This window comes from Heterodontus francisci, chromosome 17 (assembly GCF_036365525.1).
Source record: "Heterodontus francisci isolate sHetFra1 chromosome 17, sHetFra1.hap1, whole genome shotgun sequence".
NCBI classification, from domain to species: Eukaryota; Metazoa; Chordata; class Chondrichthyes; order Heterodontiformes; family Heterodontidae; genus Heterodontus; species Heterodontus francisci.
In genome coordinates, this window is record NC_090387.1 from 53,253,151 (window position 1) to 53,397,329 (window position 144,179).

Genomic DNA, 144,179 nt, shown 5'->3' on the forward strand with positions numbered 1-144,179 from the left:
TGCTCTCCTTAATACTGCCACCCCTCCCCCTTTTTCCCCTTTCCTATCTTTCCTGAACACCTTGTATCCAGGAAAATTTAACACCCAGTCCTGTCCTTCTTTGAGCCAGGTCTCTGTTATAGCCACAACATCATATTTCCCCATGGCAATCTGCGCCTGTACCTCACCAGTCTTATTAACGCACTCCGTGCACATATATGCACATTAACCCTGACTCAGACTTTATTACTTTCTCCCTTACTCTGACCCCACCTAATAACTTACTATTCCCTACTCTCGTTCTATCTATCTCCCTCAGTATTCTGTGCGCTAGCAGTGCGATAGCCCTGGCTGCACACAGGAATCATAGAAATCACCAGGCATCACCAATTTAGCATGTTGCCTGAAGTACAATGAATGGGCATGGGTTGAAAATCTATAATCTTACACATGAAACTGCAATAGTGTAACTGTCAGTACCTGCAAGCTACCCTGGAATTAAAATTCCCAAACTAATAATCCAGTGAACATAAATTTAATCCTCTCAATGGCAGTCTGATGGTTTGAATTCAGTTTCAAAATCTGCAAATACATAGCTCGTATCAGTGATCGTGACCCTGTTAGATTGTGAAAACCAAACTGGTTCACTAATATTCTTTAGGCCTACATGTGTCTTCTGCCCCACACCAATGTGGTTGACTCTTAAATGCCATCTAAAGTGGCCTAGCAAACCACTAAATTGTATAGGACAACTAGAGATGGGCAATAAATGCTAGAGTTGCCAGCGATACCTAGATCCCAAGAATGCATTAAAAAATTGTTCTGAAGTATTTTACTCAAAATGTCATGCCAATGGAGCCACTCATTTATATTAAAAAATGCCAAGGTAGTGCTTTTAGATCATAACTAAAAATTGAACGATTTTTTTTTGATATTTTAACTTAGTTAAAATGATTTCTTTCTAAAGAAAAATCAAAAAAAGCTCAACTTGAAATTAAATGTGGTTCAAACTCAGCAGAAACAATTGAACAGAGAGCTAGAATTTGACACTGGGAATCAAATCTATCAGTGCTAATTGGATGTACCATTAAAATGAGATAAAACCTGAAGAGTGAAATTTTGACTTCACATTGTGCATTATGTATCAGTCTCTTTCCTGTAACATCAATCAACATCTTCGCCTATCTACTTAAATCAAGTCTTTGCAAAGCAGAGCAGTGTTTACTTGCAATATAGCTCCAACACATCCCTGAAAATCATACATAAAATTAATTATGAATAAGGACAGTTAATTGTAAATAGATACTTTTTGTTCTAATAGAAAGTGAACATAAATAAAAAAATTTTAAAACAGAAGTTAACCATAATACACAACTCATATTGAAGCCTGACATCATATAACTAAATATCGGGCTTATGAATATTTTGCTATCCAAGTGAATTAGTTTAAATCTTCATACAGCATCTAATTGGATCTTTATAAACAGATAGAGGGTCCTCTGCTAACTTGTTAAGTATGCCAAGGTACAAGTGACATTGTTAGTTGAATGTACAGGAACTTTGGTCACTCTGGGCTAACAGGAGAATTACAGGCAGATGTCTTATGTGTACTTATGTTTGCTGGAGACTGCACTGGAGGGTCACTGATTGATAGCTGCCAATCTGAATTCAGTTTAAAGCTGTCTGACAGTAATAATTTCAATGTAAGTGACTGACAGAATTATTTATTTAATTGATATTGCATTTATATTTGGCCAGTAAATTTGCATTGTGGAAAATTTGCCACAGAATGGCAGTGACCTATCTTGGCTTGGCTATGGTACTCTCTAATAAATGATTGATGTGTTTCTGGACAGTAATTCTCTCCTGGATATTCAATCTTGAGAACATTAGTATCACTAATTTATCCTTGAAAGAAAGAGGGCTTCCGTTACAAGCTTTGTCCTTCACCTTTTTGGCACTGAATAGGGAATCTGTTTTCATTTGTTTTACTAGATAAATTATTTTCATCCATTTTCCTAATTTGCCCTTTTACATAGTTCATCCTGTGATATCTTACACTATCACACGCAAGTTTTGATCATACGATTTCCTAAGTTCAGAATTAAGAAGTCTGCTGTTCAATTTGATGCTAACAATTACGTTTGAAGTAATATTTCCAGAAAAAGAAATGTCCATGATTTATAGCTCATATTGGACAAGTACAAAGCTTTGTTAAACTTTTTTTTATTATTCAGCAAACAAGCATCTGGTAGATTCAAAACCTACGTGTCTAAATGTGGTTTAGTGTATCTAATGTGATATTTCTATGTCTGTGATATTGTCTGAAGTAACAAAAGACCTAAGGCACATGAAGCATAAAGGTTTGAAAATGCCTTTTGGATTACAGAGATGCCCATTCACCACCCGAGATACTAGAACAAATGAAGAAATTTGGCTTCTACAGCAGAGTCACACCTAACTATCATATTATTGGTAATGAGATCTTCATTTGTAAATGTAAGTTAGTTGTCAATTTGGTAAGACATGTTGAAGCAAGTAAGAATTGATATCAAATATTTTACTCATGATATAATCAATGGCAACAATGAAAATTGTAGGGACTAGAAGCCCACCTGCTGATATTAAAAGTCCAATGGCCACAGCCATTGGCACAGACTCAAGATTATGTTCCAGCATGGAGGCCGACAATCAACTCAAACAGCTTTGATGCGTGCTAGGATGGACAGAAACTTTCTGAAGGTCAGTTTAGTTCAGTTAATCAAAGCCATATTAAGGTCCATAAAGCAGGATTACATCGAACTTACAAGGCTCCATGCGAGGATCTACACAACTCGGCTGTATCTGAAGTCACAGTGGTAACCAGATATTAGGCCATCGCTCAGTTGGTAGCACTTTTGCCACTGAGTCACATGGTTTTGGGTTCAAATCTGGGCTTGAGCACAAAAATCAAAGCTGACATTCCAGTGCTGAGAAAGTGCTGCACTGTCAGAGGTGCTGTCTTTTGGATGAGATGTTAAACCGAGGCACTGTCTGCCCTGTCAAGCAGATGGAAAAGATTCCATGACACTATTTCAAAGAACAGCAGGTGAGTTATCCCTGGCATTCGGGCCAATATTTATCCACCAACGTCACAGAGCAGATTCTATGGTCATATCACAGGTCTATTTGTGGGAGCTTGCTGTGTGCACATTGACTGCCATGTTTCCTATTTTACAACAGTGACTGTACTTCATTGGCCATAACGTACTTGAAGATGTCATGTGGTCATGAAAAGTGCTGTTTAAATGCAAGTCTCTCTTTCTTTAAATTGATGTTAAGCTTGACAAGGAGCAATAATTCAAGGATTGTACTGAGTTTAGTAAGGAGTGTGGTACCCATACAATCTTTGCATGTCCCAATTTTGTTTTTAAAAAGGCAACAATTGCTGCATTCTTGATACAAAAGTAGTGGCTAACAGGTCTTCCACATAACCAAAATTATATACAGCAGTCATTGAAGGCGGAGGTTTCCTCTGTTTAAGATACATGATCAAACTATGGAGAGCTGAAGTTTCTTTTTTAAACCATTTTGCTGCTGCCTGAATTTCTTCTATTGATGATACAAAGGGCTGAATTTTATAGCTGAGGACTTTGGGAACTATCTGTCTTTTGTTTGCTTATAAAATTAAGTATACAGATCTTTTTCCTTCTGCGTGGAAACCATGAATGTGCCAGTATAAACAGAATTTATGGATTCTATGATGAATGTAAAAGGAGGTACAATATTAAATTGTGGAAGACTTTTACAGACTGTTTCATCTGTGTGTGTGGCCATTGCCATCGGGGGGGCCCCTCGGTGGGCCATGGAATGCCCAAAAAGAAGGCCCCCCCGCCCCCACAGAACCCACTGGATAGCCACCAGGTCGCACTGGATGGTATGGTGGCAGAAAGATGTCGAGCACACCCCCAATGCTTTCCTGCACCATTTTGTCAGCCTTCCTGCTTCCCGGTCCATTGTCAAGGGGCTGGTAAGATTCCAGCCTCAAGAGTCCGTCAATGAGACATCGTGACTGACCGCACCAGTTTTTTTGTTGTCCCCTTTTATTTGCAGCAACTGGTAAAGTCAAAATCTGTAAACCAGTTTGTTTCTAATTCTAGGCTGTGTTTTTCCTGAGAAAACCAGAATTCATCTGCCTATCTGGTAGCATAGCACAACTGGGGGTCCAACCACCATCAGGCCATCCGGTGAATTGAAACAGTCTGAAATCCCATTTAATTCATATCAGAAGTACTTGATTAAAATGGAATCATATATATCCTAGTGACTGATGTTTTGGATTAACAATATCAATTCATATCAATACATTTAAGTGTGAGAAAGGGCAGCATTTTATTCATGGATTGAGATTTTAATTAACAGTGGCACATTGAGCAAGATTTACTTTTCATTTTCCAAATGCATCAGTGGGGGAAAGTTTGTTTGCCGAGTGCTGCTAGACAGTCTACGTTAATTCCCAGGGACAGGCTATACGAGCGAGTTTCTACCCCACGTTTGTCACAAAATTACCAAGTTTATGAGTAAACCGAAGCACAGGATGAAAACCATCAGAGTATTCACGGATATCAGATACAGATAATTTAATTGAGTTTAAAATTCACAATCCTACTTTTTCCACCATCTTATATTTTAAGAACTTATTGCTGATCGGTTTAGATGAAGAGTGGTGGGAGGAGGCTTGTGTGGATCATAAATATTGGACCATTTGGGCTGTTTCCTGTTTCTGTGCTGTACATTCAGTGTAACTATGGAATATGTAAATCACTTAAACCCAGGATACATCATCTGAGTTCAAAAAAAGGTTTTAAGATGAGAAGAAAATAAAAATAGGGTTGCTTAAAAATCTGTGCTGATTGTAACTGGTAGAGATATTCAAGGAATGGTTTAAGCTTGTTTTTTTCAGTTTTATTCATTCATGGAATGTGAGCATCAATGACAAGGTCAGCCTTTATTACACATCCCTAATTGCCCTCAATAAGGTGGTGGTGAGCCACTTTCTTGAACCACTGCAGTCTGTGTGGTGAAAATAGGTTCACAGTGCTGTTAGATAGGAGTTCCAGGATTTTGACCCAGTGACGATGAAGAAACGGTGATATATTTCCAAGTCAGGATGGTGTGAGACTTGGGCATGATGGTATTCCTACAGACCTGCTGCGCTAGTCCTTCTAGATAATAGAGGTTGTGGGTATGGGAGGTGTTGTTGAAGAATTCTTGGCAAGTTGCTGCAGTAGATCATAAAGTCATGGAATAGAATCATAGAATACTTACAGCACAGAATGAGGTCATTTTGCCCATCAGATCTGTGCCGGCCCTCTGCAAGAGCAACTCAGCTAGTCCCACTCTCCCGCCTTTATCCCCATAGCCCTGTAAATTTTCTCTCAAGTGTTTATCCAATTCTCTTTTGAAAGCCACAATTGAACCTGCCTCCACCACACTCACGGGCAGTGCATTCCAGATCCAAATTACTCACTGCTTAAAGTTGTTCCTCGTGTCGCCTTTGGTTCTTTTACCATTCACTTTAAATCGGTGTCCTCTGGTTCTCGACCTTTCCACCAATGGGATCAGTTTCTCCCTATTTATTCTGTCCAGGCTCTCATAATTTTGAACACCTCTATCAAATCTCCTCTCAACCTCCTCTTCTTTAAGGAAAACAGCCCCAGCTTCTCCAATCTATCCATGTAACTGAAGTCCTTCATCCCTGGAACCATTCTCACAAATATTTTCTGCACCCTCTCTAACACCTTCACATCCTTCCTAAAGTGTAGTGCTCAGAATCGGACACAATACTCCAGCTGAGGCTGAACTGGTGTTTTATAAAGGCTCACCATAACTTCCTTGCTTTTGTACTCTATACCTCTATTTATAAAGCCCAGGATCCCGTATGCCTTATTAACCATTTTCTCAACATGCCCTGCCACCTTCAATGATTTATGCACATATACCCCCAGGTCCCTCTGCTCCTGTACCCCCTTTACAATTGTATCCATTATTTTATATTGCTTATCTTCATTCTTCCTACCAAAATGTATTGCTTCATACTTCTCTGCAGTAAATTTCATCTGCCTTGTGTTTGCCCATTCCACCAGCCTGTTTATATCCTCTTGTAGTCCATCACTATCCTCCTCACAGTTCACAATATTTCCAAATTTTGTGTCTTCTGCAAATTTTGAAATTGTGCCCTGTACACCCAAGTCATGTTGTTAATATATATTTAGAAAAGCAGTGGTCGAAATACGGATCCCTGGGGAACCCCACTATATATCTTCCAGTCTGAAAAACAACCGTTCACCACCTATATTCTATTTCCTGTCACTCACCAACCTCAGATCCATGCTGCCACTGTCCTTATTATTCTATGGGCTTTAACTTTGCAGACAAGCCCATTATGTAGCACTTTTTCCAAAAGGCGTCTTGTAAGTCCATATACATATTAGCCACATTACTCTCAGCAACCCTCTCTGTTACCTCATCAAAAACTCAATCAATTTAGTTAAACACAATTTGCCCTTAACAAATCAATGATGGCTTTCCTTAATGAATCCACATTTGTCCAAGTAATTGTAATTTTGTCCTGGATTATCGTTTCTAAAAGCTTTCCCATCACCGAGGTTAAACTGATTGGCCTATAGTTGCTGGGCTTACCCTTACACACTTTTTCTGAACAATTCAATAACATTTGCAATTCCCCATCTTCTGGCACCATCCCTATATATTAGGAAAACTGGAAGATTATGACCAATGCCTCCACAATTTCCACCCTTCCTAAGATGCATCTGATCTGGTCTTGGTGACTTGATAACTTTAAATACAGCCAGCCTTACTGATACCTCCTCTTTATCAATTTTTAGCCCATAAGTGTCTAAATTACCTCCTCTTCCACTATAACTTTGGCAGCATCTTCTCCCTTAGTAAAGGCAGATGCGATGTACTCACTTAATACCTCAGCCATGCCCTCTGCCTCCATGTGTAACTCCCATTTCTGGTCCCCAATTGGCCCATCTCCTCCTTTTACCACCCTTTTACTATTTATATGCCTATAGAAGACTTTTGGATTCACCTTTATGTTAGCTGCCAGTCTCTTCTCATACCCTCTCTTTGTTTCCCATATCGTTTTCACTTCCCATCTGAACTTTCTATATTGAGCCTGGTTCTTGCTTGTATTATCAATCTGACATCTGTCATATGCACCCTTTTTCTGCTTCATCTTACTCTCCATCTCAAAACACAATTTCTAACTTGGTATCAGAAACCCAATTTCTAAATTTGAGGATGACACCAATTTTAGGGGTGGCATAGTCAATACTGAGGAGAACTGCAACAAATTACAGGAGGACATTAATAAACTTGCAGAATGGGCAATAATTAGCAATTGAAGTTCAACACAGGTAAATGTGAGGTAGTACATTTAGATTAGAGATACAGCACTGAAACAGGCCCTTCGGCCCACCGAGTCTGTGCTGAACATCAACCACCCATTTATACTAATCCTACACTAATCCCATATTCCTACCAAACATCCCCACCTGTCCCTATATTTCCCTACCACCTACCTATACTAGTGACAATTTATAATGGCCAATTTACCTATCAACCTGCAAGTCTTTTGGCTTGTGGGAGGAAACCGGAGCACCCGGAGAAAACCCACGCAGACACAGGGAGAACTTGCAAACTCCACACAGGCAGTACCCGGAATCGAACCCGGGTCCCTGGAGTTGTGAGGCTGCAGTGCTAACCACTGCGCCACTGTGCCGCCCAGGAAGAATAGGGAGGTCACTTATTACTTGAAAGGTGCAAGTCTAGATGGGGTAGAGGAACAAAGGGATCTCATCATACAAATACACCAATCACGAAAAGTTGTGCCACAGGTTAGCAAGGGCATAAAAAAGGAAACCAAGCATTAGGCTTTATTTCTAGATGGATAGAATTAAAAAGTAGGGAAGTTATGCTAAACCTATATGGAATCTTGGTTAGACCGCACTTTGATTATTGCATGCAGTTCTGGTCACCATATTATAAAAAGGATATAGAGGCACTGGAGGGGGTGCAGAGAAGATTTACAAGGACAGTACCAGAAATATGTTCATGCCTCCATGACCCATGACAATTCATCCCTTCCCATGTCATCTTCCCATGCAATCGCAGGAGGTGTAATACCTGCCCTTTTACCCCCTCTCTCCTCACCATCCAAGGCCCCAAACATTCCTTGCTCAAAGCCTATTACATTTCTAACCTTTGCCAGTTCTGATGAACGGTCACTGACCTGAAACATTAATATATCCAGTTGGACCTCGGGCCATCAACATTTTTTTCTCTGCAGATGCTGCCAGACCTGCTGAGTATTTCCAGCACTTTCTGTTTTTGTACCAGAAATGTGTGGGTACACATACTCGGAAAGGATGAACAGGCTGGGTCTCTTTTCTCTTGGAAAAAGCCGAGGGGTGACCTAATACAGATCTTTAAAATTATGAAAGGTTTTGATAGAATGAATGCAGAGAAAATGTTTCTACTTGTGGGGAAGAGCTTGAATATAAGGTAGAATATAAGGTAGTCACCAAGAAATCCAAATGGGTAAAGAAGATTCTTCTGAATTCCCTAAGAGTGGCGAGAATGTGGAACTTGCTACGACAGGAAGTGGCTGAAGTGAATAGTATAAATACATTTAAGGAGAAGATAGAGAAGCATAAGAGGGAGAAGGAAATAGAGGTTTATGATAGATTTAGATGAGGAAAGACGGGAGGAGGCTTAAGTGGAGCATCAACGTTGGCATAGACTGGTTGGGCCAAATGGCCTGTTTCTGCACTGTATATCCTGCATAAATTTTTGTCATTCAAGGAGCTCTTGCTTTGTTTGTCCTACCTTTCCCACTCATGGGAACGTACCTCGACTATACCCGTACTTTCTCCTCCTTAAATGCATCCATTGTTCCATTACAGTTTTACCAGCCAATCTATGATTCCAGTTTACCTGGGCCAGGTCCATTTTCATTGAATTGAAATTCACCCTCACCCAATTTAGTATTTTTACTCTGATGGTACAGGCTGCAGGCATGTTGCACATTATATGGAGTCAGTGAATGTTTAAGGTGGTTGGTGGGGTGCTAATCAAGCACTGTTGAATTTTATGATCTGGTCCCAGGCCCAACTGGATATATTTTGGCTCAAATTAATGTATCTGATCCCCTTGGATATTGCTTTTTGCAATGATTTCCAAGGCAATTGCGGTCACCATTTGGAAATTGCTGTCATGCTTTACAGGTTCTGGTCTGAACTGTTTCAGTTTTATTCATTTTAATTGTTGAGCTCATGGACTTCTTTGTCACTAAGATTGAGACCATCTGGTCAGCTGCCTCTTCCGCAATCCTCCCTTCCACTAGCCCACTGGGCCAAACTTCCTCCTGACATAGCCCTGCACTCACATCTTTCTCTAGTTTTGCTCCGATCTCCCCTCGTACCCACTCCGAGCTCATCTTGTCCATGCGACCCACCTCCTGCTCCCTTGACCTTATTCCCTTTAAACTCCGAACCATATTAACAGAGATTGTTAATGGTTCTCTCTTTTCAAGTGTTGTCCCTCTCCCCTTTAAATCTGCTGTCATCACCCCTATCCTTAAAACAAAATCCTTTGACTCCACTGACCTTGCAAACTACCAGCCCATCTCCAATTTCCCTTTCCTCTTCAAAGTCTTTGAATGTGTTGTCACTTCCCAAATCCGTGCCCATTTTTCCTGGAACTCCATGTTTGAATCCCTCCATTCAGGCTCTTGCCATAGAACCAAAACAGCTATTATCAAAGTCACAAATGGCATCATGTCTGCAGCCTTTGACATGATTAACAACACCATCCTCCTCCAAAGCCTCTCCACTGTCATTCACATGGATGGGACAGTTCTCACCTAGTTCTATTCTTATCTATCCAATCATATCCAGAGTATTACTTGCAATGGCTTCTTTTCCTGCTCCCGCAGCATTACCTCTGGTGTCCCCTAAGGATCTCCTTCTATTTCTCATTTACATGCTGTTCCTAGGTGATATCATCCGAAAGCACAGCGTAAATTTTCATTGCACACTCATGACACCCAACTCTACATCACTACCACCTCTCTCAAATCCTCCACGCTAACTAAATTATCAGATTGCTTAACTGACATGCAGTACTGGATGAGCAGAAATTTCCTTCAATTAATTATTGGGAAGACTGAAGACATTATTTTCAATCCCTGCTCTAAACTGTATCCCTCTCCCTGGCAAATGTCTGAAACTAAACCAGTCTGTTTGCAAACTTGGTGTCATACTTGAAATCAAAATGAGCTTCCAACTATATATTCATGTCATCACTAAGACTGCCTATTTCTACTTCTCCCAACATCACCCCTAACTCAATTCATCTGCTGTTGAAACCTCATTTATGCCTTTTTTTATTCTTTCACGGCATCTGGGCATCGCTGGCTAGGCCAGCATTTATTGCCCATCCCTAATTGCCCTTGAGAAGGTGATGGTGAGCCGCCATTTTGAACCGCTGCAGTCCATGTGGTGTAGGTACACCCACAGTGCTGTTAAGAAGAAAGTTTCAGGATTTTGACCCAGCGACAGTGAAGGAATGGCGATATAGTTCCAAGTCAGGATGGTGTGTGGCTTGGGAGGGACCTTGCAGTTGGTGGTGTTCCCATGCATCTGTTGCCCTGGTCCCTCTAGGTGGTAAAGGTTTCGGGTTTGGAAGGTGCTGTCGAAGGAGCTTTGGTGAGTTGCTGCTGTACATCTTGTAGATGGGACACACTGCTGCCACTATGCGTCGGTGGTGGAGGGAGTGAATGTTGAAGGTAGTGGATGGGGTGTCAATCAAGCAGGCTGCTTTGTCCTGGATGGAGTCAAGCTTCTTGAGTGCTATTGGAGCTGCACCCATCCAAGCAAGTGGACAGTATTCCATCACACTCATGACTTAGCCTTGTAGATGGTAAACAGGCTTTGGGGAGTCAGGAGGTGAGTTAATCGCTGCAGAATTCCCAGCCTCTGACCTGCACTTGTAGCTACAGTATTTATACGGCTGGTCCAGTTCATGTTTTGGTCAATGGTAACTCCCAGGATGTTGATAGTGGGGGATTCAGTGATGGTAATGCCATTGATTGTCAAGGGGAGATGGTTAGATTCTGTCTTGTTGGAGATGGTCATTCATGCCACACAAGTGTCAGGTAATGTAACTTACCACTCATCAGCCCAAGCCTGAATGTTATCCAGGTCTTGTTGCAGAGGATAAGGACAGCCTCAGTATCTGAGAAGTAGCGAATGGTGCTGAAGATAGTGCAATCATCAGCAAACACCCCCACCTCTGAAGGTCATTGATGAAGCAGCTGAAAGTGTTTGAGCATAGGACATTATCCTGTGCAACCACTGCAGTGAGGTCCTGGGACTGAGATGATAAACCTTTAACAACCACAGTCATCTTCCTTTGTTCTAGATATGACTCCAACCTCTGGAGAGTTTCCCCCAATTCCTATTGACTCTAGTTTTGCTCAGGCACCTTGATGCCACACACTGTCAAATGCTGCCTTGATGTCAAGGGCAGTCACTCCCACCTCATGAGTTCAGCTCTTTTGTCCATGTTTGAACCAAGGCTGTAATGAGGTCAGGAGCTGAGTGGCCCTGGCGGAACTCAAACTGAGCGTCAGTGAGCAGGTTATTGTTGAGTAAGTGCTGCTTGACAGTACTGGAGACAACACTTTCCATTACTTTGCTGATGATCGAGAGTAGACTGATAGGGCAGTAATTGGTCGGGTTGGATTTGTCCTGCTTTATTATCTCTAGACATGACAATTCCAATGCACTCCTGGCTGGTCTTCCACATTCTACCCTTTATAAATTTGAGGTCATACAAACTCTGCCGCCCTTGCACCAAATCACGTCCACCTATTTCTCCTGTGCTTGCTGCCCCACGTTGGCTTCCAGTCAAGCAACATCTTGATTTTACAATTCTCAACCTTGTTATCAAATCCCTCTGTGGCCTTACCCCTCCCTATCTCTGTAATCTCCTCCAGCCCCACATCCCTCTGAGATATCTGTGCTTCTTGAGCATCCCTGATTTTAATCGCTTCACAATTGGTGATTATGCCTTCTGTTGCCTAGGCCGTAAGCTCTGGACTTCCTTCCCTACACCTCTCTGCCTGTCTACCTGGCTTTCTTCCTTTAAGACACTCCTTAAAACCTTCCTGTTTGATCAAGCTTTTGGTCATCTGACCTAATATCTCCTCATGTGGCTCAGTGTCATACTTTATTTTAAATACTACTGTAATGTACCTTGGGATGTTTTATTACATTAAAGGCGCTATAAAAATATAGGTGGTTGTAGTTGTGAAAATCTCTAAATAAAAATAATTGGCTGATATGGCAACATGGGATACAATAAGTTCAAATCCCTTAGGAAAACTATAGCCTTGATTTTTAACCCTCTCTGCCTGGTAGAAACCAGGTGGAGAGCAGTTAAAATGTCGTAGGGGCATCTTATCCAATCCTTTCCCACCCCAATCTGACCAATTTCAATTTTAAAATCCACATGGTAATGATAGCCACCCCAAGTCGGTGAGGCCCTCTTTGAATATGCAGATTGACCTCTAATGACCTACGATTTCCATCTGAGGCTTGAGCAGGGAAGGAAGAGTGCTGCTCCCTGACTCTCGAGGAAATCTTGGGTGACCCTTGCCCCCGACGGCCTCCCCCAATCATGACCACCTCTGGACACTCCCTCCCCCTTGCCAGCCAAATTCCTGCTCACACTGCCCACCAGGCAGATTCCTGCCAGGTTCAGGCAGGAGTCCAAGTCTGTATATTTAAATGAGGCCTGGGAATCAAAAACTCTCTGGAGCTCAGCGTGCGAGTTTGTCACTCACCCAGGTCCTATGCTTGCACTGATTCACCCTGACTTAACATCAAGGCTTGAACATCTCGGAAGTGGTAATCTAAAGTGTGTAGAATAAAAAAACTTTAAGTAGTATTTAGATTATTTAATTAACAAACCCTCTTTGCAGTCAGTTTCAAATAGATGATCTGATCCTGATATGACATAGGAATTACTAAGCAAATGAGGCCCATTAAACACACTGAATATATATTGATTTATATTACCCCACAGTTTATGGGTATAGTTTTTATCTGCAGTTTTGTATGCCAATAATAAACTAGAGATTCCATTGAACAGTTTGGCAATCAGCAGTCGTTCATTGCACTGAAGCGGATTGTAGCTCAATTATTTTTGTGTCAGATGATTATCCAGGGGCTTAATTTAATCTTCATTACACTCCAGTCATATTTCAATTATAGTTGCTATCAAAATGTTAACACATCTTTAAACCTGTAGTCCTTTAGGCAACGTTCTGCAAAGGTACTAGGAGGCAAGCAGATGTCATAATTACACAATTACTCAGAAAATTTTGCATTCCTTCTGAGGAATTTGTAGATAAAGTGTGCATGTTCTAAAATTAATCTAATGACAATATGTTGCAGCCTTGATCCATAATACTGCTGCAATCTGCTATAGTCCTTCTTAAGTGTGACAGAAGCACACTGAAGTTAAGGAGGTTAATACATTAGTAGATTGCACTACAGACTCATTTCACCTTGATCAAGCTCCTTACAAGATCATTGGAATATGGAAGGAATTTAAATAAAAGGCAGCATTTCTTAATTTGGCCTGAAAAGACATGTTAAACTACAAATCAGCAGATTTGAAACTATTTACAACTTCTTTCCAGAAAGATTACAAAAATCAGTTTCAGTTTTCCAAACTTATGTTGATTCTCTAAAGAGCTATCTTGATGTACAGCATCTGCTACACACCATTTACCATTTCAATTCTAACAGGGGCCTGTGGAAAATATGCTGTATAGCACTTCTTTGCATAGTTCCTAAAGGCAGCTTTGCAAAGCTGTTTTCTGTAAATGGTATAAACTGGAATTAATTGAAGAAATTTTGAAATAGAAGGAGCTCATTTTGCTCATTGTAATCAGTGAACATAATTATTATTCATCTGTGAAAAAAACTTGGCTTGTTGGGCCTAGAAATGTTTTGCTGGCCCGAATGTTTTTATGTTCTTGTTTGAGAACTGCTTTCTTCCATTTTAACTTCAAAGCATAGACATTTTCTAGATCTGCTTCTCAGCCTAAGCAAAATTACAGAAAAGGAATATCACTAGTCTATCAGCCCTGAGATGTTGCACTTTAAATAGCACTAATTGGTACTGTGATTTTTTTTTAAATGAAAGAACAATTCGACATTATGCTGAGCTCATATTTAGAACATTCTTTCTTTGTCACTTAATTACTATCGGTGACAGGAAGGGTTATTCTTGACTCTTGTAACAGACCAGGCACTGAGTATTTCTAAAACACTTTGTAAAATGACAAAAAACAGTTTATCACTTCCTAAGGCTGTCTGAAGTTAAATAAAATAGTACTCATCTTCCTTGGTCAAACACTATACCTCAGAATAAACAAAATCAGTTCAAGATTCAATTTCAGGTTAATTCATATTATGCCTTTGAGTTATCCAAACTTCTATTTCAATTGTTATCTGCCATTAATTTATTTTTACATTAGGCAAAATACATTTTGCGAAGGAAGTGTAAAGGTGGAGAAGGTATTTTAGAGAAACAATAACATTTTCTATAATGTCACTGTGGTTTTACAATACAGTTCTATATTCAGGGATGAACAAGGGCTGAGAGTCCGAGCCAGTATTATACTGCACAAGTATTCAAAATATATGGGCAAACGTGCCATTTAAAAACAAAATGGAGGGTGATTCTGTTACAATTATTACAAGAAATATAGCACTGTATCACAAATATTTTAAGCTGAGTACAGCAGTCAGAGGTAACAACAAGAAAAGTTTAATACTCCAGAATGGTGACACTTTGGAGTGATAAAGAGCAAGCTTCATATGGGCTAAAATTTTACTTCAGTCTTTGCGTTATCAGATAGGTAAATGCAATACCACTAATATAGCAACTTCACTATTTAGTTTTGCATCTCCTTTCCAATGAAATATATGGTAAATTTCCATGAGCTTTAGGTGCAATTGCACTATAATTTATATTACTAATGTACTGTCTAATATTCAGAATAGGTTTAGCATTCAATTATGAAATTTATGCATCCAATAAAATAACCAAAATCTCACATACAGGAATTAAAATTGGTCTCCTTTTTGCCTAAAATGGGCACAAAGCATACCAATTTAGCAATGGGGCAGCTTGTGCCTAAACAGTGCCCATGTTGGTCTTACTGTTAAATTTGTCGAGCCCTTGTTTGTTTTTGGAAAATATCTAAATTAAGGGCCTAACACCTGTTAAAGGACACTGACTGAACATTTGACAGAAATGAGAGGAGCGGGCATCAAGCTCAGGATTCTTCAGTGGCTCCACAGCTGCCAACTGCTCCCAAGTGATAATTTAATTTTTTTTAAAAAGACTCCTTCCTGTAGAGCCAGGGGGAGCAGGAGTGCTGCTTTAATTCCACAGGAAACATGACCCTCCAGGCAACACTGTTACCCACCCCTTCTGTAGCTTGCACAAAGCCCCACTTGCAGTTCTTACCTGCAGGCAGTCCAGCACTGATGTCATTGCTCAGGAAAGCAGCCTGTACATCATTTAGTGATATCAAAAACATCTTTAACATTTTTCCATATACCATAGTGCATCATAGATATTAGTAAGGTCATCTTAGAACATTGCAAAATCAAACCATAGAAGTATAGCTTACCAAAAATAATGTCCAGTTCCCACATTTTGTAGGGCTCTCATCACTTAGCCAGAAGATCCCAAACCAACACCCAGACATGAGCACATTATTTAGACTGACATTTCTGTGCGGTACTGAGGAAGTGCGATAGTGTCAGAAGTGCTTTCTTTCAGATGAGACATTAAAACGCGACTCTGTTCAGGTTGATGAAAAGGTGCCATGATATCTTTTACGAAGAGTTTTTCCAGTGCCCTGCCCAACATTCCTCCTTCAGCACCACCAAAAACAATGATCTGGCTCTTTCGCTCATTGCCGTTTGTGGACCTTTGCTTCACACAAAATGGCTGCCATGTTTGCCAATAGAACAACGATTACTACTTAGGGCCCAATTTTAACCTTGTGAAGTTGAATGGTTTTGAATGGATTAAAATCTGGCCTGTGCACTTATTAAAGTGCTTTGGGATAGCCTGAGAATGTGAAAGATGTTATGTAAATGCAAATTCTTTCTTTTTTAATTTATGCTTTGGTCAACTCTCTCTTTAATTCCTGATGCATCCACAATAACTTACACTTGTATAGCACCTTTAACATTGTAAAACACCCCAAGGTGCTTCACAGGAGCGATTATCAGCCAAAGATTTCACACCAAGCCACATTAGGATATATTAGGACAGATGATCAAAAACTTGGCTGAAGAGGTAGGTTTTAAAAGAACGGCTTAAAGACAGAGAGGTATAGGGATGGAATTCCAGAGCTCAGGGCCTTGGCAGCTGAAGGCATAGCCACCAATATGAATCAATTAAAATCGGGTATGCACAAGACGCTAGAATTGGAAGAGCACAGAGATCTCGAAAGATTGCAAGACTGGAGGGGTTACAAAGATAGGGAGGGGGTGAGGCTATGGAGGATTTGAAAAAAAAAAGGGAATTTTAAAATTGAGGCATTGCCAGACTGGGAGTCAATGTCGGACAGCGAGCATAGGGGTGAAGGACGAGCGGGACTTGTTGGAAGTTAGGATATGGGCTGGAGAATTTCAGATCAGCTCATGTTTATGTAGGGTGGAAGATAGAAGACCAGCCAGGATAGCATTGGAATAGTGAAGCCTAGCAGTAACAAAGGCATGGATGAGGGTTTTAGCAGCAGATAAGCTAAGGCAGGGGTGGAGTCAAGAAATGTTATGGAGGTACAAACAAGCAGTCTTGGTGATAGAGTGTATATGTAGTGGGAAGCTCTTGTCAGTGTCAAATATGACATCCATGTTTTGAACAGTCTGTTTCAGCCATAGACAGTTGCCAGGGAGAGGGATGAAGTTGATGGCTAGGAAACAGAGTTTGTGGCAGGAGCAGAAGACAATGTTTAAACTGAAGGAAATTTCTGCTCCTTCAGTACTGGATGTCGGACAAGCAGCTTGACAAATCAGAGACAGTGAAGGAGTCGAGAGAGGTGGTGGTGACATGGAGCTGGGTGTTGTCAACTTAAGTGTGGAACCTGGTGTGTTTACAGATGCGGTCACCATGTGATCCACAGCATGTGGATGAGAAATAGGAGGGGATTAAGGACAGATCCTTAGGAGGACTCCAGAGATAATGGTGCAGGAGCAGGAACAGAAGCCATTGTAGTGCTTCTCTGGCTAAGATTATATGGATAAGAACAGAACCAGGCAAGGGCAGTCCCATCCAGTTGGATGATGGAGGAAAGGTGTGGACAACCACATCAAAAGCTGAAGACAGGTTGCGAAAGATGAAGAGGGATAGTTTACCATGGCCACAGTCACATAAGATGTAATTTGTGACTTTGAAAAGAGCTATTATGGTACTGTGGCAAGGAGAGAAACCTAATTGGAGCAATTCAAACATGGAGTTGTGGGAAAGATGGGCATGAATTTGGGTGGTGACAACACATTTAAGGGCTTTGGAGAGGAAAGAGAGGTTGAGTTGGGGTGGTAGTTTGCAAAGACAGAGGAGTCAAGAGTAGTTTTTTGAGGAAAGGGGTGATGACGGCAAATTTGAATGGGAGGGTGAAAGTACCTGAGGAGTGGGAAACACAAATATCATCTAACAAAAGAGCCAGGAATGGAACTTGTGTGGTCAGCAGTATAGTGGGAATAGGGGTGAGGGAGCAGAAAGTAAGTCTCATTGACAAGATATGCTCAGAGAGGGCATGAAGGGACATCGGAGAAAAACGAGAGACAAAGTGAGTTGAGGGCTAGGGCATTGGAGACACTTAGGTGAAAATTGGGCTGGTGGGCTAGGGGAAGGGAGGGAAGCCGCTGAAGCAGCTGATCAGATGGTCTTAATCTTTGTGACAAAGAGGTCCATGAACTTCTCGCACTTGTTGTAGATGAGGGTAGAAGAGGCAGGGGAGAGGGGTTTAAGAAGACAGTTTGTGGTGGTGAAGAGAAGCCAAGAGTTATCTTTGCATTCCAGGATGATCCTGGAATAGTGAGCAGTTTTGGCAGAGGAGAGAATGACCCAATAGTGTTTCATGTGGTCTGGCCATATTAGCCAGAAAGGGATACTTTCTTGGAAAAGCCACAAAAGATTTATTACTTTGGTGCATCTTTTCACACAGGCCCTGGCAAAGTACACTGGACCTGTCATTAACAAAAATATGTACAATGTTACTTACAACACATAGTGAATAATTTCGGGAACATAATCACATCCTCGGATTGAAATGTTATTTCCTAAAGTCTTCAAGCTTTCCTCTTGTGGCGTATGACATCATTCGAACCCTTTAATTAAATTATAGACTTGTAACTCACTCTCTGTGATCCATTATTCTAACAAATGTTTAAGATCTGATGAAAATAAAGTGTGTAATTAATAAGTGAGTAGGATATCAGGGCAATTGATGGGATTTCAGATTTTATTTTTTTGCTGTCTATTTGCAGGTGAATAGTGACAGTTTGTGAAAATATTGCATTTGATCGCTCTCTATCTTTGCACAGATGTGCCCTCCAGGCCTGACTCACACAAGCCGCTAGACAAATCAAAAGAAATGAGAACCCTTTGCTAAGATCTGAAGGAAGTGCAAAGTAGAATTGCAATTCTCACTTAAAATATCAGCAATTTAACAATTTTGCAATGAACTATAAATATTATGAATTCAGTGATCCGTTGAGAATAATATTTTGTACCCAATCTACAAACAAGACCTTTTATTCATGGTTTTATAAGGACATTACCAGATATTTTCAACCAGTTTTAATATTTTGTTTAATGGTATAGGGGAAGCTTTCCTCCATCAACTTTGTCGTGTGAACCTGTTCTTTATACATAGGTTCCACATTGAACAATCTTAGCTTGTGTTTGGTAAACCACAAAACCACTTATGAACTACTGCTGTATTTTCCAACTTTCTTCAGGGGATGTCACATTCGAATTTTATATTTCTACTTTATAATATCCTGTATTAGAGAGAGCAATAAGCCATATAGTGTTATGGCCTGTATGACAAAGGAAGTGACATGGTTTCAGTGTTTTTGTGTCCTAGGAGGATATTTCAACAGGGCTGCATCATCCAGCATGACAAGCAGCTTGATCCTGTATCACGCCATCTACGGAAGCGGGCATTTGAAGGGAACTGACTGCAAAGGTCACATGAGCTTTCAACAGGAGAGAAGATGGCATCATGATGGTGGACTCGAGGGGCTGGAATTTAACAAGCCATCAATGTCGTGATCCGTGGCAGGGGAGCGGGGGGCTAGGGATGACTGAAGATGGCTCCGGACGAGGCCCGCCACAGACCTCAATGCCGGCAGGGCACGGCCCAATCCTCCTGGCGGCGGTGAGGCTTCATGGCGGCCCCCCTACCGCTGGGCAGCGGGACCACATTTTAAATATGCGAATAAATAATAAATTTAAACACACTCACTTCCAATCTTGAGGGCCTGCTGCCATCTTCGGCGTGGCAGCCGGCACTCCCCCACCTTCAGATCCCCGTCCGTGGAAACGCGGTGACACACTGGTGGGGAGGGGGGTGGAGGAGGTAAGTTTGTCAGTGCAGGAGGTGGGGGAAGGGGTCAAATACACATAATGGGTGTAGGGGATGGTGGGAAGGGTTGAATGTTAAACTTTGTGCAGTTTCAGGTAGGGTAAGGTCAGATGTAAAAGGTAAGTGTTTTGGGGCAGGGGGGAAGGAGGGAAAATAGTTATTCTAATTGTTTTTGGGGGGTGAGAAGGGGGCATAAGAAATTTATTTATTTAATTTTGGGGTTCTTTCTTTAAAACTTTCAATATGCCGGCAGGACTGGCTGCCCTTTCAAAATGGCTCCAACACCTGTGCACAAGCAGCTGTTTCCATTGACGGGGACGGACAGCCCACCCCTCCATGTGATTGGGTGGGGAGAACTGCCCCAGCTATTTAAATGAGCGACTGCGCTTAAGATCGCAGTGGCTGTTTGGCGTACGCTCGCGAGATCGGTGGTGGGCTCTTAAAATCCAGCCCTAGGTGTGCCACTTGTGTTGGGTCCCATATCTCAGAGCTCAATGAAAGGAAGAGCTGACAGTGGCAATTAGATCCTGCAGACCCTGAAACCTCCAAAACTCTCAGGAGCCGAGTACCATTGGGCTCTCAAAAGAGGCCCCTAAGGCCTCAAGGCCAATGTTGGAAGCATCCACATTAGATTGAGTGATTTGCCTGGAGGCCCATCTATCAGGGAGATGGATAAATGTTCCTAGTGCTGATACATGTCCTAGGTAGGACAACATTGTGTCAAATCCTTCTCAGATAGTGACACCAAGGATGCCATGGAACTCCACTGTGACCCCATGCAATCTGACTCAAGTCCTCCCAGATGGCCCTCAGTGGCTCTATGTGAATGTGATCGTCAATCGGCATCCATCAATTTAAAAGCAAACCCTCTGAATCTGTTCACAGTTTGCAGCGTGGGGGCAGAGTTCTGCAGAACCTTTGATCTACACCGTCACCTCCCACTTGTACTTCTGGTACTCCCATGTGTTGTGCTTCACGGACTGACGAACCCTGTTCTATATTTCCATCAGTGGACCTTTTCCAGAGCTGGTGACAGAGAGAGAAAAAAAACAAATGATTTCATGTGTGAAGATATAGTTAGTGGGGCAAAATGTTTGATTCAAGATTTTGAGGTGATCTGCAGTATATTATTTACAATTATTTCAAGGATGGTTTGGAGATCCCCAATGGTATGGATCAATATGTTGGTTCCACCTGTGTAAAAACAAAAGTTAATATTCTTGTCAGCCTCTTATTGACTATAATGTGTAGAATCAGTTGTAAAGTCTTCTGAGTCAGCCAGTTGCAGGTATCTTTCTAGTTTTCTTTGGTCAGAATGCTGCATAAAATTGTCAAATATGCTGTAGGGAGGAATATATAGTTATACACAGGAAGCTAAGTCATCAGTTCTGCTTAAAATATCATTAGATGAGCTTTAGTTGTCTACATTAAGGAACTATGGGATGAATTTTGCCAGCTCCGTGGTGGCAGGCTTGGAGTTGGGGGGTGGGGGGGGTGGGCCAGGAAAATAGGGGGAGACACGCGGGACAGCATTCCCTCTGCTGGGGAACGTTACCGTGGCAGGCTGGCATGAGGATTAGCTGCCTGCTCAAAGGAAGGGGGGCAGCCAATTAACATGGTTAAGGCCCCAATTAGGGGTGATTTATGCTGCCTTGCTGGCATTTTGCCACTGGCAGAGCAACCCGCCCCCCCCACCCCCACCCCCCTACCCCCCAGCCTCCTGTCGCATGCAGAGGCTGCCAGCTTAATGGAGGCAGCCTTCCTGCAGCAGACAGGGCAGGGACATCGGAGCCAGAGGCCCAAACATGTTGAGGCACCCTTGCAGTCCCCAACCTGCCTCAGCAGTGCCCACGTCTCCCAGTGGAGCTGCCGAGGCTCCAGAACTGCTGGCCCTCTGTTTGGACTGGCAGCGTCGAGAGCCTTCCCATTATCCTTAATAGGATGGTGAGCGCGGAGCCTGTCGGTTAAGAGGCCACCTCTGGGAAGATTGCACCTACAGGCACGCTGCCGGCAAGTGTGAGCTTGGAACTCCCATTTGGTTCCAATGTCGGGGTCCTGAAGTCCGTGGTAAAATCCAGGCCTACTTTCTTGAATGGCTGTTGTAAAATAAATAGGAACTGCAATGTTTTGGAGGCATCTGAAGGAGAAAATGGTAAATAATGTGTTTGTACTGATGTCCTTGTGATATGTATTCTACAGAACCAGAAATTCTCCTATACTATACAGGCAGAGTACCACTGCAAAATTTAAATTAATCCCTCATATCTCTACTGAAGATTGTGTGTTATGAATGGATAATGCACAGTAAAATAGCAAAGTAGGGATATAATGAGATGCAAACATAACGATATACCAGAACTATACAATCAGAATGTCCATTTTAATTTATTACATGCAAAATATAGTAAGTTTAAAAAAGTAAAAAAAAGAGTAGAGTAGGGTTCAAGCAGGTCCCTGGTGTTACCACAGAGTAGCAAAATTAATTCAAGAGCTTGTAACAGCCTAAGTTATTACCAACGTAACCGTATGCTCCTGCAGGGAGGCCCATCTGTTCTTTGAGCACCAAGACATCATCATGCTACAATATTACAATGCTTTGTGAATATTTTGTGTCAACCAGGCCTCATTATGAAGACAGCAACAAGGTTTCTTTGATCAGCGAGTAGAGAGGTGTGTGCAAAACTCTCCCATCTTACAATATGATGATTTTCAATACACTGTAATATTTCTGACATCTATTTCCTAAGAAATGCCAACAGGAGCATTTCACAATACTGTACACTGTCAGTTTAATTACTACTATTATAAAATAGCTTCATGCATTCAATCTATGAACTTTAATAATGGCTACTTACCGAAAATTCTGCTGATTCACAACAGTCTGAAGCCTGTTTTGCCCATTGAAGTGAACAGGATAAGCATCATTCTGATTCAAATGGTTGAGCAATTTAATGTGGACCAATTGTTAAATGGATTATGACAGAATTTATTGTCTGTATAAACTGGTAATGATAAAATTAAGTTTTATATATGAAAATTAATAGGGCTTACTCAGTTCTTATTATTTGCACATTGTGAGTTAGTTTGCCTCTACTCATGAAAAGTTTTATATACAGTTCAATTTTATAATCATTACCCTCCTTGAGAATGTGACAGGCGTTTAAAGGAGTCTTCTGTGTTTAAACACAAACTTCATGCCAAGTTTGGAAAAATTAGATATACTGTAGGATTTCTCTAATGTTCTCAGTGATGGTGGCTAGAAGGACTCCAATTATAAAACTGAATTGCAATGCCATGAACAAGACTGAAATAACACATAACAAACATAAAAGATCCAGGAATCATCATATCCACTACTTTTTTTTTCAAATGATAAAACAGCAATCCAGTTTACAAAGGAATAGACTTAATAGAAATGTGCAATGGTAAACCATGTTTCTAATCACCCACCAGAACCTCTGATAGCAAATATAATGGAGCCAGGATCTGAGAGAAAAGTGTGTCTCTCATGTACACACATGTAAGCATATGTATATATTGTTGGAATGGTACAATGGCTCAGCTGTACAGATTGCTCATATGTGAGAAGGCGGCTGGAATTTAAGAGAACATGGGTGTCCTGTTGTGAGTGAAGCAATGTATTAGAGTATAGCTGATATGTGCACATACAACCATATTAGATAGTACAGCTATTCAGTGTATGCAAGGAAAACTGGTACCATATGCTATTATTCTGGAATTTGGTGGCAATAAACTAGAATGGTTCAGTTCCAGCTCTACCATTGTATGAATTCCATTTTACATACCTGTTTAACCCAGTTTTTTTGGCAACTGGGAAATTTTAAGGTGTACATGCAGATCACAACTTAATGCGTTCCAAACTATATTATGTGTCATCCTGTTACTATATAATGCATCATGAGGTTCATAATCTGACACCCAAGCTGATTTACACTTGTATTGGAGATAGTTTTAAGGCAAACTATATAAAAACCAAGGACCTCGGCTTTTCTTTTCTACTTTATCCCAGATTAGGAACAGAGTGCGGAACAAGAAATCTTAAGTAGTAACATTAAGTTTCCATAACTAGGAAAATGGCAGTTTAGTAGCGAATGTTAACATAGTTGCTCCTTAATAGTTAAAGGCTAATGTGTCTGTAGTTGCCGGGCTTGGGCATCTTTTTTTACATCCAGTTTTGCTATCTTATCAATAAAACAAAACTGTTACACTTTCAAACTAGCTTCACCACTAAAATTCACTTGTTGAGCTCGCAGAACACCATGCCTGCATTAAGATCTCAATCTGTTACACTCTGGAAGTAACTTCAGAAAGGAAAGCTCTGCACTTCCAGTTCTTACAGTACTATTTCACTTCAATAAGTACTGCATGTAGCGAGCCTCAGTCCTGTGCAGTTTTATTTTAATACAAAATTAGAACTTATGATTTTGCAGCAAGTGAGGCAGTTATGCACAAATTGTTTGCACCAGAGACAGCATTCAGTATTTAATGGAGAATTTTAACTATGAGGAAAGATTGGATAGGCTGGGTTTGTTTAATTGGAACAAAGGAGGCTGAGGGGAGATTTATTTGCAGTATATAAAATTATGAGGGGACTAGGAAGGACCTATTTCCATTACCAGGGGGCATAGATTTAAAGTAACTGATAGAAAGGTTAGAGGGGAGTTGAGGAGTAATTTTTTTAACCAATATGGTGGTCGGGGTCTGGAACTCATTGCCTGAAAGAGTGGCAGAGGCAGAAACCCTCATCACATTTAAAAAATACTTGGCTATACACTTGAGGTGCCATAACCACAGGGCTATGGACCAAGAACTGGAAGGTGGGAATTGGCTGGATAGCTGTTTTTCAGCTGGCATGGACACAATGGGCTGAATGGCCTCCTGCTGTGCCATAAATCATTCTATGTTCCTATTTCATGTTAGCAAATAAAATCATACAGTAATTAACAATGATGGAAATATACTACACTGTTATCTGATGTGGGGGGTGAAACCCTACTCTGGAATGAGTTATTCAATCATAGATTCAGAGAAATGTACAAATCAGCAGCATGTTCCCAATTTGTTTTCTGCAGCATGAGCCTTAATTTCCTCATTTTTCAATGAAATCTTTCCTTTTGGCTTCTTATTGATCATGTTCTTTTCCAATGTGAAAGAACAATCACAACAGCTACATTTTACCGAAAAGGGCTGTCTGATTCTAGCAAACAAGGAAATTATTTAGCCAACTTGCTAATTAACAAATCTAGGCTTTTCATGGCTTCATGTTTGAATTCAGGTGCCGCATCATTATGGTGATTCGGCTCATTGACCACTCTCCCCTCCCCGCCTCCCTCCCAAAACGGGATGAACACCTGTAGCTGCTCAAGTCAGACCTGTCCACTAAGGCCAGTTAGTCAAGTGACCGCATGTTAGTAAGTAACGTAAATGCAAGTGGAAAAGCTTCCTTTAGGCTCTCAAATTATATTACTATCTTCTGTTTTATGTAGCATATTTTATGACAGTTTACCATCTGTACTGAGTCTGGTAATAGCTTACTGTGATTATTTACATATACAAGAAATCCATATCCATCTGCCAGGTACAACTGTCCCATAATGGGCAAACCCATTTTTCACAGCAAAACAACTTGCTTACTTACAATCTGGAAACGGAGTCAAATGACTGATGACTTCCACACTGAACATCTATAACTTACCAGCTTAACTGCATGGATGTAAAGGACAGATAGTCCTTTTAAGAAAAAACATGTTTGCAAAATCATCTCTACTAAAAGTATTATCATTTTGTACTTTGCATCTAAAGCACACCATTATTGGTAAATATAGTGCAAAGTATCTGATTGTTGTTACTGTGAGAAAATGAATGATTTAGACTTAAAATATTGTTATTTTCTAGTGTCTGTAAATGTTTGTTGTTTATGAATATATATGGACTAATACTACATTCATATTCCCAGAAAGAAGAAAAATAAATATTTTATTTAACTGTCCCACAGCAATTGAGCTCATGTACTGACATAAAATTGCAAGACAAAAGGCAGGAATCAAATCTTCATTTAGTTCTAGCTGTCTGAATTTATGTCTATTTACTGGAATGAGAAGTGCGTTCTAAGAGGTTACATTTGGCATCCTTAATTATGATCGAATGCAAAATGTCTGTCCTGTTTGTCTCAACATTCCACAGCAACTGCTTCATATAAACATTTTAGATGACTAGTGCTATATTAGTTAAAAGCAGTAAATGCACAGCCTCACCAGTTAACTGCAATGTAAATCACTGAAACTGTAGGCAAAGGAGACTGGAAACAAAACTCTAAGGTTACAGGTCAGTCATAGGCTCTAGCCTTGACTTGGTGCATTAATTTTCTGCTAAGATTGGTTATTGCAACTCGATGATACATAATTGGCTCAATATTAGCTTCACAGTGCTGCATAACTCACCTTTGCTTTTTGGTGACAGTTGCAAGGTGATTTAAAAAAAAAGGATTACAACAGTCGTCTCAATTTTCCCCTTGCCTGGTGATGCCACAAAGTGGCATCATCTGACTAAAGTGCCTTCCTGACATCAAGGCACCACAGCCCATTTTTCTCTATTGTGTAAAAGCTCATTTTTAATGAGATGTAGAGTACCTTGAGGAGTAGGATGAATGCTGCTGCACCATTTTCATATGATGGAAAAGATTGCACAATGGAATACCAGAAATATATTTCCTGAGCATTATGCATATTTTAAATCTTTTGCATCTCAATATTATTTGGAGCTCCTTCTTCATTGTATCTAATGATCTTTTGTTTTTCTTTTGTCTTAGGAGTCCACAATTAATAAATGCATTAGATAGATAACAGAGGAAAAAGCAAGTCAAGTTTTGACTAATAGGCATTTTCTACATAGTTGTTAGATTGTCTTAATAGTACTAGCTCAGGTGATGGAGGGCCAATAGTATTGCAGTCACAAATGTAGGTTTTGTTCCAGATTTCGGCATAAACACACCTCTAATGAAAATAGCCTTTATTTTGGGGGAGGGAAAAACTCATGCTGAATGCTTTGTTAATCTCTGATCTATTAACTATCAAGCACCTTACACATTATGTGTTTTCTTAATTTTTAATAACATTATGATTGAATAGTAAATATTCTGTTTAACCACTGAATCCTTACTGATCAGAAGAATTTCAACATCACACTTAAATAAAAGCAAAATGTGAGGGATGCTAGAAATCTGAAATAAAAACAGAAAGTGCTGGAAATACTCAGCAGGTCTGGCAGCATCTGTGGAAAGAGAAGCAGAGTTAATGTTTCAGATCAATGACTAGCAGTGATCTTTGATCCTTTTGTGTTGGTCACAACAAATGGTTGGATGTCATAATGGGTTGTTTGTTTTCCAACATGACCAATACGTTTCACAAGTACTTTATCTCCTGGCTTAAGCAGCGTAGCTCTAAACTTCATGTTCACTCTCCACGTATGTTCATTCGACCTTTCTGTTCTCAATCCCATTCGCATACATGATGATCATTAGCGCCGCAGGGTATCTCAGGAAGACGTGCGCATAGGATGTGCAAAGATGAATGTAGCTGGAGGTTTTCCAGTAGTCAAGTGCCGTGTTGCTCTGTAATTATGAAGAAAGTGATATAGTTCTTGCTTCCATGACTTGTACAGCTACAACTGAATACATCACTTCTTTCAAGGTTTGCATAAATCGCTCAACTACTCCATTAGCTCTTGGGTGTGATTGTCCTATGAGTGAACCCATTGATAGTTGGCAAATTTGTTGAACTCATCGCTGTTGAATGGGAGTCCATTGTCACTGTTTGAGGGATTCTAAACAAAGCGAAGATCTGGTCAAGCTTTGTTGAAGTTGGCATGACTAATTCCACGATTGGGAATCTGCTGTAGTCGTCAGTGACAACAAGCAGGTGTTCACCTGTGGTCAAATCTGCGAAGTCAATGCTAATTTCAATCCATGGTCCTGAAGGTAGTTTAGACATCTTGAGAGGATCATTAAGATTTGATATTGTGGTTGCTTGACGTGGCAAACACTGATTGATTTTCCGCTCTACCATGCGGTTGATTCCTGGGAATCATATATTTTCCTAAGGAGTTGTTTAGTCTTGGCTATTCCCTGGTGTCCTTCATGTGCTATATTGACAATACATTCCCTCAACGAGTGTGGAATGACAATACAGTTGTTGTGTAATAGAAGATCAGATGTGGTTGTATCTGTGAGCTAATTTTGAACATTATGAAGACCTTGCAGTGTGCGAGGGATTTCATTTGTAGATGCTTTCTAGATTACGTATTTCCAATTTTGTGATTCCATAGCCTTCATAAATAATTGCAAAGCCTCATCTTGCTTTGTTGCTGCTTTGACGTCAGCTAGTTTTAGTGACTTTGGCATCGCATTTATGCTTACGTAGTTAAGATGTTGTTCAGCAACATTTTCCTCACAACTAGTAGGACTGACTGTCGGCAACGGATGTCGTGAAAGATAGTCCACTGGGTTGAGCTTACCTGGCTGTAACTCAACCTGGACCTCGTACACTTGTAGCTGAGTATCCAATATTCTATTCGAGTGGGTGTTTTGCTATGTGGATTGTTGAACAAGTTCACTAGTTGTCTATGATCGGTTATTACTTTAAACTCGCTTCCATATAAGTAGATGATACCCCATGTGATTGAGAGAGCTTCTCTCTCTGTTTGCTAATAATGTTGCTCTGCAGGCATTAACGATCTGCTTGCCATCACAACAATTGATGGGTTACCTCTTTTGTCTTTCTGTACGAGAACTGCACCTAAGCCAACCGGGCTTGCATTCGCGACTAGCTGGGTGGTTTTCTCAGGGTCGAAATAGGCATTTGTGCAACTTACTGACAAACGTCATCTGATCTGGTGTAGTGCCTGTGTGTGTGATTTAATCCATTCCCATCTGGTGGTTCCTTTTGTCAGATCGCCTTGGGGGACAGATAGCGTAGCGAGATCAGGAAAGAAGCGGCTACAGTACGTGACAAGTCCTAACAGACAACTTAAACATTTGTAGGATCTGCAGCATTTGCAATGGCTTCAACTTGCCCTGGATCTGGTGATACTCCTTCACCACTGAACACATGACTGAAGAATTCAGAGGGAGGGCTTTAGATTCTTCGGACATTGGGACTGGCTCTGGGGGAGATGGGACCTGTACAGGCCAGACAGGTTGCACCTAAATAGAACTGGGACTGAGTTCCTTGCAAGGTGTTTTGCTCGTGCTATTGGGGAGGGTTTAAACTAAATTGGAAGGGGTGTTGGGAACAAAGATAATATCAGAGAGGAATACCAAGGTGCAGAGAATACTGGGAGAGATAGATAGTACTCGAATAAGGAATAGTAATTTAATAGGTGGGGGTCAGAGTAAGGGAGAAAGAAATAACATGCAAGTAAATCAGGGTTATTGTGCATGTATGTGAATGCGCGGAGTGTGGTAAGTAAGATTAGTGAAGTACACGCACAGATAGCCACGTGGAAATACCATGTTTTGGCAATAACAGAGAGTGGCTCAAAGAAGGGCAGGACTGGGTGTTAAATATTCCTGGATACAAGGTGTTCAGGAAAGATAGGAAAGGGAAAAAAAGGGGAAGGGTGGCATTATTGATTAAGGAGAGCATTGCAGTGCTGGAGAAAGAGGATGTCCCAGAGTGGTTAAGACAGATTCTATTTGGCTAGAGCTAAGGAACAAAAAAGGTGCAGTTACATTGCTTGGTGTTGTCTATAGACCACAAACATGTAGAAAGGATGTAGAGAAATAAATTTGCAAAGAAATTACAGAGAGAAGCAAAAATTATAGGGTAGTTATAATGGGGGACTTTAATTATCCAAATATAGACTGGGATAGTAGCAATGTAAAGGGCAGGGAGGGGTTAGAGTTCCCAGAGTTTGTTATGACCGAGGTTGGAGGAGTGCACTGTCTTTCTCAAGTTCCACTTCTCCACAGGTCACAACAAATATTTAAATGTTTACCCAGTTACCAATACGGCTAATTATATACTATTTAGATTTCAGAATAAAATCCACCAACCAAGTTTTTTTAATAAACAACAAAATTATTAAATTATAAAACAAAACTTATTCAGTAAAGATGGACAGCATTAACACACAGATTGAAATATGAACGTTACCTTCTAAATTAACTCAACACACACACATACACACACACACACACACCAGTTAAAGCAAAATAAAGACGTTTTCTTTGCAGAGATCTCTTTACAAAAAGACAAAAAAAAAACTTTGGCCAAGTACTTGTTAATTCTTGAAGGAAAAGGAGAAGATATGGAATGATATCAGTTGTCCCTTTATTCTGGCATCCCAAATACGTGTAGACAGCTGTCACTGGGATCTTTTTGGAGTAGTTCTCTTCAGGCGATGTCAAGGATTAGTCTGGCAGACATTCCAGGAGAAAAGTGGCATCAGGGGTTTCAGCAATTACACTGGATTCTCACTTAGCAGGCTGACCCCCACCAAACAATATCCAAAACAAAGCCAACTCTTGACCACCATAAATCTTGACATGTTACATCTCTGTAAACAACTCTCCCTAGTCAGCAAGGCTCTTGCTGTTTTTGTAGCTGAAGCCATGTGACTTCCAGTTAGTGTGTGTCTAAACCAAGTCCCAAAATTCCTGCAGTGGCCTTTTATTTAATTAAAAAAAAACAAAGTCCAGAATCTATTTAATCTAGTCAGTCCTCCAAAGGAATCCATTTCCACAATTCTAAAACACGAGTCCTCACAAAATGTTTAAAAAAATTGAAGCACTTTCATAGTGTTCAGGAAAATTTTCTACAGCAGTATGTTTCCAGTCTAACGAGAAAGGAGGCACTGCTAGACCTGGTTCTTGGGAATGAAGTGGGCCAAGTGGATCAAGTGTTAGTTGGAGAACATTTAGGGGACAGTGATCATTGTAACATAAGGTTTAGGCTGACTTTGGAAAAGGTCAAAGAGCAATCCAGAGTAAGAAATATTAACTGGGGAAAAGTCAATGTCAATGTGATGAGAACGGATCTGGGATGAATAAATTGTGGCCAAAGGTTTGGCAGGAAAACCAGTAGCTGAACAACAGGCTACCTTCAAAGAAGAGGTATTTCAGGCACAGTCAAGGTATATTCCCTCAAAAGGGAAATGTGGGGTCCCTGGATGACAGAAGAGATAGAAATGATGATAAAGTAGAAAAAGTGTGCTTATGATAAATGTCAGGTAGAAAATACCATGGAGAACCAGGCTGAATATAGAAGGTTCAGAGGGGAAGTGAAAAAACAAATAGGAGAAGCAAAGAGAGAGTATGAAAAAAGACTGGCAGCTAACATAAAAGGGAATTCCAAAGTCTTCCATAGACATAAAATAGTGGAAGGGTTATAAAAGGAGAAATGGGGCCGATTAGGGACCATGGAGGCAGAGGGCCTAGCTGAGGTATTAAATGCATACTTTGCATCTGTCTTTACCAAGGAAGAAAATGCAACCCAGGAAATGGTGAAAGAGGAGATAATTCAGACACTAGAAGGGTTTGAATTGATCAGGACGTATTGGATAGGCTGTCCGTACTTAAAGTCTTCCTTAGATTCTGGGGTGATGTCAGAGGACTGGAGTACAGCAAACATTACACCCTTGTTCAAAAAAGGGTGTAAAGATAAGCTCAGCAACTACAGGCCAGTCAGCTTAACTTCGGCGGTGGGGAAACTTCTAGAAAGAATAATTTGGAACAAAATTAATAGTCACATCGACAAATGCAGGTTAATTAAAGAAAGACAGCATGGATTTCTTAAGGGAAAATCATGTTTAACTAACTTGCTGGATTTTTTTATAGAGTTAACAAAGAGGGTTAATGAGGGCAATGTAGTTGATGTGGTGTACATGGACTTGCAAAAGGTGTTTGATACAGTGCCACACAACAGACTTGTAAGCAAAGTTATAGCTCATGGAATAAAAGGGACAGTAGCAATATGAATACAGAATTAGCAGAGTGACAGGAAACAAAGAGTAGTGGTTAATGGATGTTTTTCAGGTTGGAGAAAGGTTTGTAGTGGAGTTCCTCAGGGGTCAGCGTTGGGATCCTTGTTTTTCCTGATATATATTAATGACCTAGACCTTGGTGTACAGAGCAGAATTTCAAAGTTTGTGGATGATACAAAACTTGGAAGCATTGTGAACTGTGAGGAGGAGAGTGTAGAACTTCAAAAGGATATAGACCAGTTGGTGGAATGGGCAGACAGGTGGCAGATGAAGTTCAATGTAGAGAAATGTGAAGTGATTCACTTTGATAGGAAGAACATGGAGAGACAATATCAAATAAAGGGTCTAATTCTAAAGGTACAGGAGCAGAGGGACCCGGGTGTATATGCGCGTAAGTCATTGAAGATGGCAGGACAGGTTGAGAAAGTGGTTAATAAAGCATACATTATCCTGGGCTTTATTAGTAGGGGCATAGAGTACAAGAGCAAGGAGGTTATGTTGAACTTGTATAAGACACTAGTTCGGCCTCAGCTGGAGTATTGTGTCCAGTTCTGGGTGCCACACTTTAGGAAGCATGTGAAGGCATTGGAAAGAGAGTGCAGAAAAGATTCACAATAATGGTTCCAGAGGTGAGGAACTTCAGTTATGACAACAGATTGGAGCAGTTAGGACTGTTTTCCTTGGAGGAGAGAAGGCTGAGAGGAGATTTGATAAAGGTATTCAAAATCATGAGGGGTCTGGACCAAATAGATAGAGAGAAACTGTTTCCACTCGTAAATGGATTGAGAACGAGAGGTAATATATTTAAAGTAATTGGTGAAAGAAGGAAAAGCGACATGAGGAAATACGATTTCACGCAGAGAGTGGTTAAGGTCTGCAATGCACTGCCTGAGAGTGTGGTGGAGGCAGGTTCAATTGAAGCATTCAAAAGGGAATTAGACTGTTATCTGAGAAGGGAGAATGTGCAGAATTATGGGGAGAAGACAGGGGAATGGCACTAAATGAATTGTTGATTCGGAGAGCCGGTGCAGACATGATGGGCTGAATGGCCTCCTTCTGTGCTGTAACAGTTCTGTGATTCTGTGAAGAATGCAATTCTGCTTTCATTAAACAAGCATTTGTCTTTGTTCAAGGTAAGGTTACATTCTCTGAGATATTGTAGGTATGCATGTAGGCATATCTCGAGTTCATTTTCAGTGTGGTCATAGATGAGAATGGCATCACTGATGTTCAGCGTGCCTTCAAATCCTTGCAGTGCAGATTGAATCAAACGTTGAAATACCTCAGCTGCTGAATTGACTCCAAAGTTGAGCTCTTGTATCAGGAAAGTCTGATGTGAGTAGAGAATACAATAAGATATCTTGATTCTTCTGCAAGCTCGATTTGATGGTAGCCTGGATTGAGGTCAAGTTTAGAGAAGTGTTTAGCACCATTCATTTTCTTTATAATATCCGATTATTGGTGTCTAGTGTCTTTCTTGTTGTTTGGCTTGGTTTGTTGATCGCATATCAATGCAGATTCTAAGCTGGTTCTTGGTCCTGGGTTTCTTGATGACTTGTATGATTAAGACCCAAGGGGTAGACTCATCCCCAACTTTCTCAATAATATCAAGGTTAAGTAGACGTTGAAGTTCCTTCTCTCTCTGTTTCCTGCCATGAAATGGTATTTGTTGCTGTTGATGTGCAACTGGGGGCACATTAGGGTTGGCATGCAACTTGCATGTCACACCTTTCAATTTTCCGATATCAGTGAACCGATCAGCATACAGTTTGAGAATGTTTTTGTTATGTGAAGGAATCACGTATGAGACTGCAATCATATGCAGATCTGTTGCAGTGTGGAAACTGATAAGCGTGTCACACTGACCAGATCTGACATGGAATACAGCATTCATTCTAGTGTCTTTGAATGAGACTGGCTTTGCAAAAGTTTCGAGAATTTTCAGCGCTTTGCCACTGTTGTAAGGGAAAACATTCATATTGCTTGGTTTGCAGATAATGGGGTAATCCTGAAGTTGGTTGTATGTTTCGTCTCCCATAACATTGACAGATGTTCATGTTAAAGCATCTACATAAGAGCATCTACGTCCAAGCAACCACATGTCACCGTCACACGTGGATATTAGCTGTGTCTGAGAAACAGCAAAGAAGTACGTTTAGGGTCATCCACCTCTATGCTGGCGACATTCTCTCGCCTTTTTTCTGTGGTACGCCTACGTGGCACTCTTCTGTTGATATTGATTTTAGTAGTTGATTTTGCTGATGAACGACAAACATGAGCAAAGTGGTTGGGTTTTCCACAAGCTTTACACTGTTTACCAGTAGCATGACACCCTGCCCGATGTGAGTAAGCACCGCTACAGTGGAAACATTCTTTGGATAAATCACAACTCTGTGAAATGGCTGTTGTTGCTTTGCAGGTGGTTTCCTGGTAGGTGAGCGATGAATAGTGTTCATAGGAGTTGAACTTGGATTGTGGTAGTTACTGTTAGCAGACTCAACGTCAGTGGTTCTGGACTCAGAAAGCGATAGTGATCTTGCTAACTCCAACAGCTTTCTGTCTTTCTCGAGTACTTTTCAGCAGTGTTGACCAGAGAGACAGCCTTCAATTATTTGTGTTTTTATTTTCCATTTGATGGGTTCAACATCATCAAAGTCACATTTGGTTGCTGCCTGCCTCAAACGCATGTAGTACTGGTCAATTGTCTTGTTTGCTTCTTGCTCAGTCCGTTTGAAGACAATAGTTTCGTATATAGTGTTTTTCTTGGGTGTGAAGTAGGTTGTCTGTGCATTTTTTGCTGAGTTATAGTCATTTTGCTCAGGCATTAGTGTCTCAAAGAAATCTTCTAATTCTTCACCTCCATAGTGTAGAAGTAAAGCCTTTTCCCTTGTGTTGCCTGTGTTTGTGAAACCTGCAGTCATGCCTGTGAAATGTCGCCACCACTTTTCCGAACGTGGGGATACAGATGGTGGCTCTGAATGTACATCAAAATGTAGTAGGTTGGGCAGAGACAACGCCATACTGATCAGCAGTGATAAAGGATCCGGGATCATGCTCCTTTCAGAGGAAACTTCTCTGCAATGATCTGAGATTATTTTATTTTTGATGGTTATTTTGGAGAGACTGCCGGGTGCTGAACACAAAGGCTAATTCTTTTATTTTGTTTTACTTTCACTTCCCCTTTGCTAGCATGTGTGTTCTACAGCAGCCCCAAGTGTACACAAAGCACAATGCAATTGCAATTTCATAATTACAACACTACAGTGACCATGGATTGTCATAAAAACACATTTGGTTCAACAATGTCCTTATCTGGTCTGTCTATGTGTGACTCTAAACCCACAACAATGTGGTCTACTCTTAACTGCCCTCTGAAATGGTGGAGAAAGCCACTCAGTGTCAAACCACCACAAAAAGCAATAAGAATAAAACTGAATGGACCACCGAGCATCGATTTAGAACTGGACATTTTTTAAACTCGTTCATGGGATGTGGGCATCGCTGGCGAGGCCAGCATTTATTACCCATCCCTAATTGCCTATGAGAAGGTGGTGGTGAGTTGCCTTCTTGAGCCGTTGCAGTCCATTTGGTGTTGGTACACTCACTGTACTGTTTGGAAGCGAGTTCCAGGATTTTGAGCCAGTGATAGTGAATGAACAGCGATAGTCGGCGCAACATCGAGGGCCGAAGGGCCTGTACAGCGCTGTAATGTTCTAATTCTTGTAATGTTCTAATAGTTTCAAGTCAGGATGATGTGTGGTTTGGAAGGGAACCTGCTGGTGGTGGTGTTCCCATGCTTCTGCTGCCCTTGTCCTTCTTGTTGGTAGAGGTCGCTGGTTTGGAAGGTGCTGTCTAAGGAGCCTTGGTGAGTTGCTGCAGTGCATCTTGTAGATGGTACACACTGCTGCTACTGTGCGTCAGTGGTGAAAGGAGTGAATGTTAAAGATTGTGAATGGGGTGCCAATCAAGTGGGCTACTTTGTCCTGGATGGTGTCGAGCTTTTTGAGTGTTGTTGGAGCTGCATCCATCCAGGAAAGTGGAGAGTATTCCATTACACTCCTGACTTGTGCCTTGTAGATGGTGGACAGACATTGGGGAGTCAGGAGATGAGTTATCGCCACAGAATTCCTAGCCTCTGACCTGCTCTTCTGGCCACAGTATTTATGTGGCTGGTCCAGTTCAGTTCCTAGTCAATGGTAACTCCCAGGATGTTGACAGTAGGGAAATTTAACTATCGTAATGCCATTGAACATCAAGACTAGATCATTAGATTCTCTTGTTTGAGATGGTCATTGCCTGGCACTTGTGTGGTGCAAATGTTATTTGCTGCTTATCAGCCCAAGCCTGGATGTTGTCCAGGTGTTGCTGCGTCTGGACATAGGCTGCTTCAGTATCTGAAGAGTTGCGAATGGTGCTGAACATTGTGCAGTCATCAGCGAACATCCCCACTTCTGATCTTATGATGGAGGGAAGGTCATTGATGAAGAAGCTGAAGATGGTTGAGCCTAGGACACTATCCTGAGGAACTCCTGCAGTGATGCCTTGGGACTGAGATGATTGACCTCCAACAACCACAACTATCTTCCTTTGTGCTAGGTATGACTCCAACCAGCGGAGAGTTTTCCCCCTGATTCCCATTGACTCCACTGTTGCTAGGACTCCTTCATGACATACTCAGTTAAATGGTGCCTTGATGTCAAGGGCAGTCACTCTCACCTCACATGAGAAAGGCACACCCAGCTCAATTGACCCTGCAAAGTCCTCCTCACTAACATCTGGGGATTTCTGCCAAAATTGGGAGAGCTGTGCCCCAGACAAGTCGAGCAACAGCCTGACATGGTCATACTTACAGAATCATACCTTACAGCCAATATCCTAGACTCCTCCATCACCATCCCTGGGTATGTCCTTCAACATTGCCAGAACAGACTCACCAGGGGATGGCAGCACAGTGGCATATAGTAGGGAGAATGGCATGGGTGTCCTCAACATTAACTCCGGATCCCATGAAGTTTCATGGCACCAGGTCAAATATAGGCAAGCAATCCTGCTGATTACCAGCTACCACCCTCCTTCAGCTGACAAATCAGTACGCCTCCATGTCGAACACCACTCAGGGTAGCAAGGACACTGATGTACTTTAGGGTGAGGGACTTCAATGTCCATCATCAAGAGTGGTTCGCTAGCACTACTACAGCTCAAGGTGGCCACGTCTGAAGGACATAGCTGTCAGACTGGGCCTGCAGCAAATGGTGAAAGAACCAACTTGAGGGAAAAATCTACTTGACTTCATCCTCACCAGGGCAGCACAGTGGCGCAGTGGTTAGCACCGCAGCCTCACAGCTCCAGCGAACCGGGTTCAATTCCGGGTACTGCCTGTGTGGAGTTTGCAAGTTCTCCCTGTGTCTGCGTGGGTTTCCTCCGGGTGCTCCGGTTTCCTCCCACATGCCAAAGACTTGCAGGTTGATAGGTAAATTGGCCATTATAAATTGCCCCTAGTATAGGTAGGTGGTAGGGAAAATATAGGGACAGGTGGGGATGTGATAGGAATATGGAATTAGTGTAGGATTAGTATAAATGGGTGGTACAGCGACTGAAACAACACGGAAGGCAGCAGTTACGGGTTATAAGTCCAGATAAATTGGCGTAGAAACTGGGCACAAATTTCTCTGCAGCACCTGTGGAAGAGCCTGTCACTCCAGAATTGGCCTTTATAGCCACTCCAGGCGCTGCTTCACAAACCACTGACCACCTCCAGGCGCGTATCCATTGTCTCTCGAGATAAGGAGGCCCAAAGAAGAAGAAGAAGAAGAAGAAGATGGTTGGCACAGACTCGGTGGGCCGAAGGGCCTGTTTCAGTGCTGTATCTCTAAACTAAACTAAACAATCTACCTGTCTCAGATTCATCTGTTCATGACTGTTCTGGTAGATTTTAGACAAAGTCCAGTCTTCACACAGAGGACACCCTTCATTGTTTTGTGTGGCACTACCACCCTGGTAAATGAGATAGATTCAGAACAAATCTAACAGCACAAAACTGGGCAGCCTTGAGGCACTGTGGAATGCCAGCAGCAGCAGAATTGAATTTCACCACAATCTATAACCTCATGGCCTGGCATACCTCTCACTCCATTACCATCAAGCCAGGGGACCAACCCTGGTTCAATGAGGAGTATAGAAGAGTGTGCTAGGAGCACCAGACATACCCAAAAATGAGGTGCCAGCCTAGTGAAACTACAGCATAAGACTACATGTACGCTAAACAGCAGAAGCAGTATGCTGTAGACTAAGAGTTTTCCCTCAACCAAAAGATCAGATCAAAGCTCTGCAGTCTGGCCACATCCAGTCGTGAATGGTGGTGAACAATTAAACAACTAACAAGATGAGGAGGCTCCATGAGCATTCACATTCTCAATGATGGTGGAGCCCAGCTCAAGAACAGAAGACAAGGTTGAAGTATTTATAACTACCTTCAGCCAGAAGTGCCAAGTGGACGATTCCTCTCAGCCTCCTCCTGAAGACCCCAACATCACAGAAGCCAGTCTTCAGCCAAATCAAGTCACTCAAGAAATGCTTGACTGCACTGGATACGGTAAAGGTAAAGGCTCTGGGCCCCGACAGCATTCCACTATGGTGCTGAAGACTTGTGCTCCAGAACTAGCTGTGTCTCTAGCTAAGCTGTTCCAGTACAGCTACAGCCCTGGCATCTACCTGACAATGTGAAATGCTGCCCACAAAAAGCAGGACAAATCCCATCTAGCCAATTGCCACCCCACCAGGCTACTCTCAATCATCAGCAAAGTGATGGAAGGTGTTATTGACAGTGCTATCATGCGGCATTTACTAACCGAAAAACTGCTCACCAATGCCAAGTTCTGCCGGGATCACTTGGCTCCAGACCTCATTGTAGCCTGGTTCAAACATGTACAAAGCGGCTGAATTCCAGAGGTGAGATGAGAGTGACATCAAGGCAGCATTTGACTGACTGTGGCATCAAGGAGCCCAAGTAAAATTGAAATCAATGGGAAATCGGGGGAAGATTCTCCACTGGTTGGAGTCATACCTAGCACAAAGGTTGTGGTTCTTGGAGGCCAACCTTCTTAGCCTCAGCCCATCACTGCAAGAGTTCCTCAGATCAGTATCCCAGGCTCAGCCATTATCAGCTGCTTCATCAATCACCTGTCCTCCAACATAAGGTCAGAAGTGGGGATGTTTGCTGATAATTGAGCAGTGTTCATTTCCATTCAAAACTCCCCAGATAATGGCACAGCCTGTGCCTGAATGCAGCAGGACTTGGACAACATCCAGGTTTGGTCTGATAAGTGGCAAGAAACATTCATGCCACACAAGTGTCAGACGATGATCATCGCCAACAAAAGAAAATCTAAGCACCTCCCTTGACATTCAGCCACATTATCTTCACTGAACCTCCGACCAATAACATCCTGGAGGCTACTATTGACCAGAAACTGAACTGGAGCATCCGCATAGATACTGTGGCTACTAGAGCAGGTCAGAGGCTGAGTATTCTGCAGTGAGGTGACTGACCCATCTGTCCACCATCTATAAGATGCAAGTCAGGAGTGTGATGTAATACCATCCACTTGCCTAGATGAGTACAGCTCCAACAACAATCAAGAAGCTTGACACCATCCAGGACACAGCAGCCCGTTTGATCGGCACCCCATCCACCACCTTTAACATTCAGTCCCTCCAGCACCAGTGCACAGTGACAACAGTATGTGCCATATACAGGATGTACTGCAGCAACTTGCCAAACCTCCTTCAACGACACCTTGTAAACCCGCGATCTCTACCACCTAGAAGGACAAGGGCCTGGGAACACCACCACTTGCAAGTTCCCCTCCAAGTTTCTCACCATCTATATTTCCAGAAGGCATTTGACAAGGTGCCACATAAAAGGTTATTGCGCAAAGTAGGAGCTCATGGTGTAGGGGGTAACATATTAGGGTGGACAGAAGATTGGCAGGCTGGCAGAAAACAGAGTATACATAACTGGGTCCTTTCCTGATTGGCATGATGTGACAAATGGAGTCCCACAGGGGTCTGTGCTGGGGTCTCAACTTTTACAATTTATATCAATGACTTAGATGAGGGGAGTGATGGCATGGTAGCTAAATTTGCAGATGACACAAAGATAGGTAGGAAAGTATGTTGCGAAGAGGAAATAAGGAGGTTGCAAACCAACATAGATAGGTTGCGTGAGTGGGCAAAAATCTGGCAGATGGAGTATAATGTGGGAAAATGTGAAGTTGTTCACTTTGGCAGGAAGACTGAAAAAGCAGAGTATTACTTAAATGGAGAACGACTGCAAAATTTCGAGGTGCAGAGGGATCTAGGTGTTCTAGTGCATGAGTCACAAAAAGTTAGTATTCAGGTACAGCAAGTAATAAAGAAGGCTAATGGAATGCTATCCTTTATTATGAGAGGAATTGAAAATAAAAGTAAGGATGTTATGCTTCAGTTATACAGGGCATTGGTGAGAACACATCTTGAATACTGTGTGCAGTTTTGGTCTCCTTATTTAAGGAAGGATGTAAAGGCGTTGAAGGTTTACTTGATTGATACCTGGAATGAATGGGTTCTCTTAAGAGGAAAGGTAGGACAGACTGGGCTTGTTTTCACTGGAGTTTGGAAGAGTGAGGGAGACTTGATTGAAGTATATAAGATCCTGAATGGTCTTGACAAGGTGGATGTGGAAAGGATGTTTCCTCTTGTGGGCGAGTCCAGAACTAGGGAACACTGTTTGAAAATTAGGGATCTCCCTTTTAGGACAGAGATGAGGAGAATGTTTTTTCTCTCAGGGGGTTGTGCAACTTTTGAACTCTCTGCTTCAGAAGGTGATGGAGGCGGGGTCATTGAATTTTTTTTAAGGTGGAGGTAGTTAGATTCTTGTTAGGCAAAGGAATCAAGGGTTAGTGGGGGTAGATGGGAGTGTGGAATTTGAAACACAAACAGATCAGCCATGATCTTATTGAATAGCAGAGCATGCTCGAGGGGCCAGGTGGCCTACTTTTGCTCTTAATTCCTAAGTTCGTATGTTGCCATTCCTTCACTGTCACTGGGTCAAAATCCTGGAACTCCCAGTCAAACTGCACTGTGGGTATACCTATACCATATGGATTGCAGTGGTTCAAGAAGGTAGCTCAGCACCACCATTTCAAGGGTAATTAGGAATGAGCAACAAATGCTGGCCTTGCCAGCGATGCTGCAAACTAGTAAACAAAAAACCATGGCTGCAGTGTGTTCCATCTACAAAATGCACCGCAGCAACTCGCCACGCCTCCTTTGACAGCATCGTCTAAACCCGTGACCTCTACCAGCAGAAGGACAAGGGCAGTAAGCACATAGGAACACCACCATCTCCAACTTTCCCTCCAAGTCACAAAATGACATGGAAATATATCACTGTTCCTTCATCATTGTTGGGTTAAAATCCTGGAACTCCACACGTCAAAGCACTGTGAGTCTCTCTTTGGCCTCCTTATCTCGAGAGGCAATGGGTAAGCGCCTGGAGGTGGTCAGTGGTTTGTGAAGCAGCGCCTGGAGTGGCTATAAAGGCCAATTCTAGAGTGACAGGCTCTTCCACAGGTGCTGCAGAAAAATTTGTTTGTCGGGGCTGTTACACAGTTGGCTTTCCCCTTGTGCTTTTGTCTTTTTTCCTGCCAACTGCTAAGTCTCTTCGACTCGCCACACTTTAGCCCCGCCTTTATGACTGCCTGCCAGCTCTGGCAAACGCTGGCAACTGACTCCCACGACTTGTGATCAATGTCACAGGACTTCATGTCGCGTTTGCAGACGTCTTTGAAGCGGAGACATGGACGGCCGGTGGGTCTGATACCAGTGGCGAGCTCGCTGTACAATGTGTCTTTGGATATCCTGCCATCTTCCATGCGGCTCACACGGCCAAGCCATCTCAAGCGCTGCTGACTCAGTAGTGTGTATAAGCTGGGGATGTTGGCCGCCTCGAGGACTTCTGTGTTGGAGATACGGTCCTGCCACCTGATGCCAAGTATTCTCCGGAGGCAGCGAAGATGGAATGAATTGAGACGTCGCTCTTGGCTGACATACGTTGTCCAGGCCTCGCTGCCATAGAGCAAGGTACTGAGGACACAGGCTTGAGACACTCGGACTTTTGTGTTCCGTGTCAGTGCGCCATTTTCCCACACTCTCTTGGCCAGTCTGGACATAGCAGTGGAAGCCTTTCCCATGCGCTTGTTGATTTCTGCATCTAGAGACAGGTTAGTGGTGATAGTTGAGCCTAGGTAGCTGAACTCTTGAACCACTTCCAGAGCGTGGTCGCCAATATTGATGGATGGAGCATTTCTGACGTCCTGCCCCATGATGTTCGTTTTCTTGAGGCTGATGGTTAGGCCAAATTCATTGCAGGCAGCCGCAAACCTGTCGATGAGACTCTGCAGGCACTCTTCAGTGTGAGATGTTAAAGCAGCATCGTCAGCAAAGAGGAGTTCCCTGGTGAGGACTTTCCGTACTTTGGACTTCGCTCTTAGACGGGCAAGGTTGAACAACCTGCCCCCTGATCTTGTGTGGAGGAAAATTCCTTCTTCAGAAGACTTGAACGCATGTGAAAGCAGCAGGGAGAAGAAAATCCCAAAAAGTGTGGGTGCGAGAACACAGCCCTGTTTCACACCACTCAGGATAGGAAAGGGGTCTGATGAGGTGCTGCCATGTTGAATTGTGCCTTTCATATTGTCATGGAATGAGATGATGATACTTAGTAGCTTTGGTGGACATCCAATCTTTTCTAGTAGTCTGAAGAGACCACGTCTGCTGACGAGGTTAAAGGCTTTGGTGAGATCAATGAAAGCAATGTAAAGGGGCATCTGTTGTTCGCGGCATTTCTCCTGTATCTGACGAAGGGAGAACAGCATGTCGACGGTCGATCTCTCTGCACGAAAGCCACACTGTGAGAGTACCTTCACCATATGGACTGCAGCAATTAAAGAAGGCAGCTCACCACCACCTTCTCAAGGGCAATTAAGGATAAGCAACAAACATTGGCCTTACCAGTGACCCACCCATCCCATAATTTAAAATGAAATCAAAATTGAGGCCAGCTCTTCACCACAGGTAATGATGTTTGGCTGATGCAGTCCACTGGTTGGTCACTCAAAAGTCAAAATCAATCCCATAATGTTTTGTTTACAGCCCTCTGCAATAGTTCTGGGCATCTCACGTTACAGATGCAAACATTGAAATTATATAGACAGGCTTGTTTGAATAGGATCACTGCAAATATTGGTTATTTAAAGCTGATAGATGTTTTGGCCATACTTTCTGTTGTTACAAGTTGTTCTCATAATAATCCATCTTGTTGCAACCTACACCTTTAAATAGCTATTCACAGCATTTTGGTGTACTAAAATAATATAAAAAAATTAAGAACTTGCATTTATATAGTACCCTTCACATTCTCAGGATGTCCCCAAACATTTTTAAAAAACCCACCAAAGTACATTTGAAATGGAGACATGTTGTCTAAAAAAGTGTTATCATTTTAATTTCTCACCCAAAGCCACTGTTTTGAGAGCTGAAAATTACCCCATAGCGTCTGAAAAGATAGATTGATATCACTAGATCGAGCAGAGACTTCATAGAATCATAGTAAAGGTGCGGCACAGAAGAAGGCCATTCAGCCCATCGTGTCTGCGCGGCCGAAAAAACTAGCTGCCCAATCTAATCCCACCTTCTAGCACCTGGTCCATAGCCTTGCAGGTTACAGCACCAGGTACAAGTCCTGGAACCTTCTAAATGAGATGAGGGTTTCTGCCTCCGCTATTGATCCGGGCAATGAATTCCAGACACCCACCACCCTCTGGGTGAAAAAGTTTTTCCTCATGTCCCCTCTAATCTTTCTACCAATCACCTTAAATCTGTGTCCCTGGTAATTGACCTCTCCGCTAGGGGAAACAAGTCCTTCCTGTCTACTCTATCTAGGCCCCTCATAATTTTGTGTACCTCAATTAAGTCACCCCATCAGTCTCCTCTGCTCCAAGGAAAACAACCCTAGCCTATCCAATCTTTCCTCATAGCTGCAACTTTCAAGCCCTGGCAACATTCTTGTAAATTTCCTCTGTACTCGCTCCAGAGCAATTATGTCCTTCCTGTAATGTGGTGACCAGAACTGTACGCAATACTCCAGGTGTGGCTAACCAGCGTTTTATACAGCTCCAGGATTATATCCCTGCTTTTGTATGCCATACCTCGGCCAATAAAGGAAAGCAAACCATATGCCTTCTTAACCACTATCTACCTGTCCTGCCACCTTCAGGGATCAGTGGACGTACACTCCAAGATCTCTCACTTCTTCTACCCCTCTCAATATCCTTCCTTTTATTGTGTGTTCCCTTGCTTTGTTTGCCCTTCTTTTGGAATTTCTTTTCATTTAACACTGAAAGAATAGTTTTGTTGCATGTGTATCATGAACCTCTCATGCTTTTTTGTTGGCTGATTCTCTTCAGCTTTAGCTCAGTTGTCGCACTCTTGGGTCAAAAACCTGGAACTCCCTTCCAAACAGCACTGTGGGTGTACTTACACCACATGGACAGCAGCAGTTCAAGAAGGCAGCTCAAGGGCAGTTAGGGATGGGCAACAAATGCTGGCCGAGCTAGTGACACTCACACCACATGAAAGAATACAAAAAATAGATTTTAAGAAAGTCTTTGACAAAGTACCACTTAAAATGCTGGTTAACAAAATTGAGGCTCATGGAATAGGAGTGTCAGTGTCAGCTTGGATAAAAAAAATTGGCTTAAGGACAGAAAATAGCGAGTCACAGTAAATGGTTTCTTTTCAAACTGGAGGATCATAGACAGTGATAATAAAAACAAGAAATGCTGGAAATACTCAGCAGGTCTGGCAGCATCTGTGGACAGAGAAGCAGTGTTAACGTTTCAGGTTAGTGACCCTTCATCAGAACTGGCAAATATTAGAAATATAAAAGGTTTTAAGCAAGTAAAGTGGGAGTGGGGCAAGAGATAACAAAAGAGAAGGTGTTGATAGGACAAGGTCACAGAGAATAACTGACCAGTAGGTCATGGAGCAAAAGCAAATGATATGTTAATGGTGTGCTGAAAGACAAAGCATTAGCACAGAGAGGGTGTTAATGGACAGAAAACTGAACGGCCTGGCCCCAAGCACAAACATGAAAAAAATAGTGGGTAGGCACAGTAGAAACAAACTAAAATAATATAAACATATAAAAAATAAAAAAATAAAAAATAACTAAAAATAAAAATAAAAAGGGGGAGGGGCCCGTCATGCTCTGAAATGATTGAATTCAATGTTCAGTCTGGCAGGCTGTAGGGTGCCTAATCGGTAAATGAGATGCTATTCCTCGGGCTTGCGTTGAAGTTTACTGGTTCACTGCAGCAATCCCAGGACAGAGAGGTGGACATGAGAGCAGGTGGCGGGGCGGGGGTGGGGGTGGGGGTGAGTGTTGAAATGGCCAGCAACCGGAAGCTCAGGGTTATGCTTTTGGACTGAGCGGAGGTGTTCAGTAATGTGGTCATCCAGTCTGTGTTTGGTCTCCCCAATGTAGAGGAGATTACACTGTGAGTAGCGAATACAGTATACTAAATTGAAAGAAGTACAAGTAAATCGCTGATTCACCTGAAAGGAGTGTTTGGGGCATTGGATAGTGAGGAGAGAGGAGGTAAATGGGCAGGTATTACACCTCCCACGATTGCAGGGGACGGTGCTGTGAGAAGGGGACGGGATGGTGGTGGTAATGGAGGAGTGGACCAGGGTGTCGCGGAGGGAACAATCTCTTCGGAATGCTGACAGGGGAGGGGAAGGGACGGGAAGATGTGTTTAGTAGTGGCATAATGCTGGAGGTGGCAGAAATGACCTCCCCCAGCTCTTTTTTCCAGTACATTGATGACTGTATCAGTGGAGTTTCCTGCTCCCGTCTGGAACTGGAAAACTTTATCAACTTTGCTTCTAATTTCTACCCTTCTCTCACCTTTACATGGTCCATCTCCAACACTTCCCTTCCCTTCCTCAACTTCTCTGTCTCCATCTCTGGGGATAGGCTGTCTACTAATATTCAATATAAGCCCACCGACTCCCACAGCTACCTCGACCACACTTCTTCACATCCTGCCTCCTGTAATGACTCCATTCCATTCTCTCAATTTCTCCATCTCCGATGTATCTTCTCTGATGATGCTACCTTCCATGACAGCGCTTCTGATATGTCTTCCCTTTTCTTCAACCGAGGATTCCCCCCCACTGTGGTTGACAGGGCCCTCAACCGTGTCCGGCCCATTTTCCATACCTCTGCCCTCACCCCTTCCCCTCCCTCCCAGAACCGCGACAGGGTTCCCCTTGTCCTCACTTTCCACCCCACCAGACTCCACATCCAAAGGATCATCCTCCGCCATTTCCGCCACCTCCAGCGTGATGCCACTACCAAACGCATCTTCCCCTCCCTTCCCCTGTCAGCATTCCGAAGGGATCATTCCCTCCGCGACACCCTGGTCCACTCCTCCATTACCTCCACCACCTTGTCCCCTTCCCACGGCACATCCCCTGCAATCGCAGGAGGTGTAATACCTGCCCATTTACCTCCTCTCTCCTCACTATCCAAGGCCCCAAACACTCCTTTCAGGTGAAGCAGTGATTTACTTGTACTTCTTTCAATTTAGTATACGTATTCGCTGCTCACAATGTGGTCTCCTCTACATTGGGGAGACCAAACGCAGAATGGGTGACCGCTTTGCGGAACACCTCCACTCAGTCCAAAAGCATGACCCTGAGCTTCCGGTTGCTGGCCATTTCAACACTCCCTCTTGCTCTCATGTCCACATCACTGAGCTGGGATTGCTGCAGTGCTCCAGTAAACATCAACGCAAGCTCGAGGAACTGCACCTCATTTATCAATTAGGCATGCTGCAGCCTGCCGGACTGAACATTGAGTTCAATACTTTCAGAGCATGACGGGCCCCACCTTTTTATTTTTAGTTACTTTTTATTTTTTTATTTTTTATGTGTTTATATTATTTTACTTTGTTTAGTTTGTTTCCACTGTGCGTACCCATTATTTTTTTCATGTTTGTGCTTGGGGCCAGGCCGTTCAGTTTTCTGTCCATTAATACCCTCTCTGTGCTAACATTTTGTCTTTCAGCACACCATTAACATACCGTTTGCCTTTGCTCCATGACCTTCTGGTCAGTTATTCTCTGTGACCTTGTCCTATCAACACCTTCTCTTTTGCTATCTCTTGCCCCAACCCCACTTTACTTGCTTAAAACCTTTTATATTTCTAATATTTGCCAGTTCTGATGAAGGGTCACTGACCTGAAACGTTAACTCTGCTTCTCTGTCCACAGATGCTGCCAGACCTACTGAGTATTTCCAGCATTTTTTTTTATTTCAGATTTCCAGCATCTGCAGTATTTTGCATATATATATATAAATAAATGCCTTGGATATTGGAATACAGAGTAAAACTTTAAAATTTGATGATAACAACTCGGAGGAGTGGCAGACAGTGAGGATGATACCAATCGACTGCAACAGGACATAGATAGGCTAGCAGAATGGGCAGACAAGTGGCAGATGCAATTTAATACAGACAAATGTGAGGTGATGCATTTTGGCAAAAGAGATAGGGTGAGGCCATAAAGACTAAATGGTACAGTTCTAAAGAGTCCGTAGGAACAGAGGGACCTGGGGCTGCACATGCATAAATCTTTGAAGGTGGCAGAAGATATTGAGATGGTAGTTAGCATATGGGATCTTGGGCTTCATAAATAGAGACATTGTGCACAAAAGCAGGGATGTTATGCTGACCTTTTATGAAGCTCTGGTTAGGCCACAACTAGAGCATTGCGTCCAGTTTTGTTCACCACACTTTAGGAAGGATGGGAGAGTCCTTGAGAGGATGCAGAGGAGATTTACCAGAATGGTTCCACGGATGAGGGATTTTAGTTACAAAGTTAGTTTGGAGAAGCTGGGATTGTTCTCCTTGGAGCAAAGGAGATTGAGAGGAGATTTGATAGAGGTGTACCAGATTATGACAGGTTTGCAGAATGTAGACAAAGAAAAACTGTTCCCATTAAATGAAGGAATAAGGACCAGGGAACACAGATTTAAGGTTTTGGGCAAGAAATGCAGGGGGATGTGAGGAAGAAATTTTTTTTACACAGCAAGTGGGAATGACCTGGAACTCGCTGCCAAAGAGAATGGTGCAAGTGGAGACGATGAATGGTTTCAAAAATAAATTGGATGGGAAATAAACTTGCAGGGCTGCGGGGATGGAGCTGGGGAATGGGACTGATTGGATAACTCTACAGAGAGCCAGCATGGACTTGATGGGCCAAATGGCCTCCTTCTGTTCTGTTATGACTGTATGACCTTGTTGTTTTGTGATGCAAACATGAGTCAATTTGTGCACAAGATCCCACAAATAACAATTCATTCAATTGCCAGTTAATGTCTTGGTGGTGTTGGGAGATGAATGTTGGCCAGAACACAGGGAGAATTCCCATGCTGTTCTTTCAAATGGTCCATGGGATCACTTATGCTCACTTGAGCAGGCAGGCAATGTCTTGGTTTAGTTTTTAATCTGAAGGATGTAACCTCTGACAATGCAGTACTGCAAAAGTACAGCACTAATGTGCCAGCCTAGATTATATGCTCAGGTCATAGAATGGTGCTTGAACTGACAACCTTTTGATTTTGTTGTGCGACTGTTAGCATCGAGTCAAGCTATCACTGAAGGGAGAAAGGTCATAGGACTCTAGGCAGGAAATGTGTGATGACCGTGGTGTTATTTTCCTCAACTGGGTATTGAGCAAGTTTGAGATGATCAAATATGGGTGAATGATTCAACCACAGTTTGAAAATTTCTGCTGGTTGATGACACTCGAGATTGAATCTACTGCCTGTAGAGTTCTTTATTGTCTTCAGAATGTACTCAATATGTGGATTGTTTGATATTCACGCTTCTGGTATTATCTCACTGCTGACTCTCTCGGGTTGAGAGTCAGTTATATAGCACAAGGAAGGTGGGAGAGGAATGCAGGAAATTGACTCTCATCTCCTTGCACTTTGTAGGGTAGTTTTCTTTCTCTTTGACCATTGCTAAAACAGCACTTAACTGACTGTTGCTACCATTCCCTTCTCTTCCGACATATAGTTACTGAAGGTGTCCACACTTCAAACACAATATGGTTCCAGAAATCTGATTGAAGCTTTTACATGCCCAATGAAACAATGAATTTAACAGCATGCTTGAGAATTCAGTGCATGCTTTCAGTGTTGCATATTGGTCTTCCCTAATGGTTGATTGGAATGTAAATTATATTATCCAGAGAACAAAATTTGTGTCTTTTTTTTTTATTTTAGGCACATTGAAGACAGGGTGAGACTGCATAAGTATGCAAAGTTAATGCAGCATATCAAAAGAAACTGTGCGTGAGAGGATTAAACTCAAATTAGTTCTGCTTATTACAAAAATAAAATTGACAATACACAATTCAGATGAAAGGAGAAGGGAGAAGAAAGTGGCAGGACAGCCTTAACATAAAACAGGATTATCACCTTGTAGAGACTTTACTATTCTGCAAACTGATGGCATTTTTCACACCTTGGGCTGAATTTTACCACGGGGAATTTGCCACGGGTCGCGGCGTGGGGGCCGGTAAAATGCTGCGGGGAGAGGCCCGCCTCGACCCACGATGTCGAGATGGGCCTGCTGCATTTTACCGGCGGTGGCGAGACCTCGGTGTGGCCCCCCCGACACATGGCGGCAGCACCACAATTAGCATATGGTAATGCTTACTTACCTTTGCTGATTATGCAGCTCGCCGCCTCTCCACCGACACTGCCGGATTTTTCGTTGAACGAGCAGCCATCACATGCCGTCCCATTCACGATCTGAAAAGCCGGCGGGTCCTCACTCTGCATTACAGAAGGGAGTGGGGATACACAGGAGTCTAACTCTGCATTCTGGAAGGGAGGAGGGAGGGGGGATATGCAGGGGTCTATCTACCTCTGCATTCTGAAAGGAAGGGGGTCTGGGATTACTGGAGGGAAAGCTGTGCTGGCATGAAGGGAGGTACCATGTAACATCCCTCCTTTAACAGTATACACTCTGTGTTTGTGAGGGGGCAGTGGCACACCAGGCACCCTGTGTGAGGAGAGGGTGCCAGAAAGGGCAGGAGCATTTAGGTTTTATGGATGGTGGGGGCAATCGATTCAGCTGGTAGGATCTTGATGTGGTCATGCTGTGCCACTGAGTGTTGGCCAAGATGGGCAATGCCATGGTATGCCACATAGTTGATCCAGGAAAACAGTTGATGTACCCGTCAACACCAATCCCTGCCCTGTTAGGAACCTTCGAATACATGTAGGGTTCAACTTTATTTATCACTTGGAAATAGGTATGGCTCATCCTACATTGTGTGATCCTTTGCACATGAGGATCCGTATGTGCCAGAGGCAATATCAACAGGCAGGTGTGATCCATGTTGAGGCCCCCGGTCGTCAGCAGTAGTCCCCAAGGGGAGCTCGCCATTACGTTTGCCGTGCATCTACAGGCCCCACATGACATGCCATCAGATGTCGGAGCACCAGTGTTAGAGAAGATTATGCATATAGAGACGGTGCTGACACGTCTCTGTGCCCTGCTCAAGGATGACCTGCAGCCACTGGGCTTCGGTGGACAACCCATGCCTCTGTTCCTCATAGTGACAGCGGTTCTCACGCCTGATGCCTCTGCAGCCTTTTAGGGGCCCACCAGAAACCTTTGTGGGGTCACAGAGTCAGCAGTGTACCGCTGCATCAGGGAGGTCACCAATGCCCTGCACCGGAGGGCCAGTGAGGATGTCTGCTTCAGGACGGATTCTCACAGCCAGGCCCAGAGGACCATTGGTTCTGGCACCATTGCCGGGGAACCATAGGTTGTAATGTTCATGGACTGCACTCATGAGGCCATCAGGCCTACTGCCAGGCTACAACCTGCAGACATCACCACTAAAGGAGCCCTGTCAATCTAGGTGAAATTGGTATGTGAACACCGCGGCTGCTTGCAGCGAATGTGTGACCGCTTCTCAGGCTGCTGCCATGACACCTGGATCTTGTGCCAGTCCAGGCCACCACCGCTGTTCACTGAACTGGCTCAGATGGAGGGGTGGCTATTTGGTGATAAGGGCTATCCTTTGCAGACATGGCTCCTGACACCAGTGAGAGACTCCATCACTGCTGCAGAGGAGAAATACAAAGCCAGCCACTGAACTACATGAGCTACCATTGAGCAGGAGATCAGCATGCTGAAAGAGCACCTACAATGCCTGGATGGATAGGGTGGTGCCCTGCACTATGGGCCGAAAAGGCCAACTCCTTTCTTTGCTGCTCTGCACAACTACGCACCCAATAGGGACCAGGCCTGGCATGATGAGGAGAGACATCAACAGGATTCCTCCTTGGACTATGAGAATGCTGAAGACATGAAAGATGCATGGGAGGGCAGATAGCACCCAGGCTCTCCACACAGGGCTAGCAGTGAGCTAGGGACGTACGGAATTGGCTTATCAGACAAAAGCTGTCTGCTCCATAGGAACCGACATGAGCTCTACAAGCCACAAATTACCCTCGCTCACCTGCTGTGCACCAGTCTACATCTGCAGCATCTCTGTGTAAACCATGAGAGACAGCAGGTGACTGAGCCAATGTCCATGTTACTGAGTCCATGGAGATGCTCATGTGTAATGGTGGCATGGCAATGATGTTATTGTAAACGGGGGCTCTCCTGAAGGGCCAACGGTGCAAAGGGATGTGACATTGGCGCGACATGCTGGCACACATCATTCACACAGAGAAAAGGACACACATGTTGGTGAGGAACATTTAGTGAAAGACGTATTTACATTGCTGAGTTCTCTGTAAACCTCTGTAATACCTTTTATGGTGTTTTTAAGTCTTACGTCCTGGAATGTGCAAAATTAAGATTATTCACCCAGGTGCAGCACGCCTACAAGAAGGAATGTTACACTCGAGTGGGAGAAGAGGATCACAACTTCACAGGGCACTGGGACACAGCAGGGTAAGTATGTGGCAGCAAAGCGGAAAGTGCTGGGGCAACTCAGCAGGTCAGGCAGCATTGGTGGAGAGAAAAGCACAGTTAACTTTCAGGTCTGTGAACTTGGACAAGTTAACTCTGTTTCTCTCTCCACAGATGCTGCCTGACCCGCTGGATATCTGCAGCACTTTCTGCTTTGCTGCCAGTTTGACAGCAGCCCCACTCTTCAGTAGTCAGGTAAGTATTCTTTGGCAGCTGTCAGGAAGCAGGTGCTGGGGCGCTTAAAATAGGGCCCCAGCACCTGCTGCACAGCTGTCAAGAACTCTCTCACTGTGCTGAATATCCCGCCTCTCTCCACGTAACATGGGGAGGGCGGCTCGGCGCCGTGATTCTAATCAGCCCCCACGATTAATATCGCGGAGGCTCGGTGGCGGCCGGCGAGTGCGGGCGCCCTGCCGAGTCCAAAGACTGTGGACGGCGGCGCCCCAATAAAATTCAGCCCCTTGTGTGAAAGTGTCTCATCATAATTGCTTCTGGAAAACTCTGTCTAAAAGCCCAAAAATGAGGTGACAGATCAGTTTTTTCTGCCCTAAATCAGATTTCCTGAAAAACTTTCTTACTCCAGGAAGCAACAATATTGACCCAGCAAGGTCCAGGTGGTGACTGAGATAACATAATGTGAAATATCATGATAATTGTACATTTTCACAGTTCTGGCAATCCTCACACACCAAACTAGCGATATAATCTTCTTTGGCCTCCTTGTCTCAAGAGACAATGGGTAAGCGCCTAGAGGTGGTCAGCGGTTTGTGGAGCAGCACCTGGAGTGGCTATAAAGGCCAATTCTAGAGTGACAGACTCTTCCACAGGCACTGCAGATAAAATTGGTTGTTGGGGCTGTTACACAGTTGGCTCTCTCCTTGCGCTTCTGTCTTTTTTCCTGCCAACTGCTAAGTCTCTTCGACTCGCTACTCTTTAGCCCCGCCTTTATAGCTGTCCACCAGCTCTGGCGATCACTGGCAACTGACTCCCACGACTTGTGGTCAGTGTCACAGGACATCATGTCGCGTTTGCAGACATCTATAAAGCAGAGACATGGACGGCCGGTGGATCTGATACCAGTGATGAGCTCGCTGTACAATGTGTCTTTGGGGATACTGCCATCTTCCATGCGGCTCACATGGCCAAGCCATCTCAAGCGCCGCTGACTCAGTAGTGTGTATATGCTGGGGATGTTGGCCGTCTCGAGGACTTCTGTGTTGGAGATACGGTCCTGCCACCTGATGCCAAGGATTCTCCAGAGGCAGTGAAGATGGAATGAATTGAGACGTCGCTCTTGGCTGACATACATTGTCCAGGCCTCGCTGCTGTCGAGCAAGGTACTGAGGACACAGGCTTGATACACTCGGACTTTTGTGTTCCGTGTCAGTGCGCCATTTTCCCACACCCTCTTGGCCAGTCTGGACATAGCAGCGGACGCCTTTCCCATGCGCTTGTTGATTTCTGCATCGAGAGACAGGTTACTGGTCATAATTGAGCCGAGGTAGTCGAACTCTTGAACCACTTCCAGAGCATGGTCACCGATATTGATGGATGGAGCATTTCTGACATCCTGTCCCATGATGTTCATTTTCTTGAGGCTGATGGTTAGGCCAAATTCATTGCAGGCAGCCGCAAAGCTGTTGATGAGTCTCTGCAGACATTCTTCTGTGTGGGATGTTGATGCAGCATTGTCAGCAAAGAGGAGTTCCCTGATGAGGACCTTCCGTACTTTGGTTTTGCCCTAAGACGGGCAGGGTTGAATAACCTGCCATCTGATCTTGTGTGGAGGAAAATTCCTTCTTCTGAAGATTTGAACGCATGTGAGAGCAGCAGTGAGAAGAAGATCCCAAACAGTGTAGGTGCGAGAACACAGTCCTGTTTCACGCCACTCAGGATAGGAAAGGGGTCTTATGAGGCACAGCTATGCTGAATTGTGCCTTTCATATTGTCATGAAATGAGGTGATGATACTTAGTAGCTTTGGTGGACATCCGATCTTTGCTAGCAGTCTGAAGAGCCCACGTCTGCCGACGAGGACAAAGACTTTGGTGAGATCTATGAAAGCAACGTAGAGGGGCATCCGTTGTTTATGGAATTCCTCCTGTAGCTGGCGAAGGGAGAAAACATGTCAATGGTGGATCTCTCTGCTTGAAAGTCACACTGTGCCTCAGGGTAGACACGTTCAGCCAGCTTGTGGAGTCTGTTTAAAACGACTCGAGCGAAGACTTTCCCCACTATGCTGAGCAGGGAGATTCCACGGTAGTTGTTGCAGTCACCGCAGTCACCCTTGTTCTTACAGAGGGTGATAATATTGGCATTGTGTATGTCCTGTGGTACTGCTCCCTCATCCCAGCACAGGCAAAGCAGTTCATGGAGTGCTGAGAGTATAGCAGGCTTGGCACTCGATTATTTCAGGGGTAATGCCGTCCTTTCCAGGGGCTTTTCCACTGGCTAGAGAATCAATGGAATCACTGAGTTTCGATTTTGATGGCTGTTCATCCAGCTCATCAATGACTGGCAGAGACTGCATTGAGGGCGGTATCAGTGGATTTTCCCTGGAGTACAGTTCTAGGTAGTGCTCCACCCAGCGGTCCATTTGCTTGCGTTGGTCAGTGATCATGTCCCCTGATTTAGATTTGAGGGGGGCGATCTTCTTGATGTTTGGTCCAAAAGCTCTCTTAATGCCATCGTACATTCCTCTGATGTTTCCAGTGTCGGAGGCCAGCTGAATATGACTGCATAGGTGTTGCCAGTAGTCATTTGCACAGTGCCTGGCTGTTCTTTGTGCAGCGCTTCTGGCTACTTTAAGTGCTACGGATGTTAACTCGCTGGGGGCTTTCTTGTAGTTCAACAGTGCAGTGTGCTTAGCGGCCATGACAGGTTCCAGCTCTTCAAAGTGAGATTGAAACCAGTCTGTATTCTGCTTCTCACGTTTGCCAAAGGTGGTCATTGCTGAGTCATAGATGGCGTCTCTGATGTGGGCTCACTTAGTCTCTGCATCCCCTGCAGGAGTGTTTTGAAGGGCTTTTTCAAGTGAATTTAGAAACTTATGTAACAGCTGTGGATAAGAAATTCTGTTCGTGTTGATGCGCTGGCAGCCCTTCTGCTTAGAGTGATGTAGCTTCTTTGGTTTGAGTCTAACTTTGCTGCACACCAGGGAGCGGTTGGTGTCGTATTCCGCACTGTGGAAGCTGCGTGTGATTTAGACACTGTTAATAGAGGCTCACCTTGTGACAATGAGGTCCAGCTGGTGCCTACGACGTGATCTTGGGTGTCTCCATGAAACCTGGTGACAGGGTTTAGTATGAAAGAACGAGTTGGTGATGCAGAGGTTGTGATAGGTACACAGCTCCAGCAGCCTCTGTCTACTCTCATTCATCCTTCCAATGCCATAGCGCCCAAGGCAGGAGGGCCATGAATCATGGTCGGTCCCAACCTTGGCGTTAAAGTCCCCCAGCAGGAACAAATGTTCGGTATTAGGAATGCTACTAATGATATTATGGAGTTCCTCGTAGAACTGGTCTTTAACTTCAGGTGGAGAGCAGAGTGTTGGAGCATAGATGCTGAGTAGGTGTACTGGACCAGCGGCGGTGAGCAGTCGGATGGACAGTATGCGTTCCGAGCCATTTGAAGGTGGCTCTATCATGCTGAGCAAAGAGTTTCTGATGGCGAAGCCCACTCCATGTTGTCTTGGTTCTTCAGGATCCCTACCCTGCCAGTGGAAGGTGTAGTCTTGCTCTCTTAGAGATCTGCTCGCAGGGAGGAGTGTATCCTGAAGTGCTATATAATAATAGCATTAATTTCGGGCAAGACACCCTAGCTGGTTGCTGGTTTACCCCAACCCTAGCAATGAAAATAGACCTACTGAAAACATTGCCCTGTATGTTGGAAAACTTAAACAGTTATATCTGAGGAATATTTGAGGATGTTTTGCATGGCTGTACTATAGTGACTGTTGATGGAAACCTGACTAGGTAGCTGCCCTGGAATGATTAGAATGGTACTTAATTGGACCTCTGGGATGTTTATTGGTTAAATGGTAACAATGGGAAATATATTCTATTCGCCATTTTGCTTTATTCTGCTTTACCACTGTGTATTTCATAAAGTCCTGAAGATGATGAACATAAAAACAATGTGCACTGTGCACTTCTACACAGTCAAACCAACAACACACATTTGATTGATGGGGTGCCAAATAATAGGGCACAACAATTGCCTAACCAAATTCAAACCCTTAGGGTGAAAGCCTGCATGAATCCAAGAACAGGATTATCTCTGCCTGATCAATCTGGGTTGATCTACAATCAAAATCTGCAGCTCAATGAACCTATGGGTCGAGAATATGCTTCAAACAATGGATCGTGATTTTGTAAAGATCGGGGAATCTTGAAAGGTGAAAAGAAGACATCTTTACCGTTAATTTACACCTCAAAAATGAAACACAAGATGCTTTAGGCCAATGGCCCAGAATTTCCTGAAAGGGCATAATCTGCGACATATCACTTCATGCTTTGATCTTTGTGTTGCTGGTCCTGTTTCCTGGAAAGGTAATTTTGAATACATGGGCAAATCAGGGACCTCAGAAGTTGTGCTTACTTACTCTGCAAAAATGAATTAATGTAGCAGATTAATATTGGCACGACCTGTGTAATAGAATTCTGAATTTCAGATTCTTTCACTATGCTCAACTTGACCACATATTATGGGCACAATCAGCTGTTGTATTCACTTTTCTGGAACACTTAAGTTATAGTTTTTTTTAACAAATTAATTTTGCTGATGACATTTGTAATTGAAGCTATCTAAAAAGTTTCATGTTAAACAATTGTGCGAAAATAGACCTTGTTTTGTCCATTTGGCACTTGACCTCCTCCTGTTCACCACATTCTCGTACTCCCCACCGCCAACACCTCCCCCCCCCCCCACCCCCAGGACTTATCCATGAGCCACTACTGGTGTTGCAGCCATCCCAAATTGCCTTAGTCTTTATAAATCGGCAGGCTGCTGTGGAAAATGACCTGTAACTTTAAGACCACTGGCCCTGCTAGCACCTGAGGCTAAAAACTGATTTCTAAATGTTCAGTTGCTTCCAATGGTGGTTGCGGGGGTCGGTGGTGGTAGAGAGCTTACTTGTGCTTCTCTCCAAGATTGTTCAGGTGGAAATAATCCAATTGCGGATACGCTAGCATAGTGGTAATGTTACTGGGCTAGTAATCCAGAGGCCCAAGCTAATGCCCTGGGAACATGGGTTCAAATCCCACCATGGCAGCTGGTGGAATTTTTTTTTTAGAGATACAGCGCTGAAACAGGCCCTTCGGCCCACCGAGTCTGTGCCGACCATCAACCACCCATTTATACTAATCTTACATTAAACCCATTACCTTCTCACATCCCCACCTTCCCTCAATTCCCCTACCACCTACCTACACTAGGGGCAATTTACAATGGCCAATTTACCTATCAACTTGCAAGTCTTTGGCTGTGGGAGGAAACCGGAGCACCCGGCGGAAACCCACGCGGTCACAGGGAGAACTTGCAAACTCCGCACAGGCAGTACCCAGAATCGAACCCGGCTCGCTGGAGCTGTGAGGCTGCAGCGCTAACCACTGCACCACTGTGCCACCTCTAAATATATGTTGTGACCTGTGGAGAAATGGAGTCATAGAGCACTGAAACAGGCCCTTCAGCCCACTGAGTCTGTGCTGACCAACAACCACCCATTTATACTAATCCTATATTAATCCCATATTCCCTACCAATCCCCACTATTCTCCTACCACCTACCTACACTCGGAGCAACTTATAACAGCAAATTTACCTATTAACCTGCAAGTCTTTGGCCGTGGGAGGAAACCGGAGCACCCGGCGGAAACCCACGCAGTCACATGGAGAGCTTGCAAACTCTGCACAGGCAGTACCCAGAACTGAATTCAGGTTGCTGGAGCTGTGAGGCTGTGGTGGTAACCATTGCGCCACTCCACTGTGGAGCTAAAGTTTAACATCCCTCCTTGCCGAAACCCGGGGTTGAACCAGGGAGCTTTAGAGCTTCAGTCTAACGCTCTCCCAATTGAACTATTTCGGCTGGCCGATTCATTCATAAATTCAAGTATTAAATTTTTAAAAACTGGAATTGAAAGCTAGTCTCAGTAATAGTGCCATGAAATGATCATTGATTGTCATAAAAACCCATCTGGTTCACTAATGTCCTTTCGGGAAGGAAATCTGCTGTCCTTATGTGCTCTGACCTCCATGTTACTCCAGACCCATAGCAATGTGGTTGACTCTTAACTGCCGTCTGAAATGGCTTTGCATGCCACTCAGTTATCAAGGGCAACTGGGGATGGGCAACAAATGCTGGCCTTGCCAGCGATGCCCACATCCCATGAAAGAATTAAAAAAATCCAATAACATACAAACATATGAATTAGGAGCAGGAGTAGGCCTGTTGCAGTTCTAGATTTACAAGTGTCTGAAAGACCTCATCTCCTCCCTGGGGATAGGGTGAGCTGGTCCTGACCAGTAGGATGCAACTTAGTGTGATTGGACTATGAATGGTTCTGAAAGCTTTTGTTTTGCTTTGGGTCTATGATTTTATTAGTTATAGACCATTGGATCTGACTAAGGAACCTAACACAGATTTGGCAAAGTGACAGATCTCAAGACACAATTTGAACAATTCGCATTTCAGTATGCAACAGAAAATGGATCACCACACTTCTTGTTTCATACATTTTGAATTAATGGAGTGATTTATTTTAATTGATCATCTATCTGGAAACTGGAATGTGGTTGAGAGAAAGGTTTCATGCATTCCCCAGCAACCAGAGATGAGCATGGACTTTTTTATTTAACGCGAGTACAGATACATTTGTTAATGTAATAATTAGTTACTTACCATAGAGTAGACATGCTAATCCATGAGAATACAGTGTTTTAATGGACATTTTATCAACAGTGAATCTTGACAGACTATTTGACAAGATTATTGCCCTGGAGTTAGAGGAAGGAGTCATTCCTGACAAACTGTACACAAGGAAGAGAAGAGAAATAGACAAGATAGATTAAAATACAACACCCAAGCACTTAACAGAACTAACCATTGCAGTTTAATCTTTAAAAATTGCAGGACTTATCTCTGAAATTTGAATAAAACCAGAGGGGAAAATCTGAGGTACGGAACAGGAACAGCGAGTCACATGGGAGAAGAGGTTGTTCCAATTCCACCCAAAAGAGAGATTAATTCTCTGGCACCAATCAAGTTTGGACAAGTTCCTGTGGTGCATAAGAAAACGAATTGAGTTTTTATAACCTTATGCTATCCATGATGACGACAATAGAAAAGATTCACAAAATGGTAGACAAGAAACATAAGAGGTCATAACTCAATTAAATTGAATTTAACACACTTGTCTCATACTGTAAAAGAAAACAATCTTTATTAGGCAGCATAGCCTTTCTGTCCATATCATATGACAGTGTTAAGGTACGGACTGCCATTCTTGGGTGAATTATTACTCCTGAGATCTGCAGAAACACCTACAGCTGTCAAAAGAGAATCAATTACTTTAAACATTCCAAAAGTGGCAAATTGGAACATTAAAAAGGTCAAAACTACATTTTCCTGCTCCAAAGACTGTCAAAAAGTATTTCAATGGCTAAAGAAAATAATTTCACAAATATTACAACAGAAAGACACCACCATCTCCTCAAAGCACAGAATAATTTTCAGATCATTCAAAAACATAAATAGACATTCTCATTGTAATTCTTAAAAATTCCACATATATATGCTAGCAATGTGCATAGACTTGCATAGTGACATCTAGCAGGTCCATAGACAATAGCATCCTGTGTTCCCATTCATTGTGTGCTTCAGGGAAATAATTTTAAGTATTTATCCTTTGTCTCCTGCAATAGGATTGCAGTGATCATCAGAGATCCATTAAGACATTTACAGAAGCCACCTCCACTGTACAGTTGTAAAGGACCACTGCAACTTCTGAGGATGGTGAGACCACCACAGATGCAAATGTCCTTTTTCAAGGGGGAGAGGCCATGCAAACATCCATAGTATTTCTGATCCAAACAGATAACAGCAGAAGGACATGCTTGTGGCTGGATCTCTGAATTCTGCAGTCCAAGCTAATGGGTCACATTTGGGGTGTCACCCCAAATGGACTGATATTGGAACTCTTGCATCTCCACCTCATGCCTGGTGATGCAGAAACTGCTGCATGAGGCAATGTAAAATGGACAATGGCCTGATGCTCGATTAAATTCCTGCCAGTATAGAGATGAGGATCTATCCACATTTACTTGTCTCAGTGGGCTAAGTTTCCTTATTGTCAGGTGGTTTACAGGGGATTGTGCTTCAACCTGTAGGGCACAAACTTGTGCTTCAGCCTCAAATTTTGACTGTCATTTTATGGGCTAATTCAACAAATTGCAATCCAAACACTGAACCCTCATGATCGATTATTCAAATTATTTATAACCATTCCCTATTAATTATAATAAAAGCCCACAGCTGAATATGTTAGAGACATCTCCAAGCCTGTTTGTGAAGAAGACACTGAGACTAGGATGCTTGGGTGTAGATTGTTTATTGCTTGTCACAGAACTTACTTCTGTTCTCCAAACAACACCACCAGCCAGTACTGGCTGGCTCTTCTTTATATATATATATACACACTTGAATACAAATAACTAATTAACACCCAACACCTGTTCACCCTATTATCTTGAAACACCAAGTATTTATCATCCATTAACAGAACTTCAAACAGATTTCCCCTTTTTTCTTTAAATTAAATATATAATATATATCTAAAAATAAAAGAAAAACAAATGACACATTTTTCTTTACATTATCACTAACTTTCAACAGCACCAGCTATTAATATGCTGTATATTCCCCCCTTTAAAAAAAAAGGTGAAAGAAAAAACGATCTTATTGTAAAAAAAAACTCCACGTTTTCTTAACTTATCATCACACAAGATGGCTCGCTTTGAGGACATCCAACAATTTTTTCGAACAAGCAACTCTCTTAGTAAAACAATCCGACTTGCATCAACCCATTTTATTTTGGAAATTTCTTTTTCCAATATTGCGATATCAATCCTTAACCTCTTTTCTGTGACACATTTTGTCGAATGGACATTTTCCCAGAGAGAATGGTTATCAATATAGCATTCTATAGGAAAACTCTTCTCCGATTGCCCCTTATACAAGAGTTCCTTTAAAATACTTGATAAATACATACCCATATCTATCGCTTCTATCAGTGCAAGTGTTTCAGCAGTTAAGGTGCTTTTAACTATCCTCTTTATTTTCTTCAATCCCCAGGCTAACAGACAACATTTATCATTTCTTCCCACCAAAAATACAATGAACACTGCTGCGCTCGAATAACCATCGGGAAGATTAATGTGTGAGGCTAAAAATCACTAAAAATGAGCAATTTCATTTCTTTTGCATCACCCAATCCTGGAAACTTGAGTGTACATTTGTCAAAACTCAATCTCTTCAATGTCTTATTTGCTTTCAGCACTTCCCCAATAGTAGCATGTTTCAGCATGGTGCTCAATTCTAACACATCATCGCAAACAGCCGGCCTAGTTTGTGTGCACAACTAGTTCAACTGCCCAATTAAGCTCCTTAACTGGTCTGCTTCTTCCTTGGTTGCAGACTCTTCCTTTTGTGAGGGTCTGGACTGATTTATTGGGATCCTATTAACATTTTCTAGGTAAGACTGTTGATTTTGGGTTTCTCCCAACTTAATCTGCTTAATATTCAACCCTATATATTAAAAGCTCTGGAAGCCTGACTTCCAATTTTAAATTCCTGCAGAACTTTATCCACCACAAATTTCTCAAATGCATTAGATCCTCCCCACAGAAAATTATCCACATGCATCAAGAAAATGCCTGCTAGTTTTTCTTCATAGTAGCAATAAAACATTGCCGGATCCACCTTTAGTTGAATACAACCAGCTTTTAGTAGGACGGATCTAACTGAAAAATACCACACCCTGGATGCATCATTTAGCCCAAAAACACACTTGTTTAGCTTCCATAATTTCCCTTCTATATCTCCAGTTTCTTTTGGTGGCTTTAAAAATACTTCCCTTTAAAATTTCTCCCCTTGCAAAAATGCTGCTTTGATGTCAATGGACTTACATTCCCATGACTGTGTCGCTAAAAGGGCTAGGAAAATCCTCAAACTTGCTTTTCCTGCTGTTGGGGAGTCTATTCTAACTTCCTGGTTGCATAGTCATTCCTCAAATCCCCGAGCTACAGGTCTGGCCTTCGCTTTATACGTACCATCGGGACGTACTTTCTCTGTGCAGATCCATCTATGGGACAATGCTGGTTGTCCTCTATCTGGCACCTCTGTGTATACGCCTAACTCTCTCCAACTGTCAAGCTCTTTTGGCTTGGCACCCTTTATCAATTTACCATCTAACTTGTTAGTAGCCACGAGAGCTTCTTTATCATCAGGACTCCTACTTCTTGTGGTACCCCTCGCCTGCTCTCTGGTCCTTGCTCCAGTGAAACAACATCCCCTACTAGAGTTCCTATCCCTTTCTGGACTACTACTACTCGACCTGTGCCTACTAGAACCAAACTTCCTTTCATAAGTTTGTGACCTTTTCCTTGGATTATGGCCCACTGTCTGAACTTATACTACCTTTTCAGGCCTTCCACAATTTCACTTCTTTCTGCCAATCTCTAGGTCTGATATCCTGTCCCTTGTCTTGCACATTCAGCCAATGTTTGTATTTCCCTGTGGCCTTTCCTGCCCTTCTTATAATCGTGGCTTCCCTTCTGGCATATCTGTCACTCTAGTCCCAACTTTTGGTATTTGACCTTTGGGATAAATGGCCTTATCTGGATCTTCATTATCACTTGGTCCACTCTCAGTTAGCCCATTATCTGCCAAAATCTGTTGCTTGCAAAGGTCTGACATATGTGCATGCAAAGTACATGGTGCATCATCAGTGTCCATCATTTGTTCAAATTCTGTCAGTGTATAATCAGTGCCAATAAGCCATGAGGAATGTACTCTAATGGTTTGGTTGTCATGTTGCAAAATCATCATTTTGCCATCAGTACCTATAACTTTTCCTGGGCCTCTCCATTCTTTCTGCCCTTCTCTTTTGTAATACACAATGTGCCCGTTATTAAAATTCTTTTCTGATGGCCTGATCCGATACCACAAAGCTCTCCTGATTTTTTCTGAAACCTCTGCCTTAATAAATGCTCTTCTCCCTGCATGCATGGCATTCAAATGTTCCACAAAAATTGAATTAATTGTAGTCCCCTCTAAAGCCGGGGGATGATCCCACATTACCGAAGGTATTTTCGGTTTCCTGCCATAAACTAATTGATATGGGCTGCAGCCCCCAACCATTTGAAGTGTGTTTTTTGCATGTATTGCCCAGGCCACAGCAGTAGTCAATTTACAATTTGGCTGGTCTGCTAAAAATTTTCAGAGCATTTCGTCAATCATGGCATGATTTCTCTCACAAATCCCATTACTAAAAAGACTTTCTGCTGCTGTGTGCATTGCTACAATATTCATATTTTCACATATACTCCTGAACTCATCATTGGTAAATTCTGAGTTCCGAAGAAGGGTCACTGACCCGAAACATTAACTCTGCTTCTCTCTCCACAGATGCTGCCAGACCTGCTGAGTATTTCCAGCATTTCTTGTTTTTAATTCAGATTTCCAGCATCTGCAGTATTTTGCTTTTATATTGGCAAATTCTCCTCCATTGTCAGTTAAAAACCTAGCCAGTGTTCCCAGTCCTGTTTCTATTCACCTTTCCATTATCTTTTCCACTATTACTTTTTTGTCTTTACTATAAATTACTGTCGACAGACTGGATCTAGTCACCACATCTATAAAATGTCGAATAAAAATGCTTTTTTCTTTATCCCATACCTTCAAGTCCATCGCTACGGTTTCATTAAAGTCCCTTGCCAATGGGAGACTCACTATGGGTTGCGATGGCGCCCTCCTGTATTTTTCTACAGATATCACATTTTCCACTGATATCTTCATTACGTTTATTTATTTATTTAGAGATACAGCACTGAAACAGGCCCTTCGGCCCACCGCGTCTGTGCCGACCATCAACCACCCATTTATACTAATCCTACACTAACCCTATATCCCTACCACATCTCAACCTGTCCCTATATTCCCCTACCACCTACCGATACTAGGGGCAATTTATAATGGCCAATTTACCCATCAACCTGCAAGTCTTTGGCTGTGGGAGGAAACCGGAGTACCCGGCAAAAACCCACACAGACACAGGGAGAACTTGCAAACTCCACACAGGCAGTACCCAGAATTGAACCCGGGTCGCTGGAGCTGTGAGGCTGCGGTGCTAACCACTGCACCACTGTGCTGTTTAGTGTAGTCATCATCTATTACCCCTGCATCTTTCAACAGAATCTTCAACCTATGACAAGATGGATGTAAAACTGTCGATGTAGTTTTGAAATAATTTGCCTTTTCTCCTTTAAGTCCCTACCCTCGGATGCCATTAATACTTCTTTAACATTCTGTTTAGAGATGTTAGGTCTCGCTAAAGGAATACAATAACTTCCCGACTGTGTAAACTGCAAAGCTACAGATTTCCCAAAGCCTTATTATGTTCCATATCCAATTTCATCCGAGCCTTTTTCATAGACAGTTTACTTAACAGCAAAGGTATCACTGGATACAACAACCATACTATTAAAATGGTTTACCCCTGCTATTTTACACGGAATTACCACTCTTTAGAACTGTAGTATTCTTTGACCTTATTTCGGTCTTCCTTTCTTAAAGAATCCATGTAGCACCTTAACCAGTCTACTCCACCTACTGTGGACATATACTAGTCCTGTGCAATTGAATGAATCTGCAACTAGGACACTCATTACTGATCTGAAGCTTCCCGTGGCCAGTCCAATTCCTTCTGATTGATCAGTAGCGTCATCCTCGCCTTCCGAACCTTCCACATCATGTGTCATCTCAAAAAGCCCGTTATTCCTTTTTGGACAATGCAACGCATAGTGATACTATAAGTCACATCGGAAACACCTGTTGACCACCCCTTGGTTATTCCTGGGGTTCATTCTCCTGCCATAATTACCCAATTCCTGCCGTCTATTATAGTTGCCAAAAGGGTCTCTATCCTCATTCGTTTTGTGTGTGTTTCTTCTTTTGTATTGATGTCTGGGCCTCATATTTGAATGGCCTCGAAATGCTGCTAGCATTGTATCCTCCACCTTCGGTGTCACCGCTAAAGAGCCCATCTGCGCCATGAAAGCGGCCGGAAAGAAATGTTTCCCCCAAATTTTTTTAGGGCATCAGACATCTGATCAAACAGCGTATCTTTTTCATTGAATCTAACTCTAATACCAAGAGCCCATCCATGTTCGATATCCTAGCACAATCCAACAATTTGAAGGCAAGTACTGATCTAGGAATTTCCAAGCAGAATCGTGGCAACCTTGCATATAGTTAGTTAAACTCTCTAATATATTCTTCTATGGAAGAACCATCCATTTTTCTAAATTTATCAAAGTCCGACCACGCCTCATTGGCACTCAATAAATCACCCTTCGTATAAATTTTATCCATATATTTCAAGAGTTTGTCCAAACCTTCCTCATTATCCAAATGATGAGCCTCTAGCTCCGAGAACGCTTTGCCCCTGATCTTGCTTCTGGCGGGAAGTGAAAGTGCAAGGGCTATTCCTTGCTCCCTTTTTGGTAAAGACGCAACCCATGTCCATAGATCAACCTCATTCTTCCATTGATCATAAGGTTCGGCTTCACCAAACAGCAGTGGAAAATCATATCCCGGCATCTTACATTTGGTTTCAGTCATCTTTTTTCAAAAAAAAACTCCAATTCTATTCTCCTGTCTGAAAACAAATCTAGTCTCCAATCTTCACTTTCAGGCAACCATCCTCTGCCACCAATGTTAGCAAAATCTCCAAGCCTGTTTGTGAAGAAGACACTGAGACTAGGATGCTTTGGTGTAGATTGTTGCTTGTCACAGAGCTTACTTCTGCTCTCCAAACATCACCACCAGCCAGTGCTGGCTGGCTCACACTTGAATACAATTAACTAATTAACACCCAACACCTGTCCACCCTATTATCTTGAACTACCAGCTATTTATCATCCATTAACAGAACTTCAGACCCTAACAGAATACACTGAAAATTCCACAACAAATGAGCTCTGTCATTTAGTATCTAGAATTTATATTATGGTGGTGGATCAGTAATTGTTTACTGAAATATTACATAGGGTCTACAGTGCAGAAACAGGTCATTCGGCCCAACTGATCTACGCCAGCATTTATGCTTCACCCCTCTTCATCCAACCCCATTGGCATATCCTTCTATTTCTTTCTCCCTCAAATGTTTATCCAGCTTCTCCTTAAATGCATCTATGCTTTTCTACTACTCCTTGTGGTAGTGCTTTTCATATTCTTACCTCTCTTTAGGCAAAGAACTTTCTCCAGACCTCCCTATTAGATTTATTAATGACTATCTTCTATTTATGACCTTGAAATTTGGACTCTCCCACAAGTGAAAATATTTTCTCTATGTCTACCCCATCACACCCTTTCATAATCTTAAACATCGTTATCAGGTCACCCCTCAGGCTTCTTTTTTCTAGAGTTATGAACACCAGCTTGTTCAGCCTTTCATGATAAATACATCCTCTCAGTTCTGGTATCATCCTTGTGAATCTTTGTTGCGACTTCTCCATTGCCTCTATATTATTTTTATAATTTGGAGACTAGACTGTACACAGCACTCCAAGTGTTGTCTAATCAAGATTCTACACATGTTTAACATAACTTCTCTGCTTTTCAATTCTATCCCTCTAAAAAGGAATCCCAGTACTTAGTTTTTTTTTAAATGACCTTATTAACCTGCGTCACTACTTTTAATGATTTGTGTATCTGTACCCTTAAATTCCATTGCTCATCTGCCCCATTTAGCCTCATTATCCAAGCAGTATGGGGCCCCCTTATTCTTTCTACAAAAATGCACCATCTCTTACATCTCTATTGAAATTAATGCCTATTCTGCAAGCTTATTAATGTTTTCTTCTATTTTCTTGAATTCTTCTTCAGTACCAACTATACCCCCCAATTTGGTGTCATCTTCAAATTTAGAAATTATGCTTCTGATTACTGAGTCCAAATCATTAATGTAAATTGTGAATAACAGTGGTCTCAGCACCAATCGCTGTGGAACATCACTTCTCACCTTTTGCCAGTCTGAGTGATTACGTTTAATGCCTGCCCTCTGTGTCCTGATTTGCAGCCATCTCGCTCTCCAGTCTGTGATGTATCCCCTGACTCCATATGCACTAACCCGAGTCAGGAATCTACTGTCTTGGACCGTTTTAAGAGCCTTTTTTATTTCCTATTATCTGATCTGTTAAAAAGAATATGGTTATTAATTTATAGATACTGGCAAGGGGATAGGAGTGCTAAATGTGGTATGAGATTCTCCATAAAATCAACAATGGCAGAAGCAAAAGGCTGGTGTGAGAAGATAGATAGCCAAATAACTTGAAAAGTGACATTAGAGACATTGTCAAGTTTGATCAGATTTTCCTCACCCTTTTAGCACGTAGCATTTATTATCAAGCAATCTGCAGAAGTTTGAATGGAGGCAGATTAATAGATTTAAGAGATTTATAGGAGCAATGAAGTAAGCTAGGAATGTATACATTCTGTCCAGTGTTTCCAAATCAATGAATAAACATGGAGAGGTGCTGTTGTATATAGAAAATTTATATGAGCTGACGTTTGAGGCTAGAGCCTAATGGATAGAATCAGGAATGGCTATGGAACAGCATAGGCACTTGCTGAGATTCACATTACTGATACGTTCGTGGCTTAACTTATGTTGTATTTGCATCTTCACACTCTTCCTTTGGAGGAGAGTGTGAAGTACTAGAAAGGCATATGGGATCTGTAGTTTTACATATCGAAGCATAGAGTACAAAGCAAACCTTTATAAGTCACTGATTCGGCCTCAGTTAGATCAATTCCGGGCACTGCATTTTAGTAAGAATATCGAGGCCTTGGAGAGGATGCAGAGGAGATTTAACAGACTGGTAGCAGGAATAACAGATTTCAGTTACGTGGAGATACTACAGAAGCTGGGATTGTTCTCCTTAGAGCAGAGATGCTTAATAGAGGTTCAGAATTATGAGGGGTTTTGATAGAATAAATAAGGAAATAATGTTTATACTGAAGGGTGGGGCAGTAATCAGAGAACACCAATTTAAGATAATTGGCAACAGAACCAGAGGGTGAGATGAAGAGAATTTTTTTTTATGCAGCAACGTATGATCTGGAATGTGCTGTCTGAAAGGATGGTAGAAGCAGACCCAATAGTAACGTTCAAAGGGGAATGGGATATATACTTGAAAAGGAAAAATATGCAGCGCTGTGGGGAAAGAGAAAGATAGAGTGGGACTATTTGGACAACTGTTTCATAGAGGCACAGGCACAATTGGCCAAATAACGTCCATCTGTGCTGCTTGATTCTATGATTAGCAGATCATAGTCTGAAAGGCTGCAAAGTTTAATGCTCTTTCTACCAGCTGAATGAGTTCTTATTGGGGGGGGGGGGTGGGAGGGGCAGTGGGGTTCACCCACAATCACCAGATGCAAGTATCCCGCTGGGTGTCAACCCAGAATTCAGAGCCAGAGCTCTGGTCTCCTCTTGTTGGGACTGTCAGGGATAGGGGTCGAAATCAGAGGTAGAAATGCTACCACTAAGCCAAAGGAAGTCAGATGCTCACTCCATGGGTTAACAGATGATTTGTATGTGAAATGCCAATCAACAGAGAGTCATGGAAATGCTATGTTCACATTCGTTTTAGAAACCTTAAGTTGCTTTACGGATACTAGTACCTAAATTACTGATCAAAGGAATGCACCTGCATTGCACTTTGTACACTAGATGATCAAGTTAACACTAAAGATATGTTTGCTTCTCAAATTAGGTTTTGGAGCCAACATTCATTGCACATATAGAACTGCAGCTGTTCCTTTATTATGTTGTTTCTCAGCCAAAACGGGTATCTCCTTGCAGGTAGTAGACAATTAATTTCATGATAGGTTTACATCTTTTTATCAAGTATTTCTTGTGAGCCTCTAGATGAGATGATTCACCTGGTACAATGACAGCACCTCCAATGTCTCTGACAGGTAATGCTCCTGGTTTGAAGTTATTTCTTTATTTTGTTAAAATGAAGGAGTCCGGACTAGGAGCACAAATGCATTTTTAAGCCATCGTGGAGAAGTTGTGCAAGCTGATGTTATCAGAGGCTATGAACGGTTGCAGACTACATCAGAACTGCACATGTTCTATAATATAGGCACTCGTTTATAAACGAAAATGAAGTTCTCCACCCAAGATAGATGCAGGGATTCAATCTTTCTTTTCAATGTAAGTTATAGATATGGCAGATATAGCATTTTTCAATTTTTCTTCTCAAATGAATCCATTATATAGAGATGCATGTTGTCTAGAAAAATATTTACAGTCAATAAAAGAATTGTGTTAATACATGTACTCAAATGCAGAGTAGCTGTAATTTAGATAATTTCTATTTACGTAGAGAGCAACTACTGAAAATAAGACTCAAACTGACTAAGAAAGCTGAATTGAGCCATTTTAAGTTTATTTATGAACCGCTGAATTTGATTCAGGCAATTTCAGACTTAGAATAGGATTTCCCTTAAAATTGGTAACCTGTGCATGCAGAGGTCGAAAACGTCCCCCTACATAGGTACCAGTAACCTGTGCAATCACTTGAATGTGAACTGGCAATGTATGGGGCTGTTGTCAGTGTCCAGAACCACAGCAACTGTTAGCCGTAAATCTTAGCAGAATGTGCCTGCTGACTCTGGTTGATAGACATGGTCTGAGTATTGGTAGATTTTGTGGGGAAAATCAATCAGAAGCCTTGTGGGGGAACTGTCTAACTTTTAGATTACAAATCAACATGATGGGGAAAACTAGGAGTAGACTTAACCTTACGAACATATGAATGTGAACCCAAAACTAAATTCTCACCATCATTATGTATTGAAAATACATGAAATCTCTTCTAATAATATATTTCAGCTTAATAAGTCTATGACTCTCTCTATTATGTATTGAAAATACATGAAATTTCTTCTAATAATATATTTCAGCTTAATAAGGGAATTACTGTAAAAAATTTACTTTTGATGCAATGGTTTAAGGCAATGACTCAAGCATTTTAATTTCATTTTGAAACTAAATTGACTATTTGTAAACGATAAATATGAAGTACTAAAATCTTGCAGCTGTGAACACTTTCTGCCTAAGTAACATCACTTCTGGTTTCCACACTTTTGTGTCAACATTCCCATTATAAATTCCTGTCTATCTTTAAAATGAAAAGGCCTATGTAAACATGTCACTCTGCAATTACTCCCTCCTTCCAGTGGTAGCACTACAATACCTCAGCTTTCTATTTCCAAAACTCCTCAGTCTGTACTGCAAACAAACATTTACACAAAACCACAATTGCTTCTAAGTTAGTATGTGCTTTGCTATTTAGTTATAACTAGCTTTTTTAAACCAAAGTATTTTGTAAGGACAAGGACAAAAAGAAGGTCTGTGAGGGAACAGAGCCAGAGTGGCAGATTAGAAAAGAGTGGGCCAATGAGGGAGCAGAGGAAGAATGGCGCACTAGAAAAGAGCTAGATAGTCTGTGGTTTCAGAGTTGACTGACAGCATTCGAAAGAAAATCAAGTGTGATTTCACAGGGAAGCAGGTAAGTGATTGGTTGGTGAGTTTATTTTCTTTATTTTTAAACTTTTTTCTCTTTTCTCTCTTGAAACTTGGTATTTATTAGCAGTAGCAAGGTTTATTAGTAGTAGTAAGATTTATTATTTAATAGATAGAGGAATGGCAGGGTTGCTTCGACCTCTAGAGTGCACATCCTGTGCTAAGTGGGAACTCCAGGACATTTCCCATGTCCTGGATAACCATATGTACAGGCAGTGTCGTCAATTGCAGTAGCCCAAGCTCCACGTTTTGGAACTTGAGCAACAGCTGGCATCACTGTGATGCATATGTGAGGTTGAGAGCTTTGTGAATAGCATGTTTATAGATGTGATCACCCCACAGCGTAACAGTATGCAGGAAGAGAGGGAATGGGTGACCACCAGGCAGTCAGAAAGGAACAGGCAGGTAGTGCAGGAGGTCCCTGAGTGCATCTCACTCCCCAACTGGTATTCAGTTCTGAAAACTGAGGAAAGTGTAGGTTCATCTGGAAAGTGCAGCCACAGCCAAAGCCATGGCACCATGGCTGGCACAGCTGCATGGGGTGGGGGGGGGGGGCGCACAAAGAAGACTGGAAGAGTAATAGTAATAGGAGATTAGCTAGGGAAATAGACAAGTGTTTCTGCGACCGCAGATGTGAATCCAGGATGGTGTGATGCCTCCCTGGTGCCAGAGTCAAGGATGTCACTGAACGGCTGCAGAGCACCCTGAGTGGGGAGGGTGAATAGCCAGCAGTCGCGGTCTACATTGGTACCAATGACAAAGGTAGGAAGAGGGATGTGGTCCTGTAGTCAGAATTTAGGGAGGTTGGTAAGAAATTAACAAGCAGGAGCTCAAAAGTAGTAATCTAACAATTACTTCCAGTACCACGTGCAAGTGAGTATAGAAATAGGAGGATAGAACAGATGAATGCATGGCTGGAAAGATGGTGCAAAAGGGGAGGCTTTAGATTCCCAAGACACTGGGACCAATTCTACGAGAGATAGGACCTGTACAGGTCGGATGGGTTGTACCTGAACAGAGCTGAGACCAATTTCCTTTCAGGGCGGTTTGCTACTGCTGTTGGGGAGTGTTTAAACTAACTTGGCAGGGGCATGGGAAGCAGGAGATAATACAAGAGAGGAACACCAAGGTGCACAGAGAATTGGGAGAGACAGATTGCACTAGGAGTAGGAAATAGTAAAGTATTAAGTGGTGTCAGAGAAAGAGGAAAAGTAATGAAGTCTAAATTAGGGTTGCTGTGCATGTAGGTGTATGTGAATGTGCAGATTGTGGTAACTAGGGTTGGTGAGTTACAGACGTAGATAGCCACATGAAGTATGATAGTGTGGCAATAACAGAGACATGGCTCAAAGAAGGGCAGGACTGGGTACTAAATATTCCTGGATACAAGGTGTGCAGGAAAGATAGGAAGGGAAGGAAAGGGGAAGAGGTGGCAGTTTGATTAAGGAGAGTATTGCAATGCTGGAGAGAAAGGATATCCCAGAGTGTTCGAGGACAGAATTAATTTGGCTAGAGCTGAGGAACAAAAAAGATACAATTACATTGCTCAGTTTGGTCTATAGGCCACCAAATAGCGGGAAAGATGTAGAGGGACACATTTGCAAGGAAACTACAGAGAGGTGCAAAAATTATAGAGTAGTTATAATGGGGGACTTTAAATATCCATAATAGACTGGAATAGTAGTAGTGTAAAGGGCAGTGAGGGCCAAGAATTCCTAGAGTTGTTTCAGGAAAATATCCTAATGCGGTATGTTTCCAGTCCAACAGGAAAGGAGGCACTGCTAGACCTGGTTCTTGGGAATGGGGTAAGCCAAGTGGATCAAATGTTAGTTGGAGAACATTTAGGGGACAGTGATCATTGCATCATAAGGTTTAGAGTGGCTATGGAAAAAAACAGGGAACAATCCACAGTAAGAATAATTGACTTTGGAAAGCCTACTTTAATGTAGTAAGAATGGATCTGACCCAGATAAATAGGAATCAAAAGGTTGGGAGGCAAAATGGTAGCTGAACAATGGGCTGCCTTTTAAGAAGAGATAGTTCTGGCACAGTCAAGGTGTATTCCCACGAAGGGCAAAGGTTGGGCAAACAAATCCTGAGCTCCCTAGATGACGAAAGAGATAAAGATAAAGAAGAAAAAGTATGCTTATGACAGATATCAGGTGGATAATACAAATGAAAACCAGGCTGAATATAAAAGATTCAGAGGAGAAGTGAAAAAGCAAATAAGAGAAGCAAAGAGACAGTATGAAAAGAAACTGGCAACTAACATAAAAGGGAATCCAAAAGTCTCTTATAGGCATATAAATTGTAAAAAGGTGGTAAAAGGAGGAATGGGTCTGATTCGGGACCAAAAAGATTTATGCACTGAGGTAGGGGGCATGGCTGAGGGATTAAATTAATACTTAGCATTTGTCTTTACCAAGGAAGAAGATGCAGTGTATGGTGAAAGAGAAGGTAATTCAGGCACTTGAAGGGTTTAAAATTGATAAAGAGGTGGTTTCAGATAAGCTGTCTATACTTAAAGTTGATAAGGCACCAGAACCGGATGAGATGCATCCAAGAATACTGAGGGATATGAGTGGAAATTGCAGAGGCACTAGCCATAATTTCCCAGTCTTCTTTAGATTCAGGGATGGTTCAGAGGACTGGAGAATTGCAAATGTTAAACCCTTGTTCAAAAAAGGGTATAAAGATAACTCCAGCAACAACAGGTTAGTCAGCTTAACCTTGGTGGTGGGGAAGCTTCTAGAAATGATAATTCAGGACAAAATCAATAGTCACTTGAGTAAATGTGGATTAAATTAGGGAATGCCAGCACAGATTTGTGAAGGGTAAATCGTATTTAACTAACTTGCTGGAGATTTTTGATGAGGTAACAGAGAAGGTAGACCAGGGTAATGCTATTGATGTGGTGTACATAGACTTCCAAAAAACATTTGGTAAGGTGCCACACAACAGACTTGTGAGCAAAGTTATAGTTCATGGAATAAAAGGCAATGTAGCAACATGGATATGAAATTGGCACTGTAACAGGAAACAGACAGTAGACGCTAATGGATGTTTTTCAGACTGGAGGAAGGCTTGTAGTGGAGTTCCCTAGGGGTTGGTGTTTGGACCCTTGCTCTTCCTGATATATATTAATGATCTAGACCTTGGTGTACCGGGCACAATTTCAAAATTTGCAGATGATCCAAAACTTGGAAACATTGTGAACTGTGAGGAGGATAGTATAGAATTTCGAAAGGACATAGACAGGTTGGTGGAGTGGGTGGACAAGTGGCAGATGAAATTCAAAACAGAGAAGTGCAAAGTGATTCACTTTGGTAGGAAGAATGCAGAGAGACAATATAAAATAAAGGGCACAATTCAAAAGGGGGTGTAGGAGCAGAGGGACCTGGGTGTATGTGTGCAAAAGTCATTGAAGGTGGCAGGACATGTTGAGAGAGCAGTTAATAGAGCATACAGCATCACAGGCTTCATTAATGGGGGCATAGAGTACAAAAGCAAGGTGGGGGAACCTATCAGACAAGGTTCCTGCTCCTGATTGGCTCTTTAGAAAACGTGGGGAAATTGAATGAAAACAAGATTGTGAAGAGTGACCACTTGAGCTAGTTACTGAAGGCTGCCAGCAAAAATGGAACTGTACCAGTGTTCTTAACAAAGAAAGGAAAAAATTGGAGATATAAAAGGAAATCCAATACTATAAGCGAGCAAAGCAAAGCCAAATGCAGCAGAATAAGAACAATGCTTCCTAAATATTAGAAATAGGAATTTATTTTTAGATTTTCTACTATGCTCCTTTGATACAAATAAAATTGAGGTTCATCTTACACACACAGGACATGCTAGCTCCTATGATAACCTTGTATGCCCTGATAGCAATTTGAGTAGATTTTCAATTTACATGGAAAACTGTCTTTATACGTTACATGGAATTATTTTAAAAAATGGCAACTGCATAGCGCAAATTATTGTATAGATTTCATGATGCAGATCTCAAAATTCATCAAGCAAACAGCAAAAAGAAAACGCAGATGCTGGAAATCTGAAACAAAAACAAAAGAAAAATGCTGAAAACTCTCAACAGATCAGGCAGAGTCTGTGGAGAGAACAGATAAGAACAAAAGAACAAAGAACATACAGCACAGGAACTGGCCATTCGGCCCGCCAAGCCTGCGCCGATCTGGATGCCTGCCGAAACTAAAACCCTGTGCACTTCCGGGGACCGTATCCCTCTATTCCCATCCTATTCATGTATTTGTCAAGATGGTTTAAGTTTAATAGCTGAGGAGGTGTGGGGTGGGTGGGGGGTTGTGGTAAGGCAGGTAGAATGAAAAGCACGAAAAACAGGCAAATGGCCCAGCGGTCTTGAAGAAAAAATAGGTCGATACCAAGAATGCAGATCAGGCCACCAGCACACCCAACCCATACTGCCAGAACTTCCTGCTGAAGAGAAAGTGGGAGCTACAGTTCAAGTTTGAGGTTATTAAAGTGAGTGTTCATCAGTGTCTGTGACACACTTGAATTACAGGCATTTCACACTCATAAAATAAACCCAGTGATCCATGAGTGGTGTGGTATATGTAATATTTATCTGATTCATAATAGTGAGAAATGCTTTGTATAGTTTGCTGTGATGTAAGAAATACTCTTGACTTCTATGCTTTATTATATTCCAGATTAATCTCTAGTGTAGGAATTTATTTTATTTATTTAGAGATACAGCACTGAAACAAGCCCTTCGGCCCACCGAGTCTGTGCCGACCAACAACCACCCATTTATACTAACCCTACAGTAATCCCATATTCCCTACCAGCTACCTACACTAGGGGCAATTTACTACAGCCAATTTACCTATCACCTGCAAGTCTTTGGCTGTGGGAGGAAACCAGAACACCCGGCAAAAACCCACACAGTCACAGGGAGAACTTGCAAACTCCACACAGGCGGTACCCAGAATTGAACCCGGGTCGCTGGAGCTGTGAGGCTGCAGTGCTAACCACTGCGCCGCCCCTTTGAAATTCTTTCATTGAAGATAATTTAGAACTATTTGGCCAATATTTATTTAGTCTGCTGCCTCCACTTTCCCATTAGCACAATACAGGTAGCTGTAGGATCACAACTTCATTTGTATTTTGCTCAGTAGTCCATTTAAACTACCATCACCTCCATTTATTCCAGTGGCATTTTAAGCACCCAACTACACTTGTCAAGTAGCATATCTGCCTAATTCTCTGTAGACTGCCTCTAGAAAGCTTGCATATGAATAAATATGTTGGATATATACTCAGTATATTATGTTAATATTTGTTCAATGATTCCTGATCAATTAAAAATCAAGTTTTTTGAACCACTTGGCTGAATAAATTAGATTGCCACTTATTGTGAGGAACAGTGAACTGAGATTCCATCTCTTGTGTGGTTTGCAGTTTTTTTTATATAGATACAGCACTGAAACAGGCCCTTCGGCCCACTGAGTCTGTGCCAACCAACAACCACCCATTTATACTAATCCTACATTAATCCCATATTCCCTATCACCTACCTACACTAGGGGCAATTTATAATGGCCAATTTACCTATCATCCTGCAAGTCTTTGGCTGTGGGAAGAAACCAGAGCACCCGGCAGAAACCCATGCAGTCACAGGGAGAACTTGCAAACTCCACACAGGCAGTACCCAGAACCAAACCCAGGTCGCTGGAGCTGTGAGGCTGCGGTGCTAACCGCTGCGTCACTTAATTGTGGGCAGCTGTGTAATCACTATATCCACAGCCAAGTGTTCAAACCCTCCAGCTACATTTTGACAATTATTTGATGAGTGATCCCAAGAATGCCCAGGATTTGCCAATAAATAGAATTATTGCATTTGCAGAACAGAATATTTTCTGGCCCCTCCATTTTGCTTAGCTTTGAAAGCAGTGTAAACAGACTTGCAACCAATGATGCTGTAGTAGCATGGTAAATGCTGACATTTTACAACATCAGTGAAACGCCTAATAAAATATAATCTTTTTGTTTTGTTTGACACAGACCAGTTTACAGTAACCTATATGTTTGAATTGTTTTGGTAAATTGTGAAGACTTATTAAATCACTATTGCTAAGGGTTTGCTATCATTTGATGATATAATACTCTGTACATTTACGTAATTTCAGATCTAGACATTAGCCATTGGTGTAAACCAGTGTAAGCCTGCAGATGCTTGATAAATGTGGCCAAGTCACAACTGTAATAATAATTTTTAAAAAATCATTTTTGTGTGTGCCATACAAAACAGCCTTCCTCTATTTTATTTGAGACAGAATGGTGTTGGAGAGTACACATACATACAAACCTACATACATAAATTAAACCAGTCAAAAGGGCCTAAACAGCAAATGCCATTTTCTAAGGGCACAACATATCTTTGATCAGTACAATGTCTTCAATAATGATTCAGGTGAATTTTATCACTCCTTTTACCCCACTTGTAATGAACAAATTCACTGCATATTACTTTAGACTTGATCTCTAGCAAAACACTGCTGGAACAAACAATTTGATTTGTCAACACCTTTACAAGGCATCTTCAATCACTGTCGCCAGTCCAAATTTAAACAGCAAAATACATTTGACTGCAAGACCCCAGACTGATTAGAGCTCCGAGTTCAGTGAATTGCACTAGACAGGACAGCAATCAGATTATTAACTCTGCTTGAAAATACTCTCCACTGCCCAGGATTAGCATGAATATTTTGATATAGATCGATAAGCAATCTCCTCTCTATAAGAAATGCCTGCAAGATTCATTTGTCTGATCAAAGGTTTATATCAGTGACCTGAGACAGCTAGCTATTGTTTTCGGCCTTCTTTACAGCAGAACCTCTCTAAAACGCTCTCTTTCACCTAATCGTGGAAGTCATCACAGGGTTACAAGATTCCATCTTCCTGTGACTACCAGAATAAGATTAGCGTAGGAGTGACTTCCAGTGCAAGGCACATCAATGATTTTCAGTGCTGCACACCGACTGAGTTCAAACAAAAGCAAAGCTCAAACTTGATCAACTCTGCTTCTTCATTCGGACCTTTATTGTCAACCTTACAAATATTAAAGCTCAAAAAGCAATATATGAAATGCTTTATCATACAGTGCATGATTACCAAAATGTACATGATATAAATTTCAGAATGCAAAAATAGTGATTTCAAGTTTAAGTGACTGTACAGTTTTATTATTCACATTAAGGGCAAATACTTGACATCAGTTTAGATGAAAAATTAAACAGAAACCCCATTTTAGACCATTAGTCTGCAAAGAAGATCTATGAATCTAATACTATTCATCGCAGCTGAATGAAAGCAACATTTGGTTTTTCACCTGCTGGCCACCAGTAGACACATTACGATCAAGGGCAGCAGTTATGTCATGTTCAGACTTTCAATAATTAGTCATACTTCAAAAAGCTGAAAACAGTTTGACACTAAAGGGTGACTATCTATGGTCTTGAATTTAAGATTAAGTGTTAGAAGAAAATTCTTAGTTTTAAGAAGCAGAGTTCAAGGCAATGGCTCTTAATCTATAAGCTTCTTAGGAAGAGACAAGTTTCACAAGGTGTATGTACACAATATAGAATGGTGTCCATTTTTAATTCTAATATTCAGAAGAAAGAGTTAATTTTTCTTTATTTTTGTATCTTTAAAGCTGATCAACTTCTTTCCCTTTATCCCTTACCCACTCATCTCACCCATGGCATCCCTCCACTCCCCCTTGTACTGGAGTAGAATTCCATTTGCACTAAGTATTTTCTGGTACCTCACCCAACTATCTAGACAGTTACGTGTTTATACATTATTCATTCACCGTGTAGATCACATCCAGGCTTGATTCTATCCTCGCTTAGCATCACACGAAAACAAATCATGTAGGGGTTTGATGAAAAGTGATCAGGAGTGACCAATGATTCACAACGCATCCCCCCTCCCACCTCCCCACCAACCCTACAACACTATAACTAATTGTGATGTCACCATCACCACATGAGCTGAAATCAGTTAACTCACCAAAGACTAGGGATTGAATCTAGGATCCTTTTGCTCTGTAAGACTCAACTATTCACTGATTGTTTGAACCAGCACAGCCAGTTGGAGACAATTTTATCTGCTCAATAAGTTGGCAAGTGCAAACACAATATGGTTGTTCTCCTGCTTGTGGTGACAATGTATTCCCCCCTTCTCCCAGATTTTCCCTATTTTCTCCTCACTGCTTCCCCTTCTTGCAGGTTGCCCCTACAGCCTGGGAATGGGAAGATCTAGAATCCACTCTTTAACCAGTAAGCAGAATTCAAACAGGTGTGAGGAAAGGTGGTCAACTCTCTCACCCACCATTCCCAAATAAATGGTTCATTTTTGCATGGCACCCCAGCAAATAACCAAGCTACAAATGGCCAAAATGGAGAGAGGCGAGAACAGGTAACTTATTGAGCTATCCCCCAGCTACTTGCAATGTTCAAACTTAAGATAATTTACATTATTACTGTTCCTTCGACAGCATCGCCCAAACCCGCGATCTCTACGACCTAGAAGGACAAGGGCAGCAGATGCATGGGAATACCACCACCTGCAAGTTCCCCTCCAAGCCACACACCATCCTGACTTGGAACTATATTGCTGTTCGTTCACTGTCACTGGGTCAAAATCCTGGAACTCCCTTCCTAACAGCACTGTGGGTGTACCTACCCCAGAAGGACTGCAACGGTTCAAGAAGGCAGCTCACCACCACCTTCTCAAGGGCAATTAGGGATGGGCAATAAACATTGGCCTAGTCAGCGACATCCACATCCCATGAACGAATTTTAAAAAATGAATAGTTTAATCAAAGTTACTCTTTTTCATTATTTGGTATGTTAATTGTTCTATCAGTCATAAATCTAATGTGACTATTACAAGCTCTAACATTATAAGCATAATATCCCTTCTGATTTTTTTTTTTGTTTTGAATGCTACTTCTCCAGTGATTTGACTTAGAAATGATGCTCAAATATTTTGTTGTGTTTCCTTTCAGGAGTCTACATCTGTATTACATGCATTTCATCTCACAATCACTTCCCCCTGAGTTTATCTGTATTAATGACATAAAAGAGCAAGGATGGGATGAGACACAAACAGTAATTCATCTTCATACCATCTAGCAGGCTTTTATTTCAAATCTAGAATTGTGATGGTGGAGGCCCAAAAAATAAAAGATAAACACCAAGTAACCCATTTGGCCCCGGAATACACATATTGGCCTGGAGTTTGCAGTTAATGGTGATGTAACAGTGCTCACTGCTGACCTCAAAGAAATCCTCGCTGAGGCGATCCAGCAAACACTGTGGCGAGAACTTTACCCCTCTCACTGTGCAGGATTGTAGCATTGTATAATGGGGATTCCCAGCATGGAGCTGCAGTGATGTCATCAAGCTACCCAAGCAGCCAATCACATTAAAGAATTCTCACAGACAGCCAATCAGGGAATGAAAAGCACTAAAATCAAATCACTTTTTAAATATTTTACATACAGCAAAACAGAGTCTGAGACATACACATAGGTGAAAGTACAAGGTGAAATATCATGTAAAAGCTTTTTAAAAAATTATTTAAAAGAATTTTGTTTAAAAAAATCTAGTAACTGATCATAATGGAAACATTTAACAATACTTCAAAAAAATTCAAAGCCAGATCAGTTGTTCAGCAATAGTTATTGCACAGTTTGCCATTAAAACCCATTTACACATGATTGAACAAGGTGTAACTTTTTATGGGGTCTGCAACAGCAATCTGAGAGTGGAAAAGGGGAAGTTTTCACCAAATCAACTGATTTGAATGGTTGTTGACTCTTTTGGGGGGTTGGGGGAGGGGAGCGGGAGGGGTGCACAGTGCACCCTGTGGTGGAGCAGTGAATGACAGGCTGCAACTTCAGGATTTCCACATTAATGTACACTTCTGCTAAATCCTAAAGTTGCTGTCAGTTTCAGGGGTAATGATGGAAAACGCTGACAGTTCATCATAAAACCAATCCCCCCGCCCCCCCCACCACCACCACCCCCCCCCACCCCCCCGCCTGCCCCCAATCGCACCTCCTACAAAATCTGGGTCAATAATATGGAAAGTTTTCAAAACACTACATTAAATGGAATAGTCCTTAATGTCATACAGTGGTAGTTACTCTTTTTTTGGAGGTGTGGGGAGAAATTACGTGCACAAAGAAGTTTGTCCATTATCATTGTTTAAATTGGTAAATCTATCAATTGGTATCCTCGTCAGGATTTATCTGGCTCATATATGGTCATTCAGATTATTAAGAAATTGCAGCAATCATATATATATATATTTATATTGCATTTCAATGACGTATTTTCATACTCCATTACTTTTGTCAGTGGCTTACAGCTAAATGTTACTGTGCTATGCATGCACAATTGAAGTCTGCCAAGAGCAGCTCATTATAAACTATTCATTTTGAGTTAAAATTAAGCCACCCACTACAAAGATTTTAAATATTGTCCATTCTTTTTAATTACATAATGATGCTCATTTATAGAGAAATGCTCATTTACAGAGAAATACTGTCCATGCAAGCCTTGAATCTATTCTCATTTTTATTCAGGTTAATTGGTTATTGGGCCAATTGAATACTTTCTTGGGGATGGGAGTTGCCCTCCTTGAATTCTGGTGAATATTTAAGCACTATAGATGGTTCTGAAAATGCAACATTTATCACGTTCAGAAAATGATTTGATACAACGACTACAATTAATCTGATGGGAGGTTTTGTATTTTCTTGATTCATTCACAGTTTCTAAGTAGCATCTCATGTATAAGTCTGGATATCTTTTGGCTCCCTGCAGCTGAACAAATTAGAACCACGGAAGTATGATGTGAATGAGTCTTTGAGCTCTCAGTATGTAATCTATTGTTAGACTGTACTATTCTCATCACATATAAATAAGCCGTTTAGTGATTATTAGTAGCAGTACAAGTAGAAGCACTCTCAAAAGACACTTTAACTGGCATAAACCCATGTGTTAGCTTGAACAGACTGCGTAGTGGTTACTGTTGCCTTAAGTTTCAATCTGTCATAGATTCTTTCTTCATACATTTCAACCACATATTGTAACTATTTTGCAATATTTTGCAAATCACACAAACAATAAACTCAAATTTCATCAAATTTATGGAACAATTAACAAAAGCTAATTTCCAAGGAACTGCAAAAGTAACTGGGATCATTCATAAGGTCAAACTAAAGGCTGTTAAAAAAGCATAGGGGATCCATGACTTTATAAATAGAGGCAGAGTACAAAAGTATGGAAGTTAATGCTAAACCTTTATAAATAAATGGTTAGACCTCAGAGTATTGTGCTCAGTTCTGGGCACCATACTTTAGGAAGAATGTCAAAGCCTTAAACAGGGTGAAGATATTTGGTAGAATTGTACCAGGGATGAGGGACTTCAGTTTCATGGAGAAATGAGAGAAGTTAGGATTGTGCTCCATACAGCAGAGAAAGCTAAGGGAGATTTAATAGAAGCACTCAAAATCATGAAGGGTTTTGACAGAGCAAATAAAGAGAAATTGTACCCACTGACAGAAGGATCAGTTACCAGAGGATATAGAATTATGGTAATTGGCAAAAGACTCAGTGTTGAGATGAGGAAAAAAATTATACACAAATGATGAACTGGAATGCAATGTTTGAAATGTTAGTGAAGCAGATTCAGTAGTATCTTTCAAAAGGGAATTGGATAAATACTTGAATGGGAGAAGGTTGTTGGGCTATGGGAAAAAGAGCTGGGGAAATGGGACTAATTGGATAGCTCTTTCAAGAGCCAGCACAGGTAGGATGGACCAAATGGCCTCCTTCTGTGCTGTAAAGTCTATGATTTTGTGCTTCTAAATCTTATGCTAGTTACAGAGTTAGGCTTAGCATATACTTAAAGTCTAGAAAGCCACAGTAAACAGTAATTATCTTTGCATGGACTTTCATTACAACAAAATAGCCTGGAATTTCCTGGAACACTTTGGTATAACTGCAGTATAAAAGCTGACTTGTGCCATTCCTCCCCCCACCCCCGTGGAAATTTGCGTGTAACTGATATCTGCTAAAACCTCCTTACACACAAATTTCCTTGATCATTTGTACTTTCCTTGTGGGGCCAGGAGAAAAAAGGAATTCTCCTTCAGGCCCCAGAGAGAGCAATTAGACCTCCTCTATCCCAAGCTCCCTCCCTCCCAGCCTGATTGCAAAGCTTTCTAGAAATGCCCTCCCCACAACTTTCCTGAGTGCCAGGGAAACCATTCCTTTGGTTTCATACAGTGGCTTGTTGCCACCCAACATTTGCCAGACAGCTGCCACATTCCGCTGGTTCAGACAGCATGCAGAGGAGTCATGAGAGTTAAAATTGCCAGGTATCACACTGCCAAAGATAGGGCCATTTCCCATCCACCTTTGTTTGTAACCCCCACCCCCCTCCAACCCCCACCCCCACCCCACTTGCTTGATTCCCACCCGGAGTTAAAATCGGGGTTCTTGGCACAGGTAATCAATAAACTTGTACTTGTCCAGAAATGATTATTTTGTAACTATGAAAATAGAATTTCATTGGAGTAGCGCTCCAGGTGCCCAATTTTCTTCAACTCTTCTTTTTTCCTCCTAAGCCAAACCACTGTGTTTGTTCACCCACATTCTTTCCCATTTTTCTCAATCTCTGGGGATACAGGGTAAGATACTCCCATTTTCCCTTGATGCATTCCATATCAAACTAGGATCCACATTTCTGAGGTTGGCCTCATAATTACCTACCCATTGTTTTAAGTTGTGACAACTTATTTCAGTGGATGGGGAATACACCCCAACAACAGATGTCAGTATTGGTCAAATGCTAGATTGCACAGGGTCTCAAGCTGTTCGCAGAACCCTAAATCTGTGGAAAACCTCATTTCCCTCAGTTGTTTGTGCTGTCTTCAATTTTCAGGATTTTAATATCAAAACCTGCCATTGCCTAAATCTCAATTTACCTCACCTCTTTTGTATCTTGTTGATGTTCTGCAGTATGAACCTCACCTTTCACCTTGCTTTCTCAGTATTTTGGAAAAGAAAATGACATGTTCATTGATGAGCTGTGTGCCTGAGCCTTCCACTATTGCCAACAAACAAACAAACAAACATGATTAAAACTGTTAAGCTACTGCCACATGGAAATTAGCACACTTCTCATTTTTATCCTTTTTACTCCTCTCTCTCCTTTTATCTTTCTTTTCGCTGTTTGCTTTTATTGATGTGCTTTTCCTCTTTGCCTTCAACAACTACCTGGCTTTAGTTAGTTGTCTTGCTTTCTTTTGCTGGAGAACAAGAGGCAACAAGAAATGCTATCAATGCATGTCTATCTCAGGATCAAAAGCAGCAATGAAATTTCTGCAGAATCATTAAAATCACCCAGGTTCTGTAGTTATGATATAATGGTTTCACTAATGTTACACATGCTTCTATAGCTCCACCTTCTCGTTTTCCAAGAGAAAGGGAGAAAAATGCCAGAAATTACCAATGCAGTGCATATATGGGGGGCATTGCAATTTTCTGATTAAAAAAACTTGCATTTCTATTGTAGCCTTCATATCCTCAAGGATCCCGAAGTTACTTTTTGAACTGTAGTCACTTTTGCTATGTAAGGAAACAAAGCAACCAATGTGTGTGTCGCAAGTCTTACAAACAGCAATTCGATAACTGGCCTGTTATTTTACTTTGAGGGATAATGTTGGCCAGTATATCAGGAGAATTATCCTGCTCTTTCTTCATATGTTTTACACCCACCTGAACAGACAAACAAGGGTCTCACTGAAAGTTGAAGCCTCCGACATTGGTTAGGAGGCAAGAGAGAGATGAAGAATAGAGGGAACATTCTCTGACTGGATGGGACAAGTAGCATTCCCTATGGGTTCTGTACTGGAGCCTTAGCTTTTTGCCAAATATATTAATGACTTGGATGAAGGAATTATGGGTCGTATGTCCAAATTAGCAAATGAAATTAAGTTAGTAGGCACAGTAAGCTGCACAGATGGTAGCAGGAAGTTACAAAGGGACATGGACAGATTAAGTGAGTGAACAAAACTATGGTGGACAGAGAATCTAAGACAAATTAGAATATTTTCTTATTGTTTTTCATCATAGAGTTTGGAGGAGCAATGGGATTTGGGTGTCCATGTATGCAAATCACTGCAAGCTTGTGTGAAGGAACAAAAAAGTAATCAAAAAATGCTGATGGAATGTTGGCCTATATCTCAAGAGGGCAGGAATACAAAGTGATGCTTTAGATGTACAGAGCCTTGGCCAAACCCCATTTGGAGTACTGCGTTCAGTTTTGGGCACCGAACCTATAGAAAATTATTTAGCCGTGGAGGGAGTACAGAACAGATTTATCAGAATGATACCTGGGCATAAAATATGAAATGATGAGGATGCTTAAACTTGGTTTGTATTCCTTCGAATTTAGAAGGATGAGCTGTGATTTAATTGAGGTGCTTAGGACGAACAAGGGAGTCAATAGGGTACATACAGAGAAACTATTGCCTTTGGTGGGGAAAATGCAAAACAAGAGAACACAATTTTAAAGTTAGATTTCAGCCATTTAGGAGGGAAACCAGAAAACTATTTTTCCACACAAAGTGGTGAAACTCTGAAACTCTCTCTCCAAAAGGCTGTGGATGCTGGATCAATTGACATTTTCAAGACTGTGATTGATAGATTTTAGGTAAGGCTATCAAGAGATTATGGAGCAAAGGCAGATAAATGGAGTTGAGGTATAGTTCAGCCATGATCGAACTGAATAGTTGAGAGGCTGGATGGCTTACTTTTTTAGCACTTCCTCAGCTTTGCACTGAAGCATCAGCCTAGATTATGTGCTCAGATCCTGAAGTGGGGCTTGAACCCAGAATCACCTGACTCAAAGGTGAGAATAATATCACCAAGCAGAGGCTAACAGGCAGGAAAACAATTCCTGGTGAATGCAGGAGAGCTGGGACACCTGATTTTATAATACATTCGATAACTCCAGTTTCTGAGACTGCTGATGCTTCCAGTGCACTCACTATTGAAATGTCTCACTTAGCACACAGGGCAATCTTATACTGTATCCCTATCCATAATATTTCTGCCTCTGAGTCACAAATGCCTCCAGTTATGGAGACCTTTAACTGTTGTGGTTGTTGGAGGTCAATCATCTCAGCTCCAGGACATCATTGCAGGAGTTCCTCAGGGTGGGGTCCTAGGCCCAACCATCTTCAGTTACTTCATCGATGACCATCCTTCAATCATAAGATCAGAAGTGGAAATGCTTGCGAATGATTGAACAATGTTCAGCACCATTCGTGACTCCTCAGATACTGAAACAGTCTGTGTAGAAATGCAGCAAGACCTGGACAATATCCAGGCTTGGGCTGATAAGTAGCAAGTAACATTCGCGCCATACAAGTGCCGGGCAATGACCATCTCCAACAAGAGAAAATCTAACCATCTCTTCTTGACATTCAATGGCATTACGATTGCTGAATCCCCCACGAACCACATCCTGGGGGGTTAGCATTGACCAGAAATTGAGCTGGAGTAGCCATATAAATACCATGGCTACAAGAGCAGGTCAGAGGCTAAGACTCCTGTGTGAATAACTCACCTCCTGGCTCCGAAAAGCCTACCCACAATGTACAAGGCACAAGTCAGATCAAATTAGTCAGCAAATCAAATTAGTCAATATACTGCAGCGGAGGAATTCTTGAAGTGTATACAGGATGGTTTTCTGGACCGATACGTTCAGGAACCAACTAGAGAACAGGCCATCCTAGACTGGGTATTGTGTAATGAGAGAGGAATAATTGACAATCTAGTGGTGCGAGACCCCTTGGGGATGAGTGACCATAATATGATAGAATTCTTCATCAAGATGGAGAGTGGCGTAGTTGATTTTGAGACAAGGGTCCTGAATCTTAGTAAAGGAAACTACGAAGGTATGAGGCGCAAGTTGGCCATGACGGATTGGGAAACGTTACATAAAGGGATGATGGTGCATACGCAATGGCAAACATTTAAAGAGTGCATGGATGAACTGCAACAATTGTTCATCCCTGTTTGGTGCAAAAGTAAAACGGGAAAGGTAGCCAAACCATGGCTTACAGGGGAAATTAGAGATAGCATTAGATCCAAGAAAGAGGCATATAAACTTGCCAGGAAAAACAACAGACCTGAGGATTGGGAGCAGTTTAGAATTCAGCAAAGGAGGACCAAGGGATTGATTAAGAAGGGGAAAATGGAGTATGAGAGCAAGTTTACGGGGAACATAAAAACTGACTGTAAAAGTTTCTATAGGTATGTGAAGAGAAAAAGATTGGTGAAGACAAATGTTAGGGGAGCACAGTGGTTAGCACCACAACTCCAGCGACCCGGGTTCAATTCTGGGTACTGCCTGTGCGGAGTTTGCAAGTTCTCCCTGTGACTGCGTGGGTCTCCACCGGGTGCTCCGGTTTCCTCCCACAGCCAAAGACTTGCAGGTTGATAGGTAAATCGGCCATTGTAAATTGCCCCTAGTGTAGGTAGGTGGTAGGAGAATTGAAGGAAGGTGGGGATGTGGTAGGGAATATGGGATTAATGTAGGATTAGTATAAATGGGTGGTTGATGGTTGGCACAGATTCGGTGGGCCAAAGGGCATGTTTCAGTGCTGTATCTCTCTAATGTAGATCCCTTACAGTCAGAAACAGGGGAATTTGTTATGGGGAACAAAGAAATGGCTGACCAACTAAATGCATATGTTGGTTCTGTCTTCACAAAGGAGGACACAAATATCACACCAGAAATATTGGGGAACACAGGGCTTAGTGAGGGAGAGGAACTGAAAGAAATCAGTATTTGTAGAAAAATGGTGTTGGGGAAATTGATGGGCTTGAAGGCCAATAAATCCCAAGGGTCTGATGGTATGCATCCCAGAGTACTTAAGGAAGTGGCCCTAGAAATAGGGATGCATTGGTGGTCATCTTCCAAGATTCTATAGACTGGAACAGTTCCTACAGATTGGAGGGTAATTAATGTAGCCCCACTATTTAAAAAGGGCGGTAGAGAGAAAGCAGGGAACTACAGACCAGTCAGCCTGACATCAGTAGTGGGGAAAATTCTAGAGTCCATTATCAAAGATTTTATAGCAGAGCACTTGGAGAACAGTGGTAGAATCGGGCAGTCAGCATGGATTTATGAAAGGGAAATCATGCTTGACGAATCTACTAGAATTCTTCGAGGATGTAACTAGTAGAGTTGATGATGGGGAGCCAGTGGATGTGGTTTATTTGGACTTTCAGAAGGCTTTCGACAAAGTCCCACATAAGAGATTAGCATGTAAAATTAAAGCGCATGGGATTGGGGGTAGTGTATTGCGATGGAAAGAAAATTTGTTGGCTGACAGGAACAAAGAGTAGGGATAAATGGGTCTTTTTCAGATTGGCAGGCTGTGACTAGTTGGGTACCGCAGGGATTGGTGCTAGGACCCCAGCTATTCACAATATACATTAATGATTTATTTAGCGATCCAGCACTGAAACAGGCCCTTTGGCCCACCGAGTCTGTGCCGACCAACAACCACCCATCTATACTAACCCTACAGTAATCCGATATTCTCTACCACCTACCTACACTAGGGGCAATTTACAACAGCCAATTTACCTATCACCTGCAAGGTGGGACGAAACCGGAACACCCGGCGAAAACCCACGTGGTCACAGGGAGAACTTGAAAACTCCGCACAGGCAGTACCCAGAATCGAACCCGGGTCCCTGGAGCTGTGAGGCTGCAGTGCTAACCACTGTGCCACTGTGCCGCCCAAATATCTCCAGATTTGCAGATGACACAAAACTGGGTGGGAGGGTGAGTTGTGAGGAGGATGCAAAGAGGCTTCAGGGTGATTTGGACAAGTTGAGTGAGTGGACTAATGCATGGCAGATGCAGTGTAACGTGGATAAATGTGAGGCTATCCACTTCGGTAGCAAAAATAGGAAGGCAGATTATTATCTGAATGGCTATAAACTGAGAGAGGGGAATATGCAGCGAGTCCTGGGTCTTCTCGTACACCAGTCGCTGAAGGTAAGCACACAGGCGCAACAGGCGGTAAAAAAGGCATATGGTATGTTGGCCTTCGTCGCAAGAGGATTCAAGTACAGAAGCAGGGATGTCTTGCTGCAATTATACAGGGCCTTGGTGAGGCCACACCTGGAATATTGTGTGCCGTTTTGGTCTCCTTATCTGAGGAAGGATGTTCTTGCTATAGAGGGAGTGCAGCAAAGGTTTACCAGACTGATTCCTGGGATGGCGGGACTGATGTAAGAGGAGAGATTGAGTCGGTTAGGATTATATTCGCTGGAGTTCAGCAGAGTGAGGGGGGATCTCATTGAAACCTATAAAATTCTAATAGGACTTGACAGGGTAGATGCAGGAAGGATGTTCCCGATGGTGGGGGAATCCAGAACCAAGGGTCATAGTCTAAGGATACGGGGTAAACCTTTCAGGACGGAGATGAGGAGAAATTTCTTCACCCAGAGAGTGGTGAGCCTGCGGAATTTTCTACAACAGAAAGCAGTTGAGACAAAAACATTGTATGTTTTCAAGATGGCGTTAGATATAGCTCTTGGGTCTAAAGGGATCAAAGGGAATGGGGCGAAAGCCGGAACAGGCTACTGAGTTGGATGATCTGCCATGATCATAATGAATGGCGGAGCAGGCTCGAAGGGCCGAATGGCCTACTCCTGCTCCTATTTTCTACGTTTCTATGTTTCTATGTCAGGAGTGTGATGGAATACTCTCCACTTGCCTGGATCAGTGCAGCTTCAACAACACTCAAGAAGCTCGATGCCATTCAAGACAAAACAGCCCACTTGATTGGCCCCCATTCACAAACATTCACTCCCTCCCTACTGATGCACAGTGGCAGCAGTGTATACCATCTACAAGATGCACTGCAGCAATGCACCAAGGCTCCTTAGACAGCACCTTCCAAACCCGTGACCTCTACCACCTAGAAGGACAAGGGCAGCAGATACACGGGAACACCACCACCTGCAAGTTCCCCTCCAAGCCACACACCATCCTGACTTGGAACTATATCGCCATTCCTTCACCGGCACTGGGTCAAAATCCTGGAACTCCCACCCCAACAGCCCTGTGGGTGTACCTACACCACACGGACTGCAGCAGTTCAAGAAGGTAGCTCAGCAGCACCTTCTCAAGGGCAATTAGGGATGAGCAATAAATACTGGCCGAGCCAGTGACGCCCACATTGCATTAATGAATAAAAGAAGTATAAGCAGATGCTCTACACTCCTAAAGAAAACAATAACATTTATTGGACAGATGTTTTCCAGTGAGCTTTTCTTTCCCTGGAGACAGTCCAACCAGCAAAGAAACTAGTATTTAGAATCTGGACTAATTGCTCTTCCATATCTTGACCCTGACAGCTTCTACTTTCCAAATTCAAACCTCTCATGATCATCCAGTCAGGAAAAGGTGTTTGACTTTGGCAGGACTGCTGTTATTCACGTATCAAGACTCTGTGTTGGATAATTAGGGAGGTGGTCGAGTAGTGGTAATGTCACTAAGCTAGTTATCCAGAGGCCCAGGCTAATGCCCCGGTGACATGGGTTCAAATCCTGGTGGAATTTAAATTCAATTCATTAATACATTTCTGGAATTGAAAGCTAGTTTCATGGCACCATTACTGAAACTATCGATTGTCATAAAAACCCATCTAGTTCACTAATTCCCTTTAAGGAAGGAAATCTAGTATCCTTACCTGGTCTGGGCTACATGTGACTCCAGACCCACAGCAATATGATTGACTTTTAACTGCCCTCTGAAATGGCATATCAAGCCACTCAGTTGTCAAGTGTAATAAAGTCTGGCCTTGCCAGCGATGCCCACATCCCATGAAAGACTAAGAGTTCCTAATTAAGAGAGACTCTGATGCCTGACTTCTTGACTGAGGCTGTTGCTTACGATTTTATTGAAAAGTTAACAGTTAGTTATTCAACTTTGTTTAACAAAAATTTTAAGTTAAACTGTCATTATCGCGGTGCATTTTTTTCTCAGCCTCATGTAATCAGGGTCAGAACACTACTGCTTGTTAATGTTCCCTTTCATATCTCACCACTGCAGAAGTTTCTTGTTGTGTAACTCTCAATTTAAATTTCAGACTTCTGGTATAAACCAGTTTCAATCTTTATACATCTTTTCAGCTACTTTTCTGCTAAATACAGGCTATGCAATGTTCGCTTTTCCAAGAGACTCATTGAAAAGCAAAAGAGTACAATATAGAAAAAAATAAAATTCTCAAAATACAGGAATGGGAGGAGGCAAATTGTGTTGAGTGATGCTCCAAGGGCTTTTGAACACAATGTTCCTCCTATTCTAAATATTGGATTACATGCTGAAGTCCCACAACCTTCTGACTCTCATGTAACAGTGCTACCATAGGGTTAGACTGACACTTAGTGCGCCTTGCATACTGGTGATATGTTGACAGATTCATACTCTCATCACTCCTCCTCCCTTAAAGGATGGCCTATGTTTCCTTCCCAAGCCCTACTTGGGTGATCTGTCCTCTCTTTAGTCATGGATTGAGCATGGTGCATAGGTCGGAGATTTATCAGCAGGAGAGTGTTTGGTAGTGGAGGTAGAGTTCTGAGGGGACTGTTTCTCGTTGAAGTCAACAAAGTAAATGTCGGGTTCTGGGGGTTGTGCCTCATCTGGAATTCAGACCTTTAACAAACTCTACCTCAGTGTAACCAGTTATTTGTTGGAAGGGCACAAACTGATCCTCATGGAGGACCTGTCTAACCTGGTAATTTTTTTCCCATGGTAGGCCCTGAATCCATTGTGGTGAGTCCTGTTGTGCTGGCTAGGGGAAAGGGCAACTTGAAGCACAGACTGCCCACAGAAAACCCAGTGTCACCTCTTCTCTGGAAGGCCCGCTGTATATAGTGCCAATCAAGCACTCAAGTGGACAGTGGCAGGCCTTCCACAAAGACCCCGGCACTGGAAGTCCTACCCTAGGAGAGCTGCTGGCCAATCAGAGGCTGGCAGCTCTTTCACTGAGCAGTATCACCATGGAGGTAGTGGCTGTTGCCAGTGGAGCAACTACCTGAGGCCCAGAAGCATCGATGGACATAGGTCACAGGTAGGTCAGGGCGGGAACAGTCTCAAGGGTGGGGGTCATGAGGACGGGTGCTGTAGGGGCAGTCGCTATCAAGGGCAGGAGCATGGCCCTCAGAGGGACCCTCCTTCCCAATGCTGGGGTCCCTCGTTCAGGCACTAAGTACCTTTAAATGAGGGACATGCCCCCCTCCCCATCCCCACTCTAGAGCCAGGAAGCAGCCTGCATTGTTTTACATGCCATGCTTCCTGTGCAGCAACAGGGCCGTCTGTTGTACAACAAATTGTAGCAGCGGCGGGATGGGGCCCTTAATTGGGGATTAATTGCCCAGTTAAGGGCCTCAATTGGCGTCAGGGTGGGAAAGTCGTTCACATGCCTTTTCGCCCCGGACTAAATTTTGGCAGAGGCAGGAAGTTGGTAGGACGGCCCCCCCACCCCCGCCCCCCCCCCCCCCCCCACTTCCCCATTCAATCTGATTTTATGCTGTCCCTGCCTCCAAACCCACCATGGGGAAGAGCATAAAATTCCCACCCACTGTCTCCAAAATTCAGTCTATAAACGTTCAATGTCTAGAGGTGCATGCGAATAATGGTCACTTGAGCAAGATGGCACAGAAGCATAACCAGCTCGGAGTCAATAGCCCTGAACTTAAATGATGGTTCTACTGGTTACCTGTTGTAACTCTGGAGATGGCATAAAAAAGCTGCTTTCAGCCATTTCACTGAGGGCTTTGTTGATGTTATTCAGAGTTTTAACTAGGGACCAGCAGAATTGATACAAAATGCTAGGATCCTTGTGTTCAAAACAGGAGTAGGAAAAAAACTGAAGTAAGCTGTTGAGAGGAGAAAAAAAGTGTCACTTTGGAGCAGATTAACAGCTGAAAGAGAAATTGCTGCTGAGGACACTTCATGAGAAGGCTCTGTTCCTGATTGTTAAGGATTGGTGCACTGCCTACTCCACAGGTTTTTTTTTCAAAACTGGGAATCTCTGCCAATTCACACTGGTTTGGGATGGTGCACAAGTGTGTACCTGATTATTATGCTAATTAGGAAATAATGACATGAAGCTGCATGAGGCCACTATTTGAAACATTCTCATCATCACCAGAGATTTTACAAACATAGCACAAGCTGTTGAATTCTGCAGTGAAACATTTCATGATGCAAATAATTGTGACTGGGCCAACAGAGAGTGTGTAGGGTTTCTACTGTTGTCCTTTCTGCTTCTTCTCCACAAAACACATTTTTATACCAGCTGGCAAGCCCCTTCATCAGGTTGGCGATGATCTACCGAAACTGATTTACAAAAGCTTGGTTGAGAATCCGCCAATTTTGAAACACCATTCCCCTTTGGTTGGGATATTCCTCTGATCTCAATTCTAGCCTTTTAGATGGGTTGATTTATTCTTTTTAGACATTTCTGAAGAAAAGCCTCTATGAAAGGTGTTTATTTCTTCAGCTGATTTTTTAAATGGGTGCTTTTTCAATTTGAAATGCATAATAATTTGTGGTGTGAGATTAACACTGAACAAAACAAATTTTCTTACTTATGGGTTGACCATAAAAAATAGCAAAACACAGCAGGACAGTCAGCATCTTCATGGTTTCTCTTTTCATCTATTCTAAAATTGAAGACAGGCTGCAGTTTCACTTTATGTAAAACAACAGACATGTCTTTCAGACAAGCTGTACTGGGAATTATCTGAAACGTAGAAAAGAGGAACAGAACAAGTCGAGTTCTGAACCCTGACAGTAGGTTTTCAAATAATGAGGATTGGATTAGACAAGGCCCCGTGATGGATTGGAAGGAATTAAATGGTTTGGCATCAGGAGTAGAGTACTTTCAGAGAAACACTTTTTTTTGCTTAAATCAAAAGGGCACTCCAAAAAAAAAACTGAAATGAAATACCAGATCTGGTTCAACCAAAGAATAAAATATATTGAAAAGCTTTTGCGACTAAAACATCTTAAAGGCAATTAATAATAATGAACATGGTTAGTGCAGAAGTAATTCTAAAGAAGCTAAGAAAAGGTGGAATTTGATTTTTTGTGGGGGGGTGGGTGGGTGGTGCAGGGGTGGTGGGTAATGGGGGAAGATATAAAAGTGAGTTTTAATGGAGTTTACGCATTAATGTGCCATAGCAGCTGTGGAAAAGGCATTTTTCTTGCCCCAGAGAAGAACATATATTGATAACAGTTGGCAGATGAAATATGATGAAGGCCAATTTATCAGTTTCAGGATTTACTATTGAGAATTTCAAAATTAAAGGTATATGAATTCAAGAAAAAGTAAAACAGGTTTACAAAAATGAGGATCAGACTTAATGAAAACAGAATTAAAACAGTCTGATTAAAACAAAATCAAAACTGCATTTGCACACCTATCATGTTACATATTTACATATATATTTATATATTTTTTATATGTTTACATATTTCTGTTCTGCAAGTCAACTTGAAGCAGAATAAATTAATAATTGAATTAAGTAGCCCTTTAATTCCCTAACTAACTGCACACAAAATACAACTCTAGGCTAGAAGTTTAAAGTTTGGATAAACATTTTTTTTAGAGCAGTTTTGTATGTAATGCACCATTGAGCGCTAAATCTTGCATCTAAGGGAAAGGTGATTTCTATTAAATTGCCACAAAATTTCAACTGTTTAAATTTATATTCTTGTAGTAGTCTCTCAGTTCACCCTATTCCTGTCTTATGTTTTCAAATTGCTGGTCAGAGGCAGCCTGGGAGTGGATGTTGATGTGGAAACTTATCCAGTAACAACTGTAAGCTGCATTTTCAATTCTCTGGAGAGACATTTCATGAGGTCACGGAAGGAGGAATTCTATACAAGATTGTCTGTTCTCAGTGCCTCCAAATGCAGTTTGAAATTAAATATGAACAAAGAATTATTGAGAAAAGCCAACAAATATACAGAAATATTTCTCTGTAAAATTTAGAATTATCTAGCATTTCAACAGAGTAGAAAGCCCTTCAATACAGATCGAGGGTTTTCTTCCACTTCATCTGAATTGGGATAGAATTTTACTTTGGAATTGGTCCAAGCTGGAATGTGTTTGCCAAGTTATCCTGTTTCTTTGTGAATGGGATGAAATCCAAATCAATAGCCAATTGCCAGTGTAAACTGGGTTCATGACTCAGTAGTTTAGGACCAACTACTATAATGCCTCCAACTGTAAATAAAAATAGATATCATATCTCATAAATGTTGGTTAATCAACACTAAAGGTCGAGTTTGAATTGCAGAAAATCTGCCCTTAGTAACAATCAACTATTATAGTTAACTCACTGTTTTCCTGGTTCACAAATGGAGCAATAATGAGTATTTAGATGAATTAGAATTCTCAAAGTTACTACAGTATAAAAAAAAGTTAACTTTTTGTAATGCTCTAGTATAGTCACATACAACAGCATATCCATTATCTATCCTAGAAAAACTACAACTGGAGTTACAATGCTAGCACTGTTTTCTTATCCTAAGCATATCCTGCTCTTTTTCTGAATGCTTCTTCTTACTCAAATGATCATCATCTTTTCACAAACTGAAGATTGCATTTTTACTTAATCCATGAGCTCAAGTTAGATAGACAATTTGCAAGACAGATGCAAAGGATTTCCTTTGAAATAGTTGCTGGACTTTGTGGTCAGCAGCAAAGCAATAGTGCTTATCGCTGACCTCAAAGAAAGCTGCTTACAAAGACCAAGCGATTTCTGTGGCATGGTCTTTCCCTTTCCCGAAGTCAGTTTGAATCTGGTGCCAAGTCAATGGGATCTCCAGGCATTCAGCAGCGGTGATGACATTAAACAGAGTAACCAGCAAATCACATTGAAGCATTCTCACAGACAGCATACCAGAAAGTAAAACCATTGAATCCCTTCACATTTAATTTTTTTAATTGTGCAGATAGCAAAATAAATGATAGAGACATATACATGGGATTAAGGTACAGTGTAAGGTTGTTCAACCTTGCCCGTCTACGAGCGAAGTCCAAAGTATGGAAAATCCTCATCAGAGAACTCCTCTTTGCTGACGATGCTGCTTTAACATCTCACACTGCAGAGTGCCTGCAGAGTCTCATCGACAGGTTTGCGGCTGCCTGCAATGAATTTGGCCTAACCATCAGCCTCAAGAAAACGAACATCATGGGGCAGGACGTCAGAAATGCTCCATCCATCAATATTGGCGACCACGCCCTCGAAGTGGTTCAAGTGTTCACCTACCTAGGCTCAACTATCACCAGTAACCTGTCTCTAGATGCAGAAATCAACAAGCGCATGGGTAAGGCTTCCACTGCTATGTCCAGACTGGCCAAGAGAGTGTGGGAAAATGGCGCACTGACACGGAACACAAAAGTCCGAGTGTATCAGGCCTGTGTCCTCAGTACCTTGCTCTATGGCAGCGAGGTCTGGACAACGTATGCCAGCCAAGAGCGACGTCTCAATTCATTCCATCTTCGCTGCCTTCGGAGAATACTTGGCATCAGATGGCAGGACTATATCTCCAACACAGAAGTCCTTGAAGCGGCCAACACCCCCAGCTTATACACACTACTGAGTCAGCGGCGCTTGAGATGGCTTGGCCATGTGAGCCGCATGGAAGATGGCAGGATCCCCAAAGACACATTGTACAGCGAGCTCGCCACTGGTATCAGACCCACCGGCCGTCCATGTCTCCGCTATAAAGACGTCTGCAAACGCGACATGAAATCGTGTGACATTGATCACAAGTCGTGGGAGTCAGTTGCCAGCATTCGCCAGAGCTGGCGGGCAGCCATAAAGACAGGGCTAAATTGTGGCGAGTCGAAGAGACTTAATAGTTGGCAGGAAAAAAGACAGAGGCGCAAGGGGAGAGCCAACTGTGCAACAGCCCCGACAAACAAATTTCTTTGCAGCACCTGTGGAAGAGCCTGTCACTCCAGAATTGGCCTTTATAGCCACTCCAGGCGCTGCTTCACAAACCACTGACCACCTCCAGGCGCGTATCCATTGTCTCTCGAGATAAGGAGGCCCAAAAGAAAGAAAGAAAGAAACCACCATAAACATTTTTTTTTACAATGTGGAATTTCTGACCATAAATGGAGAAATTTGATATTCAAGAATATAAAACAACTCTTTCAGGGCCAGTATTCCATTTAGCAGTAATTATGGACTTAGTTACACCTCATTCAACAAGGTGCAACTTTTTCAAGGGTTTTTACAGTGAGGTTAAGAGAGTAAGAGTGGAGGTACCCGTCAGATCAATGATTTCTAGTTGATCGCATTCTGGAGATACCCCAACAGTGCACCCTCTGGATAGAAGTATAGAACCACTAACAGCAATTTCTGGATTTCTGCATTTAACTGCCCATGTGCAGACTCCAGAAGTTGCTGTCAGTTTCAGAAGAGAGATGATGGCGAGTGCTAACAGTTTTACTGTCATTACTACTGCAAGATCCAGGCCATTGATGACAGTCCCTTCTTGATGAACTACAATAAAGTCCATATAGATATGAGCACAGAGTATGAGAACAGAATTTAAAGAAAGAATGTTCCATACTTAGGGTTTCAATTGCCCATAAATTTTTGTGATAGGATCACTTGTTTCATGAATTTGATTATATTTCTCCCTCTAATTTGAAAATGCTATTTAAACCTTCTGTTCGTAAAGTTACACTTAAACCAAACTAACACTCTATGGGCTGAATTTTACTCTCCTGCTGCTGGAAACGGCGATGGGCAAAAAAATGGCAGCACGTGCACTGCCATGCCGCTGTGATCTAGTGCATGGCAGCTCATTTCCATATGCAGGGCAGTCCACTCCCCTCCCCAATCACATGGCGGGGCAGTCTCTGCAACGCCAGCAATAGCGTCAGCTGCCTCTACACAGGCGCTGGCACTATTTTTAAAGGGCTGCCAGGCCTACACAGAGAGTACAAAGTTCAACTCTGGAACACTCCACCCTCCACCACACAACTACACCTTACATAAGTGTGTGACCCGTTCCCTCTCCTTCCCCTACCACCAAGACACAGAAAATAAATGGTAGCCCCGTTCCTGCCTCCCCCAAAAACACTTGGTCTGGAGGGACATGATGTTCAAACCTCTAGATAAGGGCAGGAAAAATGTACCCAACGTCGCCCTCATCCTGATGACCACTTTTGTGTGCGGCTGCATCAAGCTGTGTGTAGACCTTCAGTACGCAAACTCCATTCTATCTGACCCGGTGTTGCGAAGGATGGGCCTGGTCACATTGCCACAGAACGCTCCATCCAGTTGGACTGTGTCATACCACCTATCCTTCGTGGAACAGCTTCTGCGGAAAAACACCTTTGACCACCGATCCATCAGGCAGTGGTCTGCACGGAATGTCCTCAAGGCCCTTCGGGAAAAGGAGACGGTGGATCCTGTCGGATGGTTCCCCGAGCAGACCGCCAAAGTCATTTGGTGGAATGCCTCATCACCAGAACTTTCAAACAAGCACCAAGATGTAGCTTGGCTGGTGGTGAGAAGAGCCCTCCCCGTCAGATCCTTCCTGCACGCCTGAAGTCTCACCCCCTCTGCACAATGCCCTCACGGTAGCTGTGGTGGGGAAGAGACGGTTGCTCACCTCCTTCTGGAATGTGTCTTTTCAAAGCAGGTGTGGAAAGAGATGCAGTGGTTTTTGTCGAGGTTCATCCCAAGCAGCTCTGTTACACAGGAGTTTGTGCTCTACGGGCTGTTCCCAGGGACGCACACCAAGATAAACATCAAATGCTGCTGGAGGACTATTAATTCAGTGAAAGACGCCCTTTGGTATGCCCGAAACTTGCTGGTCTTCCAGCGCAAAGAGTTGTCCACGACCGAATGTTGCAGACTTGCACATTCCAAGGTCCAGGACTACGTGCTGAGGGACGCACTGAAGCTTGGGGCAGCCACAGCAAAGGCTCAATGGGGAAAGACCACTGTGTAAGGTCCCCCCACCAAACTGAACGGAGGGGCTGGATCCATGGGAAACCCCTTGAACTGCATCGGGAAAATTTCGGGTGCTGTAAAATGTAAAAAAGTATACGGCATGACAAATGAAATGGAAGGGTTGTGAGGCAACTCATGATTGTATTGAAAGAAACTGATCACCTTTGCTCTGTTTGTATTTTTTGACTTGGTGCTGTTTGAAACTAAAAGCAAGTTCCGAAGAAGGGTCACTGACCCGAAACGTTAACTCTGCTTCTCTTTCCACAGATGCTGCCAGACCTGCTGAGTGAATCCAGCATTTCTTGTTTTTGTTGCTGTTTGAAACTGTTTGGCAATGTATTTTTTTACAGATTTTTATGAATAAAGTATATTTTGGAAATAAAAAAAAACTTACATTGAATAGTTGACCTCCCCAACACAAGTGCACAAAGTGCAGAGGTCACCCCTTCCTCCCACCACACTAGAGATGCAGAGTTGACCACCCCGCCCCCCCAGCTACACTCTTCCCCACCTCTGTGGTGCTATGTTTCCCTGGATGGGAAAGTGAAGGCGCAAGTGCCTGCTGTTGCACAGAAGATCACGGACAGCCAGTAAGATTGTAGGGAACAGCATGTTAATTTATTCATGTCCTTTTTTTTCAAGTTGGGCTCCATTGCCAAGCGGCGGGGGTTGCCATGGAGCCTCACTGCCACTGGAAAGATCAGGCCTTCAATTCTGGCGTCGGGCTCTGCAATCTTCCAGCAACCCCCCCCTGCCACCACCAGGGAGCCAGATGTCAGGAGCTCAACAAAATCCAGCCTATGCATGTAGAACAATGTTATTTTTATATGCCTGAGACGCACTAGTAGCCTCTAAATGGTTAAATATAAATGATTACACTAAATACTATTTCTTTCCAACTGAAATTCTGCTTCTTTTGCAATTGCACAAAATCGTTTTTATAAAACAAAGCTTTTGCCTTCCTGTTCAATCAAAATGCATGTGCATGACTAATCATCCTAATCAATTATATAGTCAATTTGACTATGCAGGATTGGTCATTATTCATGATCCATCTTGAAACAAACTGCACATTCGACTGGACTGGACAGAAACCTTGAAAATAATGAGGGTCTAAAGGCACTTTGATGAAGGAAAAGGTTGGTTTGATTAGGTCATAGTCTATCTGCAGCATTTGAGGTGTCCTAAAAGACAAAACATGTGAAAACCTGTTACTTCAACATGCCACCACTTACCAGTGTTCCAGAAAAAAAACACAAACAATATTGCAGTCAATCTAATTTACATTTCCAATATATAACTAGGCGATTTAGAGCAGAAGCAATACAAAATGAAGATGCCACAGAAACCATCGAAAAGTTACGGCACAGAAGGAGGCCATTCAGCCTATCGTGTCTGTGCCAGCTGAAAAAACTAGCTGCCCAATCTAATCCCACCTTCCAGCACCTGGTCTGTAGCCTTGCAGGTTACAGCACTTCAGATGCAAGTCCAGGTACCTTTTAAATGAGTTGAGAGTTTCTGCCTCCACCACCGATCTGGGCAGTAAATTCCAACACCCACTGGGTAAAAACGTTTTTCTTCATATCCCCTCTGATCCTTCTACCAATCACTATAAATCTGTGCGCCCGGTAAATGACTTCTCCGCGAGGGGAAACAGGTCCTTCCTTTCAACTCTATCTAGGCCCCTCATAATTTTGTATACCTCAATTAAGTCACCCCTCAGCCTTCTCTTTTCTAAGTAAAACAACCCTCGTCGATCCAATCTTTTCTCATAGCTGCAACTTTCAAGCCCTGGCAACATTCTTGTAAATCTCCTCTGTACTCTCTCTAGAGCAATTTTGTCCTTCCTGTAATGTGGTGACCAGAATTGTACACAATACTCCAGCTGTGGCCTAACCGGCATTTTATAGAGTTCCAGCATTACATCCCTGCATTGGTCAGAATGCACTGCATGAGGAGAAACGACAGAATACTGCTGGCGAGTGAGTGGGGGATGTTAATCATGTTTAATCATATGCAGTTGGAGAGTGTTTCTTAGGGTCTTACTTGAGTATATAGAAGGAGACACTTACTGAAACTGGGTGAAGTTTTGAGTGAGGAGCTGCATGTGTGTAACCTTTTTATTTTGTAAAATAAATGCAAGAGTGAGTAAAGATTGGCTCCAGCATCATCTTTCAACAACAAGCTTTCTGGATTAACAGTGGAGGGGATATGGGAGTTAACAAGATCCAATAACGGAAGCTGGATTGACTTCTTTTATAGGATGCTAATGTGTGTTTCAGAACACTTGATGGAAATCTTGTCAAGAACAAACTGTTGAAATATGTTCTTTTTTAAACTGAGAAAGTATAGAACGAGAAAGGTCAGTCAGTCATGCTTAAAGGACAGATTTTTCCTGTTCTGGCACCTGGGACTAGTGAATCAATATAGCACAGTGAATACAGGAAAATCAGACTGGGAGAAATGTATGCCTGTAAGACAGTCCACCCAACTGTATACCTATTTAAGTTAATTACAGAAAATCAGATGGGTTCCGTTCTGGGTGTGCACTCATCTTATCTGATTTTCCAGTATTTGCTGTCCCCAGACTATCCAATAGTCCGAGATACAGAAATAAAGAAACCTACCCTTATTACAGCCCATTCAACCACGAATACAACCAACCAAAGTAGATGATAGAACACTGAAATTTCTCCCCACTGTCAAACATAATCAATCAAAACTCTAGGACATCAATCTAGCTTTGACCAGTTGTATTCAACAGATGTGTCCCAGCAGCACAGGAATCATTGAGCTTTTCCATTATCTATTTGATAATTTATGTTCATCTTTATCATTACCATTATTAACCTCATGCTTTTCTAAACTTAACCCCCTCCCATTTACACTCTCTCTCACACACACACACACACACACACACACACACACACACACACACACACACACACACACACACACACACACACACACACACACACACACACACACACACACACACACACACACATACATACATGAACATGCGACCTGAACCAGCAGCTAAATTTATTAATGATGTCTCGATTAATACTCTTAAATTGGAGAAGGATGAATATTTAGCTAGGAATATTATAGGTTAGAAAGATAAACCTAATGGTTTCTGAAACAATAACATCTTGGAAGTGACTTTACAAATAGTCAAATTAATTAACATATTATGTAAAGTTAGCTAAATTTTCTTTAGTTTTATTAGATTTTGTTTATTTGGTAAGACCAGTTTCTGGGGCCAGTGCTGCGGGAGGTCATCTTGTAAGAGCATCTGCAGCCCCCCAGTGACAAAGTCAGCAGCCTTCCACCAGGGAGGGAGTTGCCCTGGGAGTCCTCAACATTGACTCCAGACCCCATGAAGTCTCATGGCATCAGGTCAAACAGTGCCAAGGAAATCTCCTGACTAGCACTGGTAACGTCTTCGCAGTCCGACATACTCAGGATCAGCAAATCCTTTTATGCTGGGCTGTATGACGCGAAGCCCACAGACAGCAGAGCCTCCCAGTCCTTCCTGTCATCTATCACAGAGGTCTTAGATGACAGCAGGAGGGAGGGACTGGACAAGCCGCTAACTCTGGACGAGCTGACAAAGGCCGTCGAGTCTTTCGAGACGAGTAAAACTCCCGGGAGCGACGGCTTACCGGTCGAGTTGTACTCGGCCCTGTGGGACTGGGTCGACCCGGACCTGCTGGAAGTATACGAGAGTATGCTCCTGGCCGGCAGCATGTCAGAATCCATGAGAAAAGGCATCATCACCCTCATTTACAAGCAGAAGGGGGAGAGGGCAGAAATCAGAAATTGGCGGCCCATCTCACTGCTTAATGTTGATTACAAGATTCTGTCCAAAGTCATAGCCAGTCGAGTCAAGTCTGCTCTGGAGTTGGTGATTCACCCCGATCAGACCTGTACTGTACCCGGCAGGAAGATCTCTGATAGTCTCGCGCTACTCAGGGATACGATCGCCTACGTACGGGACAGGAGGGTGGACACCTGCCTCATCAGCCTGGACCAGGAGAAGGCTTTTGACAGGATATCGCACACCTACATGATGGACGTGCTTTCCAAAATGGGGTTTGGGGAGGGAAATTGCAATTGGATCCAACTGCTCTACACAAACATCAGTAGCGCAGTCTCAATCAACGGGTGGGAATCGGACAGTTTCCCGATCAAATCTGGAGTCAGACAGGGCTGCCCTCTGTCCCTGGTCTTGTTTGTTTGCTGTATTGAACCCTTTGCTGAGTCTATTAGGAAGGATGCGATCATAAGAGGGGTGACACTCCCAGGCAGCGGAGGCACTCAGGTCAAAACCTCCCTGTACATGGATGACGTCGCCGTTTTCTGCTCGGATCCGCTGTCCGTGCGCAGACTGATGAGCATCTGCGACCAGTTCGAACTGGCCTCGGGAGCCAAAGTTAACCACGGCAAGAGCGAGGCCATGTTCTTTGGCAACTGGGCTGACCGATACTTTGTCCCCTTCACCGTCAGGTCAGACTACCTGAAGGTGCTGGGGATATGGTTCGGAAGGGCCGGGGCGTGCACCAAAACATGGGAGGAGCGAGTAGCCAAGGTACGACAAAAGTTGGGCATGTGGGGGCAGCGATCTCTCTCCATTGTGGGTAAGAACCTGGTCATCAGGTGCGAGGCGCTCACGTTGTTGCTCTACGTGGCGCAGGTCTGGCCCGTACCCCACTCCTGCGCCGTGGCAGTCACCCGAGCCATTTTCCGCTTCGTCTGGGGATCTAAAATGGACCGGGTCCGGAGGGACACGATGTTCAAATCTCTGGACAAGGGCGGGAAAAATGTACCCAACGCGGCCCTCATCCTGATGACCACCTTCGTGTGCGGCTGCATAAAGCTGTGTGTAAATCCCCAGTACGCAAACTCCAAGTGTCACTACGTGCTGAGGTTCTATCTGTCCCTGGTGTTGCGAAGGATGGGCCTGGTCACATTGCCGCGGAACGCTCCGTGCAGTTGGGCGGTGCCGTACCACCTATCCTTCGTGGAGCAGTTTCTGCGGGAAAACACCTTTGACCACCGGTCCATCAGGCAGTGGTCTGCACGGAATGTCCTCAAGGCCCTACGGGAAAAGGAAACGGTGGATCATGTCGGATGGTTCCCCGAGCAGACCGTCAAAGTCATTTGGCGGAATGCCTCATCACCAGAACTTTCAAACAAGCACCAAGACGTAGCTTGGCTGGTGGTGAGAAGGGCCCTCCCTTCCACACAGCAGGTGTGGAAAGAGATGCAGTGGTTTTTGTCAAGGTACATCCCAAGCAGCTCTGTAACACAGGAGTCTGTGCTCTACGGGCTGTTCCCAGGGACGCACACCGAGACAAACATCAACTGCTGCTGGAGGACTATCAATTCGGTGAAAGACGCCCTTTGGTCTGCCCGAAACTTGCTGGTCTTCCAGCGCAAAGAGTTGTCCACCACCGAATGTTGCAGACTGGCACATTCCAAGGTCCAGGACTACGTGCTGAGGGACGCACTAAAGCTTGGGGCAGCCGCAGCAAAGGCTCAGTGGGGAAAGACCACAGTGTAAGGTTCCCCCACCAAGCTGGACTGAGGGGCTGGATCAATGGGAAACCCCTCGAACTGTATCGTTAATATTCTCAATTGCTGTAAATGTAAAACTGTAATTGACATGACAATGGTGAAACGGAAGGATTGGGAAGAAACTCATGACAGTATTGAAGGAAACTGATCTCCCTTGCAATGTTTGTATTTTTTGGTGCTGTTTGGAAACTGTCTGGCAATGTAATTTTTACAGATGTTTATGAATAAAGTATATTTTGGAAATAAAAAAAAAAATCTCCTGACTAGCACCCCCACCTCAGCTAATGAGTCAGTACTCCTTCATGTTGAACAGCATTTGGAGGAAGGACTGAGGGTGGCAAGGATGCAGACTGTACTCTGGGTGGGGGACTTCAATGTCCATCACCAAGAGTGGCTCCGTAGCACAACAACTGACCAAGCTGGCCGAGCCCTAAGGGACATATCTGCTAGACTGGGTCTGCGGCAAGTGTTGAGGGAAAAAAAAGGGAAAAATATAATTGACCTCGTCCTCACCAATCTGCCTGCCGCAGATGCATCTATCCATGATAGCATTGGCAGGGGTGACCACCACACGGTCCTTGTGGAGACAAAGTCCCGTCTTCACATTGAGGATACCCTCCATTGTGTTGTGTGGCACTACCAATGGGATAGATTTCGAACAGATCTAGCAATGCAAAACTGGGCATCCATGAGGTGCTGTGGGCCATCAACAGCGGCAGAATTGTACTCAGCCACAATCTGTAACCTCAGGGCTCGGAATATCCCTCCCCCCCCTCTACCCTTACCATCAAGCCAGGGGATCAAGCCTGGTTCAATGAAGAGTGCAGGAGGGCATGCCAGGAGCAGCAACAGGCATACCTCAAAATGAGGGGTCAACCTGGTGAAGCTACAATCCAGGACTACTTGCATGCCAAACAGCATAAGCAGCATGCGATAGACAGAACTAAGCAATCCCATAACCAACAGATCAGATCTAAGCTCTGCAGTCCTGCACGTTCAGTTGTGAATGATGGTGGACAATTAAACAACTAACTCGAGGAGGTGGCTCCACAAATGTCCCCATTCTCAACTATGGGAGCCCAGCACATCAAGGCTGAAGCATTTGCAACAGTCTTCAGCCAGAAGTGCTGAATTGATCATCCATCTCAGCCTCCTCCTGAAATCCCCAGCATCACAGTCTTCAGCCAATTCGATTCACTCCACGTGATATCAAGAAACGACTGAAGACACTGGATACTGCAAAGGCTATGGACCCTGACAACATTCCGGCAACAGTACTGAAGACCTGTGCTCCAGAACTTGCCGCGCCCCTAGCCAAGCTGCTCCTGTACAGCTATGACACTGGCATCTACCCAGCAATGTGGAAGATTGCCCAGGTATGTCCTGTACACAAAAAGCAGGACAGTCCAACCCAGCCAATTACCGCCCCATCACTCGACTTTCAATCATCAGTAATCAGTAAAGTGATGGAAGGTGTCGTCAACAGTGCTATCAAGTGACACTTGCTTAGCAAAAACCTGCTCACTGAGGCTCAGTTTGGATTCCGCCAGGGCCACTCAGCTCCTGACCTCATTACAGTCTTGGTTCAAACATGAACAAAAGAGCTGAACTCAAGAGGTGAGGTGAGAGTGACTGCCCTTGATATCAAGGTAGCATTTGACCGAGTATGGCATCAAGGAGCCTTAGCAAATAGGAGTCAATGGGAATCAGGAGGAAAGCTCTCTGCTGGTTGGAGTTGTACCAAACGCAAATGAAGATGGCTGTGGTTGTTGGAGGTCAATCATCTTAGTCCCAGGACATCACTGCAGCAGTTCCTCAGGGTAGTGTCCTAGGCCCAACCATCTTCAGCTGCTTCATTAATGACCTTCCTTCAAGCATAAGGTCAGAAGTGGGGATGTTCACTGATGATTGCACAGTGTTCAGCACCATTCGTGACTCCTCAGATACTGAAGCAGTCTGTGTAGAAATGCAGCAAGACCCGGACAATATCCAGACTAGGGCTGATAAGTGGCAAGTAACATTCGCGCCACACCAATGTCAGGCAATGACCATCTCCAACAAGAGAGAATATAACCATCTCCTCTTGATATTCAATAGCATTACAATCGCTGAATCCCCCACTATCAACATCCTGGGGGTTACCATTGACCAGAACCTGAACTGAAGTAGCCATACAAACACCATGGCTACAAGAGCAGGTCAGAGGCTAGGAATCCTGCGGCAGTAACTCACCTCCTGACTCCCCAAAGCCTGTCCACCATTTACAAAGGCACAAGTCAGGAGTGTGATGGAATACTCTCCACTTGCCTGGATCGATGCAGCTCCACAACACTCAAGAAACTCGATACCATCCAGGACAAAGCAACCCACTTGATTGTTTGTAGATGGGGTGCCATTCACTCCTTCCACCACCGCGCAATGACAGCAGCGTGTCCCATCTACAAGATGCACTGCCACAGCGCACAAAGTCGCCTTAGACAGCACCTTCCAAACCCACGACCTCTACCACCTAGAAGGACAAGGGCAGCAGATGCATGGGAACACCACCACTTGCAATTTCCCCTCCAAGCCACACACCTGACTTGGAACTATATCGCCATTCCTTCACTGTCGCTGGGTCAAAATCCTGGAACTCCCTTCTGAACAGCACTGTGGGTATACCTACCCCACATGGACTGCAGCAGTTCGAGAAGGGAGCTCACCACCACCTTCTCAAGGGTAATTAGGGATGGGCAACAAATGCTGGCCTAGCCAGCGACACCCACATCACATTAATGAAGAAAAAAAAACCAGCCATGTTGCAGCCAATGGGGTAGCACTGCATAGGTGCACTAGGACAGGCAAAATCACATGGAAGACTGAGATTAATGGAATGCACAAGGATGATTGATTAATTTTTGTATGGAATATTGGATGGTTTGATTGATAAAGTTGGTATGGAATATTTGTTTTGTGATGGTTTTTATTTCAGCATTTTGGCAAAGGGGAGGGTGTGATCGTCAGTAATTGTGAGAAGGTAAGGTGTGATTCTGTTGTAGAATGGGGAATTGAGGTTGCGTTCACTGGTAACACAGTCAGTTGAGCTGATCATGGACAGCCCAACTGGAAAGGGGATGTGTTGGTCGCCTCTTCCCTTCTTCCTCCTTCTCTTTGTCAGCTTTTACCTGGTGGTAAGGGCTGTGCCCTCATGGTGGCAAGGTTGTGCAGGATCCAGCAGACCACGATGAATCGTGATACGTGCTCTGGAGAATATTACAGGGCTCCTCCAGAGTGGTCCAGGCATCAGAGGCATTGCTTAAGCACACCAATTGTCTGTTTGATGGCATTCTTTGTGGCAGCAAGGCTCTCACTTTAAGCATGCTGAGCACATGTGCGTGGATTGCGCACTGGAGGCATGAGCCAGGTGGTCAGCAGATAGCCCTTGCTACACAGTAGGCACCCTCTGGTTTCTCCTGGTGACTGAAATGCTGCTCATAAAGCGGACTAGCACAGAATCAAAGCATCATGACTACTGCCAGGAGAGCTGGCAATGACCTGCATGATGTGTTGAGTATGGTCACACACCACCTGGACATTGAGGGACTGGAATGCTTTGCGGTTGCGGAAATTCTCAGAATTTACATGTGATGTCTGGCATGCAACATATGTGCAGTCAATAGCACCCTGCACCATGGGAAAGCCTGCTATTCTGCTGAAGCTTTGTGTTTTCTCCACCTGCTTCTTTCTGGAAAGAAAATGCATTGTATTCCTTCTTTTTGCTTAGAGCATCAGTGACCTCCCATACACAACAGTTGGCAGCGAACTGCAAAATACACCCGCTCCAGTCTGGAAAGAATTTGACACGAAGAAATTCAAGGCCACGGTCACCTTCACAGCCATTGATAACACTCTCCTTGCCCTATCTCGCATGAATTTTTCTTCACTGAGATGAAGGTGAAAGAATTGCTCCATGAAGCCCCTGGGTGGATATGGCCTCCTGCTGAGAGCACTTCTCCCCCTCCTCCTCCCTCTTTAAGCAGCTTGTTCTTCTCGATGTTGCCTCTGCTCATTTTCCCTGTCATGCTGCAGGCCAAGGGGGATGGAAACTACAGCACCCATGAGTGGGAGCAAATAGTCTGACCAGAACCCTTGAAGTGAGAACCAAAGCCTTCACCATGTGCCAGACCACTCCCTGTAGTCATCACCAAATTTAAGTAGCAGTACAAATCTTCAAGCACTTCAACTAACTGAGCAACAACCAATAGAAATCAGTCAGCAACTAACCTGAAAGTGGTTGATAATCCCTTTAAATTGAACTAGTGGGAGTCCTTCCTGCTGTGTGAGATTAAGAGATGACATTAGCTCGAGCGTTGAGGTCGAAAATGGCACAGCTATAGTCAAATGAGCATTAAACGTTATCTGACATCACAATCTGCCTACTCTGCCTAATTCTGGTGCATGCTCCCAGCACCTGTGCTAAAGACCTCACCAAAACAGCAAAACCAACACCAGAGGAGGGCGCATGTGCAGCGGATACAAAATGGACCTGAAACATCACCCATAGCTCCAAAAATACAGGCGCTACACAATAGAATTTTGAAGCGTTTATATCTGGATTCAACAGGTTTGTACCTGCAGTTCTGTTATGGCTTTTTGACATTGCACAGAATTAAATGAGACTTACCCAATGTAATTTTTTGCTACAGTATGTCAAGATTTCATACAAAGCTCTGTTACTGCAGAAAATGAAAATGTGTGATAGAATTATACATTTTTTCACTAGAGATAGAACTCTCGGACATAGAAATATAGAAAATAGGAGCAGGAGTAGGCCATTCGGCCCTTCGAGCCTGCTCCGCCATTCATTATGATCATGGCTGATCATCCAACTCAGTAATCTGTTCCCGCTTTTGCCCCATATCCTTTGATACCTTTAGACCCAAGAGCTATATCTAACTCCTTCTTGAAAACATACAATGTTTTGGCCTAAACTGCTTTCTGTGGTAGCGAATTCCGCAGGCTCACCACTCTCTGGGTGAAGAAATTTCTCCTCATCTCAGTCCTGAAATGTTTACCCCGTATCCTTAGACTATGACCCTTGGTTCTGGACTCCCCCACCATCGGGAACATCCTTCCTGCATCTACCCTGTCAAGTCCTGTTGGAATTTTATAGGTTTCAATGAGATTCCCCCCTCACTCTTCTGAACTCCAACAAATATAATCCTAACCAACTCAATCTCTCCTCATACATCAGACCTGCCATCCCAGGAATCAGTCTGGTAAACCTTTGCTGCACTCCCTCGATAGCAAGAACATCCTTCCTTCGATCAGGAGACCAAAACTGCACACAATATTCCAGGTGTGGCCTCACCAAGGCCCTATATAATTGCAGTAAGACATCCCTGCTCCTGTACTCGAATCCTCTCACTATGAAGGCCAACATACCAGATGCCTTTTTTCCCACCTGTGCACCTGCATGCTTACCTTCAGCGATTGATGTATGAGAACACCCAGGTCTCGCTGCATATTCCCCTCTCTCAGTTTATAGCCAGATAATAATTTGTCTTCCTGTTTTTGCTACCAAAGTGGATTACTTCACATTTATCCACATTATACTGCATCTGCCATGCAATGGCCCACTCACTCAACTTGTCCAAATCACCCTGAAGCCTCTCTGCATCCTTCTCACAACTCACCCTCCCACCCAGTTTTGTGTCATCTGCAAATTTGGAGATATTACATTTAGTTCCCTCACCTAAATCATTAATATATATTGTGAATAGCTGGGGTCCTAGCACCGATCCCTGCGGTACCCCACTAGTCACAGCCTGCCATTCTGAAAAAGACCCATTTATCCCTACTCTTTGTTTCCTGTCTGCCAACCAATTTCTTATCCATTGCAATACACTACCCCCAATCCCATGCGCTTTAATTTTACATGCTAATCTCTTATGTGGGACTTTGTCGAAAGCCTTCTGAAGGGCCAAATCAACCACATCCACTGGCTCCCCCTCACAACTCTACTGGTTACATCCTTGAAGAATTCCAGTAGATCTGTCAAGCATGATTTCCCTTTCGTAAATCTATGCTGACTCTGTCCGAATCTATCACTGTTCTCCAAGTGCTCTGCTACAAAATTCTTTGATAATGGACTCTAGAATTTTTCCCACTACCGACATCAGGCTGACTGGTCTATAGTTCCCTGCTTTCTCTCTACCGCCCTTTTTAAATAGTGGGGTTACATTAGCTACCCTCCAATCTGTAGGAACTGTTCCAGAGTCGATAGAATCTTGGAAGATGACCACCAATGCATCCACTATTTCTAGGGCCACTTTCTTAAGTACTCTGGGATGCATACCATCAGACCCTGGGGATTTATTTGCCTTCAATCCCATCAATTTCCCCAACACCATTTCTCTACTAATACTGATTTCCTTCAGTTCCTCTCTCTCACTAAGCCCCATGTTCCCCAAAATTTCTGGTATGATATTTGTGTCCTCCTTTCCGAAGACAGAACCAAAGTATGCATTTAGTTGGTCTGCCATTTCTTTGTTCCCCATAATAAATTCCCTTGTTTCTGACTGTAAGGGATCTACATGTGTCTTCACCAATCTTTTTCTCTTCACATACCTATAGAAACTTTTACAGTCAGTAAAAGACATAGCTACAGGCAAAGAGTTATTCCCGATCAAAAAAAAACATTTTAAAACAGCAGCCAGGTACTAATTATGGAGCCAAAAAATTTCACAGCTCAAAACATCCCAAATGCTAATAAATGAATTTTGGACAGAGTTATATATAACCACAATCAAGGTGTGCCAAACAGGGAAAGGTTTACTCAAACCAGACAGTAAGCATAATTTGTTCTCAGACCTCACTCTATTACAATAAGAAACTTCTGTGGGTTATCATTACTTCAACTGTGGCAATAAAGCTGTTCTGGTCATGATTCAAATTTGTCATTGCAAAAAAAACAAATGTTCTCAGAGGATTTAAGTTGCATTATTTGGCTCCCAGATGCTTGGCAGATTCAGGCAGTGAGTAGCTGATCTAACAGTCCGGTAAGATCTGTGCAGCATTAACTGATCTCAGTGGGGTGAAGTAATGCAATTGGCTTCAGCTTTAGAGAAGAGAATTAGACTTGGACTTTCGTTTTTGATGGACCTCCTTTGCTTTTGCTGAAAGTGTATGTGTGGATATACTTTGGGTGAGGAAAATATCATGCTCTGCTGTCACATACCCAGTGCTGAATAGCCAGCTGAAATACAATCTCAAGGTTTACAGTTGAAGAATGAACATCGCTGGCAAGGCCCGCATTTATTGACCATCTCTAATTGCCCTTGAGGAGGTAGTGGCAAACTGGCTTCTTGAACCACTGTAATCCATATGGTATAGGTACACCCACAGGGCTGATAGGAAGGCAGTTACAGATTTTTGACCCAGTGGCATTCAAGATTTAGGTGAGATACTGGAGTGCAATTGTGTCACATGGAACTATATCTTACTTGCAGTTAACATCCTCAGGAGAGGAGATTTAGTTCCCCATTGCACAAAGGGTAAAAAAAAACTGTTTTGCTTTGTTTCCTTAAAAGTTTCAATTGAAAGAAAACGTCTTAAAGTTGCTTCAGTTATTCCAGCTCCCAGTGCTGTCGCCTACCACTGTGTTTGATATTGATAGTAAGGTCCTCACAGTGCTTGGCAGGTGAGTTGGCAATGCTTCTATGTGATCCAACAGTAAGTGAATCTCTACAGGGTGGCACTTTTTTGGTTTTACTCTTGGAAAAACAAAGAACCTCTGCTTGTATATGATGCTCCATCTCATGGTCCAGAAAGAACTGTAAAATCTTACTGGAGAAAGGGGGGCGAGTTTGCTCAAGAGCCAAAACCCCCATGTGAACTTGAGATGTATTGGTAGGGTTGAACATTTTGTTATTATTGAATTTAGGCTGTACCTTTGATTTAAGGAGGCCTAGAATGAAGCCTACTAGGGACTGGATGCCTGGTCCTCATTGGACTGCCACAGAAGACAATAATACTCCAAAAAAAAATGAAGCAGACTGCTGTGTCATACACATCTGAAAAAATGCTTTTTCTTGACTAATACTGAATGCAAATGAAATCTATTAAAATCTAAAGAACCTTTCTTTATTAGCAGCTTTTCCAGTAAAAAAAAACACTGGTCAGGAAAATAATTTAATCTTGGCATCAAAGTCTGACTACTGAAAGGCTCCAAGGCAGCAGTTTTTTTGTAGCTGAAACACCTTAAGCTGATATTATAGCAAACAGGTTTTTACGGTTGATTTCAAAATTTGGACAAAAAATCCATTAAAACTGTTGCCAATAATGATACTACATTTATGAAAGCATCAGGTGACCATTGTAAGAGTATATTCATGGTTTGTTTGATTCCTGCTGGGCTACATTGTCTAATTATGCAGTATGCCATTTAAGAGGCAAAACAGAAAATTATTCAGAACACCAGTTCAGTATTATGATAACCGCTGTGCAACCAGAATCACGACTCTTCACATATTTATGGAAACCAAGCTGAAAAGAACTCAGTGTTGATCTGAAAGGATTCACCAAAATGTATGTGGTGGAAACTTAATAGCTTTAAATGCTTGCAAACATAAAAGCGACGAATAATTACTGCTTCACATAGGGATTAGCTCAGCAAGAGACCAATGAGTCATTTTAAATGACAAATTATAAACCTTTCAATTACCTGTTACAATCTCAGACTTTTTAAAAAATGGTTTGCTACAAAACACGAACCGCTCTTCATGTCTACTGATCTAATATAAATTTGCTGACTTCTATTGGGATTTTACATTATTGATTAGCCCCTCTTTGTAATGGCAACCTGAATTTGCATGTCAATCCTTGGTGAATCTTCCGATGCCTTGTCTGAACCCCGTCATTCAAATATGTTGGCGTATAAAATATTAACAACGCTATTTTTAGTTGTGGCCATACATTTTTAGATAATCAAATGATAGGTGGGCTAACTATAGTTTTGTGGGTTCTGATGCTGGGTTGGCAAAGTGCATTTGCTGACCCTCATCAACCATTGGGTATTACTCATCTATTATCGCTGCATAACCTTGCCACTTGCAATCAGTCATACATTTCTGAAGACACAATTGATCTGGCACCATATTAGTATTTTTTAAATGCCAATACAAATAAATCTGAATACCTTGTTCATTTTTTCTAGTTGAACCAGTCCAGAGACAAGTCTTCTTCTTTCTTTTGGGCCTCCTTATCTCGAGAGACAATGGATACGCGCCTGGAGGTGGTCAGTGGTTTGTGAAGCAGCGCCTGGAGTGGCTATAAAGGCCAATTCTGGAGTGACAGGCTCTTCCACAGGTGCTGCAGAGAAATTTGTTTGTTGGGGCTGTTGCACAGTTGGCTCTCCCCTTGCGCCTCTGTCTTTTTTCCTGCCAACTACTAAGTCTCTTCGACTCGCCACAATTTAGCCCTGTCTTTATGGAGACAAGTATGAACAGGAATAAGCCTCATTTCCCACTTGAGTAAATGGGTAATAAATATGGCTGAGAAATAAGAGACAATATCAAAGTCAGTCAGAGCTACAAAAAGAGAGAATTCATATATTTATACAATCCTTTAAACACATATCCTAGGAAGAAACTCAAGAGTAACATTCATTATAGTTAAAAATGTATTCCACTACTCCATTTACACTCAAATAAATGCATGGCAGAGAGTAATAAGGCAGGAAGGCATTGGATTAGTTATAATTACTTCATAAACAATAAGAGCAATGTTTATTTGTTTACGAATTTCAGTAAAAACCTAAGCTCACTATCAGTGGCTTGTTACGATGGTACAGAATTAGCGACACTTATTTTTCTAAATTTGCATTTGTGGAATTTTTCTGTCATGTACCAGGCATGATGATCATGATGGATAAGGACAGTGCAGGTGAACTAGTGAAAGGACTTCATGGTATATGTCTTTAGCTGACTGGTTTGATATCATTTCAAGGCTTTTTCCACCAGTGTAATGTCAGGAAATTAATTATTGATTATACATGCATTTGGTTTGACGCTGCCTTCTGTGCATTTCATCAAATCTCTCAATTATCCACAATTTCATGACAGTCCTACACTGGTAAAAAATTAGGACCAAATGCACAGAGTAATTTTCTGGTCTTGTGTATATCATTTTTTTACCATAAATTCCTCCGTGACCAATTTTCCTTTCTGCATCTTATTCATGCAGAGGACCTGATGTCAGACACATCCACAATGTAACAGGAGCCGAGCCTCAACACCCATAGAAATCCACATTCGTACTCTCCTAATATCAATTTTGCTACCTCAGAACTTTTGAATCTAAACTTGTGTACAAATAGTCTCTCTCTTCTCTCTTAGGCAGTTGCTCTGGAATGAGGATGACTTTCTTCCACTCCGGGGTTGTGGGTCCTTATGTGACTGAATAATCTAATTCTGGATCCGCACACTCTGCCACAGATGGGGCAGATGGTGTTTGGTGAGGCGAGTGAATGGGATACTCGAATGTCCAAATGCTCCTTCTGCTGCTTGCACTTGGTCGCTGCATGGGCATGTCGACGTTGTTTGAACTGGCTGGCACCTTTGTGGATGCTTCTTCTCCATTTTGGGCAGTTCCAGGCAAGAAATTCTCACGAGTCAGTGGAGGTGTCACATTTTTTCAGGGAGGCTTGAAAGACATCCTTGTAGTGTTTCCTCTCCCCTCCTGGTAGCCTCTTTCCGTTATGGAGTTTGGAGTAGAAAGCTTGTTTGGGAGACCTGTGTCAGGCATGCGGACATTGTGGCCCAACAACGTAACTGACTAGCCATGACCAGTGTCTCAATACTGGGGATGTTGGCCTGAGAGAGGAGATGCATTCATGGAGGCGCATGAAAGAATGGGCCTTAAGCTAAACATGCAGCAGACAAAGGTCCTCTACCAGCCTGCTCCCGCAGCACAACACTGGCCCCCACTGCCACCACCCACCCCCACCCGACTATCAAGATCCACAGCGAACCACTGGACAGCGTGGATCATTTCTCATACCTTGGCAGCCTCCTCTCAGCAAAGACAGACATCAACGATGAAACTCAACATCACCTCCTGTGTGCCAGCGCAGCCTTCGGTTGTCTGAGGAAAAGAGTGTTTGATGTCAAAGACCTCAAACCTGGCACCAAGCTCATGGTCTACAGGGCCGCAGTGTTACCTGCCCTCCAGTATGCATTGGAAACATGGACACCGTACAGCAGACATCTCAAAGCCCTAGAGAGATATCACCAGCGGTACCTTCGCAAGATCCTGCAAATTCAGTGGCAGGAGAGGCACTCCAGTACAAATAGATACATGTTGGTTGGCTCTCAGGCTTGACATTAGTTGCCTCCCAAGAGAAAAAGCAGTTGAGACCAATAGAACTCTACATTCTGCGTATCATTTCACATTTACTTTGATTCAAATACAGATACTAATTGCTTGGACAAGGACTCCTCAGCTGCCCTGTTCCAATTACATTTGACTGCGCCTAATGTCAGCATTATGCCATGAGCAAACCTTTGTATGGACTAGCCTCACTTCAGAAAGCAGCACCCTGATGTTTAAAACATTTCATTCAAGGTACTACGCACAGTTCTTTGCTTATTTACACATAGATCAACACTAGGGCTATTCATGCCTGTGAATATGTTTTACGCACGTGCACTGCTTTCACAATCTCCCAAATCTTTGGTAAACCGTTTCATGCATCAAATAATTTTGACTAAAACCATTATGCAGGGAAAAATGGCAAGTGGGAGCAAGGCAGCATTTCAGGGTAAGGGGGAAATATGAATCAGGATTAATCAAGTGGTGATGGTCGAGGGTTGTTTTTGCGATTGGAAGCCTGTGACCAGTGGTGTACTGCAGGGATCGTGCTGGGACCCTTGCTGTTTGTAATGATTTAGATGTGAATATAAGAGGTATGATCAGTAAGTTCACAGATGACATGAAAATTGGTGGTGTCATAGATAGTAAGGAGGAAAGCCTTAGATTACAGGATGATATCGATGGGCTGGTAAGATGGGCAGAGCAGTGGCAAATGGAATTTAATCCTGAGAAGTGTGAGGTATGCATTTTGGGAGGACTAACAAGGCAAGGGAATATACAATGGATGGTAGGACCCTAGGATGTACAGAGGGTCAGAGGGACCTTGGTGTACTTGTCCACAGATCACTGAAGGCAGCAGCACAGGTAGATAAGGTGGTTAGGAAGGCATATGGGATACTTGCCTTTATTAGCCGAGGCATAGAATATAGGAACTGGGAGGTTATGATGGAGCTGTATAAAACACTAGTTTGGCCACAGCTGGAGTACTGTGTACAGTTCTGGTCGCTACACTGTAGGAAGGATGTGATTGCACTGGAGAGGGCGCAGGGGAGATTCACCAGGATGTTGCCTGGGGTTGAGCATTTCAGCTATGAAGAGAGACTGGATAGGCTAGGGTTGTTTTCCTTAGAGCAGAGAAGGCTGAGGGGGGACCTGATTGAGGTATACAAAATTATGAGGGGCATAGATAGGGTAGATAGGAAGAAACCTTTTCCCCTAGTGGAGGTGTCAATAACCAGGGGGCATAGATTTAGGGAAAGGGGCAGGAGGTTTAGACGGAATTTGAGGAAACATTTTTTCACCCAGAGGGCTGTTGGAATCTGGAACTCACTGCCTGAAGGGGTGGTAGAGGCAGGAACCCTCACAACATTTAAGAATTTAGATGAGCACTTGAAACGCCATAGCATACAAGGCTGTGGTCCAAGTGCTGGAAAATGGGATTAGAATAGATAGGTGCTTGATGTCCGGCATAGACATGTTGGGCCGAAGGGCCTGTTTCTATGCTGTATAACTCTATGACTCCAAGTCAAAAAAACTTAACAATGGGTAAGAAGTGGGAATCAGCTGGAAGTGTGCATTAAGACATGGACCTACTACTGGGTGGAAAAAAACATATTAAATCGCTAATTACGTATGTTCTTTAAGCAGCACTCGCCATTCTAAATGTTTAGTCTTCCCTCCTTGCAAATCATCTGACTTTCAAATTAATTCTAGAGTTGCTTTCAGAAAAACCTCATCACTAATGGACACATGGCTTGAAACTGGGATGGTAGTGCTCAAAGTTTGGGCAATACAAGTGCTGGTTGGTGACCAAAATAACTTCTGCAGCATGTGCATACACTTTTGGGGCAAGTCATGGCAAATGCCATTTTGGTTGAGGGCATTAGCATGCGGGCAGTGAACTACCAAACGTATGCAGAGCAGACAAATCATGACATTGATATGCAATGTTGATTTGATGTCAGTGGTGTGTCATGCAGGCCCCACCTGCCAAGAATGCGGCACACATTATTTCGCCACATAGACATTAAAACTTAAAATTGTTGCTGGGAAGGAAAGAGGGCCTATCACAAGGAATTGCCAGGCCCCTCGCCAGAAAGACCTTTTTTGCACGCTGGCAGACAGTGTTGGAACAAAGGACTCAGTCTCTGCTTCTCCAATACACAGAAGACCTGGTCAGACCAGTTTAGTCACATGACTAACTGGCTGTAGAATTTGAACTCGCCACAGAGTGTTTGAAAGTCAGAAAGCTCTTTACTCCTGGACTGAAAATACCTCCCTCCTGTTTGCTCTCATCTCTTTTGCACGGAACTGAAGACCCATTGATGATACATGAACCCCAAGACAGAAAAGTCTCCTACAGTGAACAAGGTTTAAGAAGAATACTGGGCTCCAAAGAAAAGCTAGACTACCTACAATCAAGGACTACAGTGAACTCGAAGCATAGTAAAAACCCCTCTTCAGAGATTGCCTCAAACATTTTTACTTTATTTTTCTTCTGCTCTTTTCTGTCTCTATTTGCATGTGCGTATTGTGTATGCATGCTAGCATGGGGTGCAGCGTGTATCCGTAGGCATTAACCAAATTAGAGTTTAAGTTTAAGGTTTAATAAATTTCACTTTTCTTCTTTAAACTTGAGAAAACCTGTTTATGCTCATTTCTTTGCCTTATAATTGGAAAATGGTAAACAAGGATTCACCAAGGGGGAGCTCAAAACACAGTTAAAAATTAAACCCTGTTGCAATAAGACCAGGTGAGAGCTAAAAGGGACCCCTGGACACCTTTCTAACATGGTCGTATCAGATGCCATTTTGGAGCTCAATGTCCAGATAATACCATCTCTTAAGCTCGTACCGCTGAACACGCGTTCTGTAGCAGGAAGAACCTCCACCAGCGCGATTTAAAGGGACCATCAACTACTTAGTTGTTGGTTGATTTCTTCCAGCTGTTGCTTCAATTCTACAAGTTTTTTGTGCTTTCTATAGCTTTTCAATGTTGCAAAAGTCTACAGGGAGTGGTGTGCCATGTGCTGAAGGAGTTTTGGCTGACCTGAAGGCTTCTGCATAAACCACATATCCTGGTCATCATTAAGACTGCCTATTTCTACCTTTGTAACATTGCCAGACTTTGCCCCTGCCTCAACGCATCTCTTGTTGAAACCCTCATCCGTTTCTTTGTCACCTCTAGACTGGACTATTCTAAGACACTCCTGACCGTCCTCCCACTATAAATTGAAGTTATCTAAAATTCTGCTGCCCATGTGCTAACTCACACCAAGTCCCATTCACCCATCACTGCTGTGCTCACTGAACTTATACTGGCTCCTGGTTAAGCAATGCCTGATTTTAAAATTCTAATCCTTGTTTTTAAATCATTCCATAGCATTGCCCCCTTTCTATCTTTGTAATTTCCTCCATCGCACAACCCTCCGAGATATCTCCACTCCTCTAATTCTGGCCTCTTGAGCATCCCCAATTTTAATTGCTCCATTATTAGTGGCTGTGCCTTCAGCTGCCTGGGCCCCAAGCTTTGGAATTCCTCCCTACACCTCTTCACCTCACTCTCTCCCGTTAAGATGCTCCTTAAAACCTACCTCTTTGACCAAGCTTTTGGTCACCTGCCCTAATTTTTAAAAATTCTTTCATAGGATTTGGACATCGCTGGCAAGGCCAGCATTTGTTGCCCATCCCTAAACGCCCTTAACAACTGAGTGGCTTGCTAAGCCATTTCAGAGGGCAGTTAGGAGTCAACCACATTGCTATGGGGCTGGAGTCACATGTACACCAGACCAGGATACCTCCTTCTATAATACCTCCTTATGTGTCTCTGTGTCATATTTTGTTTCATAATGCCTCCCTGAAGTACCTTGGGACATTTTATTATGTTAAAGGCATTGTATAAATACAAGTTATTGTCGACTTGGTTGTTGGCCTAGTGCTCCTACATAGTGCTATCCCAGTGGCTACAGCACGGCTGGTGGAAGGCTGCTGACTTTTAGTGGAGGAGTATACACTGGCCTTGGCGGCAACAGTCTGGGCTGGCTGGCTGACAGGCAACAGCAAGGTCACTGTGGGAGTGGCAGTGGTGGGAGAACGAATAATGTCTCTCTGAGAAGACAGCAAATTCATGCTTTATGGAGTCACTGCAACTCCTCCAGGATGGTGCATCAACAATCCTCATAATCTGTTGGAGGACAGACTGCTGTGACATGCTGCAAGCCCCTTTGCACCCTGTAATCCATAGCAATGATGTCTGAGCTCATGTGGCAGCAAACCGGCCATGCATAAGTTGCAGAGCTGTGGCTTAGGTGGTAGCACTCTTGCCTCTTAAATCACAAGATTCTGGATTCAAATCCCACTGCAGGACTTGAGCAGAAAAATCAATGTTGACACTCCACTGCAGCACTGAGGGATTGCTGCACTGTTGGAGGGGCCATCTTTCAGATGAGATGTTAAACTGAGGATGAATATACAAAGCTCCATTTCAAAGAAGAGCAGTGTTCGAGCCAATATTTATCCCTCAATCAACAGATTATTTGGTCATTATCACATTGCTGTTTGGCTGCCATGTTTTCTACTTTTTGAAGTGACTACACTTCAAAAGTACTTAACTGACTATAAAGTGCTTTGAAACGTCCATTGGTCATGAAAGGCGTTATATAATTGCAAAGCTATCCTTTTTCAGGCCCAACTTTAACTGTAGCACTCAGGCTTCTGGTGGAATGTACTTGTGCTGCAATGGAAGCTGCAACATTGGCCATCAGATCCTGCATCATGGTTGAGCTCACAAGTATGCTGATGGAGTTGGTCACCATGTCCACACTGGAAAGAATGAGCTTCAGGCTCACAAAGCTCTCTGCCAAGTTGGTGCTGGACTCCTCCATGCTCCTGGACATTGATGGCAGGCTTTCTGGCTGGTATCCCAACACTAAAAGCATTTTGTTCTGCATAGCCATCACTGTTCTTCATCGAAGGACAGAACTCATATGCTACCTTGCTCTCTGACAAGCTGGCAGCTGTGCTATTCCTGCCACCTGCACTGGCTGCAGGCCTATCATGTCTAGTCTTTCACCACATGCAGATTTTGCCTCAATACTATCCTTTAAATTATGTGCAGCATTAGTATCTGAGCTGCTGGATGCAAGTGTGAAATCTAGTGAAGGTGTGGCTTCATCATTACTGGCTTCTTTCTATTCCTCCACTGCCTGGATAGGTTCCATCCCTTGTGTATCTGAAAGCAGAAAAGCACAAGGACAAGGTTGTGGTGTGATGGAGGGAGTGGATGTGATGCTTACATGATCTGTAGCTTGTAAATCATAACAGAGTGTGGGATGAGGGGGAGGTGGGATAAGGACACCATCAGCTTCAATGGTTTCAGCCTCACCACTGACCATAGCTTCAGTAATGGCCAGCAGTTTCTCCTCCATGGGGATCGGGTCATACAGCTGTACCTTTCTACCTCTGCTTAGCTCCTTCTGCCTCCAGTTGTGCATCACCTTGTCCTGCAAGAGAGACAAAAGTGTGCCAATGAGTGTGGTGCAATCAGTTTGGGTGTCCTGGCTGTCATGGTTAACTAGCTGGCAGTGTGTGCAAGCTGAGAGATATGGGTGTGAGGCTGGCTATAGTGCTAAACGTGTGAGGGCAAGGTGGAACATATAAATGTGAGGTATGAGTCCTGATTGGTAGGGATTGATGGTAGGTCAGTGATGGGGTGAGTTGCTTTGAGCAGCGTTTGATGCTAGTGGTGCAATTAGTGGGATATGGCATTTGAAGATACATTCACTGACCTTGACCACTCGTGTGAGGTCGTTGAACTTCTTGAGCACTGCATCCAGGTCCATGGGGCTCGACTTGTGGCATTGACGTTTGTGGCTATCTGTTCCACTGCCTTCTGTGCATGTGTCTGGAAGCCCCCTGCGGATACAGGACATCACTGCTACCTTTCACCTTCTCCACTGAGGTCTACTGTGCAGCATCTGAAGTCCACTATCTCCAATTTTCTTCCATTCATCCATGTTTCTCAGGTCAGATTTACTTCCTGCTCAGCTGCAAATGCATGCCCCTCTCCTTTAAGGAGTGCAAGCTAGCTTTAACTGGTACTAGCCACTCACAATATTAGCCCCCATTCAGGCCTCCAGTCAATCAACAGCATGGTTAGTGCTGGCTGGACGCTGAAATCATTTAAAACAGCAAGCAGCATCAAGTTAGCATGCTGCCTGCATTGCAGTAATTGGGCACTGGTTCATCATGCATCGTGATCCCTATGTTCCTTACAATCAAATTCAGTGCCCACAGTTTGGCAATATATTCCTTGTTATCCTTAACCCTTTTGCAACTGCTGACAACTGAGTTAGCCATCACTCTACAAAACTGTTTTCACTATTTCAGCAATAAAATCTGATTATCACATTTGTATTTCAGGCTAAACAAGACTCAGCCCGTCATGATGAATGAAAACATTGAGAGCTATAAAAATATCTGCTGCAGCTGCATATTGCAAAGGCGGCTGGGAAGCACATACTGGTTTCAAATCAACCACTGTTTATATTATTCCTATCACTGCAATTTCAAGCCAAGTCTGAAGTAGCTTTAAAAGCAGTTTCATTCCCATTTTCAGTATTGCGCATTTTACTGACAACCTTATACTATTATGCATTCAATAGCACTTTTCAATCCATTATAAGGTTGCAAATATAAAAAGAGCATGGATGGCATCACAAACATGACAACTCCAAAGTAAGAATGTGACAATTAATCGCAATTTCAATCACTAAGAAACAGAAACCTTCAAGAAACTCCAACATTGCCTTTGTATACATGGCTCAATCAAATGACGACGCACATTAAAAGAACTTGATATGAAGTATAAACTGGAGAAGTATTGCCCTGAATGTGGGCCTCTTTAAAAGTGCCTGACCGTATAGGCAATCATTTCAGATTTCGATATGGGTAATAAAACAAAAGCCCACATAAATCTGTTCAGGCTTATAATATAAAAAGTAGTGACCCCAGTAAAATATTTAATCAGTACACTGTGCAAGACTTGTGTTCCTAGCCATCCAAAAACTTTAAGATAGGGGATAACAGACGATCGCAGATGAAATCAATGCAAAGTGGCTGTGCCTATCTGAGTCAGGCAATCCTGATGGATATTCTGCATCTATGTGGCTAAATTGGAGTCTTAAAGAATGGGTTAAATATAATTTACAAAGATTTCATTTGAATATACTTCAAAATGGCATTTTAGATTCTCCTATTGACTTATTCATCTAATGCAATATACTAACGTAAATTCAAGTATATTTAGAAACATAATTATTTCGATCTCATCAATGGGCTCTCCAAATGCAGTAGAGAGAAAAGCAGTCCAAATGCATTAAAGGTGAGGAGCTGCCTTAGTGGCCCAGAGGAGTCAACCATCAAAATTCACATACAAAATTTAAAATACTTTCAAGTGGAATGAAAATGACCAATTTCCAAAACGATAAACTTTTTTTTAATGAGATTTATTCTCTTGCAGATCAGAGCAGTTTGATTTCAATACTACCCGATGACTGGCAACATGAACAAATCAAAGAAAGGAAAGAAGTCTCAAGGCTGCAGTTGTGAATTTACAATTTACCCTCACTCCATGGCACAAAAACATTTTGGGCTCGACTAGCTCTCAGGTGAAAACACAGCATAGTGAGCCTCATGCCCACCTGGGAGTGCTGGATCTACTGACCTTTAATGGCAGAGCCTCATTAACATGCTGCCTGTCGATATCCTGACCAAAAGGGCTCGGAGGTCTGTGGGAAGCAGTTTCATGGCCGTTAAAATTGGGTCGCAGGGGGCCACCCATGGACACCTGTCAGAACGGGCTCCAGCACCAGGTAAGTATGCCAGGAGGGAATTCCTGGTCAGGGGAGGCAGGTGGGTAAAGCTTGAGGCAAGGGAGGTCCAAAGTTTCCTTGTGGTCCAGGAGGAGCTTCAGTTGGCCTCCTTGAGCCTTGGCTGCTGTTCCAGGCAGGTTTTATTGTATTATATCTTTCCAGATTAATACAAACAAGGCTGAAGGGCAGGCATACAGATTGAATTTAAAGCTTTAATGAATACTTGTTATTGCTTCAGCTTACACATGCTAACTGACTGCGCAAGAGAACTAAATCACTTGATATTGCATCACTTCCTGTGATTACATACATATTAGCATAAGCATATATTTAAATGATTATATTTAATATACAAACAAATACGCCATCACAACATCCCCTTCCCTTAAATGACAACCCCATTTGGTATAACATTAATATGTACATGAATAAACAACCCTTATGAGGTAAGAAATTTGACAACTATAATGCGATGTGCATAAAAGATTCAACTGTAACAAGAACATTTGGAACACTCATCTTCAAGGTTTTGTCTACGTTTCGAACTGTACAGGTCATCGGCTGACTCGACCAGACCTTGTGACAACAACATTTGGCTGTGTTCTCAAACTGTCCGTCCTCTCCTCCTGACGGTTGTGTTTGGGAGGATTGTCGTCAGTTGTCGGTATTTTACTTGCTGTCTCTTGGTCTGCAAAACGTTCACAGGTTTGCATGGCCAGCAGAGAATCCCCTGAGGCGAGATCAATTCCTTCGCAGTATCGCACCATTTGGTGTTGCCACGTTATATGAATGTGATTCTTTGCATACATTGGACACCTCTGCTGGGATCCATGTCTGTTCTTGCGGGTGTAGGACCCTCACCTCCTGGCCAATGTATAGTGGTGGTAATTCTGCAACCACATGCACGTATGTGTATTTTTCATCTTGTCTTGTTTCTGACGTAACCGGTCTGTGATAAAGGGCGACTTGAAGAGATGATTGTTTAGTAGTGTGGTGCTCATCAGTTGACCAAACAGAATCTCAGCTGGTGTTGGCAATCCAGAGTCTAACGACGTTGTGCGGAGATGCAATAAAGCAACTTGGATATCTTGTCCCATTTCTGAACATCTTTTGATCAGCAATTTGACTGTCCTAATCATACGTTCAGCCACCCCATTCGAACAAGGATTTTGGGGTGATGATGTGACATGATTGATGGACCATCATTCACACATATCCTGGAATGGTTTTCCCTTGTATTGTGGATTGTTGTCGGATACCACTTCTACCACCGCAGGCCACCAGAAAGATTGAAGATGGAACTAACAGTGCTGTATTCGACGCATCTTGAAGATTCTGCACAATAGGAAATTTGGAGTGTAGTCAGTCACTAGCAGATAGTCCTCTCTGCCCACAGAACTCAAATCTGTTGGCATCAATGGTGATGACAGTATGCCACGTGGTTGGAGAGGCCCTTTCTGTTAGAACATAGAAAAAATGCAGCACAGGAGGCCATTCAGCCCATTGTGTCCACGCCAGCCTAGTAAACTATCCATCCAAACTAATCCCACCTTCCAGCACCTGGTCTATAGCCTGGTTACAGCACCTTAGGTGCATCTCCAGGTGCCTTTTAAAAGAACTGAGGGTCTCTACCACCGATCCTAGCAGTGAATTCCAGACACCCACCACCCTCTCAGTGAAAAAATTTCTCCTCATGTTCCCTTTATTCCTTCTACCAATTACCTTAAATCTGTCCCCTGGTAACTGACCTCCCCACCAGGGGAAACAGGTCCTTTCTGTCTACGCTATCTAGGCCCCTCATAATTTTGTACATATCAATCAAGTCACCCCTCAGCCTCCTCAATTCCAGGGAAAACAACCCCATCCTATCCAATCTTTCCTCATATCTGCAACCTTCAAGCCCTAGCAATATTCTTGTAAATCTCCTCTGCACACTCTCCTGACCAATTATGTCCTTTCTGTAATGTGGTGACCAGAACTGCACGCAATACTCCACAATACTGCACACGGCCTAACCAGCGCTCTATACAGCTCCAGCATCACATCCCTGCTTTTGTACTCTATACCTCTTTATACCTCGGCCAATAAAGGATAGCAATCCATAAGCCTTCTTCACCACTCTATCTACCTGTCCTGCCACCTTCAGGGACCTGTGGACATGCACTCCGAGGTCTCTCCCTTCTTCCACCCCTCTCAATATCCTCCCGTTTATTGTATATTCCCTCGCTTTATTTGCCCTGCCCAAATGCAACACCTCACACTTCTCAAGATTGAATTCCATTTGCCACTTTTACACCCACTCAACCAAACTATTGATATCATTTTGGAGTCCATGACTCTCCTCCTCACTATTAACTGCATAGCCAATTTTTGTGTCATCAGCAAATGTCCCAATCATGTTTCCCACATTTAAGTCCAAATCATTAATGTATACCACAAACAGCAAGGGACCCAACACTGAGTCCTGTCGAACACCACTGCAAACCGCTTTTCATTCACAAAAACATTTGTCGACTACTACCCTTTGTTTCCTGTCACTCAGCCAATTCTGGATCCAACCTGTCACATTCCCTTGCATCCCATGGGCTTTCATTTTACTGACCAGTCTGCCATGTGGGACCTTGTCAAATGCCTTCCTAAAATCTATGTAAACCACATCCACTGCACTACGCTCATCAATCCTCCTTGTTACTTCCTCAAAAAACTCAATTAAGTTAGTAAGACATGGCCTTCCCTTATCAAATCCATGCTGACTATCCCTGATTAATCCATGCCTTTCTAAGTGACAGTTTATCCTGTCCCTCAGAATTGATTCTAACAATTTACCCATCACCGAGATCAGGCTGACTGGCTGATAATTACCTGGCTTATCTCTCGCACCCTTTTTAAACAGTGGTACAACGTTCGCAGACCTCCAATCATTTGGTACCTTACCTATATCTAGTGAGGATTTCAAGATGATCCTCAGTGCATCTGTTATTTCCCCCCTGGCTTTCTTTAACAGCCTGGGATGCAAAACATGCAGTCCTGGCGATTTATCCACTTTCAGGGATGTCAGACCCTCAAGCACTTCCTCTCTCATTATGCTTATCGTATCTAATATTTCACACTCCTCCTCTTTAACTACAATGTCTGCATCAACTCCCTCCTTTGTGAAGACAGAGACAAAAAACTCAAGAGGAACTCTGCCCACATCTTCTGCATCCACACATAAGTTCCCCTGTACATCTCTGATAGGCCCTACCCGTTCCTTAGTTATCCTCTTGCTCTTAATGTACTGATAAAACATCTTCGGGTTTTCCTTGATTTTACCTGCCAATAATTTTTCATGTCCTCTCTTTGCTTCTCTAATTTCCTTTTTTATTTCACCCCTGCACTTTCTATGCTCCAATAGGCTTTCTCAAGTATTAAGATATTTGTGATCATCATAAGCTTTTTTTTTGCTTCAACATACCCTGTAAGCTTCTAGATAACCAGTGAGCTCTAGATTTGGCAGTACCACCCCTTATCTTTGTGGGGATATGACTACACTGTGCCTGTGGTATCTTGCTCTTGAATGCCTCGCACTGGTTTGCTACTGATTTTCCTTCAAGTAGCTGTATCCAGTCAACCTTCGCCAGGTCACCTCTCAGTTTCGTAAAATTTGCCTTCCCCAATTTAGAACCTTTGCTCCTGTTTTATCTTTGTCCTTTACCGTGATTATGCTAAAACTAACTGTATTATGGTCACTATCTCCAAAATGGTCACTCACTGTTATTTCATCCACTTGTCCAACTTCAATACAGAATGTTGACTAGCTTGGTGTTTCTGACACACATCATAAGATCTCACCACCTGGTTGATGTCCTTGCTGATGCCGGGCCAGAACACTGACACGTGAGCAAGTCATCTCATCCTCTCTATTCTCATGTGTCCTTGGTGGAACTGTACAAGTATGTTAGAGTGAAGTGTTGCCAGAATGAGTAATTGAAGTATTTTGAATAGTACTCCAACGGATATACCAATTTTGTCTTGATATGGCCAATAAGTTCACAGATCCAGAGGGATCTTGTTATGGAAGGTGAGAGATGATTTTTTTAAAATTTATTCACTCATGGGATGTGTGCATCCCTGGCTAGGCCAGTATTTATTGCCCATCCCTATTTGCCCTTGTCAAGATGCTGGTGAGCTGCCTTAGAGTCATAGAGCGATACAGCACTGTAACAGGCCCTTTGGCCCACCGAGTCTGTGCTGACCAACAACCACCCATTTATACTAATCCTACATTAATCCCATATTCCTTACCACATCCCCACCAACCTCCTACCACCTACCTACACTAGGGGCAATTTACAATGGCCAATTTACCTATCAACCTGCAAGTCTTTGGCTGTGGGAGGAAACCGGAGCACCCGACGGAAACCCACGCGGTCACAGGGAGAACTTGCAAACTCCGCACAGGCCGTACCCAGAACTGAACCTGGATCGCTGGAGCTATGAGGCTGTGGTGTTAACCACTGTGCCACCCTTCTTGAACCACTGTAGTTTTTGGGTGTAAGTACACCAACAGTGTTGTTAGCGAGTGAGCTCTAGGATTTTGACCCAGTGACAGTGAAGGAATGGCAATAAAGTTCCAAGTCAGGATGGTGTGTAGCTTGGAAGGGAACTTGCAGGTGGTGGTGTTCCCATATGTCTGCTGCCCTTGTCATCCTAGGTGGTAAAGGTCATGGGTTTGGAAGGTGCTGTCGAAGGAGCCTTGGTGAGTTGCTGCAGTGCATCCTGTAGATGGTACACTCTGTTGCCACTGTGCGTTAGTGGTGAAGGAAGTGAATGTAAAGGTGGTGGATGGGGTGCCAATTAAGTGGACTGCTTTATCCTGGATGGTGTCGGGCTTCTTGAGTGTTGTTGGAACTACACCCATCCAGACAACTGGAGAGTATTCCATCACACTTGTGGCTTGTGCCTTGTAGATGATGGACAGGCTTTGGGGAGTCAGGAGGTAACTTACTCGCCACAGCATTCCAGCCTCAGACCTGCCCTTGTAGCCACAGCATTTATGTTGCTAGTGGGGGATTCAGTGATGGTAATGCCATTGAACATCAAGGAGAGATGGTTAGATTCTCTCTTATTTCAGATGGTCATTGCCTGGCAGTTGTGTGGAGTGAATGCTGTATGCCACTTATCAGCCCAATGCTGACCCAATGCTGTTTGATAGCACTGTTGACGACCCCTTCCATCATTTTGCTGATGATTGAGAGAGTAGACTGATGGGGCGGCACAGTGGTGCAGTGGTTAGCACCGCAGCCTCACAGCTCCAGCGACCCGGGTTCAGTTCTGGGTACTGCCTGTCTGGAGTTTGCAAGTTCTCCCTGTGTCTGCATGGGTTTCCGCCGGGTGCTCTGGTTTCCTCCCACCTCCAAAAGACTTGCAGGTTGATAGGTAAATTGGCCATTGTAAATTGCCCCTAGTGTAGGTAAGTAGTAGGAGAATGGTGGGGATGTGGTAGAGAATATGGGATTAATGTAGGGTTAGTACAATGGGTGGTTGTTGGTCGGCATAGACTCGGTGGGCCGAAGGGCCTGTTTCAGTGCTGTATCTCTAAATTTTAAAAAATCCCGAGATGTTGTCCAGGTCTTGCTGCATTTCTACACGGACTGCTTCAGTATCTGAGGAGTCGCGAATGGTATTGAACATTGCGTAATCATCAGCGAACATCCCCCCTTCTAACCTTCTGATGGAGGGAAGGTCATTGATGAAGGAGCTGAAGATGGTTGGGCCTAGGACACTACCCTGAGGAACTTCTGCAGTGATGTCCTGGGACTGAGATGATTGATCTCTTACAACCACAACAATCTTCCATTGTGCTAGGCATGACCATAACCAGCGGAGAGTTTTCCTCCTGATTCCCATTGATTCCAGTTTTGCTAGGGCTCCTTGATGCCATATGAGCTCAGGAGCTGAGTGGCCCTTGTGGAACCCAAACTGAGCATTGGTGAACAGGTTATTGCTGACCCAATGCTGTTTGATAGCACTGTTGACGACCCCTTCCATTATTTTGCTGATGATTGAGAGAGTAGACTGATGGGGCGGTAATTGGCTGGGTTGGATTTATCCTGCATTTTGTGTACAAGAAATACTTGGGCAATTTTCCACACTGTCGGGTAGATGCCAGTGTTGTAGCTGTACTGGAACAGCTGGGTTAGGGACGTGACCAGTTCTGGAGCACAAGTCTTCAGTACTGTTGCCAAAATGTTGTCAGGGCCCAAAGCCTTTGCAGTATTCAATGCCTTTAGCTGTTTCTTGATATTACATGGAGTGAATCGGATTGGCTGAAGACTTTCATCTGTGATTCTGCGGGGCCTCAGGAGGAAGCCGAGATGGATCATCCACTTGGCATTTCTGGCTGAAGGTGGATGCAAATTCTTCAGTCTTGTCTTTTCCGCTGGTGTGCTGGGCTCCCCCATCGTTGAGGATGGGGATATTTGTGGAGCCTCCTCCTCCTGCTGTTTGTTCTTTAATTGTCCACCACCATTCACGACTGGATGTGGCTGGACTGCAGAGCTTCGACCTGATCCGTTGGTTGTGGGATCGCTTAGCTCTATCTATCACATGCTGCTTCTGCTGTTGGGTATACATATAGTCCTGTGTTGTAGCTTCACCAGGTTGACACCTCATTTTTAGGTATGCCTCGTACATGCCCTCCTGCAATTTTAATTGAACCAGGTTTGGTCCCCCAGCTTGATGGTAATGGTAGAGTGGGGGATATGCCAGGCCATGAGGTTACAGATTGTGGTTGAATACAATTTTGCTGCTGACGTCCCATAGCGTCTCATGGATGTCCAGTTTTGCTTTGTTAGATCTGTTAAAAATCTATCCCATTTAGCACGGTGGTAGTGCCAAACAACATGATGGTGGATATCCTCAATGTGAAGACAGGAATTCGTCTCCACAAGAACTGTGCGGTGGTCATTCCTAACAATACCGTCATGGACAGATGCATCTGCGATTGGTGAGGCTGAGGTCAAGTAGCTTTTTCCCTCTCATTGGATCCCTCAACACCTGCTGCAGACCCAGTCCATAGATATTAGCATAAACATATATTTAAATGAATATATTTAACACACTAACAAATGCACTATCACAACAGGTTTTGCCTGGTGGGGAAACCACCTGCTCAGACCTCAAGATGAAATTGCAGAATGGACCCCAAAGACATCAATGGGAGCTTGAGCTGCATATTTAAAGAGGACCCCAATGGTTTCAAGTGGCTGTTCAAGCTGCTTGCAATTTAAAATTGCTTTTGGCCATATAGGGGCATGAAAGGAGATTCCCTGTTACATTTTTACAATTCAACATTGGAAAACCAAATGCAGAGATGGTATCATGATAAGAAACACAAATGTCATTTCAGTGCTGATACACAAAGATATAACATGTGGAATAATCTATACTTCACTGTACAATCTAGGCCTCACCACGTGCTGTGACACTGAGCAGTACACTGCAGGAAGTTCCCAAGTTTGAACCCCAGTTTGTATTAACCAATTAATCAGCAAGGATATGCACTTGATCAATATCTAGTGATCTCTACTTTGGCCATCAGATGAGGATGGAATTAGGCTTGGATGTGATTTTAACTACTACACATGAAGGAATTGAAGAATCGTTGGCGCCTGATCCTCAGCATAAATTAGTTGCTTGAGGAGGAAGAAAGCAAAGCAGATAAGGTTGAGGTCAAGATGCAGCTGAGGTGGACAGACAAAGGGAAGATTGCTGATATTCCTCAACTCATCACTTTGTGATGTTTTGTGCACATTTCTAAAATAGTGAAAGCTGATCAAATAAGAATTCCTCATTATGTTGCTACGTCAATCTCAAAAATATAAAGCAAAGCTGGGACAGCAGACGACTACTTCATGTGTAATGCATTGCTCAAGGAAATCATAAGGGACAAAGGCATTTGAAATAGAGTGTCAGATTTCAAAGAAATAAATAGCAAAGATTGATTTGGTCTCCCAGTTGGTCTACAGTCTACTTCCACAGTATGCAGAAAATAATAGAGCATTCAGTTGCTTTGATCAGTTTAGCAAAAAACAATCATTTTTCCTAAGTGGGCAATATGCAAAAGTTTAATATAGGTAATGGGCACTGCACAATAAGACTGGCTTTATTCATCATTTTTTAAACCACAAGTTAAATTTTTGGCAGTCTTCACACTCACTTTGCCCTGGTTTCAAAATCGCCTTCTTCTAGATATGTCTCCGAGTGTGAATCTGACTACTTCACTTCAGCAGAAAGGATTGTGATGAACGAGTGAACCAAATTTGCTGTGTACAGACATCACTGAATGTCACTTTGATCCAGTTGTGAATGAATATGTTACATTCAGAAAATAAAAAGAGGATTGAATATATATGTATGCCACTTGTAGAAGAGTACTAATTATTGATTTTCTTTTGTTATTCATCAACCTCTCATTTTTGTAATTTATTCAGTAGTTTAAACTGGATCTACTTTCCTATCCTATGGTCTCCTCACTCTCTTTAAGTACCCGAGTTGTAGCATCAAAATCAAATCTTTCTCAATAATTTGGCAGGTAGCTGGTTTTAATTTTCTAATGTACTATTTGATTGGACTATAATTATCCATAGATAGTCAGTACATTTTTCATCGTGTGGTCTCACAGGCCAAAACGGACATTCTCCAACCTGTTGAATTGGGAATGGAAATTAGAATTGGACTTGAGTCAGCATTTAGTGATGTAGGGCATTACAAAGACGTATTTCTATCATTGAAATATTACAGCAATAATGAGTTATAGAGAATATATCGAAATTATATCCATGCCACATTTTTAACTATATAATTTTCAACTTGTACTCCTCTCTCCCATATCTAATGATAAAATTCCGATGGATGCTTTCGAGTTGGTGGCCAAAATAATCCACAAAAATGGGAAGGCCATCTGTGCTCATAATAACTCGGATTAAAATTCAATAAATTTTGTAATTTTTACCACAGATTGAATTATACAAAGAGCTCAACGGCAAATAAACAAATTTGTAATTTATTCCATACAAGAAGGACCTTCTTTTAAATGACAGCAGAAAGTGCCGAAAATACTCAGCAGGTCTGACAGCATCTATTGAGAGAGAAACAGAATTAATGTTTCAGGTCTGTGACCCTTCATCAGAACTGGACAAAAGTTCGAAATGTAACAATCTTTGAGCAAGTGAAAGGGGGGAGGGGAGAAAAAGAAGTAGAAGGAAGGACTGTGATAGGACGGAGGGGGGAGAGATTAAATGACAGAGATGTCATGGAACAGAATGCAAATGGAGTGCTAAATAGTTCTAGTGAAAGACAAAGCATGAGTCCAGAGAGAGTGCTAACGGCAGAATAATGAACAGCTCTGTATGAAAGCAAAAACATGAAAAATAAGTTTAAGACTAGAACGTGGTTAAAAACTAAATAATTAAAAAAGAAAATATATATAAATAAAATAAAATAAAAGAAATAAAAAAGAATAATGGGGCTCATGGTCTGAAATTATTGAACTCAATATTGAACTGGTGGCCAAAGTAATCCATAAAATAATCCAGCAACTCATGGGTACCAATGCCCCTCCAGATCTTTCTTCCCCTTCCCTTCCCTCTGACCCCATCCTTTCTCCTAATCTCGCTCCTTGCCGTATATTCACAATACCCTCTGACCTTCTCCTCTTTGACGCTGAATGATCTGTACTTAGCAAAGGACTCAGTTTTATACTCTTACACCCCCACCTCAATGAATTTCATGCTCGACATGATGTTGAGCTTTCCTTCCATCGCCTTCACCTCCAGGCTCACTTCTTTGGCCAGGACCCCTACCAGCGGACCAATTCACCCATGCCAGTACTCTCCCTGCACCTGGACCCTCCCTCTGGCAACTTACCCACTCTTGATCTTTTCATGGAAAACTGACATCGTGACAACAGCCGTCTTAATTTCTCTGCCCCCATCATTCACTCTAACCTCTCTCCTCTGAACTTGCTGCACTCCATTCTCTCAGGTCTAACCCTGACATAGTGATCAAACCCGCTGACAAGGGTGGTGCTGTTTTTGACTGGCGCTCCGACCTCTACCTTGCAGAAGCTGAGCACCAACTCTCTGACACTTCTTCCTACCTCCCCCTGGACCGTGAGCTCACCACTGAACATCAAGCCACTGTCTCCAGGACTGTCAGTGACTTCATCTCTTCTGCGGATCTTCCCTCTACAGCTTCCAACCTCATAGACCAACAACCCCGAACAGCCCGCTTCTATCTTCTTCCCAAGATCCAAAAACAGGACTGTCCCGGTAGGCCCATCATTTCAGCCTGGTCCTGCCCCACTGAACTTATTTCCTCCTATCTTGGTTCTATTTTTCCTCCCCTTTTCCAGTCTCTTCCCACTTACATCCATGACTCTTCTGCACCCATGTCATTTCAACAGTTCCCATTTTTTAAAATTTGTTTTTTGTGGGATGTGGGCATTGCTGACTAGGTCAGCATTTGTTGCCCGTCTCTAATTGCCCTTGAAATGAGTGGCTTGCTAAGCCATTTCAGAGGGCAGTTAAGAGTCAGCCACATTGCTGTGGGTCTGGAGTCACATGTAGGCCAGACTAGGCAAGGATGGCAGATTTCCTTCCCTAAAGGACGTTTGTGAACCAGGTGGGTTTTTACAACAATTGACAAAGGCTTCATTAGGCTAGCTTTTAATTCCAAATTTTTTAAATATATTGAATTCAAATTTCACCATCTGCAGTGGTGGGATTTGAACCCATGTCCCCAGAGCGTCAGTGTGGGCTTCAGATTATTAGTCCAGTGACAGTACCACAATGCTCACTGCCTCCCCTCCCCAGTTTCCTGGTCCTAACCGCCTCCTCTTTACTATGGACTTCCAATCTCTCTACACCTCCATCCCCTCCAAGATGGTCAGAGGGCTCTCTGCTTCTTCCTTTAACAGAGGCCCAATCAGTCCCCATCCACGACCACCCTCCTCCGCCTGGCTGAACTTGTTCGCACATTGAACAACTTCTCCTTCAACTCCACTCATTTGCTCCAAATAACAGGTGTTGCTATGGGTACCCATATGGGTCCTAGTTATGCCTGTCTTTTTGTGGGTATGTCAAACATTCTTTGTTCCAGTCCTACTCATGCCTCCTTACCCAACTCTTTTTCTGGTACATTGATGATTGTATCTGTGCCACTTCCTACTCTCGTCCCGAATTGGAAAACTTCATCAACTTTTCTTCCAATTTCCACCCTTCTCTCACCTTCACTTGGTTCATCTCCGACATTTCCCTTCCCTTCCTCGACTTCTCTGCCTCCATCGCTGGAGATAGGCTGTCCACTAGTATTTATTATAAGCCCACCAACTCTCTCAGCTACCTTGACTACACTTCCTCACACCCTGCCTCCTGTAAGGATTCCATTCCATTCTCCTAGTTTCTCCGTTTTTGATGCATCTGTTCTGATGATGCTACCTGCTACAACAGCGCCTCTGATATGTCTTCCCTTTTCCTGAATTGAGGATTCCCCCCCCCACCCCCCGCACTGTGGTTGACAGGGCCCTCGACTGTGTCTGACCCATTTCCCCCACTTCCTCCCTCACCCCTTCACCCCTTCCCCTCCCTCCCAGAACTGGAACAGGGTTCCCCTTTTCACTTCCCACCCCACCAGCCTCCACATCCAAACGATCAACCTCTGCCATTTCCACCACCTCCATTGTGATGCTACCACCAAACACATCTTCCCCTCCCCTTCCCTGTCAGCATTCCAAAGTGACTGTTCCCTCCACGACACCTGGTCCACTCCTCTATCACCCCCAACACCTCGTCCCTTTCCCATGGCACCTTCCCACGCAATCACAGGAGGTGTAATACCTGCCCTTTTACCTTTCTCTCCTCACTATCCTAGGCCCCAAAGATTCCTTCCAGGTGAAGCAGCGATTCACTTGTACTTCTTTCAATTTGGTATTCTGTATTCGCTGCTCACAATCTGGTCTCCTCTACATTAGAGCAACCAAACACAGATTGGGTGACCGCTTTGCAGAACACCTCCGCTCGGTCTGCAAGCATGGTCCCGAGCTTCCAGTTGCTTGTCATTTTAATTCACCACCTTGTTCTCATGCACACATTTCTGTCCTCGGCCTGCTGCAGTGTTCCACTGCATATCAACATAAGCTCGACGAACAGCACCTCATCTTCCGATTAGGCACCCTACAGCCTTCTGGACTCAATATCGAGTTCAATAATTTCAGACCATGAGCTCCATTATTTTTTGTTTATTTATTATTATTTTATGTATATATTTTCTTCTTTTTAATTATTTATTTTTTAACCTAGTCTAAAACTTATTTTTCATGTCTTTGCTTTCATACAGAGCTGTTCATTATTCTACCATTAGCACTCTCTCTGGACTCATGCTTTGTCTTTCACTAGAACTATTTAACACTCCATTTGCATTCTGTTCCATGACATCGCTGTCATTTAATCTCTCTCCCCTCCATCCTATCACAGTCCTTCCTTCTTGTCCTTCTTCCCCATTCCCCCCTTTCACTTGCTCAAAGGTTGTGACATTTCGAATATTGTCCAGTTCTGATGAAGGGTCACAGACCTGAAACATTAACTCTTTTTCTTTCTGCACAGAAGCTGCCAGACCTGCTGAGTATTTCTGGCACTTTCTGTTCTCATTTCAGAATTCCAGCATCTGCAGTATTTTGACCTTCTTTTAATGTTGGTATTTATTAGCTATTCAGTCTCTTTCAATACCCAACACATTCTTGCCAGTAATGTTTACAAGAATTCTCCCAATCGCCCACCTCAACTTGGGTGAAAACCCTGAAGAAATGGTGAGTGGCTGTAATCAGGTTTCTGATGATTTTTCACTGAACATACGGCAGGAGATTAGAAGAAACCCAATGGGAATCCTACCTCTTTGTATGAAAAAATCCTTAGGATGACCCAAAGTGATTTACAGCCAATGAAGTACTTTGGAAGTGTATTCAATGTTGTAATGCAGGGAATGGAGCAGCCAATTTGTGCACAGCGGGCTCTCACAGACAGCAATGTGATAATAACCAGGTAATCTGCTTTTGTGATGTTGATTGAGGGTTAAACGTTGGCCAGTACACAGGAGAGAACTCCACTCATCCTCTTCGAATAGTGCCATGGGATCTTTATGTCCACGTGAGAGGGCAAACCGAGCCTCGGTTTAACATCTCATCCCAAATACAGTATCTCTGATAGTGCAGCCTAGATTTTGTGTTCAAATCTCTTGAGTGGGTCTTGAAACCACAACCTTCTGACTCAAAAGCAAAAGTGCTACAAACTGAGTCATGCGAACACCTATTTTGGTTTGTAGATTCTTCATCAGATACAATTTTCAGTGCATATGAGTTAGGAGTATGTTAAAGAAAGTTGTAGACATTCAGGTGTGATATCACTACACCAATGCAACATGTTATTGGGCTACAATTCCTTGTTTGAAGACAAAGACAAGGGAAGGCCATTCAGCCCACTTAAGTTTATTCATCTGCTATTCCAACTCTCCTGTTTTATGGAAGCTGGATATTTTCCCAAGGGATGAAGAAACCTAGCAAATTCTGTTGGGCCAGGATTGCTCCCATTCCCCTCTTGGTGGCTGGTGCAAGTAGCACTGGTAGATACAGGACGACCAGTTCTTGACAAATTCTCTTGCCAATGGGGTCTGTGACTTAAAAATCTAATCTACGGATGAAAATAATGAACAATTTAGGTATAAATACAAAACAAAGTGGGATATCAGGTTAACACTGGAGCTGAACAAACTGCACACCAGGTTTAATTATCCTACACATTGGTATTCCTAACACCTATTTAGTGTTTTCATAGAATCATAGAATGGTTACAGCACAGAAGGAGGCCATTTGACCCATCATGTCCATGCTGGTTCTCTGCAAGAGCAACTCAACTAGTCCCACTCCCCCACCCTTTCCCCGTGGCCCTGCAAATTTTTTCTGTTCAGGTGCTTCGCCAATTCAGCTTTAAAAGCCACGATTGAATCTACCACCACCACACTCTCAGGGAGTGTGCATTCCAGATGCTCACCATATTTACTGCATGAAAAAGTTTTCCTTCATGTCGCCGTTGGTTCTTTTGCCATTCACCTTAAATCAGTGTCCCCTGGTTCTCGACCCTTCTGTCAATGGGAGCAGTTTCTCTCTATTTAATCTGTCTGGACCCCTCATGATTTTGAACACCTCTCAACCTTCTCTTCACTAAGGACAACAACCCCAGCTTCTCCAATCTATCCACTTAAGTGAAGTCCCTCATCCTGAAAACCATTTTCATAAATCTTTTCTTGAGTACTGCTGAAAATAGAGACATGTTGTCAAAGCTTTTCGTCTTGCACTCATCAGGACAATCTGAAAGAATACCAATGTAAGGGAAAACAACAACTTTATACTGTATGAGGAGACAGTGCTGACTGGTTGGCAAGTGAACTCTGATTAGTAGAGGCATTGCCATGGAGAATGCACCAGTTTACAGTGACTGACAATTAACTGCCAAGCTTTGTTTGAAATTTAAACCAGAGAGCTTGACTCTGATTGGTCAAGGCATTGCCCTGAAGAATGAACCAGCGAATGGCTGTCACTTATTCTGTTTAGCTGAAACAAGCGCAATGTTTGTACATGTTCTTTCTGTCTGCAAAGAACATGGCCCTGTGTATTAATATAATCAAATCTTTTCTGCATCCCTGTAAAACCTTCACATCCATCCTAAACTGCAGTGTCCAGAATTGGACACAATACTCCAGTTGAGGACAAACCAGTGTTTTATAAAGGTTCATCATAACTTTCTTTCTTTTGTACTCTATGCCTCTTGTTACGACTGAGGCAGGAGTAATGCACTGTCAATTCAGCCCATCACTCCTCAGGTCACAGCATACTAATAAAGTTTTCCCACGCAACCGGAAAACAGCCAAATTAAATGCTCGAGTAACGCCACCCCCCCACCCCCAAATAAAACAAACCAAACCAGGTATCTTTCAACAACAACAAATTAACTACTTATTAAAACTAAATCTTAAAAACTATTAAGATAAACCTATGTCTGAAGACCTTATAACTTCTTATTTAACCTAACTCCCCCATTTACACAGATACACGCACAAATCAATGGTTAGCCTTTTTTTTTAAATGATGTTTTAAAAAAATTAGCTTTTTCTTAATAATAAATAACTAGGTTGTTAGTCTTTGCCAGTTACGTTCCTGATGGGTGAGATATCCTAGTGTAAAAGTAATCTGGTGCCACGCGATATCTCCATGCAGATTTAATGAAACAGTCTTTTCTTGATAGGCATTCAAAGCACTTCGGCAGCAGCAGGCATCAAACAGTTCTTTCAACACGGGGTATAGTGACAGGTCTATGTTTAGATTTTAAAATTGGTAGATTTCAGTTGAAGCTTTACGACCAATTTCAGAAAACACAATCATGCAAGAGAGTTTCAATCTTGAAGCAAAGACTCCTTAGATTGGAAGTAAAGAAAAAGGAATTGTGTTACCTCCAGCAATACGAATGTTCCCTTCAAAAGGGATATTTTTCTCCTTATGCAATGAGCCTGTGGCTCATTGTAGAATCTCTGCTGAGAGAATTCTCTTCTTTCAAGGCAAGCACGCTTCGCTGGTGTCTCTCAAACTGTTTTTAGCTGGTATTTACACAGAGTTGAATTGTTATAGTACACCATGTGACCTCTCTGCTGCTGCTGCCTAGGTAACAGGTGCTGCGGTGGCACACTGGTCTCAGAAATCTAAAACTTCTTTCTCTGTCTTAAAGGTACACGGTTTGAAACAGAGTCTTAAAGGCACACTGTTTTAAACAGAGGAGAAAGTAAATAGTTCCGTGACACTCTATTTATAAAGAGTAGGATCTGGTATGCCATTTTAACCACTTTCTCAAATTGCCCTGCTACCTTCAATAATGTGTGTACATATGCCCCCAGGTCTCTCTGTTCTTACACTCCGTTTAGAATTGTACACTGTATTTTATATCTTCCTACCAGGATAGAACCATAGAACAATAGAAAAGTTACGGCATGGAAAGAGGCCATTCAGCCCATCGTGTCTTTCCTGGCTGGAAAAAAACCCCATTCTAATCCCACCTTCCAGCACCTGGTCTGTAGCCTTGCAGGTTACAGCAATTCAAGTGAAGGTCCAAGTAGCTTCTAAATGAGTTGAGGCTTTCTGCCTCTGTTTCTGTTTCTGTTTCTGAGACTGACTGCCCTTGACATCAAGGCAGCATTTGACCGAGTATGGCATCAAGGAGCCCTAGCAAAACTGAAGTCAATGGGAATCAGGGGGGAAACTCTCCACTGGTTGAAGTCATACCTAGCGCAAAGGAAGATGGTTGTGGTTGTTGGAGGTCAATCATCTCAGCTCCAGGACATCACTGCAAGAGTTCCTCAGGATAGTATCCTAGGCTCAAGCATCTTCAGCTGCTTCATCAATGACCTTCCGTCAATCAAAAGGTCAGAAATGGGAATGTTCGCTGATGATTCTCCTTGCCTTTAGGGGAAACAGGTCCTTCCTGTCTACTCTATCTAGGCTCTTCATAATTTTGTACACCTCAATTAAGTCACCGCTCAGCCTCCTCTGTTCTAAGGAAAACAACCAAAGCCTACCCAATCTTTCCTCATAGCTGCAATTTCCCAGCCCTGTCAACATTCTTGTAAATCTCTTCTGTATTCTCTCCAGAGCAATTATATCCTTCTGGTAATGTGGTGATCAGAACTGTACACAATACTCCAGATGTGGCCTAACCAGTGTTTTATACAGTTCCAGCATTACATCCCTCCTTTTGTATTCTATATCTTGGCCAATGAAGGAAAGCATTCCATATGCCTTCTTCACCACTTTATCTACCTGTCCTGCCACCTTCAGGGACCAGTGGACATGCACTCCAAGGTCATTCACCTCCTCTATCCCTCTCAACATCCTCCCGTTTACTGTGTATTCCCTTGCTTTGTTTGCCCTCCCCAAATGCATTACCTCACACTTCTCCTGATTAAATTCCATTTGCCACTTTTCCGCCCACTCAACCAAACCATTCATATCATTCTGGAGTCTACAGCTATCCTCTTCACTGTCAACTATACGGCCAATTTTTGTGTCATCTGCAAATTTCCCAATCATGCCTTCCACATTTAAGTCCAAATCATTAATATATACCACGAACAGCAAGGGACCCCACACTGAGCCCTGTGGAACGTCACTGGAAACTGCTTTCCATTTACAAAAACACCCGTTGACTACTACCCTTTGTTTCTTGTCACTGAGCCAATTTTGGATCCAACTCACCACATTCCCCTGTATCCCATGGGCTTTTTCTTTTCTTACCAGTCTGCTAGATGGGACCTTGTCAAATGCCTTACTAAAATCCATGTAGACACCATCCACTGCACTACCCTCATCAATCCTCCTTGTTACTTGCTCAAAAAATTCAATTAAGTTAGTAAGGCATGGCCTTCCCTCAACAAATCCATGCTGACTATCCCTGATTAATCCATGCTTTTCTAAGTGACAGTTTATCCAATCTCTCAGAATTGATTCTAATAATTTGCCCACCACTGAGGTCAGGCTGAATGGCCTATAATTATTTGACCTATCCCTCGCACCCTTTTTAAACAATGGTACAATGTTTGCATACCTCTAATCCTCTGGTACCATGCCTATATCTGGCGGGAATTTGAAGATGATCCTCAGAGCATCCGTTATTTCCTCCCTGGATTCATTTAACAGCCTGGGATACAATCCATCCGGCCCTGGTGATTTATCCACGTTCAAGGAGGTCAGACCCTCTTGTACTTCATCTCTCATTATGCTTATCTTAATATTTCACACTCCTCCTCTTTAACTACAATGTCTACATCAACCCTCTCTTTTGTGAAGACAGAGACAAAAACCTCATTAAGAACCCTGCCCACATCTTCTGCATCCATAGTTCCTCAGGGTAATGTCCTGGGCCCACCCATCTTCAGCTGTTTCATCAATGACCTTCCTTTAAACATAAGGTAAGAAGTGGGGATGTTCACTGATGATTGCACAATGTTCAGCACCATTTGCAACTCCTCAGATACTGAAGAGGTCCGTGTAGAAATGCAGCAAGACCTGGACATAATATCCAGGCTTGCACTGATAAGTGGCAATTAATATATGCACCACACAGAATCACAGAATCGTTCGGAAGCCATTCGGCCCATCGTGTTTGTACCGGCTCTCTGAAAGAGCAATTCCCTCAGTTCCATTCCCCTGCCTTCTCCCCATAACCCTGCACATTCTTCCTTTTCATATAACTCTCTAATTCCCTTTTGAATGCTTCAATTGAACCTGCCTCCACCACATTCTCAGGCAGTGCATTCCAGACCTTAGCCACTCACTGCGTGAAAACGTTTTTCCTCATGTCACTTTTGCTTCTCTTACCAAATACTTTAAATTTGTGCCGTCTCATTCTCGATCCTTTCTCGAGTGGGAACTGTTTCTAACTACCTACTCTGTCCAGACCCCTCATGATTGTGAATACCTCTATCAAATCACCTCTCAGCCTTCTCTTCTCCATGGAAAACAGTCCTAACTTCTCCAATCTATCTTCATAACTGAAATTAGTCATCCCTGCAACCATTCTCATGAATCTTTTCTGTACTTTCTCCAATACCCTCATGTCTTTCCTCAAGTGCGGCGCCCAGAATTGGACACAATACTCCAGCTGAGGCCAAACTACTGTCTTATACAATAATAAAAACAAGAAATGCTGGAACCACTCAACAGGTCTGGCAGCATCTGCGGAAAGAGAAGCAGAGTTAACGTTTCGGGTCAGTGACCCTTCTTCGGAACTCCGAAGAAGGGTCACTGACCCAAAGCGTTAACTCTGCTTCTCTTTCCACAGCTGCTGCCAGACCTGCTGAGTGGTTCCAGCATTTCTTGTTTTTATTTCAGATTTCCAGCATCCACAGTATTTTGCTTTTATATTACTGTCTTATACAAGTTCAACATAACTTCCTTGCTCTTTTACTCTATGCCCCTATTAATAAAGCCCAGGACACTGCATGCTTTATTAATAGTGCTCTCAACCTGTCCTGCCACCTTCAATGACTTATGCACATATACACCTAGGTTCCTCTGCTCCTGCACCCCCTTTAGAATTGTACCCTTTATTCGATATTGTCTCTCCATGTTCTTCCTACCAAAATAAATCACTTCACATTTCTCTGCATTGAACTTCATCTGCCACCTGTCTGCCCATTCCACCAACTTGTCTATGTCCTTTTGAAGTTCGATACTATCCTCCTCACAGTTCACAATGCTTCCAAGTTTCGTATCATCTTCAAACTTTGAAATTGTGTCCTGTACACCAAGGTCTAAGTCATTAATATATATCAGGAAAAGCAAGGGTCCCACCATGGATCCCTGGGGAACTCCACTACAAACCTTCCTCCAGCTCGAAAAACATCCATTAACACTACTCCATGTTTCCTGTCACTCAGCCAATTTCGTATCCATGTTGCTACTGTCCTTTTTATTCCATGAGTGACAGGTTTACTCAAGTCTGTTGAGTGGCACTGTATCAAATGCCTTTTGAAAGTCCATGTACACCACATTAACAGCATTGCCCTCATCAACCCTCTCTGTTACCTCTTCAAAAATCTCCAGCAAGTTAGTTAAACATGGTTTTCCCTCAGGAAATCCATGCTGGCATTACTTAATTTACTCGCATTTCTCCATGTGACTTTTGATTTTGTTCCTAATTATTTTTTCCAGAAGTTTTCCCACCACCGATGTGAAACTGACTGGCCTGTAGTTGCTGGGCTTATCTTTACATCCTTTTTTGAACAAGTGTGTAATGTTTGCAATTCTCCAGTCCTCTGGCACCACCCCCGAGTCTAAGGAAGACTGAAAAATTATGGCCAGTGCCTCTGCGATTTCCACCCTCACTTCCCTCAGTATCCTTGGATGCATCTCATCCAGCCATGGTGTTTTATCCACTTTTAGTACAGACAGCCTAGCTAATATTTCTTTATCAATTTTAAACTCCTCTAGTGTCAGACTTACCTCCTCTTTCAACATTGCCTGGGTTGCATCTTCTTCCTTGGTAAAGACAGATGCAAAGTATTCATCTAATACCTCAGCTATGCCCTCTGCCTCCATGTGTAAACCCCTTTCTGGTCCCTGAACAGCCCCACTCCTCCTTTTACCACCCTTTTACTATTTATATGCCTGTAGAAAACTTTGGGATTTCCTTTAATGCTAGCTGACAATCTCTTTTCATGCTCTCTCTTGGATTTGCTTATTTGTTTTTCCACTTCCTCTCTGAACCTTCTATATTCAGCTGGGTTCTCAATATTATTTTCTACCTGGCATCTGCCATAAGCACACTTTTTCTTCTTTATCTTAATCTCTGCCTCTTTTATCATCCAAGTAGCTCTGGGTTTGTTTACCTTATTTTTCCCCTTCGAGGGAACATACCATGACTGTTTTTTAA